The 144,179-nt window shown below is 40.1% G+C and overlaps 2 protein-coding genes across 18 annotated transcripts; one reads left to right on the plus strand and one right to left on the minus strand.

Annotated features, from left to right (window-relative positions):
• Nucleotides 1-523: 523 nt before the first annotated feature.
• Nucleotides 524-13,262, plus strand: METTL21C (methyltransferase 21C, AARS1 lysine). 14 transcript variants are annotated; one of them, XM_017343578.3, is made up of 6 exons: nt 524-613; nt 1,115-1,166; nt 2,775-2,904; nt 6,286-6,437; nt 12,007-12,124; nt 12,631-13,262. In XM_017343578.3, the coding sequence occupies exons 1-6, from the start codon at nt 576-578 to the stop codon at nt 13,023-13,025; spliced, it is 885 nt and encodes a 294-aa protein (XP_017199067.3). In that variant the 5' UTR covers nt 524-575; the 3' UTR covers nt 13,026-13,262. The 14 variants fall into 14 exon arrangements, with proteins under 14 accessions (XP_017199067.3, XP_008258380.2, XP_051706421.2 ...); XM_008260158.4 differs by having other exon boundaries at nt 549-613; nt 2,762-2,904; XM_051850461.2 differs by lacking the exon at nt 12,007-12,124 and adding an exon at nt 11,943-11,991 and having other exon boundaries at nt 559-613.
• An 8,256-nt stretch (nt 13,263-21,518) lies between these two features.
• On the minus strand, nt 21,519-111,754 carry TPP2 (tripeptidyl peptidase 2). Of its 4 annotated transcripts, none has more exons than XR_011378714.1 (30): nt 111,484-111,754; nt 103,844-103,972; nt 90,804-90,899; nt 89,007-89,111; nt 85,871-85,995; nt 80,008-80,171; nt 78,259-78,413; nt 77,579-77,655; nt 75,775-75,902; nt 74,529-74,628; nt 71,293-71,441; nt 67,172-67,287; nt 66,477-66,645; nt 65,763-65,920; nt 64,717-64,793; nt 62,651-62,757; nt 50,619-50,773; nt 49,383-49,499; nt 49,046-49,146; nt 46,634-46,730; nt 45,662-45,799; nt 44,155-44,399; nt 43,835-43,913; nt 41,935-41,973; nt 35,557-35,708; nt 31,067-31,163; nt 29,938-30,079; nt 25,044-25,251; nt 24,225-24,344; nt 21,519-22,453 (listed from the first exon to the last, which is right to left on the minus strand). XR_011378714.1 is itself a non-coding variant. In XM_002713015.5 (30 exons), exons 1-30 carry the CDS (start codon nt 111,646-111,648, stop codon nt 22,364-22,366), a joined length of 3,789 nt encoding a protein of 1,262 aa, XP_002713061.1. In that variant the 5' UTR covers nt 111,649-111,754; the 3' UTR covers nt 21,519-22,363. The 4 variants fall into 4 exon arrangements, 2 of the variants coding, with proteins under 2 accessions (XP_002713061.1, XP_002713062.1); XM_002713015.5 differs by having other exon boundaries at nt 29,949-30,079; XR_011378715.1 differs by lacking the exon at nt 41,935-41,973.
• Between the last annotated feature and the right edge of the window lie 32,425 nt (nt 111,755-144,179).

Consider the following 144,179-nt stretch of genomic DNA (forward strand, 5'->3'; position numbering starts at 1 on the left):
GCCCTCCCTTCATCTCTGTAGAGTCCTACACTGTTTCTGGCTGCTGGCTCAGGGTCCTGGGCAGGTCCTTAGCACGCACACCCCTCCCGTCAGCCATAGCCCAGTGGCGAAGGAGCGCAACATTTGCAGGTCTCTGTGAAACCCCATCCCCAGCTTCCAGTGCCCCTTAAAGGGAAGTAGAGGTTTACATTTTAAACAACACACACACAGCACCTGTGGACCGCTGGGGCAGCATCTGTTCTGTGCAGGAAATCTGCTGGTGGTGAGAGCTCTGGCCCTTGTGAGGCCAATGCCACTTCACATTTCGAGGACTGTGTGTGTGTGTGTGTGTGTGTGTGAGGGAGGGAGGGAGGGAGGGAGGGAGAGAGAGAGAGAAAAAGAGACAGAGAGAGAGAGAGAGAGAAAGAGACAGAGAGAGAGAGAGAGAGAGAGAGAGAGAATTCTAGCAAAGTAACGTGTCTATGATACTGATGGGTAATGCTACCCTAAATAACTTGGACTTCCACTGGCTGGCTTTTGTTCATAAAAAGCTAATCCTTTCAGGTGCAGACCTATATAAAACCCAAGGGGTCAAAATGTGTGCGGAGACCTCAGATCTCTTCCTCTCTGTAAGGTAAAGATACGCTTTAACTAACAGCTCTGTGACTTCGAGGACACTAACAAAACCTTCAGTTCTTCTTTAGGTCTAGCTATAGGATAGAGACCACAGGATGGTTTGAACTAATAACAGTCTGCATGTTGGAGAGGAGTCATTTCATTTCACAAGGAAAAGCATCACCTGATATTTTACAGAAACTAGCTATTCTTGCATGCCACATACAGAACTGTCTTAGTGGGCGGCGACCCTTGGCAGGTGTAGGGATTCTGCAAACACGGTCACATGGCGGGACTGCTGGGCAGCTCTGGCGATGGTAAACACAGTGGCTGTTGCATGTGTGATGGCTGTGCTTCCATCACCTCTCTTCATTCTTGCAGCTGCCACATGAGGTGGGCATCACCATTCTACACATTTTCAACCCAGATTGTACATGGCAGAGCTCAGATTCAAACGCAGGCTTCTTACTACCGTACTGAGGTGTCTGCACAGAGTCCCCACAAATCTGATCTTTTTTAGGGGGGGACAGTTCATTTCCTGGAGCTGTGAGAAGGCTGAAAAGAAGGATCAGGTAAGTGCCTGCAAGACCAAAGACTCCTTAGAAGCACAGAGTGATAGAGCACCCTGGCTGTGCTGGTGGGTTGCAGACTTGGGGTAAATACGAGTATTTCATTCTCGAGTCAGTGACAATGCCCAGGACTTTCACGGGTCCCATTTCTTTGAAATGCTGTTGCTCAGAGATGTGAGGGGCTGGCATCATCACCAGATGTGCACTGGAGTCACAGATGCTGCAGGGTGCTGGTGCCCCTCCTTGTGCTTTGTTCGTTCACTGGCTGCAATTCTGCGCCTGTGCAGCTGGTTTTGGTGTTGGTTTTGGGTGGCTCTTTAGCGATAGTTTTGCTGGTGTATCCGGTTACCACCCTCAGCTGGCTGAAACAATACAACAGGGCAACTCTCGTGCAGAGAATAAATCCAAGATGATAAACAGAGGTGAGAAAAACCATTGATTATTTGTTAAAGAAAAAAAGAGCCCAGAAAACACTTCTGTGATAGCATGGACTTCAGGTATGCTAAGCCTTGCAAGTGATTTCAAGGAAAACTAGGAGAGGTATAGCAAGGCTGAAGTGGGAGGGTGCAGGCTGCCTCATGGCATGAACGTGGCTCCTGCAGCTGGACGTCTCACTCTGACTGCTGGCTCTGGTCCTGGCCAGCTGCTTCTGCTCTTGGACTGGATTTTAATCTCTCTGTGCCTGAATTTCTGTCTTCTGAGACAAGGTGTAAGAATAGTACTCCTTCACAGGGCTGTTGGGAGGATTAAAGGAATACGCGACAAGCGCTAGAATGGTGCTCAGCACCAACCCAAAGCCCTCCGGCAATAGCAGCGCCGCCTTTTGCCCACGATCTCAGTACTCGGGTCTCTCCTTCAGAATCAAGGATGGTCCTCCTGTGGTTTAATAATCACTCTTGGTCTTCTAGTTCTCAGTGCAGTCCCGGGAGCCGGGAGATATTACGATCCCCCTTTTGCTGATAAGGAAACGGGTGCTGAGGGCAGTAAGTGGGTTTGCCAAGTGCAAGCAAGAGAGCTGAAGCAGGATGCTGGCTCCCAGCCTGGCGATTTCTACTGTCTTGCAACGGAGCCTTCCTTAGATGAACGGAGAGCAAACTTGTGTTTGCTCCAAACCCTGGCTTCTCATTTATGATGTCATTAGCCCCATAAACCACAAGTACCCTCAGTGAGCTGCAACACAGGACAGATTTTATTAAAACTTAGTTCCAAAAGTTAGTAGAAATACAATACATCATAGACTACCCAGACTTAGTTGATGTGCTATAATACAGGTTGGAAGTGGCAAAATACAAATTTACAAAACCTTGAAAACCTGCTGCCACCTCCTGAGCCACACCATGCTCGCTTCCAGGCTACCACGGCTGCTTTTGCATTTTCCCATGCACACAGGCTGGGTGATGTTTAATGGTCTCCCCATACCGTGCTCTGCAAACGCGGGACCGCAGCTCCTTCGGTGACTGCCTTGCCTGCCCAGGGAGCTAAGCTGAAAGGCAGCCGTTCTTTCCGGCTCAGCAGATGCTAAGGCGATAAGCTTCTGTTCTGCAGCCCTTGGGGAGAGTCAGCCTCCACTTGGGCTGGGCAACTCGGGTCTTGTCCAGTTCTTTCTCTCAGCAGGCTCAGGGCATGGACGTGTGTCTGAGCTCCGCGCAGCAGCCCGCGTGCCTGGGGGAGGCAGCAGGCCGGCTAGAGGCAGCCGAGGAGGGGACTGTCCAGGACGATGGCACCGGGGGATCCTCAGGAGGTAAACCTAGCCATCTTCAGCACCTCAGCCATTTTCCTCACTCGCTTTCCTGGTGATGGCATGTTCAAGTAAACTTCAGCGACAAGAAGTTCCATTTCCTTTTAACTCTAGATTTTACTGTAATGAAGCTTAGTAGAAAAATGCCTTTAAGCAAGTGGAAACATAGCATTAAAAGCAACCCTGGCTTGTTCATTGTGAACTTATCGAAGTCCACAAATTTGTGTTTTCTCTTGTGTTGTTATGTTTCTGTAACAAGAACTTTAGAAAAACACGAAAGCTGGATTTGTTTCTGCTTTTAGCCAGTGTGCATTCCTGGCAGCTCCGTGGCACAGCAGATCCTTGTAGATCACAGGATCTTCTCCTATCGGGACAAGGTTAACAGTTTAGGGTTGGGCTTCAGAGCACACATTTGGCAGTGAATAAGTAACAAAGACAACCGACAGCGTCATAAAAGCCAAGCTCTAACGTGAAAAACGTTTTACAGCCACTTCAAGTGTAACCGTGTGTTCTGAGTCTGTTAATCAGAAATCTTAACAGAACTGATTACATAAAAAATTTTATGTCTAAAATCTGCTTTCTCTAAAACTATCAGGCTAGCTTAGACACAACAGATGAACATATTTCAAGTGCAATAATCGCTGCTTTCTTTATCTTTGTAGGACTTGACAGGGTGTTATAGGGGAATATTTTCATGTCGTGTTTCTTCACAACGCTGATTGGGCCAGTGTACCTGTCAAGCTTAGTATCTGGCGTATATTCACCTGTGAATCAGTCCCCTGAGGTTTCCAACAGTCTGGAGAGAAGTGGTGACATGTGGCAGGAAGGGAACAAGGCTCAGTCTGGCAGTGCTGGGGTGGGGAGGGAAGTCAGCAGGGGTTGGCGTGAGCCTGATGATTGATCCCCGTCACCGGGCTGGGAGCCAGACATGGTTTGTCCTGGAGCCTGAATTTCAGGAATTTTGCAAGCTTGTTGTTGAACATGGTGATTGTTAAACTTGAGACTTTACAAACATACAACTAAATAGATCATATTCAAGGCAAAGGTTTATCAACACTGAGGTGATAAATACTCAAAACTCATGACTAATTACTGTACTGCATTGACTATTATCTATGCTCTGAGGCTATTCATGTCTACTGTGTCTGTGTGGTAGAAAAACGACACAAGGTGTATGTATAGCTGTGCATCTTTTCCTGGTCGTATCAGGTGGCTAATTTGGAACTGGCCAAGGCAGGAAGATTTACACCAGGGCAATTGTCAGAGTCTGTAAATCGGTGCTTCTTCCTCCTCCCCGCACAGGCTGGGAGACGGGTTTCAACACACCGTTGTCTATTCCCCTCCTTCCTGTTGCTGTGCCCCAGAATCCAGAGCCGGCCTCTTAGTCCCATGGTAGAAACTAGGGTCTCTTTGGCCATGCATAGATGTAGGGTCTGTTCTGTAAGATGTCGATGGTATTCCATATTAAGAGGCAGGTGAAGGTCATGGGTTTCCCTTTGCACCTTACCGCTGTCTTGCAACCCCCTCCAGGACACGTGGAAGGAAAGGACAGTGTCAGGACTGATATTGGCTCCTATTCATTAGTAGACTTTTGGAAGCTCAGGAAAGACCCAGGTCTCAAGAAGAGCGACACTCTTCAAATGGTGTAGCACAGTAACCCTCAGGGTGCCAGGAACCCACTCCAGGTCTCCCATGTGGGCAGCAGGGACCCAGGCTGCACATTAACAGGAAGCTTGAATGGAGAGGTTAACAGAGACTCAAACCCAGACACTCTGGTATGGAATGTGCTGTCTCAAGTGGGCTAAATGCCTGCCCAATTCTGATACTTTTGTAAAATACACTGACAATTAATTTCTAGAAAAATAAAATCTAGGCATTGAAATATAATCCCCAGTTGTTTTGTAATTAGATCCCACAGGCATTGTTAGATTGTGGAAAACATTTCTCAGTGGTTACTGCAATGTCTGGACTTATGTGCTGTGAACCTGTTATAATGTGTGGGCCAGCTGCACAGCGCTGCTCTGGTGTCTGTTCAAGCTGCTGATGCTTGAAGTAACTCACAGGGCCTTCCTCTGGGGCATGGGCTCCTGATTAAGTTCCTTCCAAGGCCCACTCCCCTTCTCTCTGACTCCCACCCTCCTCCCCTGCCTCCTCTCCCACCTTCAACCTGTGTTTCTGCTTAGAGCATTCAAATGGTAACTGATTGCTTTATACCCTTGGGGAAATATCTGCCAGACACATCCCAGGCAACAAAGGTAGGTTTCCTGTAAGTAAAACTGACCTTCTTCTGTCTACAAAGTCCTCACCGTGAATTCCTTTCCACGCTGGTCCCTGTACCTTTCCCTGAGCTCTCGGTGGCCCCCAGGCAAGGGGGAACAGCATCCTCCTGACATTTCCACCCGCCGCTCTTTCTATTCTTAAATACTCTGGAACACCTGCAACAATGATGTCAGCCCCAATCAGGTGCCCTTTTCCTCCCATTTTATATGATATTTGAGAGCCGCGATAGTGGGTCATGGGTTAAAGAAGTATTTAAAGCAATAGTAACTTGATAGCCAGGGCTCATCTGACAACCTCCCCCAGGCCTCAGAGCTGGCTCAGCTTTGGGTGGCCTGTACCTTTTGAGGGGCAGTTGCAGGAAGGACTTAAGGAGCACATTCCAGCCAACATGTGGGAATGCTTCTTCACTTCAAGACCTAAAAATAGTCAGGTGCATGTTTACCCTGGTCCTCCTTTCTCCAGAGAGCTCATGTGTGCCACCTTGCTGGTGAGCTGGCTCCCCCCCCACATCAAAGCATGGGCGAGGAGGGCTCCATACCTCTCCTGTCTTCTAAACAAAGGAGAGACCCCGGGCATCCTTAGGCATTTTGTCATACAGCAGCCCTCCTAGCCTCCTAACGAGGGCTGTGTTGCAAGATAGGGTTCATGGATGTACTCCTAGCCTCCTAACGAGGGCTGTGTTGCAAGATAGGGTTCATGGATGTACTAAGTACCTATATACTATTTTTCCTATACGTGCATACCTACAATAAAGTTTAATTTATAAGCTAGGCACAGTAAAAGGTTAACAGCAATAACTAATAATAAAATAGAATTATTTAAAACTAATCAAGGTTATTTAAAACTTGTATGCCTGAGATTTTCCATTTAATGTTTTCAGACCACAGTTGACTGTAACTGAAGCTGCAGAGCCTGAAACCACAGATAAAAATGCCACATCAGAATGTCATGCACTTTCCCCAGAGTTTTTGTGCTAATTTGCAGCCATTACCACTGAAAGCTTCCGCCCTCTGCTTAGGAGAGTTGGCTGAATCTATTTCCCATCTGTGTGCATTTGTACTGGATCAACAATCATGAAACCCATTTTGTTTTCCTGCTTCTCAGATTCCAAGGAGATGGAACCATGTCTCCACAACCTCCAGAAATTCGTCCCTACAGACTATGCCAGCTACACTCAGGAGCATTACTGCTTTGCTGGCAAGAAGATCATCATTCAAGAATCCATAGAGAGTTACGGAGCAGTGGTGTGGCCAGGGGTGAGAGAACCGTTACACTGGTGAAGTCAAGATTTCTGGAGAAAATAATTTCATGCACATGTGTTGCCTTGGGCCATCTGCCAAGTGCTTTGTTTCTCAAATTGACAATCAATCATCTGTCCACCTTGCCCCCCACTGCAGGGGTGATGGCGGTGTGCTTTGGATTAGCAGAAACAGAGATTTCTTCCAGAAGCATTGGTTTTATTTTATGCTGTGTTGTTTGAAACATTTGTTTCTATTAATTAATTTATTTGAAAGTCCAGTTTATAGAGAGGAAGAGATAAGAGGAAAAGAGATCTTCCATCTGCTGGTTCACTCCCCAGATCGCCACAATGGCCAGGGCTGGGCCAGGCTGAAGTCAGGAGCCATGAACTTCTTCCAGGTCTCCCATGTGTATAGCAGGGGCCCAAGTACTCAGGCCATCCTCCACTGCTTTTCTCAGGCACATTAGCAGGGAGCTGGATTGGAAATGGAGCAGCTGCAACATGAAATGGTGCCCATATGGGATGCCAGGGTTGAAGGTGGAGGCTTTTCCTGCTGTTCTACAACGTTGGCCTCTGCTTGAAACATTTTTGAGTTAAATAGTTTTGAGAATATTGAGAAGTAGGCTATAGAGTTCACAGGAATTGTAAAAGAAACAGGAATTTAGTTTAGCCTTTGCAATAGGCACCTTTGGGTCACACCCACTGGCCCTCAGCCTTTTCCGTCTCTTTTCCATGGTGTAAGTACATTTGGGAAGTGTGTTTCATTTCAGGGTACCTCACAATTGCTCTCTGAGGATGGTGCTGAAATGGGGGGGGTCTGAATTTAGAGCCAGAAAGTCTATTTTTTTAAAAAGATTTATTTATTTATTTATTTGAAAGTCAGAGTTATACACAGAGAGAAGGAGAGGCAGAGAGAGAGGTCTTCCATCCACTGGTTCACTCCCCATTTGGCCGCAATGGCCAGAGCTGCGCCGATCCGAAGCCAGGAGCCAGGAGCTTCTTCTGGGTCTCCCATGCGGGCACAGGGGTCCAAGGACTTAGTCCATCTTCTACTGCTTTCCCAGGCCATAGCAGAGAGCTGGATTGGAAGTGGAGCAGCCGGGACTTGAACTGGTGCCATATGGGATGCTGGCACTGCAGGTGGTAGCTTTACCTGCTATACCACCAGCCCCGAAAGTCTGCTATTTCAAGGCTGTGTCGTCACAGATTCCACTGCATCTCCATTTGCCCTTGTTTCCATATTTAAAATATGGGGTAGCGTTACTGTCTATTCTAGACCTGATTGTGAGCATTAAATGAAGTGCTGCTGGTAAGCACATACTAACTGCAATTATTAATGTGATAAATTGTTCACTGCACAGCCGAGATGGAGAATAAGAAAACTTGGTCAGTTGGGTAACACTGTTCTCTTGAAGCACACTTGGTACAGCACCATGGATCTTCCCTCTGCAGAGAGTTTGTCAGAATATGTTAAGAAAGACTCTGGTAAGAATTTCAGAGTCATTGTGAGTCATACTGAGCTCTTGTTTAAATGCAGATTCTGATTCAGGGGGTCTGGAGCAGGAAGGTGGTGGCGGTAGCTCTGAATCTGTATTTCTTACAAACTCTCCAGAGTGATGCATTTACTTTTCCAGCGACCCAAGTTAAGCAGTCCCGATTAGAGGCTCATGGTGCACCGGGCAGTCATGAATACAGGTTTCATGAAGCACATAACAGACATGACTAGTTTCCATGGAACATGGAGAAGTCATACCTACAGGTTCCATGGAGCACAAAGAAGACATGACTACAGGTTCCATGGAGCATGGAGCAGTCATGAGTACAGAGTCCATGGAACACAGAGCAGTCATGGCTATAGGTTCCATGGAACATAGAGCAGTCATGAGTACAGGGTCCATGGAACACAGAGCAGTCATGACTGTAGGTTCCATGAAGCATACAGCAGTCATGACTACAGGTTCCATGGAGCATGGAGCAGTCATGTCTACAGGTTCCATGGAGCGTGGAGCAGTCATGACTACCAGTTCCATGGAACACAGAGCAGTCATGACTGTAGGTTCCATGGAGCATGGAGCAGTCATGACTACAGGTTCCATGGAACATGGAGCAGTCATGACTACAGGTTCCATGGAACACAGAGCAGTCATGACTACAGGGTCTGGAGCATACAGCAGTCATGTCTACAGGTTCCATGGAGCATGGAGCAGTCATGACTACCAGTTCCATGGAACACAGAGCAGTCATGACTACAGGGTCTGGAGCATGCAGCAGTCATGACTACAGGTTCCATGGAACACAGAGCAGTCATGACTGTAGGTTCCATGGAGCATGGAGCAGTCATGACTACCAGTTCCATGGAACACAGAGCAGTCATGACTGTAGGTTCCATGAAGCATACAGCAGTCATGACTACAGGTTCCATGGAGCATGGAGCAGTCATGTCTACAGGTTCCATGGAGCGTGGAGCAGTCATGACTACCAGTTCCATGGAACACAGAGCAGTCATGACTGTAGGTTCCATGGAGCATGGAGCAGTCATGACTACCAGTTCCATGGAACACAGAGCAGTCATGACTACAGGGTCTGGAGCATGCAGCAGTCATGACTACAGGTTCCATGGAGCACGGAGCAGTCATGACTACAGCTTCCATGGAGCATGGAGCATTCATGTCTATAGCTTTTATGGAACATGGGGCAGTCATGACTACAGGCTCCATAGAACATGACTAGTCATGACTACAGGTTCCATGGAACATGGAGCAGTCTTGACTACAGGTTGAATGGAAGACAGAGCAGTCATGATTAGAGGTTACATGGAATATGGAGTATTCATGACTACAGGTTCCATGAAGCATGCAGGCATGACTATAGGTTCCATGGAGTATGGAGCAGTAATCACTACAGGTTCCATGAAACATGGAACAGACATGTCTACAGGTTCCATAGTAAATGGAGCAGTCATGTCTACGGGTTCCATGACACAGAGCAGTCATGATTACATGTTCCATGGAGTTTGGAGCAGTCATGTCTACAGGTTCCATAGAACATGCAGCAGTCATGACTACTGGTTCCATGGAACATGGAGAAATCATGTCTGCAGGTTCCATAGAACATGGAACAGTATGATTATTGGTTCCATGGAAAATGGAGTAGTCATGATTACAGGTTCCATGAAGCATGGAACAGTCTTGACTGCAGGTTACATGGAACACAGAGAAGACATGACTACAGGTTCCATGGGACATGGAGCAATGACTACAGGTTCCATTGAGTTTGCAGCAGTCATGTCTACAGGTTCCATGGGACATGGAGCAGTCATGACTACAGGTTCCATGGAGTTTGGAGCAGTCATGTCTACAGGTTCCATTGAGCATGGAGCATTCATGACTACTGGTTCCTTGGAGCCTGAAGCATGGAGCACGGAGCTTTCATGAGTAGGTGTCTGACATTGGCAGTGTCTAATGAGTGGGAAGAAGGGGAATTAAAGAGCTTCAGGTTCTTTTAACCCCATCCTCTCACCTCCACCCAGTGAAGCTCAATTTCAAATCTTATGTATATGAATGTAATGTTTCAAGGGCTTTTCCTTGTCTTAACATCTAAAAAATCACCTACCTACTTCAAAGTTTTCTGTCATAATACATTTAGTAAAGAGACAGCTATAGTATTAGAGATCAGGAATTGTAAAAGAACGTTTGTCCTCTGGACTATTTTACTCTCAGAAGGCCCCAGCCTTCCAGGCACCAAATTCTTACCTCTTTTGGGACTTCAGTTTCCCCAAAGACACATATAGAGGTACATAACGTGGGAAGAGACCCTTTTTTATAAGGCTTCAATTGCTGTTCCCTGCGAAAGAGGCCACGTCAAAGTTTGCCAGCAGGGCTAAACTAGTGGGGAATGCATTTCCAGTGTTGAATGACATAGCTGTTCTTGAGAAAAGCTGTCTCCAGATGATACCCACTGGGGTCACTGCCTCACAGTGTGGGACACTCCAGGCAGGAAGCCACAGCCAAAGATAGCTGAAAACACGTCCTTTGGGTGGCCTGGGTGACATTCTCATCCTAATATCAAACACGTCCTGAAAACACGTCCTTTGGGTGGCCTGGGTGACATTCTCATCCTAATATCGAAAGCCCACATATGTAAGGGTTCACTTCCCCTCCTGAAGAACCACGCAGCCCCTTTCCTCAACTTCCTTGAGACTGACGCTCATGATGTGCTGCAGTTTGGTGTTATTCCCACCTGTGTTGCTGTCTCACCTGCTGCCCTGACCTGCTGTGGTGCCGCTCCTGCTGTTTGTCATCAGTTCCCCCTCATCTTTCCACACGTGGCACCAGAAAGTTGGCCCTGACACATCAGTGGCCTCCATCATGTCCCTGCTCTGGTACCCAGGGTATACCTCCATTCTGACACTTCAACAGAAACATAGCTTATAGTTATATTGACATGTCCCAAGTGCTGCCGCTGAGTACCTTGACTCGAGAGATGATTGAGTTGTGTTCATGTTTGCATGTATCTGTCAAAAGGACCAGACAAGGATGAAATGGAGTGACTTACAGGGACAGGCATGCTATTGATACTACCATTGGCAATCATAAGATCAGCACATCCCAATTCATGCTGGATGTCTATTCCAACATAGATCCCAAACAGAAAGAAAGGTCCAGAGGACAATGTGGGCATATTTTCAGTCCTGGCCTAAATGTATAAGCAGACAGAGCTCAAGTTTTAAAAACTCTGGGTTCATATCCCCAGATCTAGGCTATATATATTGAAATTTAAGTAACCGTCTCTCACCTACCTACTCTCTTTAAACCAGGGCACGGCTAGCAGATACCTCAATGGCATAAATGGAAACACTTCATGAATCAACTGAAATCAAGTATCCTTTATCTCTTTGTAGAATAGTTATGGAAGGTGCAAAAGTGAATGAATATAGGAGCAATGAGACATTCGTTTTCACATATAGTAATATTTTATGCTCAGAGTGTTGTCCATCGGTTAGCAGATTGACATCATTTGGGGGCTGTTTTAGATGTGCAGAATCTGGAGCTCAACCCAGACCCACTGAAAGATCTGGTCTACAATGGGCTATTCAGGGTGTTTGTTGGCACATTAAATTTTCAGAAGCTTGTTCTGAGTTTGAGCATCTCTTAGATCAATCTCTTAAAATAAAATATACTGCTCAGTTGTCTAATATGGCAAAACCCTAACAAACTTGAGCTTTGGTAAGAGTCAGGAGAGGGAGATTCACATTTGTTCAGAGTGGAACCCAGTCTGACTAAACCAGTAGAAACTTTCACCCAGTTTTTTCCTGCTTTGTAAGAGCCAAGCTGATCTACTGACCCAATTTTTTATATTGATCAAATCTGACATAGGCAATTTAACAACTGAATCTCTTAGGTGCAAATTATTGCAATTTTTTATATTCCAGGGGCTTAGATAGGGCACTGAATGTTGAACCCTCCGACAAACTGAAAGTAATTAATAACATTTTTTTTTTTTTTTTTTGTATTTAACATAGAGTAGCAGAGTGGGTCACTACGGCTTCCAACATTCCAACTACAAAAATGGTAAATGTCTTTTAGGCTACTGCTTTGTGTCAGTATTTGGAGGAACACGCACAGGAGCTGAATCTCCAAGATGCTAAAATTCTTGAAATTGGTGCTGGACCAGGACTTGTTTCCATTGTGGCCAGTATCTTAGGTTTGTTTACTCCTGATCTTGTTTCAAGAGGCCTTTACTGCGGCAATGATAGTGAGTGCTTGCTAGATGACAAGTTACGTGTTTGGAATTCACTCTGTGAATCCACCCAAGATATCACACAGCAGGAATTGTTCCTGTTATCCAGAAAGACAAGACACTTCAGTGTTAGGTTAAGGGACTGTTGCAGTCCACCCAGTTTCCCTATGATGGGCTTCGGAGTCCAGGGGCAGAACTCTGAATTCCTGCTGATTATAATGCCTGGGGTGGGAGAAGTGGGGTGCTACTGACATCTGTTGCATAGAGTCTAGGAGGCTGCTAATCCCCTTACAGTGCACAAGGAGGTCTCCCTGCCAGGCCCCAGCCTGAAGTATGTTAAATGCATGTAGCCTGCCTGCCTAGGGGGCCAAGGCTGAGCCTCTCAATTCTCCAGTATGTGTGCCCTTCTGAGTACACTATGTCTGCACGAGTATTCCCAGGGAATTATTATTTCTCTCTTTCTCTCACAGGAGCTCAAGTCACAGCAACAGATTTGCCTGATGTCCTAGGAAACCTCCAGTATAATCTCCTGAAGAACACATTAAAACGCACCGCACATCTACCTGAAGTGAGAGAACTGGTATGGGGGGAAGACCTGGAGCACAACTTCCCCAAGTGCACAAGTTACTACGACTACATTCTGGCTTCTGACGTGGTCTATCACCACTACTTCCTGGACAAACTGCTTTCCACCATGGTGTACCTTGCTCAGCCAGGGACAGTGCTGCTGTGGGCAAATAAGTTCAGATTCAGCACTGATTATGAATTTTTAGATAAATTCAAGCAAGTTTTTGAGGCAACACTCTTGGCTGAATATCCAGAGTCATCAGTGAAAATTTTTAAGGGGATATTAAAATGGGACTAAGTCAAACAAAATGCCTTTCAAAATATGAGTGTCGTTGCTAGAAATTGCATTGGCAAAAAGACTTCTTTTACGTGCTGGAGAAGGCAGTGTGCAGAAACAACCTACATATCTAGAATAAACCTAACCTCCTAGTACAGCAACTTCCCAAAAAACTTATTTAAGATTATCTGGGTAATTAAATACAAGAGGTCACATAAAAACCTCAAGTTTTTAATAAATTTTACATGAATAAGTTAATACAAGTGGATTTCCTGCCTATTATTTCTGCTATAGAGCACAGTTTTAAACTTTTCCATATACTCTGGTCACTTGAAACGGAGATGGACAGGATCATTACATCTTAGTTTGAGGAATCTACTTATGCATTTTTAACTATAGAAAAGGAGGAGGTACTGAGTGATACGACAGTTACAGGTTTAACAGATTGCAAGTGGAAAGTTAACAGGACATAGGTGCCTTAGGAACTTAAGAAAATTTACTTCACAACTACTGCCCCCGGGTGTCAATTATTTGTGACTGTTCCAACTTGGATTTCTGGATTGCCTGTTTGTTTTTTTTTTCCACAACTTTATGATTAAAATTCTTAGAAAACTAGGAAATAGAATTTTTGTTCTGATAAAAACATCATACGTAACTATAAAGCTTTTTTCCTAAAGGATGTAGTTACTCAAAAGAGTGCCAGGGAGGGAGGGACGCAGGTGCACACACACCCCTTCCATCTACTGGTTCACCACCCAGACGCCCACAACCAGGTCCAGGTCAGGCTGAAGCCCGGAGCTGGGAGCTTCTTCTGAACCTCCCATGTGGGTGGCAGGGTCCCAAATATTTGGGCCACCATCTATGAGTGCAAGAAGCTGGATTGGAAGTGAAGATCAGCATCTTAAGAGGCAGCTTAACCTGCCCCAAAGCTGCTCCTTGATATGGAGACAAATCCAGCAATCATTTCTCTTTAACACCATAGCTTTTTGCCAAAGCAGTAAAGGAAGAAAAACAAAATACAGATTTGAAAGAGACTATAAAACGGATGCTGCTCAAGAAAGTTTGTGTAGCCCTGTGTCATTTTTTTCTCTACAAGTGCAGACAATACATATTCTGCCTTTGCAGCCCAAATGCTGTTTCCATAGAACACTTACTTTTTTTAAAATAATTTTTATGAAAAGGTAAATACCATTCTTGGCCTGAAAAAATAGGCTGAGGATTGCATCTGGCCACAGGCCGGTTTGTGGACCTCTGGCACGGCAGTCAGTCTGTTGGGGTCTTAAGCCTGAGGCTGGCCCCTGACCAGCAGGGGACAGCACAGGCCCTCCCCAACAAGGAGAACGGAAGAGGTAAGGTCGATGGGTCAAGTACACACCACAAGCAGCGGTGAGTTCTGTTGAAGCAGGAACTACTTTATTGAGGAAGTGTACAGGCTTATAAAGCTTACAAAAGACATGCGCAGTAGGGGAGCCAATCAGTGAAAAGGTCATGCAGGCGTGGGTGGACCATGCACAGGGGCATATAGGGATCATGCACTGTCCACGTGTCCGGAACTAAAGTGGACCTATCCCTGCAGGTGGTCCGATCTCGGGTGGCTTAACCACAGCGGCCACAAACACGGCCCCCCGAACATTCGCCAGGTGCCATGTTGTCAGGGACTATTTTAGGCAATGCCCAATATCAATTAGCAGTGGGGTTACCGAAATTTCTGAGTTCAGCAAGGTCACTAAATGTCAAGATGCAAAGCACAATTTTATTTATTTATTTATTTATTTATTTATTTATTTATTTTTTGACAGGCAGAGTAGACAGTGAGAGAGAGAGAGAGAGAAAGGTCTTCCTTTTCCATTGGTTCACCCTCCAATGGCTGCTGTGACCGGCGTACTGCGCTGATCCAAAGCCAGGAGCCAGGTGCTTATCCTGGTCTCCCATGGGGTGCAGGGCCCAAGGACTTGGGCCATCCTCCACTGCACTCCCTGGCCACAGCAGAGAGCTGGCCTGGAAGAGGGGCAACCGGGACAGAATCCAGCGCCCCGACCGGTACTAGAACCCTGTGTGCCGGTGCCACTAGGCGGAGGATTAGCCTAGTGAGCCGCGGCACCAGCATATTTTATTTATCTTTTTATTTTTATTTATTAGAAAGTCAGGGTTACATAGAAGGGGAGAGAGAGAAAAAAAGAGAGAGCAAGAAAGACAATCTTCCATCTGCTGGTTCATTCCCGAAAGGGCTGCTAAGGCTGGGACTGTGTCAGGCCAAAGCCAGGAGCCTGGAGCTTCTTCTGGGACTCCCACGTGTGTGCAGGGGCCCAAGCACTGGGGCCTTCTTCTGTTGCTTTCCCAGGTACAATAGCAGGGAGCCCAATTGGAAGTGGGGCAGCCGGGTCTTGAACTGGCACCCATACGGGATGCTGGCACCACAGGGAGCAGCTTAACCCACTTTGCCACAATGCTGGCACCTGCCTTCCGTGCTCAATTTTATTTATAAACTCTAACCTCAAACAGCTCACAAAATTTAAATTTAATTTTAATTTAATTTTAATTTAAATTTAAATGCACTTAGAATAGCAATGTCCCATGCACAACAGCAAATAAAAAAAAAAATGTCTAAGAACTCTACACAGATTTATGGCATTAGACAAAGATTACCTAAGCATACAGAGGCATACTGAGTTAGTGCACTGGAAGCTATTTTAAAGATGTCAGTTTTCTCCAATGTGAAGTCATACTCAATATCCCAATATGCATTCTTGTGGAACTTAGTAGCTGATTCTAAAATTAAATGAAAATGATAAAGTCAAGACACTCCTGATGAACTTGGTAGGAAGATATGCTGCACAAGTCAAGGAGTCTTTTACAGATGCAATAACTGAGGTAGTAATTAGTATTATTGCTAATTCTAAATACACATTGGTAATTCTTAATATATACACTTACATACTGCTATTAGCAAACTTTAGAACCTTCTGTAAAAATAGTAGTAATAGAAATACCTATAAACTTAAGGGCCAAATGAGCATTCTGGGCATGATTTCAAAGATTTGATTGCCTCTGTTTTTTCTCCTTTAATGATAGTCTATTATAAATACAAGTCTCTAAGATGTTGGGTGATGAATGCTTTTCAACATACGACTCTTCAATTCCCTTGAATACAGATAACACTTTCTTTTCTCTTTTAATGTAAGTTAACAGTGTTCATCAGCTTACATGTAGTCATAACTTGAGATTTTTAAGACCAATATTTAAAAAAAAAGAAGAAATTATGCCTCTCCTACAATCCTGAGTTTTTGGAAAGGGGTATCAAGGCAGGAGGAGCCTTACTTTCCTTCTGTCAGGCAAAAAAGCAAAATAAACATATCATTCACAAAGTCTTCCCTTGGAATATGGAACTTATACAAGATCTGCCCTCTAAAAGCAGAAGAAAAGTTGTGGAAAAGATACAGGATGTCTTTTATATCCAGATAGTGAAGCCAGCACAGGATATTCGCCTGGTGATACCCAATTATTTTACCCAGTTTTACTTGGTGCTGGCTTTCTGCGTCATGTGAGCAAAGGAGGAAAAGATAAGTCATTCTAGAAAACACCAGCTTATTATCATAAAGCTCAGTTGATCTTGTAAACTGGCATTAGCATCAGGACATTTATGTCAATGAAGCAAAAGAGTCTATAAATAGAGCCACAAATATATGATCATTCGATTTTTGACAAAGGAAAGTCAGGGCGAAGAAGTCTTTCTTTTTTCTTTTGCCAGGCAGAGTTAGACAGTGAGAGAGACAGAGGTAGACAGAAAGGTCTTGCTTCCGTTGGTTCACTCCCCTAAAGGCTGCTACAGCTGGCCCTGTGCCGATCCGAAGCCAGGAGCCGGGTACGTCCTCCCAGTCTCTCATGCGGGTGCAGGGACCCAAGCATTTGGGCCATCCTCCACTACACTCCGAGGCCACAGAAGAGAGCTGAACTGGAAGAGGAGCAACCGGGACTAGAACCCTGGTGCCAGCGCCGCAGGCAGAGGATTAGCCAAGTGAGACACGGCGCCGGCCGAAGAAGTCTTTTAAATCAGCGAGGCTGGAACAATTACACACACACTGAACTTTCTCACATTATTCTTCACAAAAATTGAAATGGATCATAGCCTTAAAACAAGGGCTGACACTATGAAGACTGCACAACTTCTAGAATAGTATAAAATCTTTGTTGCACAATTCATAAATAAAAAATGCTAATGGGCCTCATCAAATTCAAAACTACAAAAATGGGATCCTGGGGGCAGGGTTTGTAAGCTACCTGGGAAACCTGCATCCTGCATCACAGTGCTTGGGGTGAGTCTGATTTCAGCTTCTTGCTAACGCGCACCCTGGCAGGCAGCTGGTGACAATGCAGTACTCAGATCCATGCCACCCACGTGGGAAACCTGGGCTGAGTTTGGGGCTCCTGGCTTCACCCTGACCCAGTCCTGACCTTGCAGCGATTTTGTCTGTGCATGGACTAGAAGGTACCTGTCTGTCTCTGTCACTTTGCCTTCCAAATGAATTTTCAAAATAAACACACGAGAAAAATGTTTGCTAAACTTTTACTCTATCTGAAAATAGGCCTTATGCAGTATATAGACTTCTTACTACTCAATAATAAGGCAGACAAATCAACTGAAAAAATTAGCAAGAAACTGGGGAGTTGAAATGTTACCAAGACACGTGAATGTCTAATAAGCCCATTATTTACTAGAGAAATGCAAATTAAACTACAATAACACAACTACCAGAATGGCTAACGTTCAAAAGATGACAATATCAAGTGTTGAGGAGGATGTGTAAAACCTTCAAACATTGTGAAAAAACATGTGCAAAAACTCCCACATTGCTTGTGGACTGAAAAATGGTACATCCACTATGGAAAATGGTTTAAGTTTCTTATGGTATTAAAAGGAAACAGAGGCAGGTGCTGTGATGTAGTGGGTAAGGCTACTACCCACAGTGCCAGCATCCCATATGGGAGCTGGTTTGAGTCCTGGCTGCTCCACTTCTGATCCAGCTCTCTGCTGTGGCCTGGGAAAGCAGAAGATGGCCCAAGTCCTTGGGCCCCTGCACCCCTGCAGGAAGACCTGGAGGAAGCTCCTGGCTCTGGATCAGCACAGTTCCAGCTGTGGCAGCCAACTGGGGAATGAACCAGCGGATGGAAGACCTCTCTCTCCCTGCTTTTCCTTCTCTCTCTGTGTAACTCTAACTTTCAAATAAATAAATCTTAAAAAAACCCATATCATATGTTAAAAAGAAACATACCTCCACAAAGACTTGCAAATGACTATTCATAGCAGCATTATCATTAGCCTCAAATTTAAACAAGCTAGCTATTCATCAACTGGTGGACTATACAGGTCTAAAGTGGTATATCAGACCATGGAATACTTGTACTACTAAAAGAATGAACCAAGGTACCCAACAACCTGGGTGAGACGTGCACTGTCTGATTACCTTATGAAATTGCTAGAGATCAAAACTATAGAGATAGAAAGCAGTCTGGGGCTGAGGGTGGGAATGGAGACTGACAGTCCAGAGGCATGGGGGAACTCTTTCAGACAATGAGAAACGCTAAATTATGCTGGTTACTGACCTGTATACCTAAATGATCAAATTTCAATGAAAGAAAACTATACTTCAACAAAACTCTTCCAAAAATCTTGTCCCAAAAGTCATGCAAATTCTTTCAAATCTTCTACCTTTCAAGTATATGATGTAGAGAATTCTAGCAATGGGACCCTGTCCCTTGGATATTTTCTTAGACTAACAAACGTTATCTTTCACTTTCCCAGGGATATGATCACATGTTTTGTAAAGACAAAAATCCGCTCTTTTAGAAAAGCTAGATTGTAGTTAGAATCTTCTTCTTTAAACTTTTTAGTATGGAAAATTTAATATACATGAAAAGTAAACAAATTTTAACTTTCAATATGTGCAGTTTATTTTATGGCAACTATAGCTGTTAAATACTATTAAATAAGTAGAACAGTACTGTAAATCCTCAGCCCCATACATTTTTAATTCATGGAAAGTCTTGTTTTATCTAAATCTTCATCCACTTATTTGTTCCTCTATTAATGAGGAGCAAATTACAATTTTTTTTCTATATCTATATATGTAATCATATTATATTTAAAATTTAAAATTAATTTAGTACACTAAAACATCAAGTGTTGAAATTTCCTCGTCTGCCCATATTTATTTTCAGCTCCTTTCAATCAGGACCCAAATAAGGTCCACATGTTTCACTGACTGCTTGCTCTGTTTTTAAATGTCTCAACCATTGGTTCCCTGTTATCTTGCTTGTTCACAGCATTTCTACCTACTGCATTACACGAACTGCACCACCAATGTGCCCTTCAATTTGCTGCTCTATCTTCTGTTCTTCCTGTAAATTGTACATTTCAATGACTCAGGCTTGGAACCACCTAGGGCAACATCCACTTTGATCAGCCAAACTCCAGCCAAGTTACACTCAAGGTAATGGTTGGAAGACACTGAGTTTTGAGATAGCTTATTCACAGTAAGGCATATGCAAATACATTAACAAAATCATACATAAAATGAAAGGGAATTATAGAAGGTTATTTTCAGTTGGCTTATGTCCTATTCATGTTGAGAAAGATGAGTGGCATAGTCAGATTCTGGAGTGAGTTGGCTCACTTGGCTGGGAATGGAAGTAGTTCTATCTGCATAGAGAAAATCAGGACAGCTGGCGTTCATATTGGAACTACGATTACATGTCTTCTGAGGACATGGCTTGAATAAATCATATGCTTGCTTGCTTGAAATCCCCTCACGAAAGCAGGGGCTTTAAATGAAACTAAAACAGTTGTCTGCAAAGCTAGGTCCACCTGGTATTTTACAGTGAAGGGTAGGCAGATGGGCCCTAACCAGGCTCTCCCAGGGTAGCAGGATGGCAGGTGCAGAGTTCTTTGTAGAATTCTAAATGGGAGTTAAGTGATTTGGCTTCCCAGTGCCTGAGCCAGGATCAGACAGCAGAGACACTGGTTAAGGCTTCCAGTCATCCAGCCTCTGGGCATTTCAAGAGTGGAATGAAGGTAGAAGAAAAGGTTTGAGGTGCCTAAGAGGATCAGGGTGGGCTCTGCTGGGATAATGAGCAGCTATCTTAGGAAGCAAGTAATATTACGAAGCAATGAGAAACTCCATGATGGCAAAGTTCCTATCAATAATAATTGGAAATGCTTTTTACGATTACAAAGAGGCCAAAGAGTGTGCAGTCTGTACCGTTTTTCTTTCAAGCTCTTTTTACCTAGCTTATGCATTTGTTCTCGCTAGGTGTTACGCAAAAATTAGCCACCATGGTTGGAATGAGGAAGCACAGTATAATCTAGACAAAAAATAAACAGTAGTGGACATGGTAGCTGTGTGTAACTACCCCCAGTGATAGGACTCATAAATGGGCTTGGCTGGATTCCAATAAAACTTTATTTATTTATAAAACATGCAGCAATGCAGTTTTGCTCAAGGGGCCATAGTTTACTAACCTGGAATAGCAAAACTCGAGTTGTAAAACAGGTTTTGTAATTCACAATCTGTCAATGAGCAGCATGACCTTGGAAAATTACCCTACCTTTTCTGAACTTACCAGGACCCAAGTGTGTGGATGACAGTACCTGTATATATTAGAAAGCAAATGCATGTGGGTGTTCATAGATGGGCTTTAGATTCTAGATGCTCCAAATTGTGTGCAAAATGTTTATGTTTTTTTGTCCTAGATGTAATTTCTCATAAAAGCTCTAATGGGTTCATCATATAAAACTAAAACAGTCATAGATGACTAGCCAGATTACTGATAGAAGGGAACAAGATTAAAAAATTACACCCCCCCAAAAAAATTTGCTATAAGTGATTACAGATTTTTTAATATTATCTACTTGTGTCTATTTATTATTTATTTATTTATTTTTTGACAGGCAGAGTGGAGAGTGAGAGAGAGAGACAGAGAGAAAGGTCTTCCTTTGCCGTTGGTTCACCCTCCAATGGCCGCCGCGGCCAGCGCGCTGTGGCTGGCGCACTGCACTGATCCGAAGCCAGGAGCCAGGTACTTATCCTGGTCTCCCAAGGGGTGCAGGGCCTAAGGACTTGGGCCATCCTCCACTGCACTCCCTGGCCACAGCAGAAAGCTGGCCTGGAAGAGGGGCAACCGGGACAGAATCTGGTGCCCGACCGGGACTAGAACCCGGTGTGCTGGCGCCGCAAGGCAGAGGATTAGCCTAGTGAGCTGCGGCGCTGGCTTGTCTATTTATTTCATGGAGAAAGAATGAAAGAAGCAAGTAGCAAGTAGAGTAGTAAAAAAAAATATATATATATATATATATATAATAAATAACCACACCATAAGAACTGTAAACATATTCAAATAATTGCAAGTCTATAAGAAGCATTACAAAATAGTTTACCCAATGTTTATCTTTTGGTCAAAGAACTCAATATATTATTTTCAATATAATCCAAAATTTGATTATGAAAAATTAAGACCAACTTTAAGAAGCTTCAATATTCACTTTTATTATTTATAAAAAATTAAGGTATCAGAGTGCATATGGTGTACTATGATCTTGGTTCTGCACATTATTTCATGTGTTTTACATTATTTCCACTTTAATAAACATATCATATGTGTATCTTTACATTACCAAATAAGACTGCTGTCTGGCACTTACACATGTATTATTCGTTCATTCTGATGCCTTGCACTTCAAAAGGATACAACATGACTTGCCTGTAATAACTCCAAAGATGAAAATTTACTGAAGCAGTTAAATTCACGCAATTGCCACACACTTGTGCTGATTTTTTCTCCTTAATTGAATGTAAACGTTTGCAAAAAAAAAAAAAATTAAATGAAAAAATCTGGAAGTGAGGTTTTGTTATTTTATACTCCAATAAATAATTTTAGCTACGCTTATTGTAGCTTTTTTAAGGCCTTCATACATTTGAAAAAAATTAAAGTTGAACACATTAAAACCCTGTTCATTTATAAAATAAAAAATAGAATTGTACAGGTTTGCAGTTAAAAGTTACTGTTCAAAACCTATCATGCATGTAATAAGCTGCAACCCAACTCAAAATGCTAGGGGCTGGCAGGCAGGGCACATCCACCTGCCAGCAATATGAGGCATTAAGAAAACACCATGATGTAAGAGGTCTAGATTTACATGTATTAAGCCACACGCCAGTGAATTCTCTGATAAATACACATCATTTTAATAATCAGCATTTGATAGTGGATGAAAACATGCATTAGACTAAAAATGTCACAAATTTGTTCTTACATCCATTCACTATAAAACTTTGTTTTTTTAAAATTTAGTTTGTGCTTCTATTTTAGAACACACAATAATCAGGAGGATACATGATGGGGAGCCAGTTTTCAGTAAAAGATGCACAATGGGTCCATCCAAGTAACTTCATCAGCTACAATAAAACAAGTAATATATTATGAAATAAAACGACAATTTTGAAGCTCACTATAAAAGGTAAATTTTGTATCAAACATTTACTACTACTAATAAAGTAGTAGCACACAGAACCCTCCTTCCATCAACCATCAACCTTCCTACCCACCAACCTTTTTACTATGAACTAATCAACTTTCTCATCAACCAACTTATTCTTCTGATTATTATCTCAACCAAGTTTCCTTTCCTTCTAACTTTCTTCTCTTCCTTCCAACCTGGCTTATCTATTTCCTTGTTTCCTCCCAACCTAACTTCCCTTCATTCATTTATCTGGATGCCTACTTTAAATCAAACATAGTGCTAGTCACTGGGCAAATGGCACTGAAGGAATTCAGTTCCCACTTTCATGAAACTTATGTTATATTCAGGAAAAATAAATAATAGAGTAAATTGATGAATAGATGAATAGGAATAAACACATAAATAGTCATCAAGTATTCCATAAAAATAACTTGGTATAGTACACTCTGAGGGAAGTTAGATGGTCAAGACAAGGTCTCTCAGGAGGTGACATTTAAGCTAAAATCTAAATGACAAGAAATTGACTCTGGTAATGTGGGGAGAGCTTTACACACAGCCACAAGAGTTAGTCCCAAGGCTGCTTAGTAGGAAAGAGCATCGCTGATTTAGCCAGGCAGAAGCTGGTGGGGTAGCAGCACAGTGAATTTAGAAAGGCACATCTGATAGGAGATGGGGCTGGAGAGGTAGGCGGGGTGGGGTGGGGGGGTGGGAGGTGGGTTTTTAATTCATTCCAAACACGTCAGGTATGAAAAACAACCTTCTCTGGGTGCTGTATGGAGAACAGACAGTAGGGGGACTAAGTGAAGGGCAGACAAATTATAGAATATCTCCTTATGTACACTTCTGGGGGAAGATTACTAGCTATACAAAAATATTCTATGTGCTGAAAGTCACACAGTATGTATTGACAATAACCTCCCAAAAGAATTTTCTTAACCTCATCAAAGATCTGAAGGATATAATTTAAAATGTCTTACAATCTGGACTGACTGACAAAGGTAAACAGAAATAGTAAAGATGAGCTGCAGTTTACTGTGATGATGAAAAGTTTTCAGAGGAACCTGGACCAGTTTCACACCCAGAGTGTACACATTACACAGCAAGTACCATCAGCCTAGACGAGACCCACAGCTACATTTGGCACCAGCGAAATTTCCCTACCTTCAAATATAAAATACACATAAACCAATTCTGCATTCACAAAGACAATGTAAGACTAAAATCATTTCTGCAGTATTCAGTAATTTTTTTATATTTGACAAGCTGTACAGAAAGCTCAACTAATTTTCTCTGCATATATGACAAAATGCTCAACTGAAATAAATGGCCTATCACCTGAAATGAAGAATAAAATCAAATATAAACTCTAAAAGTTCAACCATTTTAGAATAAGGCAACATCTGTTTAAAAGCAATTATTTGTTTCTTTCCTAAAGAAGAAACTTTGTTTTTTAGTTATGATTAATAGATTTTGTCCTTGTTGAAAACATTTGAGGGTATATAAATTATTTGGGTAGGAGTGAAAAATATTTAACTAGCAGGTTGACAGTCTTGTATTTACTTTACAGTTCACATTACACTAATTAAAATAAAAACTGGTCATGATGGAATCAGTACTGTTTTATCACAACCGTAGCCCTTTTAGTAATCTTGTCACTATTCAATATGGACAGAACCCTTAACTGTAACAGTTGAAATACTACTTACTTGAATACAATTTTTCCAGTTTTCTTTTGTTGGTTTTTCTTCCACAAGTTTAGTGGCAAATTTAAGGCCTCTCCCATACATTTTGTTAACTAATGCATGCTTGTATGCAAATGTCAAAACCTGTAATACAAAGCAAGATAAAGCTTATTTATGAAATATTTACATTTTAAAGCATGTAGCTTTAGTAGCAAAAGAATTAAGGCTTTAACAGAAGTGTAGCTTTTAAAATGACTATGTTATATCAAGTAAATTTTAGAAGTTATTTAAAAAGAATAATTAATGTCTCCAAAAGGCCTAGGTAATTTCACAGAACAGATAATTTATTTTTGGGAAGTTAAGTAGGACTATGAGGAATCACTTGCTGTTAGAATCCATTGCAAAATGTCTCTTGAATGCAGAAGACATCAGAGCTAACAAACAATTACAAAAAAGAAAATCATGGTAGAAACAAAAAATATAATCACTATAGATTTCCGAAAATTTAACTGGACATAAAAGTTCTTTAAAAAGCATGAAATTATATAAACATGTTTCTTTTGTCTAAGTTTTTATCTTTAATTCTTGCATTTTGGAAGCATGCTTGTATTATTTATTTATAATGGTTAAACAGCCACTTTGCAGACAGATAAATAATGGTAGAGCATTTTCCAAACAGGTCAGGAAGGTCTGAAGGATCAGGCATCTTTTTTGGAGTGGAGCTCAGCCACCTTCTACTTGTTCTCTTCTTCTGGCAGGCAATGGGGCACGAGGGGTGGCTCGGGGGCAGGGGCCCTGTGAGGTCATCAGCAAGAGCTGGGCTACCACAAGCAGCGGATTTACCTTATTGTCAAAAAGATCAGTCCATTTGGTAGTTTCCCAGAACGTTTCCGACAGAGAATCCAGAGTACTTTCTCCTTCTTCTTCTCGTCCTTCTCCGTCACTTGAAATAGCCCCATCCTGAGCCTGTGCATGCAGAAGGTGGTCGGCCAGTGCACAGCCTTTCCTACAAAGGGCGTCTACGAGGGTCGATTTCTGCTTGTCCATATCACTGCAGAGCAAATCAAAACAATATTTCATATAACAGTAAAGTTTCTTTAAAAATACAGACTTACATGAAATTAAATCCATGCATTCTCTCACCTAAGATTTACAATGTAGAAATATTATGAATCCACGTATATATTCCCATATTGTACATGAAATAAATTTATTAATAAACACCAAAAAAGTCACTATATTACATACACAGATTTAATAAGTTAGGGTAGCCATATCTGGTTGAAACAGAATGCCATAAGCAACAGAGTTGAAAGATTAATTGGTTCTAAATTCTGTTATAATTCTTAATTAAGCCAATATCTATAGTCTCCAGTCAGTGGGTAAATAGAAATTTTCATGTTTTTATTAATGTGTATATATACACAGAGGTTTTTCTAGTCATGAACTTTTTTTTTTTTTTTTGACAGGCAGAGTGGACAGTGAGAGACAGAGAGAAAGGTCTTCCTTTGCCGTTGGTTCACCCCACAAATGGCTGCTGCAGCCAGTGTACCGCGCTGATCCAAAGCCAGGAGCCAGGTGCTTCTCCTGGTCTCCCATGCGGGTGCAGGGCCCAAGCACTTGAGCCATCCTCCACTGCACTCCCAGGCCATAGCAGAGAGCTAGAATGGAAGAAGAGCAACCAGGACAGAATCCGGCGCCCCGACCGGGACTAGAACCCGGGGTGCTGGCGCCGCGGGTGGAGGATTAGCTAGTGAGCCGCGGTGCCGGCCTTCTAGTCATGAACTTTCATGTAGTAACAGAGCAAACAAATAAAATGCTTACTCTGGATATGCCAACAACTGCCTTGGCATTTTAACGTATTAATTTGTTTTGCATTCAACACAATTATCCTCATTTTGCAAAGGAGGAAACAAGTTCAGAGAGATGAAGCGATTTTCTGACTGTCTTCCAGTTAGGAAGTGGCAGATCTGGGATCCTAAGCTTAGAAGTCTGGTTCTGGAATCTGTGCTTTGAATCTCTTCAGGAACCTGGCTTGTTCCAGTAACAGACACCTTTGTTTCCTTCCAATACACTGCAGGTGCCTACGACACTGTCTGGCATAGAACAGTCATTCAATCATCACTGAAGGAAATACCTGTACAACACCCAACACTCCAGGGAGAAACATTAGTATCTCGAATGTTTGCTCATCTGGAGCATTCTGTCCAACTCATACCAAATATGTGAATGGACAATGAAGACTCGAGTGCTGAGGAAATGTCCTGAGGCATTTAGAAGCAGGATGACCTGACAGTGATTCAGAAGGATACACAGTGGAATATAAAATTCACTGGGATTGTAAAACCAGTGAGGATTAGTAGAAGACACAATTACAAATCCAACAATTTGGTTGCTGGAGGGCTCACCCATTAACTTTGTACATTTATGAGTGAGTGCTGGTTATTTAAGAGGCTACAAGATACAGAACATTCACTATCGGGTAAAGGCTGCTGCTGAAACACTTTCCAAGACTGGAACTTTCTCAGAGGTTCAAAGCTGATTTGGTTCTGCACCTTCAAAGTGAGGGGGGAGACAACGTGGATACAGAGTTACGGAGATACTCTTTCACCTTTGCAGAGTTCATCTAAGAGGGCAGTAATCAACCTTAACAACACTGGCAATGTAGATGAAACTATACCCAAAGACACCAGAGTTTCAAACTCTGAAGAACCAACTTCCATTCCCTTTACATGGATAGAAAGCTTTCTGGGGACAGCTTGTTAATTTTTGACTTAAGAATCAAAGGACTGATGAGTAGCTTCTTGGGGTGTAAAACCTACATAGCTTCTCATTTGTTAAGCCACCCTCCCACCCCTACCTTTTAGATGCCAAGCATCATCCTAAATGTCTTAACAGTATTTTACTTTTGCCTTACGACAACTCTAGGCTTCAGGTACAATGATTAACCCATTTTGTGAAAGAGAATGGGGCCCTTGGAACAGCTGGACTGACAAGACAGTTTTATTACTCATGCTAAAACCGACTATTCCCAGGTGTCCAGAGGGAGGCAGGAAGGATGTGGACGTCAAAAGAAAGCTGGGGATCATCTATTATTTTTCACTTTATGTTTCTGTGTGGGAGCAAACTGTTGAAATCCTTACTTAAGGTATACTAAGCTGATCTTCTGTATATTAAGATAATCGAAAATGAATCTTGATGTGAATGGAAGGGGAGAGGGAGTGGGAAAGGGGAGGGTTGTGGGTGGGAGGGACGGTATGGGGGGGAAGCCATTGTAACACATGAGTCGTACTTTGGAAATTTATATTCATTAAATAAAAGATAAAAAAAAAAAAAAAAGGAAGCTGGGGGGTAGGGTGACACAGGTGTTCTACACTTGGCAGATGGAGATTGGATTACCAGCAAGCACTCCATTGTACCATCTTATCTTCCAATAATCTAAATTCTACCTGTCTAGACTATTCCTTTCCTGCATGCTTGTAAAATTTAGTACTGATCTGCTCAGACTGAATAGTTCATTAACCCAATGTATTTTCCCTACTTGGAAGAAAGTCAGCTCTCCTTTCTATAGATTTTAAAATTTAAAATATTTGATAGCGATTAACTTGCATTTCATATAAGATTGTAAATTTTCTCAGAGTACCTTCTTCATTTTTTTTTTTTTTTTTTTTTGACAGGCAGAGTGGACAGTGAGACAGACAGAGAGAAAGGTCTTCCTTTGCCGTTGGTGGTTCACCCCGCAATGGCCACTGCGGCTGGCGCACTGCACTGATCCGAAGCCAGGAGCCAGGTGCTTCTCCTGGTCTCCCATACGGGTGCAGGACCCAAGGACTTGGGCCATCCTCTACTGCACTCCCGGGCCATAGCAGAGAGCTGGACTGGAAGAGGAGCAACCGGGACAGAATCCGGCGCCCCGACTGGGACTAGAACCCGGGGTGCCAGTGCCACAGGCGGAGGATTAGCCTACTGAGCCACCGTGCTGGCCACCTTCTTCATTTTATAAGTAAGTTCTTTTCAGTGATGTCTTACATTAAGCATTTGCTTAATTAACATCTTTTAAATGAATCTAGGTAGGTAACCACCACAACCTTTGTAAAAGGAAGAAATATAACTTCAATCAGATACCTTAATGTCTAAATAAGCAAAGTGCAATATAGACTTAATTAAAATTTGATGTCAGATTACCTACAAAGTATTAATATTGTTTTTAATTTTATAAAATGATTATCTTTGACACAAGAACAATCATTAAGTCTGGCTGCTACCTGGCAATAGATGAAACCTATGAGAAATACTTAATATTCCCTGACAGCATCTGGCCTTGAGAGGGATCCACTTCAGACCCGGATGTGGTCCTCTGTGCACACACAATCTGGCCCAAGTCCACCTAAGTCTGGCCAAAGCAGAGGCCTGGGGAAACACACTTAATCACAGGGCATGACAAACTGATACAATGTTGCCAAAGAAAAATTTGCTTCACTCTTAGTATTACAGGGTTTTATCCTAGTTTATTTCCAAGTCTCTAAGGTTAAGGTCAACAGTAGTCCTCTATTTTAATTAAAAAATTTTTAAAAATTTATTCAAAAGGCAGAGAGACAATGAGACAGGGACAGGCAAAGGTCTCACATTCAAGGGTTCATTCCTCAATGCCCACAAGAGCCAGGGCTGGGACATGCAGGAGTTGGGAGCTGTGAAGTTAATTCAGGTTTCCCACATGGGCGCCGGTTTGAGTCCCAGCTGCTGCACTTCTGATCCAGCTCCCTGCTAACGTGCCTGGGAAAGCTGCAGAAAATTGCCCAAGTACTTGGGCCCCTGCCACCTACTTGGGAGATTCAGATGGAGTTCCAGGCTCCTGGCTTCATCTGCAGCCATTTGGGGAGTGAACAAGTGGAAGGAAGATCTCTCTCCCTCTAATTCTTTCAAAGAAATAAACAAATCTTAAAAAAAAAAAATCCCCATTTCCTCAAAAAAAAAATAAGTTCTATAAAACTAAAGTTGTCAGATAATAGTTTCAAACTGATTTACTTGTTTTATCATTTATTTTATTAGGCATTACAAATTAAATTTTAAGCTTTACATGCCATGGGTCAATAAATATGTTTTTTAAAGGAATGTAATTTTTTCTTTTTTGTTGAAGATTTATTTTATTTGTAAGAGAAAGATAAAGAAAAGTCTTCCGTCTGCTGGTTCACTACCCAAATGGCCACAGCAGCTGAGGCTGGGTCAATCTGAAGCCAGGAGCTTCTTCTGGGTCTCCCACGTAGGTGCAGGGGCCCAAGCACTTGGGCCATCCTCTGCTGCTTTCCCAGGCACGTTTGCAGGAAGTTGGATCAGAAGTGGAGCAGCTGGGACTCAAATCAGTGCCCATATGGGATGCCAGTGCTGCAGGCTGGGCCTTTGAGCCGCTGTGGCACAGCACCAGCCACAGTTTAATTTTACAGGGTGTTGCACTTTTGTGTTCTCTGTTATCTCAAATGTACACAAACCCAAGTGGCTGGACTGCTTGCTCAAAACTGTTCAAATCCCTGACAGCAGAGGAGGCAAACTACTTCCCTTGGATTTTTTCTTAAAAGAATGAAGAAAACAATTACAAACTTTCTAAGGAGGGAGTGTCTTAATACTGATAATTCTGATTCTAAGAATATAATTAAACATCAGAAAAGAATATCCTAAGTAACTTTAGTTCCTAGTTTTTAAGCAAGTAACTAAGAAATGAGATGCAAGAAAGATTATTTACTGGTTAGGTACTTTTTTATAATAGCTGCATCAGGCCTGGGGTCAGTCTTCATTGCAATATAAACTGCTAGGGCCGTCTGATCTATATGTGAAATAACAGCATTTGCAGCTTCAACAATTTCATTAAGTCTTTTCATTCGTTCCTGGGGAGGAAAAAAGAAATAAGAAAAAAAATGGGTGTATCAATCAGTCTACTAAAGCACCGTCATTTCCGTTGCTTCAAAAAAAGTTCTAACCACAGTGAGAGGGGACTGTGTAAACCATTTATAGCCCAGGGACTCCACGCTAACTCCTAAGGTTTTTTTTTTTTTTTTTTTTTTTTTTTAAATTGCCAGCATATCTAGAAAACTTGAGCTCACATATGAAAACATGTAGTTTCCATTCCTTGCTGGAGTTCAATGGTCAGAGTAGGCAAAATATAAAGTTCATACAACTTTTAAACGTTTTTTATAAAGGCAACTCCCTTTGTGCTTAACATTTTAGAAATGTGATCACCTATGTTCTTGATCTTCTGGACCCACACTTGAAAACCTAAGTTAAATAAGGACTACTTGACGAAACAAATGCTTTCTATCCCATTAAAACCACAACAATGAGAGTAATACTATAATCAACATCGTAACTATGACTATAATGTTCTCAGACTTTTGTTTATCTCTTGTTAGGCTTTTAAGAGGTCCAGCTGACTCAAAATCCACAATGATTTTTTCCAACTGCCATGATTACTAAAGAGAGTGGTCTTGCTAAGACAGTCTGGCACCATAGCTAATTCTTACAAATGAGAATCATTAACAAAGCTTTCACTGAAAGTGCTTAGATTTCCAAATGGCCAAGATTTTTGCCTCCTGCTCTCTACCCTGTGGCCTAAGGTCATGAAAACAGTCCCTAGGGTGTCTTCTCCACAATTCCTCTCACTGATCTAGCACGACCAAGAATCCTAAACTAAACTCATAGCAGTGGCCAGACAACTGCCTCAATAAAAATAGTTAATGCCAAATTCACTTTGGGGAAACATGTCTTCAGTTGGTAAGAATGGAAAATAGAGGAGGTAAGAATGCATCTTGATTCAAAACATAAACCTTATCTAAAATTATAAACCTAATAAAATGTTAAAAATGAACATGTCCAACCTTTTCAGCATCCAACTGATGAAGTCGTGCAACATACAGAGGAAGGTAAGTAGGGTATGTGTCCTTCAACTCATTATAAATGTCACTAGAATCCAATCTAGGTGAGAAAGAAAAATATTCACTTTTTATGAAAAAAGAACTTTTCTGCATATCTGAAGGGGATTAATAGAATTCTAAATGCTATGTAAACAGTTGTTATAATATATTGTTTAGGGAATAATGGTAAGAAAAAAAAATGCAAACATTCAGTACAGACACAACAAGCATGCCCCTAGTGGGAACCTGGAGACAGAGCGTCAACTGCAGTTACTGAAAGGATTAACATTTGCAGCTAGTATTAATGAATACCTACAAAGCCAACAACACGAAATTGAAAACTGTTTTGATTAAAATTCAATTAAATGTTCAGATAATAGCAAATACAATAGTTTTCTTATATACCATCTTACACACTAGATTTTTTTTAAAAAGAGACATTCACTAATAGTATTAAAGATTTTAAAATCTAGAAAAGCCTAAGATTGTATAAAAACATTTTTATTTTTTCTGAATATTCTAAAGTCTTGAATCAATAAGAAGACCATGTTCCTGGAAGGGGAAGGTGAATAAAACTTAATTCTTTCTGACTGTATGGATTAGAATGACTCAAAAATATGGTAAATTACTGATATCACAGAAAGATGAAATTTGTTTAAAATATTATCAATATTATAAAATATTATAGTGACAGTATAAAAAACAAGATTGACTGGGATTTTGAGTGAAACTTTATGAAAATAATACAAACAACAAAATTTAAGCCATATATTCAACTATGTGCTTATTCTAAGTACAAAGAACAAATCAAATTGATTTTATTTATTCCTCCCAGAGCAAAATCAAAATTTTCACTTTAAATGTTAAATAACCATACCTTAATTATAGAGAAGATTTTGTCTAAAAAATGTACTAAGGCTTCATAAATTCTCAAAGATCTTTATATGTAAATTCTTTGCTGTTTTCTACATCCTTTTAATTTTCTGCATCATTCTTCTCACTAGTCTTAACCACATTTGTTATGGCTTTGCAACTAATTTATCTAGTTCTCTAATATAATGAAGTACTTTGTCATTAAATCTTGCATGTTTTACAAGACTTTTAATTTCACATTTAAAAAAATAATTTTGAGATATATTTCACATACCACACAATTCACCCATTTTAAATGTACATTTCAATAACTTTTGTGTATTAACAGATACATGCGAACATCACAGCAGTCAAGTTTAAAATATGCTCTTCAGCACTGAGCTATCAACTCTCCCTAACCGCCCTACCCTAAGCAACCACTCACCTACTTTCTGTCTGTAGAATTCCTTATTCTGGACATTTCATCTGAATGGAATCACATAATATGTGGTCTTCTGAGACTGGCTACTTTCACTCAGTGTACTTTTTTTTTTTAAGATTTATTTATTTATCATTTGAAAGGCAGAGTTATAGACAGGCAGAGGCAGAGAGAGAAAAAGAGAGAGAGAGGGGCCGGTGCTGTCGTGCAGCAGGTAAACGCTCTGGCCTGAAGCCCCGGCACCCCATATGGGCACCAGTTCTAGTCCCAGCTGCTCTTCCAATCCAGCTCTCTGCTACGGTCTGGGAAAGCAGTAGAAGATGGCCCAAGACCTTGGGCCCCTGCACCTACGTAGGAGACCTGGAAGTAGCTCCTGGCTCCTGGCTTCGGATCGGTGCAGCTCCAGCCGTTGCGGCCAATTGGGGAGTGAACCAGCGGATGGAAGACCTCTCTGTCTCTCTCCCTCTCCTTTCTCTGTGTGTAATTCTGACTTTCAAATAAATAAATATTTTTTAAAAAATCCAACTCCTCCTTTAAAGAGAGGGAGAGAGAGAGCAAGAGCGAGCAAGAGAGAGAGAGCAAGAGATCTTCTATCCGCTGGTTCATTTCCCAAATGGCTGCAATGGCTGAAGCTGGGCCAATCCGAAGCTAGGAGCTTTTTCTGAATATCCCATGTGGGTGCAGGGGGCCAAGGACTTGGGCCATCTTCCACTGCTTTCTCAGGCCATAGCAGAGAGCTGGATAGGAGGTGGAGCAGCTGGGACTCAAACTGGTGCACACATGGGATGCCAGCACTGCAGGCAGCGGCTTTACCTGCCACGCCACAGTGCTGGCCTCTGTAGTGTTTTCCCAAGGTTGTTTTCTAAGTGGTGAGTCGTCTTTGTCTTGCTTCTTTCAAGAATATATTCTCCTTACAGCTGACCTTCATAATTAAAAAAAAAAAAAAAAAGATTTATTTATTTGAAAGGCAGAGATTGGGGCGGGCGGAAGAGAGAAGAAAAGAGGTTTCTTCCTTCTGTTTGGTTCACTCCCCAAATGGCCACAACAGTCAGGGCTGGGCCAGGCTGAAGCCTGGAGCTTCATCTGGGTCTCCCGTGTAGGGGGTGCAGGGGGCCAAGGCCTTGGGCCATCTTCTACAGCTTTTCCAGGTGTATTAGCAGGGAAATGGATCAGAAGTGGAGCAGCCAGGACTCAAACAGGTGCCTACATGGGATGCTGGCACTGCAGGCAGAGTATTAACTTCTACGTCACAGTGCCGGTCCTGACCTTCAGCATTTTTACTATGATACGTCTGTGGATTCCTTTACAATTGTTTTAACTGGAGCTCACTGAGCACCCTGGACATGTAGATTTATGTTGTATAATAACTAGGTGGAGTCTTCACCCATTAGGTTTTCTGCTTTCTCTCTTCCTTTCTGGTACTCTCACCAGTTTTTTGAAGGCTGTTAATTTTTTTTTTCCCCACCTGCTTTTGAGAGAACCTAGACACAAATTTTTCTACTTTCTGTCCGAAGTGAAGTCTGTTCATTCAGGAAAAGTTAGGAGCTACTGGTTTTATTATTTCCTGCTCCACTGGCAAAATCTCTGTGCCTAAGTCTTGGAGTAGGGATGGGAGAGTGATACTCCCACTTTAGGAAATGGGTATGTGTGATAGGGACAGAGAAGCCTTGTCTGGTGTGGAGCCACAGTCTTCTGTGAGCATTAGGACGCCAGTGTTCTCAACAGCACTTCCCAGGTGAGGGCTGAACAGAGGGGGCCTTTATCATTTGACCAAAGTCAGCTGGAACTCAGTCTTAGCAACAGGTAGCTGGGCAGGATGAAAAATAATGTCCTGTTCCTCCCAGGAGGAAACCCCTCCCTCCAACTGGGAATTGGCAGAGAGGGAGCCTGTCTGTGTCCGCTGTGGCACCAGTCTGAAGTGTAAAGGTTTTGTCTCACTGGTATAGAGGTGGAGGTGTGGCTGGCGAAGACAGGCATCAGCCTTGGTACAAATACTACAGATTCTCACTTTTCTTGCCAAATTCTCATAGATATTTTTGAGTAGATGTTTATTCATTTGCTGTATGCCCTTAGGACAAGGCTTTAAAAGGCTGTTGTTTTAAAAATAATTTTCACTCGTTTCACTGGGGAGCAGGAACAAGGTGCTCCTCAGATCTTTATATTCAAAGTCACTCTCTTCCATTTAATTTTCAAGAATTACCATTATACAGTCACTTGTCACACCCTGCAATCAGCCAGAGAGAGACCTACATAAAGACTTATCTTTGGGTGGAGGAACAATCTAGCTTTAAGTGCAAAGGTATTTATCAATGTGGAGTGGAATTATCATTATCATGGTTCAATCCTTGGGAATCACTTCATACTACAACTTTTAGGAAGTTAAAAGTTACAAGAATGTTCTAATGTCATGATAGAAAAATAGGAAAAGAACACTTTCAACTGATACAATTTACATAAAAAATGAAGGATGACATTTAAAAAGCTCAACTTTAATAATCACTAAAGAATATATATAAAGACAGCACTAAGGGCCTTTGTTGAACCTTGTAGTAGCACTCATGTACTGGTAAAGGAAGTATAAATTAATAAATTCACACTAGAAAGCAATTTGGCAAAACACAGCAACTGTTAAAAATTAATGTGACTCAATAATTTTATATTTAAGATGCTGATAGAACCTAAAAAACACTTAATGACAAAAATGTTCATCAAAGCATTACAGAGAAAAGCTATAGTCACATAAATGCCAGATAAAATGTTTAAATAGATAATACACTCAGCAGACCATAAACTACATAGTCATTAAAAACAGCATTTTAATGGGCTATTAAGTGTCAAAGGAAATGTTCATAATGAAAAATTGAAAACTAGGAGACAGTATCACTCCCTTTGCTATATGTACAAACAGAAAAATACAGGACAATGACTGTCTTTGGAGGGTAGATGAATATGACACTTTCTTATTCATAATATTCTGGAGTAAATTAAAAGATACATATTTTAAAGATTCCTATCATAAAAGGTAACTATAAAAATATACACAACAAAATTTATAAATATAATCCTACCACATGCTATTAACATGTTTGAATATAATATATATTTATTGCTACAACTGGAAAAATAAAATATTTACAGGATTAAAATCCATTAAAAAACTTACTTTGTCATCCACTGAATTTTAAGATCTCGTAATGCTTCTGTAAATTCTTCTTTTAAATCCTTCTCCTTTTCTGAATCTTTTTCCTTCTCTTTGGTGCCATTCTTAGTCTTTGTTGGTGGAGGTATCAGGTAATAATGCACAGGGATTATATCCTATAAATGTGGAGAGAAATTCTTAGATTAATATACTTAATTTTGCATACTTTAAAATCATCTTCAACAGCTGAACATCATGTCCACACAGGACTGCACCTGGATTGTATTATATTGTACTCTAGACTCAAAGCGTCACAAATACATAAAAAATTCCAATCTGAGATCTCATTAATTTTCTCCTAAACCTTAAAATATTGATGCTTCAATTTCTGTTTTAAAATAAAAGAGTTAAGAGTTTTTGGTTTTCTTAGCTTTGCTTGACAGAATGTTAACAAAAATACACTGACCTTTCACGTATTAAATCTGATCAGGGGAGGAAACAAGTTAAAACCAAAAAGAAAAAAGATGCTCTTTTGCAGGTAAATTAAAGGAGATATTTACATCTTTATAAAATCTATGGGTCTGACTGAGCCCCTGCAAAGTAATAAGCAATTCTGGAACAGGTGATGAACAGGGCGGACAAGGCCCTTTCTGCCATTATGGGCAAATTCTAACATGGGAATTCAAATAATAAACATATAAGTAAATACTTCATGATATTGACAGATGATACGAAGAAATTAAAACAGGTGCTGGTGCTGTGGCACAGTGGGTTAAAACCCTGGCCTGTAGGGCCGGCATCCCGTAGGGGTGCCAGTTCCAGTTCTGGCTACTCCACTTCCAATCCAGCTCCCTGCTAATGCACCTGGGAAAGCAGCAGAAAATGGCCCAAGTCCCTTAGGCCCCTGCACCCACATGGAAGACCTGGAAGCAGCTCCTGGCTCCTGGCTTCAGATTGGCTCAATTCCGGCCTTTGTAGCCATCTGGGGAATGAACCAGTGTATGGAAGACCTCTCTCTCTGTCTCTATCTCTCTCTGTAACTCTTTCAAAGAAACAAAATAAATCTTAAAAAAAAAAAAAAAAAAAAGAGTAAAAGGACAATGTATGTGACTATTGTAAGGTGGAGGAACCAATGTAGACAAGGTTATGGAAAGCCACTCTCAAGAGGTAATATCTCATCTACATGAACCCAACTGAAGACAAGCAGCAGCCCAAGATGAGCAAGTGAGACACCCTGAGCTGGGTAAACAGCAAGCACTGTTGCACGTTCTGAGAAAGTTAAGTACAGCTTGATAAAATATAATTTATTCTAAGTGCACTAAGAAGCCTAATACCAGAGCTATATGCAAGGCAGTGATATGAATGAAGATTTCTTTTTTTTTTTTATGATTATGGATCCTATATGGATTTAACATTTTGGCTGTTTTTAGCAACTGGATACTATTTGGAGAATGGCTCAAAGAAGGCAAAAATGGAGGCAGGAAAACAAGTTAAGAAGCCAACCTAGGAATCCCTATAATGCCTTAGGATAACAGCATGCTGCAAAATGGAAGACATGAACAGATCTGAAATCAACAGTGCTTGCTTTGGTACTGAAAACTATAAATTAGATAAGGCTGAATATAACTGGCAGGGACAAGTCTTAGGGGAAAGGGTGAGTCCAAAGCATTCTACTATTAAATGTTCTGTGACTGAGAAAGACAGAAAACAAACGGAATCTGGGGTCATGGAGAAACTACAATGAAGAAAGAGGAATTGATCAGTGGACGGTTTGGTTGGGAAGTAGTGTGCATAACAGGGCAGGGACCAGAAAACCTGGCATTAGAGCTGGTTGATCTCACTGACAAGAACAGTGTCATGTGCAGTTATGAGCAAAGACCAATGAATACAGAATGCAAGTAAACACATCTATACCTCGTTTGAGTTTTGCTTTGAAGAGAGCAGAGAAGTGGAGTCTAATCACACATCTATTGTATTAGCATGTACTTATTTAGTTAAGAAAAGTAACACAGAATTTGTGAAATGAAATCACATTATACTTGCTAGATCTGTTTTCAGCACAATAACTGTGTGTCTTAAATAAACCATTATTTATTAAGTCATTTTCTCAAACTTTATCTTCAGATTTGTATTAAAAATGCTGCTACATTAAAATTTTACATTCATTTTAGTTAACAAAGTTTCTGAAACTGGAACAAATCATATTACCAGAAAGACTTCACTGCCCTAATTATGGTAATTTCAGGAAAAACCTTATAAAGTTCAATCGAAAACTGTATTCCAAGTCCCTATTTCCCCCCAAATAGGATCTTTAAACATACATACTGTATAAAAATGGCCATTTTATCAATGTTCACATTTAAACTTAATTTGAGGGTTTAAAAGCATAGTAAAAAGGAAGACCTACCACTGGAGTGCTAATAGGATGACAACACAAAATAGTAACTACTACTCCGATATGACTCACTGAAAGCCCAGAACGGGGCTGGCACTGTGGCTCAGTAGGTTAATCCTCTGCCTGCAGCACTGGCATCCCATATGGGCACTGGTTCTAGTTCTGGCTGCTCCTCTTCCAATCCAGCTCTCTGCTATGGCCTGGGAAAGCAGTAGAAGATGGCTCAAGTCCTTGGGCCCCTGCACCCGTGTGGGAGACTAGAAGAGGCTCCTGGTTCCTGGCTTCAGATTGGTGCAGCTCTGGCCATTGCGGCTATTTGGGGAGTGAACCAGCGGACAGAAGACCTCTCTTTTTCTCTGCCTCTCACTGTCTGTAACTCTACCTCTCAAATAAATAAAATCTTAAAAAAAAAAAAAAAAAAAAAAAAAAAAAAAAAAAAAAAAAAAAGAAAGCTCAGAACACTTCACTGTGAAGTAACCTATGTAAAGCTATCTGTGGCCAGTCTGCACCACTCTCCCTGAGGTCTGAGACCAAGTAGTTTGGGTACAAAGGCCTTATATGTGAAGTGTAAGAATGGAAAAAGGAAAGAGGGCCACTGCTTGGGTTAACTCTTTCAGGACTCCACACCCGTCCTTCTCCCCTTTTTGAGGGTCCCTCTCCTAGATGGACCATTTCCTGGGAAAAGCCAAGGCAATGCACCTATAAAATCTGAGCTGGTAATCTACCTAGTACTGATGTTAACAGACTGCTTCAATGTCATCTTTACAGTATAGACAACATATCTAAGAAGTCAGGTATAGAGGGGTCTATAGTGTTTATAGTATAATTATTCTCCTAGAATCATGTTTGTCATGCAATGTGCTAGAATGTGAACCCTTGCTTGGCAGTTCTCACTCTAAGAGCAAGTGTCCTTCAGCTTCCTATGCTTATCCCAACTAGAGAGAGGTATGACACTGCCTGGTAGGAAGACTGTGTGTTGTGAGGCAATTCCTCCCTTTAAACTCAAAGGGAAAGCATTTGCCATTAGTGTCTTAGTACAGAGAGAAAATGTAATCTAAAATGAGTAATCCAGTAAAATTATTTCATATAATTAACATTTCATTCTAATAAAGACCTTTAAAAACTCACTTATCATAGCAATCTCAAACTATTACTCCAAAGCACAAAAGACACAAAATTTATGATAAATTATCTAAGGAAAATTGTATCAGAGTTTTATAGTTAGCATTTTATATATTAAATATGTCAAATTAGTGATTATGCTATTACCATCCAATAAAGTACTCACAATAAGAATTTTTTATTAAAAATTATGAGCCTGGTAGGCTTAATTTCTAATCAAAAGAAAACAGAGTTATTTTTCATTTGCATTATCATGGTAATTTGTTTTTTTTTTTTTGTCAAGTATTTTCACAAGTCACTTTTCAAAGGCTTAACCCCAGATCAATGTAATAGAAATGATTTTAGACCTTAAATCTTAAAAAACTTGATTGTGGTTTAAAGAGCTAGTCGAGAAAAATCATCAGGATAGAAATGCTATAAAGTACTTTCTATAGTAGACACTTAAAAATAAGCTTACAGAATTTTTCTAGCCATGAAGTATTGCAAGAATTGAACACTGTTTTTTAGAAAGTCAAAAGTACCTGCCAAGACAGAAGCTACTCTTTGGGCAATATAGCACACCACTGTTTAAATTTGGTTAAAAAGTTGCAATTTTTTTAGTTCTTAATAACTATATACTAAAAAAAAGTTAAGCTTTTAACAAACTAAAATAACTGTTTCAAAGATTAATATCTTATTTGCATGTTATTTATGACCTGATAAAAGTAACTGTATTCTTTCATACTGTAATGAACTTTAAAAAGTTGGTAGATTTTTCCACATCAAAAGTCAATGCAATCAAGTGAACAAATCCATGGAGGATGATGGTAAAGTGCAGGCTGGTATTATTACCAACCAAAAAAATTGTGATTATACTGTTTATTTTCAAAATAACAGTTTTACTGTGTACTTGCACTAAAGATATAGGTTTAGAGTGAACAAGCAGAGGCAACTCTAGCTGCCAACTTCTTCATACAAAGCTTTAGTAACTTCCAAATAATAACAACTTCCTGTTCATTTAACACTTTCCTCCCTTCTATAAGTTAATCCAAGCATAACCTACCCAAACTCCTGAAAGGCCAATCAAAAGGTAAAAAATAAAGAAAAAAGCTGGCTACAATCTTCAGGACAAGTTCCCTCTACTTTTAATGGGTTCCCAGAATATCTTTTGCTTGTTTTCCAAAGCAGTGGCTTTCAAACTATTTTCACAATGTATCAAAGATACACATATCAACGTGTATAATAAAATTACAGTCTTCTGAGTCAGTGAACTGACATTTCCTATTTTGTTTTTTCTTTTAATGGTGATTTTGTTCCATTAAATGAATTTACATGGTCCTCAAATGGATCAAGACACCCAGCTGAAACAGCTGGTCTTTACAGAGTGCTTTATCTGGAAAGATGAATTTCTAGTGGTGCATTTCATTTGAACAAAGTGCCTGTCATTGCTTCAGAAGATACTTAATATAGGAGTTTTATCTATTATAAAATGGCGATCTCTAGTTTCATGTCATTAGCTCTCTTTATGCTGAATGATGTCACTCAGTCTTCAGCAGACAGCTCATCTAATGTGCATTCCTGTCTCTATGCTATGTGAAACAGGAACTTTCTTTTCCGAGTCAACTGTGTCTACAGCACTCCATCAAAGACTGTATAATAAAGTGTAGGGAAGTCAACCAGACCATGTGTGAGTTATGCCTTCAATCTGTTGTGACCCTGGTGTTAAACTTTAATTTGGGCCAGCGGTCCTTACTTCTGCTCTTGCTCTGTCCACTGCTCTTTTTATCTCCGCCTTTTCAGAACTAGGACAGATGTTAAGAACATGAAATAGGGGCCAACGCTGTGGTGTAGCAGTAAAGCTGCTGCTTGCAGTGCCCGCATCCCATATGGGCGCGGGTTCGAGAACCGGTTACTCCACTTCTGATCTAGTTCTCTGCTATGGCCTGGGAAAGCAGTAGAAGACGGCCCAAGGCCAGCGCGGCGGCTCACTAGGCTAATCCTCTGCCTGTGGTGCTGGTACCCCAGGTTCTAATCCTGGTTGGGGTGCTGGATTCTGTCCTGGTTGCTCCTCTTTCAGTCTAGCTCTCTGCTGTGGCTCAGAAGTGCAGTGGAGGATGGCCCAAGTGCTTGGGCCCTGCACCCACATGAGAGATCAGGAGGAAGCACCTGGCTCCTGGTTTCAGATCAGCACCGAGTGCCGGCCTTAGCGGCCATTTGGGGGGTAAACCAATGGAAGAAAGACCTTTCTCTGTCTCTCTCACTGTCTAACTCTGCCTGTCAAAAAAAAAAAAAAAAAAAAAAAAAAAGATGGCCCAAGTGCTTGGGCCCTGCACCCACATGGGAGACCCGGAAGAAGTTTCTGACTCCTGGCTCCAGATCAGTGCAGCTCTGGCCACTGTGGCCAACTGGGGAGTGAACCAACAGATGGGAGACCTCTCTCTCTCTCTGCCTAGACTTCTCTCTGTAAGTTTGACTTTTGAATAATAAAAAAAAAAGAACAAAATAAACATCACTTAAAAAATGCAGACTATTTTATTAATCAAATTATTCAATTTAAAATGCCTTTAAACTTTAAAACAATTAAGTGTTTCGGCTTACACACCTAAAAAATCAAATTCATCTCTCTAGGATTTTGAGTATTGAAAATTTCATCTATTACTTGATATTATAAGAAATGTTTCTATACATAGGAAACAATGGACTTCCAGCAATTTCTGATTAAAAAAATCCTTAGAAAATCAGCATATCTATAGCTTAGCGTCGCTAAGAGCACTATACTGCAGAACGTAAAGAAAGGAAACAAAGAGATTTTTTAAAAAAGATTTATAATAGTGACATAAAAAAAAGTTTAACTACTATGTAAATCAGGTTTTAAGACATCTTTTTTAAGAACTGACAATCAGTACCTTTTTAAATTTTCCTTGTCGTTTTGCAGCAGACTGCCCCTGGGAGTTAGAAGGACATTCTGTAAGAAAACATGCACAGTCTACACAGGATGGAGACACCTCCTCTAACTTTCTTCCAGTTTATGTTCCACTTGTATGCGTCACAGCACTTAGGAGGGTCAAGTCTATGATCAAAATGGCATGCTCTTAAAAAGCAAAATTGCCACTTCATTTTTAAAAGAAAAATGCACCCAAATACATTAACTCTAGGGAAAAATGTTTTTCAACCTTTTATTTCAAAAAGCTATTAGATCAAAATCTGTTTATAAAAAGTTTTAAAGACAGTATATTTAGGTGATGATCTATAGATTTTGATTTTAAAGTATGTCATACTAATCACACAAGCCTATGTAGTTTTATAAAAAGCATCATTTAGATACTGAGAAATTCAAAGTACAGTAAAACTAACAGTTACTATCCCAACTACCAAACACATAAGAAATGCAAACTGCTGTGAAAAAATTAAACAGACAATGTGATGAGAATTGTAACGTAAGTTCAGATTATTGCTGCCTCTTCTGATGAACAAATTTAATCTCACACATTTACAATTTGATTTCAAAAATTGCCAGTGAAACAACACAGCCAAGTACTACATCTGAAATCCTAAAGTCCCACTTTGACTAGCAATGCCATTTCTGTTATACTCTTCCTAAGGAAGCAGACTCTTCACAAGAGTCACCTGTCATCTGGTGGAAAATCCACAGCTGAAGCAGCTACACTTCCCATGAAATGAAATCTACAGAGAAAGACTACCAGGAACTCTTCAATCAGCCCATATACAGATTCTAGTATCTTTAACTAATGATTAACTTCAAATTATAGTAAAGCAGGTACTCATACGTGTTAGTAGTATAACTGAAATGACACCTAAGGAATGTTAGTGTAAGGCAGCTCTTTCTAAGCATCAAATTCCCAAATTATGCTTCAATGACAGTGAATGAATGGCTTTTGGTTTATTAGTGGCAAGAAGTGAAGACAATTTTTTAACATGTATGAGATCTACTCATTTTGATAACAGCACTTATAGCCTCTAGCATTAGATGGTAGACTTACTTTGCTTTGTGAGAACTAATGCCTAAGAGAAATGTAGAACTCTAGGAATGAAAACTTTCACTGGCATTGAGCTAAAATGGTAATATGACAAAAGATGACAGGTCTATATAAACACTACTCACATAATAAATTTATAATGAACACACAGATGGAGAAGCACTAACACAGGTACCTATAAAATTGTAACATTTGTTTCTAAACTACAACAACCATATTTCTAATAAAAAACACTGAAATTATAAAAAGGCAGCTTCCCCAAAATCTCTCTCATTTATGTAATTATGTAAAATTCCAACAAAAGAAAGGCCTATACAAGTGTGAAAATTTACTTTTCATTAGTAGTAATTGTTCTGACTGGTGTTTGGAAGCACCCAAAAAGAACCACATCTATTTATAGATCCCTTTCACTGTTATGTTGCTAAAATTCTATGCTAATTTTAAAGATATTCACTTAAGCCATGTTTGATTTGGATCTACATGCTTCACAGGAAGCTCAAGCATAGTAGTGAGATAAGTCAGGATGGTTTCAGGGCCCAAGTACTTAGCCGGGCCATTCCACCACAGCTGGGCTTGTGAAAACACATACTTAATATCTAAATATGACATATTTTAAAAGGCAACCAAAAGTTAATTTACCTTCACTAGCAACTTGGGAAAAATATGAAAAATAATGAAAAATATTTTTTCTCCAAGGATATTTTCTCTTTTACTCATTCTGCAAAGTGCAAAGTGGAATTAATTTCTATCTTTAAAGAAATGAAAATTTTAGAATAGGTAATTTCAATGTGAAAAAACTAATACTTACAGCTTTCTTTCCAAGTTCAGTTTTTGATAATGTTAAGGATCCTGCAAGGTAGCATCCAGGTCCTGCACCTTTGGGTATTCTAATAAAAGAATTCAAAGATGGAAGTTTCACAAAGATAGTTTAGGAGAAAAACATCAAAACAATTCCACCCTGAAATCATTCCCATAGCTAAGAGTTCAAAAATCAAAGTAAGAAATAACTTCAGCCTAAAATGATACATGAAAACATACTATTAATTCAGCCTAATGTAATGGACTCACATTAAAAAGACTACAGTGTACATAAGATGAGCATTAAGTAAATGTGACATTATCACTCACTTATCATCAGGTAAGGAAGTAACGAAGAATGGCTGGTTATATTTGGGAGGTAATGTCAAATTGCTTGATTTCTTCTTTCCTAGAAGTGCAAGGCTATGATTTTCATGAATATCTAAGCTCAAGGTATTAGACAACCTATGAGAAACAATAAATGGGAGATCTTTAAGACGCTCCAAATCACTGATCTGCTCATGACGAATCTGTAGTCGAATTGTATAATCTCCTTTCTCCAATTTCAAAGAATACTGAAAAAGAAAAACATTTAAAGTAAGTTTAACCAAGTAAGCTGAAACCACAGCAAGAAGATAAAGAGCAACAGTGACTGAGTGCCTATAAAATGTGAGACACATTGTGAGCTAGTATCCATACATTTACACACACACACACACACACACAAAGTTAGCCACATGCTGGCTAGTGAACAGGACAGGGGACATCAAGTGACTTGACTAAGGCCACACAGAAAAGTGTCAGGGAACTCAAAAAAGGTCTGACTCCAAAGCTGTTCCTTTTACAACAGGACATACTGATATTGTAAGCTCAACCAGTATCTACTCAAGTCTGTCACAAGCAAACATTTTCTAATTTGTGGGTCATCTAAGACATACACAAAGTGTCAAAAAATTAGTAAAACTGGGGTTCTAAATAATATCTAATATGAATATACATACATGAGTGTATACATTTGACGTCTTTTTATAACCAGAATGTCACCTCCCTCATTACAGAAAAAAAGGAAGTCAACAGAGACCAAGGAATAGAAATCTGTGTTTGACCCTATATAATATGTATAACAAAATGGGATGCTGTATTTTGCATCAGCAGTTTCTTCTGAGAAGATGTAAACAGTCACCAACATAACAGCACTGCACAAATCCAGTATGTACTGAGATACAATACTACTTGCTTTGAGAAAAAAAAATCTCATTTTTTGATTGGCTAACTTAAAACTTATATAAATTATTTTCATTATTCTGCATAAAACTACAGGAACTATCTACTTCATCTACTTCCTTTTAATATTTCACTCTTGGATAAAATTTCTCTAAATTATATGGCTAAAAAATTTTTCCCTTCAATGTGACAGCACAAGACGGTGTTGTCATGTACTTTCAACCTGCAAGTTCTAATAAACTGCAGACAGTGGCCACTACTGCAGTGCTTCTGGTAAATCTCACTCAGACCTGGGATCATTTCACGGTGCTCATGCATCTTAGATGATTTGCTTTCCACTTCAGACAGTTGAAAGTAGTGTGCAGGAAGCAGAAATACTACACACAAAAAGCTACGCCACCCAGCACCTCCACTTGTCCTTGTCCCCTTTGCCCCCAAGTGGGCTTCAGCTCAGATGCATGCAGAGAAGCTGTCATGCTGTCCTTCAACAATGGAGCTCCTTGGGGTTTGTAAAGGCACTAAATGCAAAATCACGGTGTATAAAACCACTAATATTACAATAAAAGTCAGAAATTCATGAGTTCAGGAAATAGTGTCTTTAATTCTGTTATACCTGATGTGGATAGGCATCTCCTGAACCCATCTGTCTTTTGTTCTGGTCAAAAATAATCCACAGTTGGCTGTCAAATTCTGATTCGTACAATAATTCACAAAGTAGTGGGCAACTTGGAGTTACTTCCCCACTCTTGGGCTATAAAAAGATAAGAATGGTTACTTGACATACTTTATGTATGATTTCTACTATAAATTTTTAATATTATTGACATAAATTTTTAACAAAAATATACTAAAAGTTCTTGAAAAAACTTTGAAAATGCAGAACATCTACTATTTTGGCACTAATAAAGGCACTTCTACTTTACAGACTTTAAAAAGTATAAGCCTAGATATCTGTACTCATTCATAAAGCAGTATAATGAGAATTTCTACAACCTTTGTGACACTCTCTTCTGTTTTCCTAAACCTCTACCACTTTATATATATAGAAATCTAGCAATTCACAGAAATCAAACATTTCCATCAAAGTAAAAACAAATTCATATTGTGCTTCAATAATATCTTTATTGAAATCTCATTGATTCTATAACAGTTCTTTGATTCAGCATTTAACTGCAGTTTCATTACTTTTACCAGTCATCTCAACTAGGAGCTAGCCTGCTCTTTTCTCCACTTTTCCAAGGTCTGCTTCACAGAAAGCCATCTGCTCCAGTACCTTATTTAGCAAGTGGGGGGCATGTAAGACATCCAACCATCCCTTGGTCAGATGGCATCACTAGGCAGGTACAGGTGACTATAAAACCTGACGCTCGAAGGCTAGGTCACCATTAAATTACACTTTATGACTTCACAGATGAATGGTACTTAAATAATTACAAATCATAATTTGTTGAAGAATGATTCTGAATTAAGCAGTATTAGGTACTTGATTATATCTCATTTACCATATCCCGTCCTTCCACTTGTGATTTTATTATTCATAAACAAAACACTATATAGGTAAGAGTATACTCTACTAGGTGCTTACTTGATGAAAGTTGTATGTCAGAATCATCTCATAAAGTTGGCGATTATTTGGCAAAACATCTCTTGATCCTAAGGGCTTTGTTTTTGCACTCACTGGGCTGTAATGAGGCAATTAAAAACTGATTTGATTCTAGAGTTTATTTAATGAGACAAAATTATAGGCAAGAAAATTTATATAACATATTGCAAAAAGAGATAGATTAATATTCCTGAAAACTGTCCTTCTTAGATTTCATAGCATCTTAATTATTAACTTGTATAATTTTTTGAAAAAATCGTACCAACATATATAGTTAAATTTTGCAATAAATATGACAAAGGAAATATTTCCACAATAAAAGCATTTTCAAATGTTGCAAACAGCTTTTTTATTTTTTGTTTAAGATTTATTTATCTGAAAGACAGAGTTACAGAGAGAAGGAGAGACAGACAGAGAGAGGGAGGTCGTCCATCTGCTAGTTCACTCTCCAAATGGCCACAATAGCCGGAGCTGAATAGATCTGAAGCCAGGAGCCAGGAGCTTCTTCCAGGTCTCCCATCTGGGTGAAGGGGCCCAAGGATTTGGGCCATCCTCTGTTGCTTTCCCAGGTGCATTAGAAGGGAGCTGGATCGGAAGTGGAGCAGCTGGGACCCGAACCGGTACCCATATGGAATATGCTGCAGGCCGGGGCTTTAACCAGTTAACAGCATAGCACTGGCCCTGCAAACAGTTCTTAATACAACCAAATCCCAACAGTAGGATAATAATACTGACAGTGCTAGAAAACAGGTTCTGATTTGTATCCTGCTGTGCATACCACCAACAGTGCTGTGTGGGCACATCATGGACCTCACCAGGCCAGCTACTGCTCCCCACATTCCAAGGACCACAGCAAGCCCTCATCCTGACCCAGGGTACTTTATCTTTTTAGTACTCTCTGAAGTAAGCTATTAAGGTATAGATTTTACAGAGGAATTTACTGAGATTGGGAAAGTAAATTTTTTAACATAGTTAATAATGTCAGTAAAATATAATAATCTACTCCTTTAAATTTACTTCCAATTGCTGAAATTTAGGGCAGGATGATGACACAATTTATTCTATCTTCAAAGGTTGAAAGTTTTAATTTTACTCATAATTCTAGGAGGTCGTGTATCTAGACATTACCCTATCGCTCACTACCATCTCTAATTGGTTATCTCCCTAAAAGAAAGTTATATTTATTTTTATCTACTTGAAAGGCAGAGTGACACAAGCACATGCACACACATGGAGAGAGAAAAAGGGGATGGGAGGGAAGGAAGGAAAGAGGGAGGGAGAGAGACTGAGACTCTCATTTGCTGCTTGACTCTTCAAATGCCCGTAACAGCTAGAGAAAGGCCAGTCCCAAACCAGGAACCTGGAACTCTACCCTGGTCTAAACATGGGCAGCAGGGGCCCAGGCACTTGAGCCATCTTCAGCCTGCCAAGATGCATTAGGAAGCCAGAGTGGATGCAGAGTAGCTGGGACTTGAACCAGAACCTCCATAAGGGATGTGGGCATCTCAAGGGGCAGCTTAACCCACTGCACCAAAACACCTGCCTCCAATTGGTTATCTTAATGCATTTATTACTTGGCTTCATGTTGATGTAAATTACAGTCAGATTAAACAAAAACCATGTATCTTTTATAATGTAGTGAATATGTGAGCACAGGTCATGGCCCTGCTTTCATAAAGAAGCTGCTATGGCAAAAATATTTAACTGCTTCAATTTCTACCATTCAAGAAACTTTCCAGTATTGCAATTTCTGAAAATGATCAGGTAAGGATTCACATAATAATATCAGACAGAATGCTAACTGATTACTTTATAGCAAAAAATAAAAAGGTTAATGCCCACTGATCCTAACCACTCATAACTGGGATCACCTATTTGCCATTCTTAATGCTGCCAGTCAAGAGGGACAGTGAGGCTGGAAGCTGTTGCTGGGCTTCATCTTAAGACAAAGTGAGGATGCCCAGGCAAGAAGTAATGAATTTTTATCTCCAGTACTCAGATGGATTCAAACAATGACTCTGGATGGGCACTGTCACGCAGTGGGTTAACTGGCCACTTGGGATTACCGCATCCCATACCGGAGTGCTGCTGGTTCCAGTCCCCGCTACTCTGCTTCAGATCTAGCTTCCTGGTAATGGATCCTGGGAGGCAGCAGATGATGAATCAGGTGCCTGGGCCCCTGATGACTATGCAGGAGACATGTTTGCAGTTTCTGGGTCTGGCCCAGTCCTAGCTATTGTGGGCATTTAAGGAGTGAAGCAGTGGATGGGAGATCTCACTCTCTCTTGCTTTTTCCAAGTAGATGAAAATAATAAACATTAAAAAACAAAGGTAAAAAAATGACTCTTTCCAAAGAATACAAGATCTGTCCCCGACAACATATCTGAGTCATACCGTAATGTTTGGACCCAGCTCTTCAAAGTTATACAAGGAGCCAGATCTTCATATTTCAAGGAGGACTGGACATCAAAACGGTTGATTCCTTCCGATGCATGCTACAAAGAATATGTATCAAATTAATGCCCCATATTTTACTGAAAATAAATAATTTGTACTTAAAAAAATAAAAGTATATAGTATAAAGTGTGTAAGTATCCATGAACAAAGGTTACTATTATTTTTCAGAAGCAGTGAAAATTTCTCTACTAAAGTTTAAATATAACCAATGAAATAATTTTTCAATAATACAAATAATTGACATTCAAAATAATGGAAATGCTGTAGGACTTACAATGTTTAACTGAGGAGCAGTACACACTATCCCATGGAAAGAAATGGTATAATCGATATTGACATCACTGAGACTTGCCCACCAACGAGCAATGCAGAATTCAATTGCTTTTCCACCCTACAAATAGAAGTAAATCATAGTACAAAAATCTCAATTTTGCTCATATTTCAGAATGTAAAATATTAGCTATTTCAGAAGCATTCTATACTTTCAAACTTTTCTTATTTTAAAGCAATAAAACTCAAAGAACTTCTACCAGCAAGGATAATAGACAGACTAGCCATGCTTGTATAGACAGAGTGCTGGCATTGACATACATAGTCATTTATATAGAATTCTGCAATTCTGGTCAGAAGAGATACAAGGCAGCTTTTGAAAGCACACATAATAAAATACAGTGGGAAAACAAAGTGGAATGAAAAACTAGGACCAAAAGAAAAACAACTGAGAATAATGACAAGAGAAAGGATGACTCTGTAAGGCATATTCAACAGCCACGGCTGCTTCTTGGGAACCAAAGCAAAATGAAGTAATGTTCACTTAGTCTTCCTTCTTACTGAAAAGTAAAATAATAAATAAAGAAAAACTACTCCTGGCACTGAGTTTTAAATCAAGTTTTCTAGTAATTAGCACATGAGGAAGTTTAAGAACTATGTGAGACTGACATCCAGAACACAAATGAAACTAACTAGTAGCCATGGGAGCAACTGAAAACACAAAGTAGGAGTTTAACAGACGACATCAGCACACTCCTTTTCTATGGAGGATGCACTAGTCATCATTTCCAACTGTGAAGGTATGAGTGGATGGCAATCTTCCATTATTCAGGAAAACTTAAACATGAAGCAGCAGCAGTTTCACCTACAAACTGAATTAACCTCATGGATTCTCAACAAAAGGGCATTAACAAATGAACTTAAGTGAGATGTAGAAAACTCTTAAATAAGGAAATAACCTAAGGCAACAATCTAGATCAGTCACCAGGTGTCAGAATCTATCAACTAGCACTTCTCTTTGACTAAATTATTCAAGAGTTAAAAAGACACGAATATTAACATCAGACTTGCTTTCAAGTATGTTAATTAGATTTATCTTCCTACTTCATTTATTTAACAATAACAAAATGTAAAGTCTCAATGTCCTCTAAATACAACATATAACATCAGATTTAATCAGTGTTGACCCATACCAAAAAGCAAAAGAAATTGTTTGTGACTCCAAGTTGTTCAAACTTACTAGGACAGGAAAAGCTTCAGTGAGTGTCCCTTTCTCTGGAAGGGAACAGAACTTATAGAACTCATGACTTCGATACGCTCTTTGCTTCACAAGCTGTACAGCATGAAGAACAAACTTGGCTGATACCTCCGAAGAACACGAACACACTGTCACTTCTGCAAAGAGAAGGAAAGAAAAGAAAGCTTTAAAATGGTTAAGACTTAAAATGTATATAAAGAAGTTTTAAAATGGCCTGCTTGTTTAGCGAAAGAAATATTACAAATAAAATCTGTATATTTTCTTAAAAACAAAGAATGACAATATTAGTAAGGCTAGCAGGATAGAATATTTTCCATATTAAATAAATAAATTGGTATTCAAGTAAACAATCATCATGCTGCAAACATCAGGAAACAGCAAGCTGTCCATAGATGTACAAAGAGTTATTCTCATAGGTACCTTTAAAAATCCCTCTGAGTTTCCTCCTATTTTATCTGAAAATTAACACCTGATAAAAGGAAGAGGATTGCAATTTTGGAAACCTCTGTTTGTTATTATACCCAAATTCTAATAACTTACAATTCTTCCTAAACTTTCCCTCCAGGTCTATTTGTGTCCTGCTTGCTTCTATAAAGTATGACCATTAGAAAATACTTAGCTTCACTTTGAGGCACAGTTTGGAGCTAAGCCAAAATCATGGTGAAACAAATGTAACAGCTTATCTAGAGAGTACCTGATGTTCTAATTCAAGGCAACTGAAGCATACCTCAGCTCTCTGGTTCTCAGGGATGAGGAGGCATGGAGCTCTCAAAACCTAATTAGTTGCTTAGAACATACAAATCTGTTATGATGACATTTCTAAATATCTGAAATAGACATCATCTGTAGTGCATTTCTTGCTGATTTTAATATTAGATTTATTTACTTGAAAGGCACCTCCCTCCCCCTCTTTACCCCCCCCCCCCCCAGAGGGATGGGAAGGGAAAGAGAGAGAGAGAGAAAGAGAGAGAGAGACACAGGCAGAGAGAGACAGACACACACAACAGAGGGAGAGGGAGAGGGAGAGGGACCTGTTCATTGCCCAAATGCTTATAACAGCCAGAACTGATTTAATCTGCAACTCTCAGGTGGGTGGCAGAAGCACAAGTACTCACCTTCTGCCTCCCAGGGAAGCCTAAGTAGCAATGGAAGCTAGAATCCGAGGTGGAGCTGGGATTCAAACCCAGGAATGCTCATGTGGGCTGTGCATGCCCCAGGCAGCATCGTAACTGCTCAGTCAAACCCCTCCCCTGTAGTACATTTCTAATCTAAGACTGTTAAATGAACTATTTTTATTCTAATTTCATAAATTTATTTATATATATAACTATCTTCAATAACAACCTAAACAAATCATAATTAGGACATTATAAGTAATTACTGACATTTACCACCAAATACCAAATTCAATATTAAGTGAACACTGACTTTACTCTTTAATATTAGTGCACATTTTAACAGATCTTTGAATTCTACAATTCCAGGGCGCTTGTGTGAATGGTACCCCACAGCTGTTCAATACCTCTGATTCTACCCTCCTGAAGAAGTGTCAAGTGAATGAATGTAATCTCAACACTAACAATCCAATTCTTTTTTTTTTTTTTTTTTTTTGACAGGCAGAGTGGACAGTGAGAGAGAGAGAGACACAGAAAGCAAGGTCTTCCTTTGCCGTTGGTTCACCCTCCAATGGCTGCTGCGGCCGGCGCACCGCGCTGATCTGATGGCAGGAGCCAGGTACTTATCCTGGTCTCCCATGGGGTGCAGGGCCCAAGCACTTGGGCCATCCTCCACTGCACTCCCTGGCCACAGCAGAGAGCTGGCCTGGAAGAGGGGCAACTGGGACAGAATCCGGCGCCCCGACCGGGACTAGAACCAGGTGTGCCGGCGCCGCAAGGCAGAGGATTAGCCTAGTGAGCCACGGCGCCGGCTAACAATCCAATTCTTACAGCAAACAGCATTTTAGCTGAAACATAAAGTTCAGAGAATTGGGGCCAGTGTTGTGGCACAGTGGGTAAAGCTGCCACCTGCAATGCTGGCATCCCATATGGAAGCTTGAGTTCTGGTTATTCCACTTCCTATCCAACTCCTGCTAATGTTCCTGAGAAACCAATGGAAGACGGACTAAGTCCTTGGGCCCCTGCATCTGTGTGGGAGATCTTCTGGGTCCTGGCTTTGTATTGATTTAAGCTAGGCTGTTGCAGTCATTTGCAGAGTGAACCAGTGGATGGAAGACCTCTCTCACTGCCTCTGCCCTCTGCCCCCATCTCTGTAACTCTGCTGTTCAGATAAAAATAAATATTTAATAAACAAAAAAGTAACAAACCTGCCCCAGTGAACTGTCAGTATATGGCAGAGTCTGGATCTGAGCCCAGCCTTGACAGTCTCCAAAGCTTTTCTTACTCCAAGCAGTCTGCTTGGCCCAGGTTCTCAACCACAAAGTTAGTCAGGGGTTTGGACCAGGTGTTCCCAAGACCCTCACCTAGAAGAAAAGGTCTCCGGCAGAGTCCTTCTCTAAGTAGCTCACCTTGTTAGTTCTTTGAAAAGGTTGATTCTTAAAAGGATATTTAAAGAATGAGTCCAGCCTGATTATCCTCAAAAGGATACAGATACTGCAACAGTTCCACTGTTACCAAGTATGCAATTAACAGACTGTAGTGGATCCTGTTCAGTTTGTTGCTTTAATTCCTAGGTTTTGCTATTTATTATTTTGCCCTTACACAATTACAAGTAACAAGGGAAATCTTGCATTTCCTCTGATATCCTCAGAAGAAATATATCTGTTTTGGGAAAGGATTCAGATGGTGGAGTAGGGAGGGAGCTTGCTGCTTTAGTCTCGGAGAAGATGGTTTTGCAAAAGTAGGGAGTGTAGTCCCAGGGAAGAGTTAGCGAGAAAATAGCAGAGGAAACACTATGCAAATTGGAGCGCCACAGTGGACCTACGTGGAGGGCACGGACATGCACAACTAAGGACCCCAGCAGCTGACAGCTTCCATAACAGCCTTGGAGGGTGAGGTGAGACCGGACTGCAGCAGCCCAAGCCACTGGCAAAAAAGTGGCAGAAGAGCCTAGAGGGAATCTGGTTTGGAGTCCCATGGGGGATAGTGTAACTGCCAAACTAGAGGAGAAAACACAAAGCAGGGGCACATTTTCTCCCTCCCCAATCACTCTGCAACTGCAACCTGTAACAAACTGATAGAGACAAGGTGCCATTTTGGACATACATAACAGCTGCACCAGCTTGTGTCCACACCCAGCAACCAGCCAAGTGGAGACTCCTGAGTCTGGTGGGGAGAATAAGACAGGCGGCTGGGTGCTTGTGACTGTTGGAGGCTTGTGTGCCGGGACTGTGAAAACACTGAGGCTGAGTGGGAAGACTCAGGGTGTGGCTGGGACTTTGGGCAGTCACTGTGGGAGGCTCCACAAGCTCAGGGCTCCCTGTTTACCTGGTAAGGGGCACTGCTGGGGAACCTGAGCTTACACTGAGGACTGCACAGATCCTCTATGTGGCCCTTGTGGTACAGTGGACAAATAATTACCCACTGGGACTAGCACCCAGGTACTGGTCTCCTTTGTGGAGAGGAGCTCAGCTGAGTCTACAAGAACAGACAAGAACAAACCTCCTCTCTGATAAAAAACAAACAAACAAACAAACAAACAAAAACGCAGGAGACTTATCAGGCCAAACCTGGGTGTGTCACCTCAGACATGCCATTCACCTTGGAGAGCTGAACAGAGCTTCCTGGCCACACCCACCACATGCCTCTAGGTACTCACTGAAAGCAGACACTCCACTAATCTACAGAGGAATAGTACAGAGATAAAGGCCACCACAGTGCAAAAACAAATAAGAAACTAATAAATATCTCCACAAATGCTGAATTAAAAACACAAGAATTGAAGAAACAAGAATAAGGAAGACAAGATGATGTCCCCAAAAGAACACACTTCAATATTAGATTAAGATGATGAGTTTGAAGAAATTCCAGAAAAGGAATTACAAAAACTGATCATAGGATTACTTAGAGGTAATCAGAAGAAAATGTATAAACTAATGAAATGCATGCATAACATGAAAGATTTCTCCCACAAAATTGAGATCTTAGAGAAATCAAAATGATATCTTAGAAATGAAGAATTCAATAGACAAATAAAAAATGCAGTGGGAAGCCTTAACAACAGAATCAGTGAAGCAGAAGAATGAATATTCGACTTACAAGAAAAAGCACAGGTAATCATACATTCAGACCAAACGCAAGGAAGAGAAATTAGAAAACTGAAAAAACCTATTGGTAATCTACAGGCTACTATCAAACGACCGACCCAACGTATGGGTTCTAGGAGTTCTTGAAGGTGTGGAAAGAGAGAAAGGATTAGAAGGTCTTTTTAGTGAAATAATGACAGAAAATTTCCCTAATTTGGAGAAAGAAAGGGACATCCAAGTACAGAAAGCACACAGAACTCCTAATAGACATGACTAGGAAAGACTTTCACAATGAGACATTGTAATCAAACTATTCACAGAAAAAAATAAAGATTCTAAAATGTGCATGAGAGAAACGACAGATTACTTTCAGAGAATCTCCAATTAGACTCACAGCAGACTTCTCATCAGAAACCCTACAGACTAGGAGAGAAGGATGAGATATATTCCAAGTCTTAACAGAAAAGAACTGTCAACCTAGAGTACTATATCCTGCAAAGCTCTCATTTATGAAGGGTGGTGAAATGAAGACCTTCCATGACAAACAGAAACTGAAAGAAAATGTCACTACCCATCCAGCACTGCAGAAGATATTTAAGGATGTGCTGCACACATAAACACAGAAACATGGTCATCACTAGGAAAGAAGGTAAAGGAAGAAAATATCCCAGTAGAAGTACTAAGGAAATCCAAAGTAAGAAAAATAGGAATCTTTATAGAAAAATGGGAGGGCAAAGTCATTACTTATCTATAGTCACCTTGAATGTAAAAGGCCTCAATTCTCCATTTAAAAGACACATACTGGCTGAATGGATTAAAAAAAAAAAGACTTATCTATTTGCTGCTTAAAAGACTTATCTATTTGCTGCTTAAAAGAAACACATCTCACCAAAAAGATGCAGGCAGACTGAAAGTGAAAAATGGAAAAAAATATTCCATACTAACAGAAACCTAAAAAGAGCTGGTTAGCCATCCTAACATCAGACAAAATAGACTTTAACACAAAAACTGTTAAAAGAGATAAAGAAGGGTACTATGTAATGATTAAAGGATCAATTCAACAAGAAGATGTAATATTTATAAATGTATACGCACCCAACTAATTACGGGCACCTGGCTATTTAAAAGAAATGTTAAGGGATCTAAATGGAGACAGACTCAAATACAATAGAAATGGGAGATTTCAATACCCCACTTTCAGCAATGGACAGATCCAACCAGACAGAAAGTCAGCAAGGAAATAGCAGAGTGAATTGACACTATAGACCAAATGTACTTAATATATCTACAGAACTTTTCATTCTACAGTTGCAGAATATACATTCTTCTCAAAAGTGCAGGGAACTTTCTCTAGAATTGACCACATACTAGGCCATAAAGCAAGTCTCAGCAAATTCAAAAAAACTGAAATTGTACCATGCGTCTTCTCAGACTGCAATGCGACGAAGCTGGAAATCAGTAACTCAGGAATTTCCAGAACATATGTGAACACATGGAGACTGAAAAACATGCTCCTGAATGAACAGTGGGTCATAGATGAAATTAAAAGAGAAATAAAAAAATTTCTGGAAACAAATGAAAACAATAAAACATAATACAGCAAAAACAGTGTTAAGAGGAAAGTTTATAGCAACTGGTGCCTACATCAAAAAATTGGAAATGCACCAAATAAATGAGCTATCAATGCATCTTAAGGATATAGAAAAACAGCAGCAAACCAAACAAAACTAGAAGAGAAATAATTAAAATTAGAGAAGAAATTAACAAAATTGAAACAAAAAATACAAAAGCAAAACGAAGAGCTGGTTTTTTGAAAAAATAAACAAAATTGACACACCACTGGCCCAACTAACCGAAAAAAGGAGAAGATCCAAATCAATAAAATCAGAGATGAAAAAGGGAATGTAACAACAGACACCACAGAAATAAAGAGTCATCAGAAATCACTACAAAGAGTTAGTAATCCAACAAACTGTGAAACCTACAAGAAATGCATAGATTCCTGGACACATACAACCTACTTAAATTAAGCCATGAAGACATAGAAAACCTAACCAGACCCATTACCAAGACAGAAATTGAGTAATAAACACTCTTCCAACAAAGAAAAGCCCAGGACCAGATGGCTTCACAGTTGAATCCTATCAAACATTTAAAGAAGAACTAACTCCAATTCTTCTCAAGTTATTCAAAACAATTGAAAGGGAGGGAATCCTTGCAAATTCTTTCTATGAAGCCAGCATCACCTTAATTCCTAAACCTGAAAAAAGATGCAAGGGAGAAGGAGAATTACGGACCAATTTCCCTGATAAACATAGATGCAAAAATCTTCAACAAAATTCTAGCCAATCGTATCCAACAACACATCAGAATGATCATTCACCCAGACCAAGCAGGATTTACCCTTGTATGCAGGGATGCTTCAACATTCGCAAATCAATCAATGTGATGCATTGCATTAACAAACTGAAGAACAAAAACTATATGATTATTTCAATAGATGCAGAGAAGGCATCTGATAAAATACAACATCCTTTCATAATGAAAACCTTAAGCAAATTGGGTATAGAATGAAATTCCTCAACAAAATCAAGGCAGTTTATGACAAACCCATGGCCAGCATCCTACTGAGTGGGGAAAAGCTGGAAGAATTCACACTCAGATCTGGAACCAGACAAGGATTCCCACTCTCACTACTGCTATACAATATAATTTTGGAAGTTTTAGCCAGAGCCATTAGGCAAGAAAAAGAAATTAAAGGGATACAAATTGGGAAGGAAAAAGTTAAAATATTCCTATTTGCAGATGATATGATTCTTTATTTAGGGGATCCAAAGAACTCCACTAAGAGAATACTGGAACTCATAGAAGAGTTTGGTAAAGTAGGAGGATATAAAATCAATACATAAAAATCAATAGCCTTTGTATACACAGACAATGCCATGGATGAGAAAGAACTTCTAAGATCGATCCCATTCATAACCGCTTAAAAAAAAAAATTCAATACCCTGGAAAAAATTTAACCAAGGATGTCAAAGACCTCTACAATGAGAATTACAAAACATTAAAAAAATAAATAAAGAAAATACAAAAAAAAAAAAAGGAAAAATCTCCCATGTTCATGAATTGGAAGAATCAATATCATCAAAATGTCCATTCTTTCAAAAGTAATTTACAGATTCAATGCGATAGCAATCAAAATACCAAAGACACTCTTCTCAGATCTAGAAAAAATGCTAATTCATTTGGAAACAAAGGAGACCTGAAATAGATAAAGCAATGTTATAGGACAAAAACAAAGCTGGAGGTATCACAATACTAGACTTCAAGACATACTACAAGGCAGTTATAATCAAAACAGTGTGGTACTGGTACAAAAAAGGATAGACCAATGGAACAGAATGGAAATGCCAGAAATGAATCCAAGCATCTATAATCAACTTATATTTGACCAAGGAGCTAAAACCAATCTCTGGAGCAAGGACAGTATCTTTAACAAATGGTGCTGGACCCATAGAATGGCAGATGTCCTAAACAGCACTCTGGCCTCAGAATCAGCCCTAGAGGCATGCGGATCTGGCTGAAAAGCCCATGAGAGTATTTCAGGCATGGAAAGCCAAGACACTCTGGCAAAAAAAAAAAAAAAAAAAAAAAAAAAAAACCTAAATGAAAGATCTCTGCGAGTGAGATCCCAGTGGAAAGAATGGGTCATCAAAGAAGGAGGTACCTTTCTCTGAAGGGAGGAGAGAACTTCCACTTTGACCATGGCCTTGTCTAAATATCATCAGAGTCAGTGAACTCAGGGGGCTTCCATAGCCTTGGCAGCTCATGACAAGAGCCTAGGGTGATTACTGATGCCATAAACAAGAGTGTCAATTTGTAAAGTCAACAATGGGAGTCACTGTGCACTTTCTCCTCATGTAGGATCTCTGTCCTTAGTGTGCTGTACATTGAGATTTAATGCTATAACTAGTACTCAAACAGTATTTTTCACTTTATGTTTCTGTATGGGAGCAAACTGTTGAAATCTTTACTTAATGTATGCTAAACTGATCTTCTGTATATAAAGAGAAACGAAAATGAATCTTGATGTGAATGGAAGGGGAGAGGGAGTAGGAAAGGGGAGGATTGCGGGTGGGAGGGACGTTATGGGGGGGAAGCCACTGTAATCCATAAGCTGTACTTTGGAAATTTATATTCATTAAATAAAAGTTAAAAAAAAATGGTGCTGGGAAAAATGGGTTTCCACATGCAGAAGTATGAAGCAGGACTCCTACCTTACACCTTATACCTTACATCAAAATCCATTTAAAATGGATTAAAGACCTAAATCTACAATCTGATACCATCAAATTAGTAGAGAATATTGGGGAAATCCTGTAAGACACTGACACAGACAAAGAGTTCTTGGAAAAGACCCCAGAGGCAAAGGCAATCAAAGCCAAAATTAACAAATAGGATTACATCAAATTGAGAAGCTTCCATACTGCAAAAGAAACACTCAAGAAAGTGAAGAAGCATCTGACAGAATGGGAGAAATTATTTGTAAACTATAAACTGATAAAGGCTTAAAAATCAGAATATATAGATATCAGAAATTCGATGACAAAACAAACAATCCAGTGAAGAAATGGGCAACAGACGAATGAAAAAATGTTCAGGATCTCTTGCCATCAGGTAAGTGGACATTAAATCCACAAAGAGGTTTCACCTCACCCCAGTTAGTATGGCTTTTATACAGAAATCAACAAATAACAAATGCTGGATATGAAGTGGGGAAAAGGTACCCTAATCCACTGGTTGAGGAAATGTAAATTGGTATAACTACTATGGAAGGACAGTATGGAGATACCTCAGAAACCTGAATATAAACCTCCCATATGACTCAGCCATCCCACTCCTGGGAATTTACCCAAGGGAAATGAAATCAGCAAATAAAAGATCTGCACTCCCATGTTTAATGCAGCTCAATTCAGAATAACTAAGACATGGAATCAACCTAAATTCTCATCAACTGAAGACTGGATAAAGAGATTATGGAATATGTACACTATGGAATACTACACAGCAGTAAAAAAAATGAAATCTGGTTAATTGCAACAAAATTGATGAATCTGGAAAACATAATACTTTGTGAAATAAGCTAGTCTCAAAGGGGAAAATGCCACATATTCTTTCTGATCTGTGATAACTAATAGAGCACCAAAAGGAAATCTGTAGAAGTGAAACTGACACTGAGAAGCAAGGACTTGAATATAATCCTTGTCTTTACTTTCAAGGAACAGGTTTTTTTTTATTCTTCATACTACTTGTTGACCTCTTAACACAGAGTTAATCATATGTATATAAAATCAATTGAAAATAAATCCCAGTAAAAAATAAGAGTGGGAGGCCGGCGCCACGGCTCACTAGGTTAATCCTCCACCTAGTGGTGCCGGCACACCGGGTTCTAGTCCCGGTCAGGACACCGGATTCTGTCCCGGTTGCCCCTCTTCCAGGCCAGCTCTCTGCTATGGCCCGGGAGTGCAGTGGAGGATGGCCCAAGTGCTTGGGCCCTGCACCCCATAGGAGACCAGGAGAAGCACCTGGATCCTGCCATCGGATCAGCGCGGTGCGCCGGCCGCAGCGTGCCAGCCGCGGCAGCCATTGGAGGGTGAACCAACGGCAAAAGGAAGACCTTTCTCTCTGTGTCTCTCTCTCTCACTGTCCACTCTGCCTGTCAAAAAAAAAAAAAAAAAAAAAAAAAAAGAGTGGGAATAAGAGAGGGAGGAGGAAGGAGGAAGTTTGTAACTGTAAAGCTGTATAGTTCTGCATACACTCCTATGGACTTAGTTCTAAGGGTACAGTTTAAAAACTTGCCATGGCACCACAAATCCCATTAAGGTGCGTGGTAAAAATGGCATGTTAAGTGTTAAAGTGATCATACAGATAGGATTAAGTGTTAAAAGGATCATATAAATAAGATCAAGTGTCTGGTAACAATAATAGAATTAAAAAGGAGAGAATGTTCCAACATGGGAAGCAGTCCAAATAGCAGACTCATGGAATGAAAATTGCTTTAAATAACTTTAAATCAGCCCTTAAGGCATTCTGGTCTGGCTGAAAAGCCCATGAGAGCATTTTAGGCAAGGAAAGCCAAGACACTGTGGCAAAACAATGTCCTACATGAAGGGTCTCTGTGAGAGAGATCCCAGTGGAAAGAAGTGACCATCACAGAAGGATGTACTTTTCTCAGAAGGAGGAGAGAACTTCCACTTCGCTTATGGCTTTGTCTAAATACTGATGGAGATTGTGGATTTAATAGGCTTCCATAACCTTAGCAGCTCATTTCAAGAGCCACAGGTGATCATAGATGTCTTACATAAATAACAGTATTAATAATTAACAACAGGAATCACTGTGCACTTACTTCCCATGCAGGACCTCTGTTCTCAATGAGTTGTATTATGAGAATTAACTGTAAAACTTGTTCTCAAATGGTTTTATGTGTGTGTATGCAAATTGTTGAAATCTTTACTTAGTACAGAGTTGGTCTCTTGCCTATAAAGTTAATTGAAAATGAATCTTAATGGAGAATGGGACTGGGATTGGGAGAGGGAGGAGGAGGTAGGGGGGAAGTAGGGGTGGGAGGGCAGGTAGAAAGAATCACTATATTCCTCAAGTTGTACTTATGGAATTTGTGGGAACAATCACTATTTTCCCTAAAGTTGTACTTATGAAATTTGTTCTTAAATAAAAGGTTTCTTTGGGAAAAACAAAAAAAGAAATCTGTTTTTAAAACATTATAATCCTATGTCAAACGTAAGCCATAATTAGTAATGGTATCAAATTGGTTATGATTCCAAAAGGATGAAATACTCTTTAAGGTGTCCAGCAGAAGGCCAATCCAAGAAGTACTCTGTAATGTTGGCTGTTAATTTAAATTGGGTGAATTCTTGCCAGCCTACATTCACTTCTTTTCATCAACGTAAATTAGATATGATAGTTTACATTCCTCCCCTCCATGTACTGGCTTCTGAACTGTACAACTGTTTAAGACATATAACCTGTGAAGGAAAATATACTACACTCATAAGCCCTGCATGAAACCATGATATAATTACTCTCATAATACTGTAACACATAACTCAGTAGAATTGTTTTAGGCAATCAATTACTCTCAAAATTTCAAAGACACTAAAGGGAAATTTTTTACACTTTCAATTTACATAGATTAAAACTATTTCTAGGCCGGCGCCGCAGCTCAATAGGGTAATCCTCCGCTTGCGGCGCCAGCACACCGGGTTCTAGTCCCGGTCGGGGCGCCGGATTCTGTCCCAGTTGCCCCTCTTCCAGGCCAGCTCTCTGCTATGGCCCGGGAGTGCAGAGGAGGATGGCCCAAGTCCTTGGGCCCTGCACCCACATGGGAGACCAGGAGAAGCACCTGGCTCCTGGCTTCGGATCAGCGCAGTATGCCGGCCACAGCAGCCATTGGAGGGTGAACCAATGGAAAAGGAAGACCTTTCTCTCTGTCTGTCTCTCTCACTGTCTACTCTGCCTGTCAAAAAAACAAAAAAACAACAAAAAAAAACCTATTTCTAAAATCATACAAAATCAACATCTTGAGGTTTAAGCAACTGCTACATGTTTAAACTGAGTAGTGAGTGAGTCAATACAAATAGGTAGATCTTAAAAATAAAGTTTGAACCTAATAGCAAATCTAGGGTGCCAAATACAGGAGAAAAAAAAGTATATACATATACTTTACAGAGTCATAACTAGAGAAACAAATGCAAATAAAGCAAGTGTCAAGACAGACTTTACTTGTACTTACCAGCCCATGTTGCACCTTCAGGAACCTCAATAAAATGCCTTCGAATTTGACCAGGTTTAAAATGCACATCTGTAAAGGCTACATCATAATGTGATGATTCATTTACTCTGAAAATAAAATTATTAATTGTGACATTTTCATAAAAACATTTTTATATTTGTACTAAGCCCCCTGGTACTCTTTGCTGAACAAATGTAAAAGAACAGCTCATCAGAAATAAACACAGAGATTTATAAGCTAGTTACAAAGCAGTGTATGAATTATATGTCATTTTTGCAATATGTTAATAGAGATAATCTCTGGATAGTGAAGCATAGATGATTCTTCCTACTTATCCATTTTCTAATCTATAAATTATGCATATACTACTTAAAAAAACTGTGTGCAAGTTCCTGTTCTTTCCTGTGCTCTAAGTCTTTTTGTTAAAGGAATTCAACATTTACAAATTTTGTTAATTACTAGATTCTGGACTACTATACAGTGATTCCTTGATAGTAAAATGAAAAATGATGTTATGGGACACTGACACTGTCTTATACATAGTTATAAGATTGGTTTTTAAGTAAGTCCTCTTGTGGGCTTCAAACTCGAATGTTATTAAACAATAAAGAAGAAAGATAAAGTACTATCAACATAATTTTATAAGAAATAAATACAAAGGTCAATTGTAAAACTATTTGCTTTGGAAGCACCAAGTATATTCTAGAAAGAAATTATTTTTACCATGACAAATACTGGATCATTGTCTATTAAATATACGGCACTGTTCTTAGGAGCTAGAAATATAACAAAGAATAATACATGATCCTTTACCTTATACAATCTAGTAGGGAGGAAAAAGCAGCATGACACATTTAATTTAATATGAGGGTACTCATAATGTTCATTGAAAAAAATTAAAAGATGTTTATTTTGTTGTAAAAATCTTGAAATCCAGGCATAGTTTTTTGCAATACACATTTCCATGGACTTTTTGAAGATCACACCTGTGCTTTGAGTAGCAAGAAATATCAGGGGAAAACAGAATACTTGGTTCAAAGGGAGCACAGGCAAGCGTCCTGAAGGCGAGGGCATCAGCTGACTCCTAAAGGTCTTATCCGATCACCTTGTCTAGATTCCTATTGGACTTCAGGAGAATAAATGGCTAGGTATCTACTGCTATGCAATTTTTCCATGTGCATTAAACTTTTTAAATGCAATATCCTCAAATTCACTCCATTTTTCTCAGGGGCTGAGATCTGTTACTTAGTATTTACCCAAGTAACTTAATAGAAACTGTGAATTTAGAACTTTCACAGACTCTCATAATCCAAATCTTCCCCTTCATCTACTGAACAATTTATTTTGTCTTGCACATACTATATAGTCGGACTCATAAGAGTAGGTGTTAAGATATAGCCCTTGTGCCTTCAAGGAATGCAGAAATTAAATAAGAAATTACACCATACTGGATCAAGTCTTTCCAGGGGCATGTAAAAAGTGCCATGAAGCAAAAAGAAGAGACTCCTTCACTTGGACCAGCAAAGGACCCAACTGCACAAATCCTTAGAAAATTTGGTGTCAGAATTAATGAGTTGGTTACAATCTGTGACAGGGCATACACAATGTCAAGAAGCATTGGCTGGGGCTACAGTTGTATGGGATAATTTTTGTTTTAAGGAACTTGGTCTTTTGTGGTACCACTATGTATTTTTAGTCAGGAAGTATTACGGTTCCAGGGTGAACTAAATGGAAAATGAAGAGTCTGGATACACAGGTGACTAGAAAGTACAAGAACCAGAAGGAGACAGTAATCCCAGACACAAGAGGAATGAAAAAGGATGGTGGAGAATGAAGAAATAGTGTCAAACTTTCAGAGGGATTGGGTAAGATGAAGGCACACAGAAGGGATCAGAAATCCTGGTGGGAGCAACAGGGCAGATACTAGGTACCATCAGTTATCTGCAGTTAGAACAGCCAGTCATTACCTGGTTCTGGCCTAATAATCCTGGAATGTGTACACTACTTCATAAACAGACACTGAAAATAAAGATGTAGCAGTAAGCTGTGAATAACCTATCACTTACTTTGCTGCTATAACTGCGGTGATTGGAACTCTGAAAAGAGGACCTGCATTTGGGGATGCTATATCATAGCCACATACCTCGAAAAAAAGAACAATAAGTTTCAATTTTCATAAAGCAAACTTTCACAAAAGCAGAAAATAAGGTATAACCTAGTCACAGAATACATTAATCTAAATTTAAAGCTGAAATTTCCTCAATACAAATTGTTATCAGTTTCCTGACTCTAAGTCACATCAGTAATAACAAAAAGCTCAAATACATGTTTAACAATCCCTAATTCAGATTAACGAGGAAATGGGACAGTAAATACAAAATAAATGCATTTTAATTACTCTCAACCGTAAATCAGTTTAAACTAGTATCAGAGGTACACCATTATGCTGTTCTACGCTTAGATGCTTTCTTCATCTGAGCATTAAATGTTTATTGTAACCTATGTTTAACAGAATTAAACAAAAGCCAAATCAGAGGGAAAGGTATTTCAAAAGGCTTTGCTGCTATGCTTCTTTCTGTTCCCATTTTCACATAAGCACACATATTCTGTTTTTTATATTTACAATAAATAATTTTTATTTATTTGATAAAGGAGCGAGAAAAAACACAAGAACCTTCCAGTCCACTCGTTCATTCTCCAAATGCCCTCAAGGACAGGGTTGGGCCAGGCCCAATCTGGGAGCCGTCAACTCAATCCAGGTCTCCCACAGGGGTGGCAGGAACACCCAATAACTTGAGCCATCACTGCTGTCTCTCAGCATATTCATTAGCAGGAAGCTGGAATTAGGAGACGAGCCTAGGCACTCTGACATGGGATATTGTCTTCAACTGCTCTGTCAAACATCTCCCCCTGCAAGATATCCTTAAAATATGTTCCTGACCAAATGGATACGGATTTAATGAAAGAGCTGTAAAATCTATCAAGTGTAAAGGTAATGTTGTTTCTGAACAAGAAAAAGCAATACACTGCAAATACACTTGGGATCCTTTACTTTTAACTTTAAAACATTTTAAAAAGAGTAAAGAAGGGAAAAATGAAGATATGTCAATACCTCTGTGTAATGTAATCCTTCTCTTAAGCCCCTGGGATCCACACGTATGTTTATGTGTCTACATTGATTCATGAGTTCCAAATGGCTGGGACACTGAACCCAAGATGAATTTGAAGTTAAAGCTAAATGGAGCTGAAGGGATATTTTTTCAGAATTTTCTGGCATTAAAAAGACCAAAAATTAAAAATTAGTTTTTATTTCTCCAATTTTCTTCCATTTTAAAAAGTGCTATCTTCTGTCTAGGAAATCTGGCAACTTTGGTTGTAAAATACCCTTGACGTGAACATCCATCTAAAACAAAGCTTTGTTAGTCAGAATCTTCTTTACATTTTAGAATATTTGTGATCCATTCATAATCTCATCAAACACTGCTATGATCTTAAAATAAGAAACTTTAATGGGTATTTTTAATTGAGCTGCAGTCTGCCCTTATGCTTCTACTTCACCCTCTCCAACTGAAAGCTCTCTTTTACCCAGGTAGTAAAAGTGGGAAACAAAAGAAATCTGGTGTCTTATCAGTAATCGATTATTGCTTTCATCAGTAACCAAGAGGCTAGCCCAACTGCCATTGTAGTGGGATCCCTATTTGCTCTGGCAATTCCCCTTAAGTCTCTAAGAAGCTGTCATGTTTTCACTTCAGAATATCAGCCCAATCAGCATTTTTCTCTTAAACACCATTCATTCAAACTACAAATGTGAATACCTATTGCTTACCTGTATTCTCTGGAAACACAGGTTCAATGCCAACGCCATGATCTGAAGGTGCAGCCACCTGGACAGGATCTCGGAGGTAGATGCCACGGTTATTTCCAACAGTAACAGTGAAACCTAATTTATTAGCAAATGATGTGTTCTGAATGAGGTAGTCATAGGCTTTATCAACCTAATTAAAGGAATATAAAAGATGTAAATAGGTATAAATGTTTGAAGCAAGAAAATATTTTGTTGCAAATTACCAACCAATTGGGTTTTAGGTGTAGCAAAGTAGAAGTAAAAACTTATATTTCCCTCGTATTTTAAACTACCCAATACTTTAAGGACAACTGTATAGTTTTAGACAAAATGCCAGTCAAGTGCCATTGGATGCGTCTTCCCTTGTACATGATATTTTCAAGTGACCTAATTCAGGAACTGAAGCACCTGCCATTACAAATGACAAGCTTTTGGCTCTACTTTTCTGCTTTGATTTTTCAACTTTCATATGTCCTCCATATCCATTACATTTCTCTAGCTTGGTGCACCAAATTTGTCTTAACCATAAAATTTTTGTGTCCTTTTTGCTTACAGTTCTATAGCCACATAATCTAGAATTATCTAGATAATCTAGAAAATCACTGTTGTAGCCACTACTAGCTGAGATATTATTTTAATGGTGCTTTACAATCTGTTACTTATACAGGTAACAATACCTGAATAATACCATGTCCTTGGGCAAATACTTCTATGTTGTCAGCCTTCACTGCAGTGTTTTCTAGAGCTCTTCTAACCGAATGAACTGTGTAGTCAACATTATTAGCTTTCAGACCTAAAATTTAAAAATGGAAATAAGAAGTTATTAGAGAGCTCACTTTTTCATACTCCCTCTGCCCATACCCAGTACACTGGAATATATATATATATACTGGAATAAATTCCAGTATGATAAAATATATAGGGATACAGAAAAATTCTGATTATTTTTCAAGATTTATTTATTTGAAAGGCGGAGTTATGGAGAGAGAGAGGGAGATACAGAGAGGGAGGTCTTGCATCTGCTAGCTCACTCCCCAAATGGCTGTAATGGCCAGGACTGGGCCAGGCTGAAGCCAGGAGCCAGGATCATCATCTGGGTCTCCCATGTGGGTATAGAGGACCAATCACTTGGGCCATTCCATTGCTTTCCCAGGCGGATTAGCAGGGAGCTGGATCAGAAGTGGAGCAGCTATGATTTGAACTGGTGTCCATTTGGGATTCTGGTACTGCTTCATCTGCTACACCACAGCACTGGCCTCAGCCTCTCTGATTTTAATGACTTAGGCTTTAACACTTAGATTTATTTACTTATTTTAGTCAGAGTTAGATAGAAGAAGGGACACAGAAACAAAAATCTTCCATCTGCTGGCTTACTCCCCAGATGGCTGCAAAGACGGGGGCTGGGCCAGGTTGAAGCCAGAGCCAGGAACTCTGGGTGGGTGGCAGGGCCCAGTGACTTGGGTTATCATCTTCTGATGCTTTCCCAGGCACATCAGTAGGGAGCTGGATTGAAGTGCAGCAGTCGGTACTTGAACTGGTTTCCCATTTGGGATGCAAGCACTGCAGGAGGTGGCTTATCCTGCTGTACCACAGCACAGGCCCCTTAATATTTTTATTTAACTTAACTAAACAATCTGACTCAAACTGCCTGCATCACATACAGACTTCATTCAATAAAAATTCCCTTGTGTCCATGCAGTGACATTAATGCAGTCTATGAACAGGTAACATAAATATGTGAAGAAAATTCCTAAAGGCATTTGAATGACATTTTCTTTAAAACACCGCTGATCAGAGCCGGCGCCGTGGCTCAATAGGCTAATCCTCCACCTTGCGGCGCCGGCAAACCGGGTTCTAGTCCCGGTTGGGGCGCCGGATTCTGTCCCGGTTGCCCCTCTTCCAGGCCAGCTCTCTGCTATGGCCAGGGAGTGCAGTGGAGGATGGCCCAGGTGCTTGGGCCCTGCACCCCATGGGAGACCAGGAAAAGCACCTGGCTCCTGGCTCCTGCCAGGATCAGCGCGGTGCGCCGGCTGCAGCGGCGGCCATTGGAGGGTGAACCAGCGGCAAAGGAAGACCTTTCTCTCTCTGTCTCTCTCTCTCACTGTCCACTCTGCCTGTCAAAAAAAAAAAAAAAAAAAAAAAAAACAAAACACCGCTGATCAAACAATACAGTTATTGGCAGTGGTTTTCAAAGTGGTTGGATGTTCTAACACCAGGGAAACTTCAATGAGAAAAAAAAAACAAAAAACCATTAAGTCTAATGACAGACATACTGAATAAGAATCTCTGAAACCTGGATTGCAGGGTTTACTTTATGAAAAGCTTCCCAGGATTCTACAATACAGTCCCAGAACAGGGAACTATTTTTCCATGGGATGAATATGGAATCCAACAATTTGTCAGCTTTGTATTACAGACTGTTGTTAGAGATAAAACAGTAGCACTATAAATCATCACTCTTATCCTTTACAGAGCTGATCAAACATGCAAACACTTATATTGTAAGAAAGAAACATGGAAACACAATGCTGCCCTAAGAGCAAATCAAGTAAGTGACCAACTTTTTTTTTTCTTTAGAAAGTTTTTATTTAGGGCCGGCGCCGTGGCTCAATAGGCTAATCCTCCACCTTGCGGCGCCGGCACACCGGGTTCTAGTCCCGGTTGGGGCGCCGGATTCTGTCCCGGTTGCCCCTCTTCCAGGCCAGCTCTCTGCTATGGCCAGGGAGTGCAGTGGAGGATGGCCCAGGTGCTTGGGCCCTGCACCCCATGGGAGACCAGGAAAAGCACCTGGCTCCTGGCTCCTGCCAGGATCAGCGCGGTGCGCCGGCTGCAGCGGCGGCCATTGGAGGGTGAACCAACGGCAAAGGAAGACCTTTCTCTCTCTGTCTCTCTCTCTCACTGTCCACTCTGCCTGTCAAAAAAAAAAAAAAAAAAAAAAAAAAAAAAAAAAAAAAAAAAAAAAAAAAAAAAAAAAAAAAAAAAAGAAAGTTTTTATTTAATGAATACAAATTTCATATGTACAGCTTTTAGGAATATAGTGGTTCCCTCCATTCTCGCTCTCCCAACCTCACTCCCATCCTACCTCTTACTTCCCCTCCCATTCCATTCTTCACTAAGATTCGTTTTTATTGACTTTATACACAGAAGACCAACTCTATACTAAGTAGAGATTTCAACAGTTTGCACCCACAAAGACACACAAAGTATAAAGTACAGTTTGAAGACAAGTTTTACTACTAATTCTCATGGTACACCTCATTAAGGACAGAGGTCCAACATGAGGAGTGACCAACTTTTTAACAAGAAGCCAAACAGGTAACCCTCCATCAGAACATCTGATAGAATTCTGGGTCCTTTTTTTTTTTTTTAATTTTATTTATTTATTTGAAAGGCAGAATTACAGAGAGAGAGAGAGAGAGAGAGAGAGAGAGAGAGAGAGATCTTCCATCTGCTGATTCACTCCTAAAATGGCCACAATGGCCAGAGCTGGGCTGGTCTGAAGCCAGGAACCAGAAGGTTCTTCTGGGTCTCCCATGTGGGAAAAGGGCCCAAGCACTTGGGCCATATTCCGCTGATTTCCCAGGAGCATTAGCAGGAAGCTGGATTGGAACTGGTGCCCATATGGGATGCCAGTGGTGCAGGCAGCAGCTTTACCTGCTAGGTCACAGTGCCGACCCCAGCTGGGTCTTATAGACTGCTTATTTGTCTGCAAGGCCAATAAATGGTAGAAAGGATTTCTGGGCAGAGAGGCACAAGAGGCCTTGAAATATGTGGTGAGGCTGACCAAGACTGGCAATGAGGTTAGACAGTCATGGCAGAATCCATCCTAAGAGCTTTTACTCAAATGATGTGGCACCAATAGTGGTTTTTAAGTAAGTGCCTTATTTTGGTAGCTCTCTGGCACCAGTGTAGATGGAGCACATGGGGAAGATGCAATGTGCAAGCGGACAGCTACAACTGTCAGGGAAGGGGTATGTGGAAGAGCAAAGAGAGACAAGATTTGAACCAAGTGACACCTCTGAGGCAGGAGCTTCACAGCCGCGTGGCTACCCTAACCCTGCATTTTAGTCAACCTGATGTCACCTTATTTAATACCACTTGACACTCTAGAAATTTCCACCTCACTTTCTACTTATTTTGCTTCTCAACATCTTATAACACGTAATATAAACAACTTATTTTGTTCCAAGTCTATCTCTCCTAACAATAATGAAAACTATTCTGTTCACTAATTTAGATAAAATACTGCTTGATAGTAATTAACAGGTGAAAGTCAATAAATTTACAAGCCTATTTTCTGAATGAATAAATATACATTCAAATTACTATAGAGGCAGGGATTGTAGATTAATGGGTTAAGCCACTGTTTGGGGCTTGCATTCTATATCAGTGCCTAGTTCAAGTCTCCGTTACTCTACTTTCAATCCAGCTTCCTGCTAATGTGTGTCCTGTGAGGCAGCAGATGAAGGCTCAAGTACTTGAGTCCCTACCACCCACATGGGAGACCCACATGGAGCTTTTGGCTCCTGGCTTCAGCCTGGTCCAACTCTGCTGTTGTGGGCATCTGGGGAGTCAAACAGTGGATGGAAGAACTTTCTTTGTCTCTGTGTCACTCTGCCTTTCAAATAAATAAAAAGTAAACACTAAAAATTAAAACTGTCACATACATTACTCTCTTCCTTAAGCTTTAATTTGTCCTCAGGATATTAGTAATTCTGTGACATGTTCTTGCCATGAGATCTTCAAAAAACAAAAATATTCATCTGAGTAAGATAAGAGCAATAGGCAATGTCCTTACCTGAGAGTATCAGGGCAATGCCTCCACATGCATTGGGGGAAGACATGGATGTCCCATTCATCAGCTGAGTCCCCCTCAGTGTCCAGTTAGGAACAGAAGCGATGGCTCCTCCTGGTGCACTAATACTCACGCCGAGGGCCCCGTCAGCACTAAATACAAAGCCATTGAAGTTTGTTTATGATTGTAAAAGTTGAATATACATGAGCAATCTCAGAAATATCACCAGGCAAATTAACAATAGGACAATACCATACACAATTTATAGTCATTACAAATAATTACAGAGATATTATTGTTGGGAGTTAATGGGGAAAAAATACCCAGTGCAGCCAGTTCTCACCACACACATATTTATTTATAAGTGGCAGAAATCTCTGTGTGTATGTGTGTTAGCAGGCCAAGGTATGAGAATATTGAGAGAAAATAAATCAAAGTGCTCAGATTCCTTGAAGAACACTCTATATGTAGTAAGTAGCTGCACAACAGAAACATGATGCAGGCTACACATGTGATTATATTTTCTCTCACATTTAGAAAACCTAAAGCTAACAAAAGGCTGGTGACATTAACTTGAATATTATACTTTAGTTAACTGGACATGTAAAAATATGATCAAAAATGAATTACATTCTTTCTTATACTAAGTCTTCAAAATCTGGTGTACTTTTACATTTACAGCACAGTTCAATTCAGATTATCACCCCATGATTGATGCTGTCACACTGAACAGCTTAAGTCTAGTAGGATGCTTGTTGAGGGCTTCGGCTTCATTTAATGGCTGAGGCCCTGAAAGATCATGGTAACAGTGCCATCGACACAAGCTCTGTCTTCTGTCCCACATAAAAGTATAACATAACTGTCCACTACTCCCTGCTTCTGGAAGAGCAGACATAAACTCCCCAGAAACTACCGCATTCCCTACCTCTATCATTCTCCCCCCAGTCAAGTGAACTGCTTTTATTCCTGCAGAGAACGACTAAAAGGACAGTCATCAAAAGGTCTACTAACGTATACAATGATCACTGAGTATTTTATAAGTGAAAAAATTAACTAGAAAGAGCCATGAATTCTTAACTGACTACTTGCTATTACACTTCATTAATTTTCTACTGTTAGAGTAGCTAAATAATATATCAATTCTAGGTGTTTAGAATAGTATCCTATAAATGAGGTTTAAGAAATGCTTTCCATCCAAATGGCCAACAGACACATGAAAAATGTACAGGATCACTAGCCATCAGAGAAATGCAAATCAAAACCATAATGAGGTTTCACCTCAGGCCAGTTAGAGTGGCCCTCATACAGAAATCAACAAACAACAAATGCTGGAGAGGATGTGGTGGGAATGTAAACTGGTAAAGCCACTATGGAAAATAGTATGGAGATACCTCAAAAATCTGAACATAGACCTACCATATGACCCAGCCATCCTACTCCTGGGAACTTACCCAAGGGAAATGAAATCAGTAAACAAAAGAGCTAGTGATATTTTTCTTCTAAATTCTAACATAATAAAAACTTAAAACTTGCCTATGTAGACATTATTTGGTAATCTGTTTTTAAAAAGAAACACCAGAAAGTCAAGTAAACAGAAGTATAAATCTGACAGTCAGAGGTGGTATTTTTCAGAATACCACAAAATATATTCTATTTGGTGAATATTACTCAATTTTTGGATTTTATATGCTAATAATTAAATATTTGCAATAACATTTTATTGCACAGAAAAACAAATTCTCTCACTTTTTGAACAACAGGTTTGTGAACCAGCATCTGCCTTAATCTAAGCTTCCCCTATAATTCATGAATGCCTTGGTATTTAAAAGAAAATGATTCCTTGAATATACTATGGAAAATAAGATTGAGAAAGACTGGTCTAGACATTCTCTATTACTTTGCTTTTTTATGGATTATACGGCAAAACTTAAAATTTAAAAATCATTCTGGAAGATAATTAAAAAAAGTTAATAAAACTTTTAACAACTGGACAGAAAAGAACACACAAGCACTCCAGTTGAGTGGTATTACGGGACTGATGAGTGGAGTCTATGGTTTTGGTACAGGACAAATCCTTCTGATTCATGTGGAGATCTACAACCTGGTTGTTTTCACTGTTGGAGAGTTTCTAATAAATTACTGAAGCAAGTTTATTTTTTAAAGAAAGATTACCTAAAGAAGTCTAGGAAGATATATACTTATAACTCAGAATTTAACATCAGATTTGACCTGATCCCAACCAATTTTTATAATCCTATCTCTCATCATTACCTGGTTATCTACTTTATACTTCAAGGACACAAGACTAATTATTTCCCCAAAAACGATACAGTAAGACCTGCTTATCTTCGAGCTCATGCTCTCCTTGCCATATAGTGTTCCCTTTTCTATCTTCAACAACCTATTCATGATTCAAGGCCAAGTACTCCAATAGTGTTTCCTCCATGAAAAGTTCAAGTGATTGCTCTCACCTCGCTAACTTCCATCATCCTACAATGGTATTTTGAATTCAAATCATAAACTGTTCATTTTGTCCTTGTACACTACAGGCAATAAGGCATTTACTAAAGTGAATTCAAAGTCTATTCCTTTTCTAAATTAACTCCAAACAGGTAAAGGGATAAAATAGGACTTACTTTCTAGAAGTCCCCTGTACCCACTGATGCCATATGAAGGATTACACAAATTAGGACTTAATATAACTTCTGAGAAAGATACTCAGTTTCTGGAATCAGACAAATACACTTCACAGAGGGGCTTAGGGAACCAAACAGATGAATTTCATTTGTCTATCAGAACTTGCTTGCTTAAGGATCTCATACAAATTGTTCAAATGACACATAGGCTCTAACTTCAAAATGTGAACACAGGTAGGCAGGCTCAACTATGATGCTTTATCATAGTTAACAGTTTTTGTTTCACTAAAACTCAAATATCAAAATTATATAAAAGAAGGCCATCACTACTTTTTTAAAGATAATCAGGTCCTGATGTTTTCTTTAGAGGGTTATGGATAGAGGCATAAGAATTTATCCTCTGAACAGTTATGTCATCCATGTAACAACAGAGTAATTTAATTATATTTTCTTTAATTATCTGATCCTGAGATGAGATTAATCAAAATGAAAATACTGAAAAAAGTAAAAAGCAATAGAAAGAATTGATAAAATTATGTAAAATGCTGCCTTTCCTAACTATATAAAGGTTAACCAAACATGTGCAATACTACTTGCACCTACCTAGGGCCTCTAGAAGACCATGTATATTGATTTGCAGGTAATTTCTCTCTCAAGGAATACTCAGCAACCATCATATCAGGAGAAACATAAGCACCAACACCTGTGGGAGGGATTTCATCATTAACAAAAGGAAACAAAATGTGGATCCCAATTCGAAATCCACTGTTCATTTTGATACACTGTGTAATATCTCTAACAGTTGTCTCTCTTGTAAAAAGGAAAGGAAATTTAATAAGGAACAGGGAACTTCACATCAGACCTCACACTAAGACCTTTGCTTTTGAACATAAAATTAACTATCTTACAGGGTTGTTATGCATATTAAAATATTAATGTATCTAAATGTGACTCTATGCTTTTGTTAATCCACTTACACTGGAATTTTTATTTTATTTTTTTAAATATTTTCTTTTTTTGAAAGGCAGAGTTACAGAGAGAGAGAATGAGCAAGAGAGCGAGCGATCATCCATCCACTGGTTCATTTCCCTGATGGGCGCAACAGCCAGGGTTGGGCCAGGGTGGAGCCAGGTGCCAGGAACTCCACTGGGGTCTCCGACATGGGAGGCAGGGGCCAAGTCCATCATCCGCTGCCTTCCCAGGTGCATCTGCAGGGAGCTGGACGGGAAGTGGAGCAGCCATGACTAGAATTGGCATTCACATGGGAAGCCAGCATTGCAGGCAGCAGCTTAATCCTCTATACCACAACACTGGCCCCAGTAGTCTATTTAACATTTTTTAAAAAGATTTATTTATGTATTTGAAAGGCAGAGTTACATACAGAGAGGCAGAGGCAGAGGCAGAGACAGAGAGAGGTCCTCCATCCGCTGGTTCACTCCCCAAATGGCTGCATTGGCTGGAGCTGTGTCCAACCAAAGGCAGGAGCCAGCAGTTTTTTCCAGGTCTCCCACATGGGTATAGGGGCCCATGTACTTGGGCCACGTTCTACTGTTCTCGCAGGCCACAGCAGAGAGCTAGATGGAAAGTGGAGCAGCGGGGTCTCAAACCAGCACCCAAATGGGATGCCGGCACTGCAGGCAGTGGCTTTACCTGCTAAACTACAGTGCCGGCCCCAGTCTGTTTTAAATTACAACAAATTCTAGATAATCTGGTTACCCTAGTAGACTTTGAGGTTCCTGAGCACACACTTAACGTCTACACTATCTTGTATATGGCAGAAACACAATTAACATTTGATTAATTCTTTGTTTGCTGGTTTTTAAATCTATTTCTGAAACCAGAAACTAACCTATCACACTTGATGTAGTTCCACCTGGACAACCGACTGTAGAAAGGCATGGACCATTATTTCCAGCGCTTGAAACATAAATTATATTATGTTTCCAGACTGCCTCATTAATTACTTCACAAATTCTCCTGAAAAAAAGAGACTTTTTTAAGCATATGAAACTGTCACATTTTTGAAGAAATATTGTCAGATATGATTTATATTTAAAAAGATACAATATGGATTCCACATTAAAGACCTAAAACAGTAGCTAAGTGCATTAGAATTAAGACTTTACTTTCTCACCCATAAACGGCCAATTTCTGTTTCCAAAGTGTTTTCAGTACCACAGTTTTGTTCAAATATATGGTTACATAAATTCTGGCGTATCTATTCTTCAGTGAAAATTGATATGGCTGTTTTAAGTGATCCACCATAATTTGATTTTAGTCAAGAAAAAGAGTTATAAGTCCAGATTAAATATTGGGAAAATAGTAGATGCAATACTGTACAGCACTAAAAACCAGCAGTAAATATGAACAAAGTACTAAAATGTTAACAAAGACTGGGTAGTGGGGCAATAGGTGGCTTAATTCCCATCCCCCACTTAAAATAATGTATACAGTTGAAACTCCTCTGAGAATCTGTACATGCATTTGTGACTAAAATTGTTTGAGTCAAAGAAACATATCTTTTTGGCAAAAATAAGGGGAAATGAGGCATAGGAAGAACTAAGCAGTAAGATTTTAATACAGAAGGAATCTGGTTAGAGCCTGACAGCAAGCAAGAAAACAACTATTGCCATTAACTGAAGGTGATGAAGTCAGACTATGAAGGGAAAATTGAGTTAATACAAAAAGGTATTGGGTCAATCTGAGCAGGGAAATGATGACTGGAAGGATGAATGTCAAATGAGAGAAGGAAACACACTTAGGTATGTAAGATAAGGAAGTGAGAAGAGGCAAGACTGTATTAAAGAATGAAATGACTGAGGAAGACAGGGCACATGTTAGAAGAGCAGCAAAGTGATGTCTCACAAAAAACCCAGAACCAGAGAAAATTAACCTATTTGACAAGAGGGTCTACAGGGTCTAGCTTGGTAACTTTTCCATTTTGATAGGACTTTAAAGAAAGAATCCTACTGATGGGTGTATCTGAATGGCCTGGTGGTGGCACTGGGGAACAGGTGATCAATAAGTAAATAAGGTAATTTCAAACAGTTACTGCTATGAAGAAAAAAAGGCCAAGTAACATGAGGTCAAGGCCATGGCAGTGGATTTGGCAGTAACACTGGCAAGGACGAGGAAACATGGAAACAACAGATATACACAACCAACTGATCAGTGCAGGATCACTGAAGGAAACAGCAGGGTTTCAGCAAGGCTCGTAGCCAGTCAGGCAGTACAAGTGAGGAAGGCTTCAGGGTGTCTGTGATGGTAATAACTACATACCATCTAATTTCGTTGGGAAGAGAAGTGAGAATGTGGAGGGGATGACAGTGAAGAAGTATGAGTTCTGTGGGTTGCAAGTCTTGGGAAGAATTGTAAGGGTGGACAAACCAAGTAAGAGCCAAAGGAACACTAGGTTTAAGATTCAGATTTCAGGCCAAGGGCAATAATTGGTATTACTACTTACATCAAAGCTACAATAACTGGTATTACTCACATCAAAGCTGTAAGCATGGGAATGGGGACTGAGATCCAGGAGATGTACAGTTATCATTTAACCACCTTGATAGTTGTTTTTCCTTTGTGATATTTAACCTATTTATTAAAGATATTTAATACTCTTCACGAGATGAAATTCTATGGCTAACAATACTCACCCAGAATTTGGCCAGTGAGTTGCTTCTCCATAGCTATAGTTGACAAGATCACATTTGTGATTTATAACTTCTATCATCTGTTAAAAAGATTAAAGGTCTAGTTTAGGCAGCAATTAACAGAAACAGCTTACTTACTAAAATAAACACATATAGTATTATAGTTTTTTTAACTAATCTTACTCTGATTTCCAAGTTATTTATTGGTGTATGGTAATGTGTGGGGGAAAAAAAGTAAAGTAGTAAGTAGCAAACAACAATAAAACTAACATTTCCAGAATGGAGTGAGGTTAAGGTGGTGAGAGGTAGAAGGAATAAAAAAGTCCTTACTAGATTCTAAAATCGCTACATTTCAAGTAAAACATAATTCATATGTTAAAATGAAGTACAGAACATTGAGGTATTAAATTCCTCTTAAGCTGATGGAGCACATAAGGCTTTTTTAAAAAGTACTGCAAAATTTTTTGCTAGGGGTTTACTAAAAATGATGAATGTAACAAATTTTTTTTTTACAAAGGTTAAGCTAAAAAAGTATAATAATTTTTAATAAAAATTTAAAAATGACTCAATAAACATTCTCTTTTAAACAAAAGTCTTGTACATTCCATATATTCTTATGAGCCTAAAAAATATCCAAGGTCATTAATTGTTATTTTCTAAATCAATGATTCACAAATACTCACAGCTCTTATGAGGCCTGTGCCCGTTTCCATTGTGCTCAGTCTCGTGTCACCAATCTTGATTGAAAGGATCTGAGCACCAGGAGCCACCCCATTCCGCTCAGGTTCTTCTGGAAAGTGCCCAGCAGCTATACTCGCTACATGTGTCCCATGTGCTCCTGGGAGCAGATATGGGAAATGAGAAAATACTCTCATGGACAAAGTTCTAACCACTCAATTCAGTCTGCATATTCTAATCATGATAAAAATAACCAAAAATATACTGTGATCCATGTAGCTAATAAAATCTTAATTCATGAATAATTCACAAAAAGCCCTCCTGAATTATATATACCACTCAGTACCCTGATTCTACCCATTCATTGAGAGCAAAACTCTAAGTCAGACTTAGACCAGAATATATGAAAAATCTTTTAAATATATAATAAATGAATATATATAAAGACCCCAACCCCAAAAGGCAAAACTTTTCAAAAAAGTGTTTCACAAGAAGATATCCAAGTAGGAAACAGATATAACAAGGCAATCAATTTCATTAGTTACCTCATAAATGCAAATTAAACCCAAAGTGAAATGCTTCTTCTACATACCTTTCAGGATTGTTAACATTTTAGAGATCTATAAAAGCATGTGTGGACAGGGGATGCATATTCTATACTGCTGGTGGGAGCAAATGCTGAACACAGGCATACTCTATGGCCTGGGACTCCCGCCTCTAGCCACAGAACCAACAGAAATGCATCCACATGTACACTAAGACATACACAAAAATATTGACAGCAGCATTGTTTGTAAAATTCAAAAATCAGAACCTTGATATACATTAACAGAAAATGGATTCACAATGTATCAATCCAACATATGGCAATAAGACCTACTTCTATACAATGTGAGATGAAGCTCACAAAAATAAGGTTGGGCTACAAAGAAACATAAAAATATGAATTAATTCATTTATATAAAAGGTAAGTGGCTAAATAATTGTGAAATTGTCAACACAAAGGATTTTGAAAAAGATTATGGAAAATGTGAATGATGAAAAACACTGTCTGGTTTCCAAAAATGTTTTTATCAGAATAAACTGACTTTTTAATTCTATTTTCCATGAACTTTTTGAAGAACTCTCATATTTTATCACTTCTGATCTACAAAAATAGGAACATCATATGGTCAAAACTAATGAGAAGACAGAAATGAGGCCAGTAATGAATTATGGGAGGACAATGGGTAAGTTCTTGATTAGGAGGAGGCATGACAAGGGTTTTCATAATGCTTTACTTTTGATCAGGTGGGGGTTACCTAAAACTGTCCATTTTGTTATATTTCAATGAGTGTACAACATATGATCTGTTTACATTTCTGTATATATTACTAAACAACAAAAACAAAAAACAAACAAAAAAACTTTTTTAAAAGACCGAGATGTGAGCATAGGAAAATATCCCAGTACTGTCAGAAAAACAATATAAGCAGAATGACAATTAATAACTGGCACTGGGTCTTAGCACTTGGTGATAAGACAGCTGGAATTCCAAGAGACATGATGCACATGACATTTCAAACAGTTGTTGGATCAGTTTTAGAATGAATCCTTCATGGTTATGACAATAGAAAAATACCTTGCTACCCAATCAAATTACATCTATGGTTCAGAACTAGTCTTTTTAGTTAGGACTTCTACATTAAATTCTCTGTAATGCTAATTTGGACTATAGCAATTTATCTCTCATTAATGAGTCTGGAATAAAATACCTCCACTGGTCACAATGGAGAGCAGGTTTCCATCATCATATATATTAACAGAGTAATTCAGCATCTCAGCTGTGCCAAAAGAGCCATATTCTTGGGCCTCTTTGTAGTTTCTCAATACAGTTGATTTACTCAAGTCCCCATCTTCATTTGAATCAATGCAGGCTCTGTTAATTGACAAAAAGTAGACAGCAAAATTTATCAATTTCCTTACTTTTCTGAGAAAATGTAATATATATATATATTCTTGCTACCCTACTACTCCTTCTACTATGACAAATACAACGTGGTTTAGATTCCTTTGTTTCACACGGTTTGCAGTAAAGTTTACATAAGACCACTTTACAGGAACAGTCATTAAACCATGCACAAAGTGCTTTAAGATCCTCCATGTCCACCAAAGAACGCTGAAAAGCCATCTGGCCACCCGAGAGATTAGAACCAAAGCTTGGCCTGGAGCTTTAAGAGTTTAGATAATTCAGATACACAAGCTTTGACTTTACTTCTTTTTTTTTTTTAATTTTTTGACAGGCAGAGTGGATAGTGAGAGAGACAGAGACAGAGAGAAAGGTCTTCCTTTTGCCGTTGGTTCACCCTCCAATGGCTGCCACGGCTGGCGCGCTGCGGCCGGCGCACCACGCTGATCTGAAGGCAGGAGCCAGGTGCTTCTCCTGGTCTCCCATGGGGTACAGGGCCCAAGCACCTGGGCTATCCTCCACTGCCTTTCCGGGCCACAGCAGAGAGCTGGCCTGGAAGAGGGGCAACCGGGAAAGAATCCGGCACCCCGACCGGGACTAGAACCCGGTGTGCTGGCGCCACTAGGTGGAGGATTAGCCTATTGAGCCGCGGCGCTGGCCTACTTTACTTCTTATTTCTTCTTTTACTAGAAGTTTATTGCAGGCATTTTGAAACTAAATAAACTATATATTTGGTTTTCTCATTATAAAAGTCTTAGACAAACATGTATTTTTCACAGAAAGAACTCTACCATTTCTCTATTTTATTAACTTTTTAAATAGATTACAAACATCTTTAGAACAGTCTGATTCAAAAGTCATAAATTGAAAATACACCACTTAAAGGTCAATATTAAATTTTTACCTATTATACTTTAGTTTACTTTTTAAAAAGTAAGAATTGTGTTTTAACAAGATAAGCAAGTTTCCAATATTGCTAAATTAATGGAAGTCCACTAGTATAGCACAGAGAGCATTTATCATAAATTCTGAATCATATGTTTTGTTAAAAAACTACAACAGTTGGGAAGGATCCCTAAAAACTTGTTTTTATGCATACCACAATATGATAGCCCAAAATAACTTTAAGTATGTCCATAGACATAGAGTATACCCAGGTATAAGAAACTGAACACTTTAATGAGAAAAGGAGGCAAAGAGAAAACAAGTAGTTAAGGTCAACCAGTTAAATATATGCCAAATGCTCCATATGCTATAGATAATACCGAATTTCATTCCAAAATTTATGATCGGACAGCATTTAGGATGAACATCATCTATGATATCCTCCCTTCATCTCCCCTGGAGCAATTAACCTCACAGTCCATCTCCCAAAAGTTTGCATGTCTATTTCCAGTTTTTTCTACCTCTGCTCCTGATAAGTGGACTGGCTAAGCAGTCAGCCTGTTTTGCTTCTACTCACAGCTAGTGATATTAAGTCTGATCATCTGACTCTTGTTTAAAACCTTCCATGTTCTCCAATGACTCAGCATAAAGTTGTATCTCCACAACAAAGTCCTTCATCATCAGATCTCCACGAACCTCCCCGCTCTTTTCCTCCCATCACAGCCACACCAAACCTCTTACAGTTCTTCTGATGCCCTCTGTGGCTTTCCCCTCCACTCTCAAAGCCTTTTCCTAGCCTCTCTGATTAGCTAATTCCACTGATCCTTCAAGTCTCAAAATGTTATTTTTGGGAAAAATTTCCTCAAAGTTTCCTCATCTTATTCAGATGGTTTCAATACATGCTTCCATAGTGTTCTGAGTACCCACAGGTGTTTCTAGAGCATCTACCTGGTACAAAAAAGGCACTCAATAAATATTTGCCAGATGATCCAAGTATTAATGAATCAACAATTAACAATATTCTCACAACAAATACAGTGACACATTTCATAGGTCAGTTTTTTCTTTTTTTAAAAAAATGTATGTATTTATTTGAAAGGCAGAGTTACCGAGAGAGAAAGAGACAGAGAGAGGGAGGTCTTTCTACTGGTTCACTTCCTAGATGGTTGCAACATCCAAGCCTGGGTCAGGCTGAAGCCAGGAGCCTGAAGTTTCTTCTGGGTCTCCCACATGGGTGACAGGGGCACAAATACCTTGGCCATCTTTTTCATTGCTTTTCCTGGCCATCAGCAGGGAGCTAGATTGGAAGTGGAGCAGCTGCAACACAAACTGGCACCCATAAGGGATACTGGCATCATAGGCAGCACCTTAACCTGCTACAACACAGTGTCGACACCAGGTTCTTAAACTCACATCAGCACACAGTGACTCAATAATCAAGGCATCATATCAAATAGCATTATTGACTGCACAAACTCAGGAGAGTCAGTGAATGTATGCACGTTTTAAGTTTCTAAAGGCCTGGATGGCTTAATTCAAGTAGTTACTATAATATAGACAAATGGAACATGAAAATGGTTTCACAGAGTACATTATGTGAGAAGGGGGAGCTAACATGTCTTTTTTTTTTTTTTTAATAAATGTCTTGACATTTTCCACACATTTCTTTGTCATTTCCCTATGGAAAGAATCCTCTCCCTTATGTAATACTCTGTAAATACAGTGTCTGTTCACCAGTTTTTGCTCAGTTTTCAGTGACTGTGACTTCTGGCACTTCGCCTCTTGCAAATACAAAATAAAAGAGTTACTGGTTAAGTGTGAAGATAATGCCTTTAACAGTTAGTCCATGTATAGCACTGGGAAGGGTGGACTCTGTATTCTTTATGGAACAAAACAAAGTACTTAAAGATTAGTTCACTTTACCTCCCTTCAGAAACTGGTTGCCATTTCTGAGACAGAACATTTGCAGACAGTCTAGACACTGGGATCTTTCAGATTTTCCTTAGAAAATGTATGCATGGGTCTAACTCTGAGACCAAAGCTCTAGAGCAAGGGCAGGAAACCTTTCTGTGACCAATGGCCATTTGGATGTATAACATCACTCAAAGGCCACACAAAATTACCAACTTAGCCTGCCACAGATTTATTGACTGATGTATTCAAATCCCACCTGTGGTTGCTTTGCTTACTGCCCATGGGCCAGGCATTCCCCATCCCTGCCCTAGAGCATATACTACGTCATACAAAAAAATATTTCCAGCGATAATTGAAAGCATAATTCTGTTGTATTTTTCACTGATTACAATAAGTTTTCTAAAACGTTACTCTGGGACTTTAGATATTATTTTACTTAATGTTTCATTTCTTTGCCAACACAGAAATTCTAAAAGAATCTTAAGAAAGTTGTGTGAGGGGCTAGTGCTGTGACATAGCAGGTAAAGCCGCCGCCTGCAGTGCCGGTATCCCATATGCGCGCCGGTTTGAGTCCCAGCTGTTCCACTTCCGATCCAGCTCCCTGCTATGGCCTGGCAAAGTAGCAGAAGATGGCCGAAGGCCTTGGGTCCCTGCACCCGTGTGGGAGACCAGGAAGACGCTCCCAGCTCCTGGCTTTGGATTGGCGCAGCTCTAGCCATTGGGGTCATTTGGGGATAGAACCAGCAGATGGAAGACCTCGCTCGCTCTCTGCCTCTCCTCTCTCTGTGTAACTCTGACTTTCAAATAAATAAATAAATCTTAAAAAAAAAAAAAAAAAAAGTTGTGCAAACCAGATGATGGAAGTTCTCTCTGTGCGTGTGCGTGCGTGCATGCGTGTGTGCATGTGTGTGTCTACGTCACTCTGCCTTTCAAATAAATAAATCTTCGAGAGAAAGTAAAAAGAACTTGGGGCTAGAATTGTGCACAGCAGGTGAAGCTGCTGCTTGCCATGGTGGCATGCCCTATGGGCACAGGTTTGAATCCTGACTGCTCCAATATGTTTCAGTTCCCTACTAACGGTTCTGGGAAAGCAATGGAAGATGGCCAAGTACTTGGGTACCTGCTGCCCATGTGGGAGACCCAGATGGAGTTTCAGGTTCATGGGTATGGCCTGGCTTAGTCCTGGCTGTTACAGCATATGGAAGTTTTCTCTCCCTCTCTTTCAATCTCTATCTTTCCCTCCCTCTCTGTAACTCTGCCTCTCACTCCACCCTGTACAGTACATGCATCATCCCTTTGTCCAGAGTAGTCACGCAGTATGTGCCACCTGTCTGTTAGTAACTTAGTAGCCATCTTGATTATCAAATCTATTGCAGTATTTCTATGCCTATGTTCAGGTCACCCTTAATTTATTAATAATGGCCCCAAAGTACAAGAGTGGTGATACTGGCAGCTTGAATGTGCAAACAAGAAGCCACAAAGTATAAGTGGAAAGATGAAAAATTCTAGACTTAATAAGGAAAGAGAAAAAAAAATCTGGAGATTGCTAAGATTTACACTAATGATGAATCTTCTTATTATGAAATTGTGAAGTAAAAGAAACTCATGCTATTTCTGCTGTCACACCTCAAACTACTAAAGTTATGGCCACAGTACAAGATGTAAGTATTTAACTGAGATGGAAACGGTACAGGAATTCATGTATGTATGTATAGAAAAAAAAACACAGAATACATAGGCTTAGTCTTACTTGAAGATTCAGGCATCCTCTGGGAGTCTTAAAATATAACCCCAGTAGATGGGACTACTCTGTATATAAAAGCTTCCACTAATATTTGCTATCATCTGGATTATAATAATTACATGCAGATATTTTATTAACACCTTTAGTCCCAAATGGAGTAGGAATTTCTCATTCAGTTGAACACTTCATATAGTCACAATGACATCATGAATTAGCATCTGCACATGTGAGAGTAAAGTCCTCTTTGAAGAAGGATGTATTGCAAAGGTGAACAATCTGAGAACACTAAGTATTCACATCATATTTTCTATCTGACACATCTTGAAAAACGTATGATCAGAGACTTAAACTTCAAAATAACTCATTACAAGTGTTGAAGAAAGGTCTCTTGTTTATTGCAGAAACCCAAGAACACACATATGCCCAGACAGTAATTCATGAAGACATACAAACTCCAAGACACAAATCTGCAATGCAGGAGCCACCTAGAAACTGAAAGGTGTACATGAGGGATAAATCTGATATATTAGTTGTAGAAACAGAAACACATTAGCAGTAGTAGGTTACATTTAGTGCTTATTCTATCTAGAAACATCAATCTACGTTTTCCCCAAACCCTGTATTTTCATTATCCAAGCTAACAGACAGGGAAATAGGCTTAGGAAGGTTTAAATAATGTGTTCCAGGTTGTGGAACTAGGATTCCAACTCACAGACTAACCTTTAACCACTGCATCACACTGTGTAGCTTCAACTTAGCTACTGTCTGGCTATATAAATCTTCTCTCAATTTTCCTCCATTGCCCTTAAAAGGCTTTGCAATATTCCCTTGCAGTTACTTTCCAAATTGTCCGACTTCAATTAGGAATACTTCCACATATACCAACAGTGAATCTGCTAATACATAGTTGGTGAGGTAAGTTTCTTTAAAACAGTTAAAGGTCAGGTTTAATGTCAAAAATACTCACTACTAAGAAGTTCAGAACTACTTAAAAGTCAACTTGGCCTCAAATATTCTGTTGAATGATACTGTCAAAAAAAATGAAACTCTTGTACAGCTCTGAGGATTTCATGTTCTTCAAAAACATTTAAATAACAAAGATCTAAAAAAATACATAAAAGTTTACCTCCAGGTTTCACCATCATGCCATACCAAGCAGTCATATACAGGCCCAGGATCACTATATTTTTTCTCAAAAGAATTTAACAACTCAACTTGACTTTGAAGCTCTTCTTTGATTAGCTTATTTGCCTAAACAATTAGAAAACAGATTAATATTAGTATACTCTGTACTTCTGAAATTGTATTAATATGCAACCGAAGATACAATGTCACCCAGTAACAAAATCATTTTATCTTGGAAAATTTAAGAAGTTTTTCTTCTTATACTATGCAACTTGTAGTTCAACTTAATGAAGCAGATAATAGTGAACACTAAACATTAAAAAAAAAAATCTTCCCTTTTTCCCTATTATTTCTTACATTCACTTTGCCTGCTTGAGGAAAGAGACTGCTACCTGTTAGTGGTATCATCTGGTCAAGACATGTGTTGGTCGCTTATGTAATCTATATAACTCAATCAAAAAAGTAACTCTAAAATAAAATTTCCATAAATTAATTACCATAAAATTTTGGATATTTATATCAGGACCTTTTCTCAGATTCATTTAAGGATCCAAATAAATAAGAACTATGAGTCATCTCACTTAGAATTTGCAAAACTAAAAACATGATTTAATGGAATAAATTAAGCTTAATAGTTAATAGTGGTTATGAATGTAACCAAGTGCTTTAAAATAAACTAATGTTCAAACTAAATAAGAACTGACACTATCATGTGTTGTCCCTCCAAAACACTTCTAAATTACATTATTAAATAAATGTAAGGCAGATATTCAAATAATTAGGGAAATGACTAAATAGAAAATAAACAGATATAAAAGTATATAAATACCAAATCTGAGCAAACATTTTAGAGTTTTTTCAAAGATACTCAATTATAGTTTAAAACACAAAACAACCTTAATATTCATAATATGATTTCCATATTAATGTACAGAAGGGGTTGACAAATCAAGGTACATGGGCCAAATCTAGCTTGTGACATGGTTGTGCAAATGAAATTTTACTGGGACACAGCAACAGCCTATATTGTTTACATTTTCATGATACAAAGGTAATATTGAGTAGCCAAGACAGAGTGCTGAAAATATTTATTATCTGGCCATTTACAGAAAAAGTTAGCTATATCTAATTAAGTACTGTTTGAAACCAATTTGCTTTCTACAAATAATGTGGAATGAGTACTATCTAGCATTAGGAAATGGGATTCAACTCTAGAGCAACCACTTATTAGCTGTGCAATCCTGAGCAAGTTAGTCATCTCTATGACATTCCTGAGGTATCAAAAATAGGTAGAATAAGAAATAATACTTTGATCAGTGGTTAGCAAATTTCACTGCAAATCACAATTATCTGAAAATCTATTATAAAGACAGATTTCACTTATTAAACCAGAGCATTAGAAGAAAAGTCCAGAAATATGAACTTTGTTTTAAAAGGTCCCCAGATGATTTGGAAACAATCAGCCCAACAGAATCATTACACAAATCATTGGAAATAAGGAGTAAAACCTTGATGCTTATGTTAACTAAAAATTCAAGTATTCCAAACTCCCTTTAAAAAGATATATTTACATATAATTATGGAATACATTATGTTGAGTCATATAAAATTACTATTCTTTCACTATTTTGATATACAAAAATAGCAATTTCATATGCTTAAAAAGATTTTTTTGTAGATTGTTCTACATTCACCCAAATGGTACTAATCAATAAAAATTTGATTTTCACATGTTCCAAAAATTTTGCTATGCTTCATTTTTATTCACTATATTAAACATTTATTCCTCCTTAAAGAAAACAATTATATAGATATTTTGGTATACAAAATATGATGGATAATGAAATCCAGATTCCTTTTAAAAAGCATCTGTAATATTGAATTTAATGTGCCTAACAATGAAAGGTTGAAGAAGTACAAATATTGATTTAATAAAAATTATACAGCTGCTTAAAAAAGGATAATATATTTAGATTACATAAATAAAAGTTAAATTTGCATATAGGTATTACAAGCTAGTGGTTCTCAATACTAGTTGCATGCTATGTAAAGCTTCAGGGAGGTTGGAGGAGGGGAAGAAACTTTAAAATTGCCTGCCTCCCACATAAAATTTTAATCTAATTCCTCTCTAGGACACAAGCATGAGAAGTTTTAAAAGCTTTTCATGTGATTCTAATAGCAGCCAGGGTTGAGAACCACTAATACAATTCCATTTTTGATTAAGAAAAGGTACACACATGCATTAAAAGAACAATTTAGAAGGATAAACACCAAGGTGTGCCAATCATCACTAGGGGGTGGCATTCTGAGGGTTTTCATTTGCTTCTTTAAACATCTGTGTTATCCAAAGTAGCTGCAACTAGCACATATTATTTTCAAATAAGCAAAGACATTACTTTCATTTTATAAATTGATTAAAAAGGATTTAATGGCGAGGATGTAGAACAGTGGGAATGTTCATATACTTCTTGTGGGCACATAAACTGGTACAACCACTTTATGACCTACTAAACACACACACACATGAACATTTAAAATATCATCATTCTTAAGATTCAAGAAATTGAAGACAAAGCATATTGCAATCTGCAGAATAACTTATGGTACATCCAGACAATAGAATATCACAGAGCAATGAAAATGAACTGCAGTACCCTACAAAACAGATGAAAATCACAGCATCATATTGAGCAAAAGATGTTATGTATAAAAAATACATAATGTTGGTTTCATTTTACAAAATTCAAAACAGGCAAAGTAGCTGCTCTCTACAGCATTAGCAGACAGAAATGTGGTCGCCTTTGGGGAGAAGGAAGGGAGCAGCAATTAGGAAGAGACACCAGAATGTTTTCTGGATGCAGCTTATATTATACATTCACAATTTATGTACTTTTACCTAGGTGTATTGTAGGCTAATTAAGAAGTTTTTTAAAATTGATAAATACATATGTAAATTGACATCCAGATAAATAATAAAGGAAAAATTAGTAAAATTAACCAACTTAAAACAAAATTTGCTAAAAAAAAACCCAAAAAACAAAAAACAAAACTTGTGAAGAAACAGTCTATGAGTCCTCTAAGAACACTATGGCAATATGGTTCTATGGTGATGTTAAATAAAAGCGACTAGCACCAACTTGAGAAGAGCCATTGTTGGCAACATCAAATTCTTCCTGTTTTCTACAGGCTTCTGCAAGGGCCACTCTGTGAACAGGATCCCAGATTTTCTCCTTCCGTTCTTTCTGCAAAGACAGAAAAACTTCCTTACAATTAGGATGACAAATATTCAAGTATGGTCAATTGGAAGTGGACCTTGTGGTATCAGCTGTTAGGCTACACAACAAAGAAATGGTTTCTAATGAAGTTGACAGAACAAAGGCTCAATTATTAAACATTAGTTAATTAATTGTACCCGGGTTTTAAGAGAACAAATTTAAAAGGGTATCTCCAGATTTGTTTTCATGTATTATAATCCCCAATTTAAATCCTCTACTTTTCCAAGAAGTGGAGTACCAAGTGACAAAATGCAATTACCAGTCAATTAAAGTAGGACAATACTGTTTCCTGGGCCCACATACAGGTGTAAGCAGGGGACTGGAGAGACACTACTGCTGCATTTTGACAGACATGCAGGTTTTCTCTATTTCTTCTCTCTTGGGTTATTTTTTTCCCCATCTTCAATGACTGAATAAGGTTCTGTATTACTGAAATGGTATTAACCTTTATCTCTAGTATCTTTAACCCATGATGCCTCCCAACAGAGTATCTTAGTTAAAGAAATCCTTTCTAGTAGAACAGTCAACTAAGCCAAGAAAAGGGACCATTTTAACTTAATCACTGTATTTCATGTCATCAATACTGCTGACTGAAGTTTATATTACCTTAAAATGTCATTACATCCATGTATTTCAGCCTGAAATTTTAAGATAAAATAGTACTCAATATCTTATCACTAATTCTTTTCTAACTTTTTGAAGAGGACAGAGTGATTATAATCTGATAAATAAAGGTTATACAGATAATATACAGATTTCTTATAGTTCACAAACCCCTGAAGAACACTATGATCAAATAAAAGGGCACATGTCTCTTATCCATCAGGCCCATTTTCAAGCTCATGTTATTTTACCTTTGAAATCCTGGGTTACATCTGCTTCTGGCATTATAGCCATCTTCTAAAGCTACATTGTCCAATGCAGTAGCCACTAGTGACAAACTACTATTTAAACTTAAATTTTAGATTACATAAATTTTACTTTTTAATTACTCAGTTATAATAATCACATTTCAAGTTCTCAAAAGCTACCGTGGGTTGTGGCTGCCAGGAGGGACAGAGCAGATACTAAACATTTCAAACAAGTCCATCATCACACAAAGTTCTACTGAACAGCACTTTTTCACAGGAGGCTTCTTATCACTCTGTTTATCTCTTATTTCACTTAATGACAGACTAGTGTTTCTTGTACTTCAGTAGTTTTGATTAACCCTCTTCTTAATACTGAATGATGACAAGCTGAGAGCAAGAAGGCTAATTAAATAGCAAGAGAAGTGGGACAATTATCTTAACTAAAGGAACAGAAACAAGTAAGAAAGTCTGAATTTTAAATCAACTCTCTAAGCTTTCTCATGTAAGAAAAAAAAAAAATTCAATGAAAGCTGTATTCCACCTTCCAGAAAACACAAACACAGACACACAAAAAACCAACTTAATATAATTTCAGTGTATTCAACAGATTCCCTAAGCTTATCCATGTATCCAGGATGAAGAACCACTACTTTAGATAACGTTCCATCGAACAGCATCTTTCTTCAAGAAGTTATTGTCTGAAAGTCACCCAGTCTCCCAAAACAGTTAAGCATTAATGAGACTTTATCAAAGAATTTCTTCTCTTCAGTAGGAAGAAAAAAAATCAAGATGCCAAGTTGAATGTTACCTGTATCCTTTCCTTAAGAGCCTTTGGATAGAAGTCATAGCCATTTTTGATGCCAATATGGTATTTGCCTGAGGGATTTGTCCAGCTTGTAGGAATCTGTAGAAAAAAAGATAAAATTGTTCACTTATGTTTCTCAATTCTAATGACACATGACTTGGGGGGAGGGCAGTATTTCACTTCTATTCTATTAGCTCAAGTTGAAAAATAAGGCTTACAGAGAAACATTTTTAATATTTTAAGCAGTCAATATCTCCGTAACTTTTTTCCTCATCCATAAATAAGATGGTTCAACAGGAATAATACCTTTCATTTATATGATGCTTTGCTGTTAATAAAAATCAAACTAGCTGATTTACTCCCCAGATGCCCGCAACAGTAGGGACCAGGCTGGACTGGGCAGAAGTTGAGAGCTGAGAACTCAATCAACATCTCCCATATTACTCACAGGAACTCAATCCTTTGTGCCTTCACTGCTTTCTCCAGCATTCAGCATTAGCAGGAAGCTAGAATCAGGAGCTGGAGACAGGACTCAAACGCAGGCATATAATGTAGTATGTCAGTATCTTAATCAGCTCTTAACCATTTGGTTAAATACCCTCTCCAGATACTTCTTAAACATCAATGACACTTCATTTTCCCCTTTATCAACTCTACTGCCCATCAAATTGTAGGAAGGGGAACCAATTTACATAATCTTAATTCTTATAGTTCATATTAAGAATACTTAGTATAAGGTTAATCTTTTTATTTATTTATTTATTTATTTATTTTGACAGGCAGAGTGGACAGTGAGAGAGAGAGACAGAGAGAAAGGTCTTCCTTTTGCCGTTGGTTCACCCTCCAATGGCCGCCGCGGCCGGCGCACTGCGGCCGGCGCACCGCGCTGATCTGATGGCAGGAGCCAGGAGCCAGGTGCTTTTCCTGGTCTCCCATGGGGTGCAGGGCCCAAGCACCTGGGCCATCCTCCACTGCACTCCCGGGCCACAGCAGAGAGCTGGCCTGGAAGAGGGGCAACCGGGACAGAATCCGGCGCCCTGACCGGGACTAGAACCCGGTGTGCCAGCGCCGCTAGGCGGAGGATTAGCCTAGTGAGCCGCGGCGCCGGCCAGGTTAATCTTTTTTAAAAAAAGATTTATTTATTTACTTGAAAGTCAGAGTTACACAGAGAGAGAAGGAGAGGCAGAGAGAGAGAGAGAGGTCTTCCATCCGCTGGTTCCCTCCCCAGATGGCTGCAATGGCTGGAGCTGCGCCGATCTGAAGCCAGGAGCCAGGAGCCAGGAGCTTCTTCTGGGTCTCCCATGCAGGTGCAAAGGCCCAAGGAGTTGGACCACCTTCTACTGTTTCCCAGGCCACAGCAGAGAGCAGGATTAGAAGTGGAGCAGCTGGGACTCGAACTGGCGCCCACATGGGATGCCAGCACTGCAGGTGGCAGCTTCACCTGCTATGGCACAATGCAGGCCCCAAGAAGAATTTATGGCTGTTACTGGGGTGTAGTGGGTGGCATCGGCATCCTATATCACTGGCTGCTCCACTTCTGATCCAGCTCCCTGATAATGCACCTGGTAAAATAGCAGAAGATGGGCCAAGTGGTTGGGCCCCTGCTACAAACATGGGAAACTAGAAGAAGCTCCTGGCTCTTAGCTTTGGTCTGGCCCAGCCCCAGCTGTGGTGGCCTTTTGGGGAGTGAACCAGTGGTTGGACGATCTCTCTCTTTCTCTAACTTTGCATTTCAAATAAAACTAAATAAATCTTTAAAAATAAAAAAGAGGGGGGACAGCACTGTGGTGTAGTAGATTAAGCCTCTGCCTGTGGTGCTGGCATCCCATATAGGTGCCAGTTTCGAGTACCAGCTGCTCCACTTCCAATCCAGTTCCTTGCTAATGGCCTGGGAAAGCAGTGGAAGATAATGCAAGTGTTTGGACTCCTGCACTCACGTTGGCGACCCTGAAGAAGCTCCTGGCTTTGGATCTGCCCAGCTCTGGCTGTTGTGGCCATCTGGGGAGTGAACCAGCAGACGGAAGACCTCTCTCTCTCTGTCTCTTCATCTCTCTGTAACTGTCTCTCAAATCAAAAAATAAATCCATAAAAAAATTATTTTCCTTTGCAATTCTCTAAGGATAATGCGTAGGTAATAAAAAAAAGCTCTTCAGGTTCTCAAGAGAAAAGCTCTACAAAATCGCGTTAATTATATATAACATCTTATGGTCCTTTTTTCAAATATCTCATAGTATTTAAAAATAATACTTAAAGCTTTTAATTGTTACAATGATGTAGAAAGTATACCCAGTTTACAAATGGAGAAGGCAAAGTAGCAAAGAGAAATTATATCACCTGCTAAAATAATAGGAATGTGAAAACTGGAACACAGTTGTATCATGGAGACCAAATAATTCAGTGAAAAGATGTAGAATTTAAAGTCAGATAAATTGGACTTTGAAGCCAAACTCTACCACTAACCAGGTAGGACTACTAGGCTTTTACTGACTCATCCATAAAAGGAAGAAAATAATCACTACCTATGATTCTTGGGAATAAGAAAATGCACTGAGCATCAACCAACTTGAAATCTCAATCAAGAAAATGAAGAATATTCAGTCTCTGCAATCATATGACCCTGATCATCAAAAACAGCCTTTAAATGTGTACAACTTATGATGCTAAACTATCAACCATTCAGAGCTGTTGACTCATCAGTCCTGACCAATGCAATATTTTACACAACTCATTCTCATCTTCCTTGCACAATACTTTCCCAGATAAGGCCTAAATGTCATTAATCATTTTTAAATCAATCAGGTATCTGAAGAACATAAAATTCCAACTATACTGGCATACAAACTAGTGTTTTTCATTAAAAACCTTATGAACTGGGGCTGGCGCTGTGGCGTAGTGGGTACAGCTGCCGCGTGCAGTGCTGGCATCCCATGTGGGTGCTGGTTCATGTCCCAGCTCTCCACTACCGATCCAGCTCTCTGCTATGGGAGAGCAGTGGAAGATGGCTCAAGTCCTTGCAGTGCTGGCATCCCATGTGGGTGCTGGTTCATGTCCCAGCTCTCCACTACCGATCCAGCTCTCTGCTATGGGAGAGCAGTGGAAGATGGCCCAAGTCCTTGGGCCCCTGCACCAGGAAGAAACTCTTGGCTCCTGGCTTTGGAGCAGTGCAGCTCCAGCCATTGCAGCCAACTGCGGATAAACCAGCAGATGGAAGACCTCTCTCTCTCTTTCTCTGCCTCTCCTTCTCTCTCTGTGTAACTCTGGCTCTCAAATAAATAATCTTTAAAAATAAGTGAATGAATAAAATCATGTGTTGAAAAAAAACCTTATGAGTCTTCTTTAGAGATTCTTAGCTTTAACGTTCTTGCAACAGCCTATGATGTAACAACAACAACAACAACAAAGTGCTGCAACAACACAAAGGTTAAGTAGTCACTTGTAGGCAAATTAAAAGAATATTTTACTTCTAAGTGTTTCATGGCACAGGTGGCTTTGTAACCCTGGGCTACTGGCAACTGCCCTGCAAGAAGAGACTAGAAAATGCTGTGAAATGCCAAAAGATTGGATGGCATAATTAAAACAGCCGCAAAATAAAGAGGTATTAAGATATACTTAATGACAATTACTTGAAATATACAATAAGGTGAAAATAAATTCAATAGACATAAATGACATTTAATCATAAATGAGACAAAAACCTGCTGAGTCTATGGAATCATATACTACTCAGATCATGACAATTTATTTTCCTTACAGTGAAAACAGACTATTTACAAAAGTTAAACTAAAATTTGGCCGGTGCCGCGGCTCACTAGGCTAATCCTCCACCTTGCGGCGCCGGCACACCGGGTTCTAGTCCCGGTCGGGGCGCCGGATTCTGTCCCGGTTGCCCCTCTTCCAGGCCAGCTCTCTGCTGTGGCCCGGGAGTGCAGTGGAGGATGGCCCAAGTGCTTGGGCCCTGCACCCCATGGGAGACCAGGAGAAGCACCTGGCTCCTGCCATCGGATCAGCGCAGTGCGCTAGCCGCGGCGGCCATTGGAGGGTGAACCAACGACAAAAGGAAGACCTTTCTCTCTGTCTCTCTCTCTCACAGTCCACTCCGCCTGTCAAAAAAAAAAAAAATTAAACTAAAATTTTAAAAATCAAAGAATAAAAGCTAGACTCATGGTTATGCTATCCAACCATAGCCTAGAATAAAGTTAACTTTATGAGGCAACTATGGAATAGGTTATTTTCCAAACTTGGTGTTCTATGGTTTTTTTTTTTTTTAATTTGACAGGTAGAGTCATAGATAGTGAGAGAGACAGACAGAGAGAAAGGTCTTAAGGTCTTCCATTGGTTCACTCCCCAAATGGCTGCCACGGCTGGCACTGTGTTGATCCGAAGCCAGGAGCCAGGTGCTTCCTCCTGGTCTCCCATGCAGGTACAGGGCCCAAGCACTTGGGCCATCCTCCACTGCCTTCATGGGGCCACAGCAGAGAGCTGGACTGGAAGAGGAGCAACTGGGACTAGAACTCAGTGCCCATATGGGATGCCAGCACTGCAGGCGGATTACCCAAGTGAGCCACGGGGCCAGCCCTATCTGTGGTTATTTTTTGTCACTTTAATAATCAAAGCTTTACATATTGACCATTTTGAGTCAATATCTCTAAAATGGTTCATATTACATGGTAACTACAATGTAGTAAGTCATCATCTAATTACATTGCACTTCTCTAACTCTGTAAGATAGGATGCCTAGCCAAGTATCATCATGAGTGTCACTGTGCTACGGAGCAGCATACTTGAAGAGTTTTGTTTGGCTTAAAACTGTTTCAGTCTTGTCAGCCACATGGCACATGTGAGAGTACACACAGTTTCCCCTTGCTATTGCTGCACCCAAATATTGTGCTCAATCTGGCCTAGTCATTTATTATGCCTGGATATACCTTTTAAAAATACTTAAGGCAAAATTTAAAATGACTTCAAGTTAAATGTGGTAAAAAAAAAAAAAAAAAAAAAAAAAAAAACAAACAAAAAAAAACCACTGTGTACATTTCCAGAATGCTACTAAAATTAGAGTAAGGGAAGGGGGAAGAAACCACCCAAAAACCAAAAGGGATAGAGAGAAGAAACAAGATTTGAGATAACCACCACACACTCAAGTTTGCAAAATAAAAAGCAACTGAAAATTAGTGGAAAATGATGGAATTTTAATACTTGGTGTTGGGATATTAGGTCTGGCCATCTGGGGAGTGAGCCAGTGAATGGAAGTCCCCCCTTCCCCGTAGCCTTGATTTTCAAAAAAATGCATAAATCATAAAAAAAGATATCATGTGCAAAGTGAAAATATACACACAGAATGAGAGGACACCTGCAACACATACAATCAAAGAACAGGTGAAGAGAATAGATATAGAAATCCTACCAATTAGTAAGAAGATAACTCAGTAGCACACAATAAAGGCAACTGAATTTTAATAGGCATGTCATAAAGAGAAAATCCAAAAGCATACATGTAAGAAAAGGTGCTCTACCTCAGTAATTAGGGAAACACAAATTAAAACAACAATATGATATACAGATTCCCTAAAGTACTTTCAAATATTAAGTCTGAAAATTAAGTGTTTTAGAACGGTAGCACAGTTATTAAAGCTTGTAGACACTACTAATGATAATCTACTTTAGTACCAACACTTGGACAAACTGCTTGGGGTGAAATAGTGAAGTTAAAACTCCAGGTCTCAGCAATTCCACTCTTAAGCAGACATTCTGGTGACATCTACACCCAACTGCATTCACTGGTTACAACATATACAAGAATGTTCTCTAAAAACTGGTTAGTAATAGTCCCAAACTGGAAACAACTGTCTATCACAGAAGAACAAAGAGAAGTAGTATTTATAAACCTTGAACCACACACAGCAATGAAACTGAATAAACCACTGCTATATGCCAACAATATGAATGAATCTCATCAATTTCAAATCTTTCAAAACTACCAAAGAAAAGACAACATAAAATGATTCAGAAACGAGACCATTCATATAAAGCTCAACAGGCAAAACTAGAAAGGAAGGCAAAAAAATGATTATCACACAAAGGTAAAACAAGTTGTGATCTGGAAGAATACAAGAAGTTCCCAAGATACAGGGATATTCTTAATCTTGATCTGGGTGGTATATACAATGGTTTTTGTTTTAATTATTCATTAAGTTCTATATAAGTGTGGCATATACTTTATGTAAGCACTGTTTTACAATAAAAGGTTTTAAGGTTCTTCTATTCACTCCCTTGCTTTTATCTGCTTATGGGAGTAGCACTGGCCAAAAGTGACCAATCACTAGTTTCTGAAAGAGGCATACAAATACCATCCTTAAAAATGAGATTACTTAAATGTTCAAAGCGTCTAGTCAGTAATGGACCTTAAACTGGGAGAATAAGACATTCAGCACTTGGTAGGCTACTTGGAAGAAGGAAAAATATAGACATTTACTTCATTTTTAAATATGACTGAGATAAGCAAACCTGAAGATTACATTGCCTTGCTCTCTACAAACTAAAGTTTCCTAAGGAGTTGGAGAGATCCAAGTAGTCAGAATCCTTGTGACTAACGAATTACTCCTTTTAGTGACTATGGCAAAATCATTGAACACCTCTATGTGGGTACTTGGATAATATGGACGGCGAGAGCAGTTGAAACCATGAAGACTGGTGGCTGGTATATAAGAAGCAATCAGACTCTCACAGTCCCATTCCACATCCTGCCTAAACTTCACCAATCACGTTAACTCTTTCTATATGAACCCAGAATGTCACTTTATGAAGTTCAGAACACAAAGGAGACAGATGAGACATGTTGAAAGTCACCTCAAGTCCCAGTAACATATATAATACTACAACCATGAAAACTCTCATACAGGGGCCATGTTATGGCGTAGTGGGTTAAGCCTCCACCTGCAGTGTGGGCACCCCGTATAGGAACAGGCTCATGTCCTGGATGCTCCTCTTCCAATCCAGCTCTCTGCTTGTGGCCTGGGATAGCAGTGGACAATGATCCAGGTCCATGGGCCCCTGCACCCACATGGAAGACTCAGAAAAAATTTTTGGCTCCTGGCTCTGGATCGGCCCAGCACCAGCCATTGTGGCCATTTGGAGAATGAACCAGCAATTGAAGACTTTTCTCTTTCTACCCCTCTGTGACTCTGCCTCTCAAATTAATTGATTGATTAATTTAAAAATAAACCAAACAAAAAACTCTTACACAACGTTAGCAGAAATGTATTTTAGTAAATTTTGGGGTCCCTCCCAAATAGTATCATTACCCTACATTGAAATCCACAACCAAAAGATACTACTTAAGTCAAGAACTTCACAAACAAGAGACAGCCAACTAAGATGATTAGACAACTATGAGGAACATCTAAAATAAAAAGTTGAGAGTAAGAAAAAGAGAAGGGGACCCAAAGAACTCTACTAAGAGATTATTGGAACTCACAGAAGATTTTGGCAAAGTAGCAGCGTATAAAATCAATGCACAAGAATCAACAGCCTTTGTATACACAGGCAAAGCCACGGCTGAGGAAGAACTTCTAAGATCAATCCCATTCACAATAGCTACAAAAACAATCAAATACCTTGGAATAAACTTAACCAAGGACGTTAAAGATCTCTATGATGAAAATTACAAAACCTTAAAGAAAGAAATAGAAGAGGATACCAAGAAATGGAAAAATCTTCCATGCTCATGGATTGGAAGAATCAATATCATCACAATGTTCATTCTCCCAAAAGCAATTTATACATTCAATGCAATACCAATCAAGATACCGAAGACCTTCTTCTCAGATCTGGAAAAAATGATGCTGAAATTCATATGGAGACACAGGAGACCTCGAATAGCTAAAGCAATCTTGTACAACAAAAACAAAGCTGGAGGCATCACACTACCAGATTTCAGGACATACTACAGGGCAGTTGTAATCAAAACAGCATGGTACTGGTACAGAAACAGATGGATAGACCAATGGAACAGAATAGAAACACCAGAAATCAATCCAAACATCTACAGCCAACTCATATTTGATCAAGGATCCAAAACCAATCCCTGGAGTAAGGACAGTCTATTCAATAAATGGTGCTGGGAAAATTAGATTTCCACGTGCAGAAGCATGAAGCAAGACCCCTACCTTTCACCTTACACAAAAATCCACTCAACATGGATCAAAGACTTAAATCTACGACCTGACACCATCAAATTATTAGAGAGCACTGGAAAAACCCTGCAAGATATAGGTACTGGCAATGACTTCTTGGAAAAACACCCCAGAAGCACAGGCAGTCAAAGCCAAAATTAACATTTGGGATTGCATCAAACTGAGAAGTTTCTGTACTGCAAAAGAAACAGTCAGGAAAGTGAAGAGACAACCGACAGAATGGGAAAATATATTTGCAAACTATGCAACTGATAAAGGGTTGATAACCAGAATCTACAAAGAGATCAAGAAACTCCACAACATCAAAACAAACAACCCACTTAAGAGATGGGCCTAGGATCTCAACAGACATTTTTCAAAAGAGGAAATCCAAATGGCCAACAGATACATGAAAAAATGTTCAAGATCACTAGCAATCAGGGAAATGCAAATCAAAACCACAATGAGGTTTCACCTCACCCCGGTTAGAATGGCTCACATTCAGAAATCTACCAACAACAGATGCTGGCGAGGATGTGGGGAAAAAGGGACACTAACCCACTGTTGGTGGGAATGCAAACTGGTTAAGCCACTATGGAAGTCAGTCTGGAGATTCCTCAGAAACCTGAATATAACCCTACCATTCAACCCAGCCATCCCACTCCTTGGAATTTACCCAAAGGAAATGAAATTGGCAAACAAAAAAGCTGTCTGCACATTAATGTTTATTGCAGCACAATTCACAATAGCTAAGACCTGGAACCAACCCAAATGCCCATCAACAGTAGACTGGATAAAGAAATTACGGGACATGTACTCTATAGAATACTATATAGCAGTCAAAAACAATGAAACCCGGTCATTTGCAACAAGATGGAGGAATTTGGAAAACATCATGTTGAGTGAATTAAGCCAGTCCCAAAGGGACAAATATCATATGTTCTCCCTGATCGACGACAACTAACTGAGCACCAAAGGGGAAACTTGTTGAAATGAAATGGACACTATGAGAAACAGTGACTTGATCAGCTCTTGTCCTGACGGTTGATGTACCATGTAATACTTTATCCATTTTAGTATTTTGTTTTTGTTCTAGTACCATTGGTTGAACTCTGTAATTAACACACAATGATTCTTAGGTGTTTAAATTTTAACTGAAAAGTGATCCCTGTTAGGAATTTGGAAAACATTATGCTGAGTGAAATAAGCCAATCCCAAAGGGACAAATACCGCTTGTTCTCCCTGATAGGTGACAACTAACTGAGCACCAAAAAGGAAACCCGTTAAAGTGAAATGAGCACTATGAGAAACGGTGACTTGATCAGCCCCTCACCCTGACTGTTGATGAGCAACTTAATATGTTATCCCTCTAAGAATTTTTTTTGTTTGTTCTACTTAATACTTTTGGTTGAATACTGTAATCAATACACAATTCTTCTTAAGTGCTGAAACTTAACTGAAAAGTGATCGCTGTTAAATATAAGAGTGGGAATAAGAGAGGGAAGAGATGTGCAATTCGGGACATGCTCAAGCTGACTTACCTCAAATGGTAGAGTTAGAAACATACCAGGGGATTCCAATTCAATCCCATCAAGGTGGCATGTACCAATGCCATCTCACTAGTCCCAGTGATCAATTTCTGTTCACAATTGATCATAATGATAGGACTAAGAACCAAAGGGATCACATAAACAAGAGTAGTGCCTGCAAATACTAGCTGATAGAATAAAAAAGGTAGAGAACGATCCAACATGGGAAGTGAGATACACAGCAGACCCATAGAATGGCAGATGTCCTAAACAGCACTCTGGCCTCAGAATCAGCCCTTAAGGCATGCGGATCTGGCTGAAAAGCCCATGAGAGTATTTCAGGCATGGAAAGCCAAGACACTCTGGCAAAAAACAAAAAACAAAAAACAAAAAACAAACAAAAAAAAAACAAAAAAACAAACAAAAAAAAACAAACACCCTAAATGAAAGATCCGCGAGTGAGATCCCAGTGGAAAGAACGGGTCATCAAAGAAGGAGGTACCTTTCTCTGAAGGGAGGAGAGAACTTCCACTTTGACCATGGCCTTGTCTAAATATGATCAGAGTCGGTGAACTCAGGGGGCTTCCATAGCCTTGGCAGCTCATGACAAGAGCCTAGGGTGATTACTGAGGCCATAAACAAGAGTGTCAATTTGTTAAGTCAACAACAGGAGTCACTGTGCACTTACTCCTCATGTAGGATCTCTGTCCTTAGTGTGCTGTACATTGAGATTTAATGCTATAACTAGTGCTCAAACAGTATTTTTCACTTTATGTTTCTGTGTGGGAGCAAACTGTTGAAATCTTTACTTACTGTATGCTAAACTGATCTTCTGTATATAAAGAGAATCAAAAATGAATCTTGATGTGAATGGAAGAGGAGAGGAGAGGGAGCAGGAAAGGGGAGGGTTGAGGGTGGGAGGGACGTTACGGGGGGGGGGGAGCCATTGTAATCCATAAGCTGTACTTTGGAAATTTATATTCATTAAATAAAAGTTAAAAAAAAGACACAAAATGACCAACAAATATGTAAAAAAAAAAAAAAAGAAAAGAAAAAGACGAGGAGACAGAGAGAGGAGGAACAGGAAATAGAAGGACAGAATGATGAAAAAGAGAGAAAGTAGAGGCAGAAGATGACAAGCTGATGGAGGAAGCAAAAGAGGAATCTAAGATAGTTGAACAGGAGGAAGAAGATGAATACAAAGGAGGAAGATAGGGGAAGAAACAGTGAAATAGAAAAAAGACAATTTTTTTTCACAGATATAAAATGTTGTAAATAAATAAATATATAAAATATTCTCTGAGAGCTCATTAAGGGACTTCTGAAATTAAAAACGAGCAAAATTTAACAAAGCTCATACAAGAAGCTAGAAGGTAATGCTGAGGAAATTTTGGAAATCTTTCAGAAAAGAAAAAAAGAGGCAGTATGAAAAGGCAGAAAGACATAATTCAAGAGGTCCTGTGTCCAATTAACAGGATTTCCAGAAAAAAAGAACAACAAAAACAACAGGGAAGCATTTATCCAACAGAAAATGCAAGAAAATTTTTGTTAAAGGACCTAAGAGCTAAATCTTCTTCCAAATTAATTCTACAGATAAAGTCTACACCTATAGAAGTTTAAAAAAAATCAGTATTTTATTCATAACCTTAAAGAGTTTAAAACATAGTAATATTTGTCTTTTAATTATGTTGACATATTGAACAGAATTAAAAATCTAACTGGGTTACTACAGCTATTGATTGATTGACTGATTGATTGACAGGCAGAGTGGACAGTGAGAGAGGTCTTCCTTTGCCGTTGGTTCACCCTCCAATGGCTGCCACGCCGGTGCACCACGCTGATCCGAAGCCAAGAGCCAGGTGCTTCTCCTGGTCTCCCATGGGGTGCAGGGCCCAAGCACTTGGGCCATCCTCCACTGCACTCCCGGGCCACAGCAGAGAGCTGGCCTGGAAGAGGGGCAACCTGGACAGAATCCGGTGCCCCGACTGGGACTAGAACCCGGTGTGCCGGCGCCACAGGTGGAGGATTAGCCTATTCAGCCGCAGCACCGGCCACTAAAGCTATTTAGAAATAAATGAGAATAATACTTTTCATGGTTCTAAATCTGTTGACTTACTAGGACTGCTCTCTAGTTTTCTCAAGTAACATAACTCACCCCAAACTAATACTGCGTACTGTTATAAAAAATAGACTACCAAAGCACAAATTCTTGCCAGTCTTCATACTCATTAGCTAATATCTCATGAATCATATTATGCTTGTTTTCTAATTATTTTTCATATTTAACTTGTCCAAACCTTTATAAAAAGAACATATAATAAAGCAAAGCCAGTCTATAGCCATATGGCCTAAATATTTCTTCATGGTCAAGTTCACTAGGAAAATTATGAAGGGGCAGGAAATGACAATGACAACACTACCATGGCAGGAGCAGGCACTGGGCCTAGCAGTTAAGATGCCTGTGTCCCACACTGGAGTTCTGGGTTTAATTCCAAGCTCCTGCTCCTGCCTCTAGTCTCCTGATAAGGCAACCTTTGGTGTTGTGGTGATGGCTCAAGTATTTGAGTTCCTGCTCCCAGTGGGAGATCTGGAATGAATTCCTGGCTCTAGGCTTCAGCCCCAGCCAGGAGTTGTTACAGGCTTTTGAGAAGTGAACCTCTCCCCCCACCAACTCTCAAATAAAAACAAAACAAAACAAACATTCCTATCCCTATCCCATGTAGCCACTTTCTCCAACTTTCTATTCAAAATTTAAAATAGAATTTGGCCATCTCATTAAAAAAAACAACCCCAATTCTATCTACATACCTTCTCAAATAACAAAATAACGGCTTCTTCAAAGATCTAAACTTCCTTGTGTAAGCAGGTTCTTATGAAATCCCCTTCCCTTGAAATTGTGTGGCAGATTTACGTCCTCACTTCCAATGAACAGAATACAGTGAAGTGAGGTTCCCTCACCCTGAGGGAAGACAATTACATGCCATAAAGTAGTGTGGTGAGCTCTACGTGGCGAAGAACCAAGGTCAGTCAGTAACAATCCACCAAATAAGCCTGGAAACAGACTCTCCCACCAAGGTCTTCCCTAGCCCACAGATGAAGCCATGTGAACAAGGCAAACTCATGAGAGAGGCATCCAGCTAAGTCCCACTCAGATTGCCAACTCACTGCAAGTCTGGGGTGGTAACTACTTGCTTTTTAAAACCATGAGGTTTTCAGGTAATTTGTTATGCAGCAATAGGTAACGAATATCCTATCAACAAATATAAGCTAAAAAAATTAGATGTTTTGAGGAAAAAAAGTACAAGGAATAAAAGAAACCACTGCAAGAAGGTGAAAGCCCAACCTTAAGCACTCTTCCTGAAAGACCAATAACTTCACCATCTTTTGGCTCTACTTCTGTAGCAGTATTCACATCACCACTTCCTGTTGTATCGATGATATCAATGATTTTTGGTTTTCCATCAGTTGTAACCTGAAAATTGAGACAATGAAAGTATGAATTATAGATTTTATCTTTTTATCCTTAAAGAAGACAATGTAAAGCCCTGTATGTTCGTGTGTATGTGTGTCTATTTAACATTTCCTACAAAATCTGGATTCATTTTAAAGTGAACTGAATTGTTTTAAGCCAAAAGCCAGACATATCTAAGAACATTTAGTTATAGAAATACCACACCACAAAATCCTTCAAGTGGTTTCACATACTCACTTAACCAAGACCCTATTTTAGGTGGTAGGGACACAAGCACAATCAACACATAAAATTCCCTGCTCTCAAAGACCTCATTGTGAGGAAGCAGTCAACAGACAAATTAGTACTAAACAAGTAATCAATACTATGGAGAAAACTTAGGACAGAAGACAAATGGTATGGAACTCTGAAATATGATTCAGCTTATCAATGCCTCATTAAGAAGGTAACATTGGAGAAAAGATCTGAAGAATGTGCACTTTGGTTGGGCAAGTAGAAAACTTCAGGGGAAAAATGTTGAGTACCATTTCACTACTGGACATCACATTGGCACCTTCAATTAAATCCAAAATTGACTTCAAACACCACCACCAATCCCTTGACCACCAAATCTGTTTTTTTCCTCAAGATTTTGCTATCTCAGGAAACACTACACACCCAACTGCTCGAAGTCCTCCTCTGATGCTTTATTCCAATGCAGGCTTCACACTAAAGCAACTGGAAAGTCCTGTTAACTCTTCCTCTAAAACATGGTTCACCTCCATCTTCCCACTACCACTATCTTAATTCTTCAAATCATCATCATTGTCTCTTGCCTTCAAAATGTGGACTGTCTCCTTGGAAGTTTCTTAGTTGGCTCCCAACAAAAAGAATACTAAATAAGCTGTGTTACAAAACTCTTCTCTGTTACACCTCCAGTGGACTCATGGAGCACTCAGAATACAAAATGCCTTGCACAACCTGACCCTGGTCACTCTCTGGCACTTCCAAGGCTAACCACACTGACCTCCCTCCTTTCATTCCTGGAACAAGCTAAAATTTTGTGCACAGGGTTCTTCTGCCTGAACTCTTTATCCATTCAGCTGTTCCACAGGACTCCATCTTACCCTTCAGTTTTCTACCAAAGCATCACCCTTGTGGAAAGGCCTCCTGATGACCTTTTAGGTGGTTGCCATATAAACTTGATTGTTCTTTCACACTGTACCTTCTTTCCTTCACAGCACATAACTCAAATTGTAACTATCTAGTTAGCTGATTCTTACAAATCTATTTCCCTTATTATCAAAGAAGCACCACAAACCAAGAACTGGTGTATTTTATCCACCCAATGTCTCATACTGTTTGTTAAGCACTCAGCAAATACTGAATTACTGAATAATCTGTCTCTAATAACATTGTTACGACTGATTTTGTTAAGGTATGGTTTCATGCTGGACCCCAAATTGTCCTTTGAGCCACAGTGTAATTGTTATAGGAAACAGAAGTACTGTATTGCTCATACTGCTTTTATGGAAAAAATAATTTCTCAGCTAGCTTTGCAAAGGAAATTTGTTGCATTCATGGTATATGAAATGAGTTACCCGCAGGAATCAAGCACAGAGACACACACAAAGTTTGAAAAAAAGAGGACCTCTACCCTTCAAGAAAGAAACAAGAAAGTTAAAAATGTGAAAGTCATCAGACTCTTTTTCTATCTGGAGAATTCATACTCTTTGAGACAAAACTCAATGTCCAGTTTGATGAGTTTTTCTGACCAACAGGCACCACTCCCCAACACCAATTATTTCCTCTGAAGTATTCTCAAAGCTCTGTAATTAAGGTATACTCTGAAGGAGAGGGAACTCACTGTGGACAGGCAACAAAGGCATCGTTTTTCTTTACAAGGGAAAGCAAGAGACTGGCTGGTGGACCCCAAATAGAACTTCAATCATTTTGCTCTGGAGCTATCTAGGGCCCGATGACTTGAAAGGGCCCTAAAGGGCTTCTAGGCACTGCTGTCATTTTTATGAATGGTAATTATTAAATTGAGTGTTTATTCCCTGGGAACAGTCTATACTGGTTACAACTCTCAGAAGGCTCAAAATCATAATAGGGAATTACTACAGACATCACACCAGACTCTGATGAAATTATAAAACTTAAATCAGACACTGATTTTAAAGGGGCAGGCTATGTACCTCAAAAAAGGTAAAAGAACATAATGAACAAAAATGTAAGAAAATCTACCAAAACAAAAATGGAAACAAGAGTAGTTTCAACATGTATTAATAAATAATTTAATTTAAAATAATCTATTTTAAAATGTATTCCAAATAAGAATGTGATTTGAAAGACACCATAAGAACACAAGTCACCCAAACCTTCACATTCAATGAAGAAATTAATTCAGTGACTTGAAATTAAGAAGAGATAACTACCAACTTGACCTTTCTCTCTCTCACACACACACTCATTAAAAATTCTTATACATGCATTTTTTCTATCCATGTGCTTAAAAAAATTTTTTAGAAGGTTTACTTATTTGAAAGGCAGAGTGAGTGAGTGAGACAGACTGAAAGAAAGAGTGATGGAGAGAAAGAGAGGAAGAGAATCTTCCCTCTGCTGGTTCACTCCTCAAATGACCACAGAAGCCAGGAACTCCACCTAGGTCTCCCACATGGGTGGCAGGGGCTCACTGCTTTCCCAGGAGCAGTAACAGGAAGCTGAATTGAAAGTGGAACCCATGTCACAAGCAAGGGATTAACCTGCTGCACCACAACACTGGCCCCATATCCATGTATTTCTTACTACAGCTGGAGGTAAAAAGGCATTTAGGTTATGAAATGAAGGGTTTTTAAAAAGGCAAAAAAACAAAAAACAAAAACAAAACAAAGCAACCTGAAATTTCTGCAATGCAGCTTTGGAAGAAATAAAGAAGGAAATGGAACTACTAACATTGGAATTAATCCTCAACTTTGAGCAGCAGTGAGATGTGTGTGGGACACTACATGGAAAAGAGGGACTGAAAGTAGGAACCAGGTTACTATGAGTAGAACTATGATAATAAACCCTGTGTACTGATGTTGACGACTAGGAAACATTTATGGGTCTATGCTGTTAGATGTATGGAAACTGTCAAAGATTTTCCCAAAATATCAGGAACTGAAGAATCCTTATGGTGGCAGAAATTGCAAGGGTGGGAGCCACTCACTAAATGTTTGAAAAGGGAACAAACAAAAGGCAGGGAGTTTCATGAAGTATACTAAATAAAGTGAGGGTAAAAGTATTTCCTTGAAATTTCAGAGAAGATACTGAAAATATTGTTTTAAGCATGGCAAAGTTTCAGAAGCAAATATTAGTTAACTTTTATTTGGGAAACATAATGTTAAACGAGTAAGACAATCTTTGCATTCATAAGGCTTACCAACAGTTGAGAAGACTGATGAGCAGAGATACAATTACAATTCAGGATAACAAATAACAGAGGTAAAAACAGTATCTATAAAAGAATACTCGCAAGAGAACACAAAGCCCAGCTCAAGTGAATGAGACAAAGCTAACTAAAAGAGAGGTAATAAAATTTAAAATTAGTACTCAATTGTACATGTATACATATGACAGCTTACTTATTGTGCTCTTTATTATATTTTAGTGAACATATGAGCAGATTTATTTTTACGGACTACTTGTAACCTTATCCAAGTCTTTTTTCTCTATGAGGAATTACATTCTTCTTTACACACATAAATAGGGTACTTCAAAAAGTTTGTAGAACAATGGAAATAAAAGATAAGCTTATTTTGGTATAAACACTTTAAAATCTATGCAGTTTTTCCATAATATTCATTTTCCATGAATTTTTAAAGTACCTTCATATATGTTTTTCCCACTCAACAAAAAAATACTTAGCATTACAAGCACATTTTGCACAAGCTAAATTTTGATACATGCTTGCAAGGAATTTTAACTTACCTAAGAAAAGGTTATATAAACAGAAATACTGAAATGAAATATTTTAAGTGCTACTGGGTGACAGGAACAAATTGCTCTAAGAACCAAGAGTGAAAAAAATTACAAATGACAAAGGACTCTGTTGGCAGGGACTGGGTCTTACTATTCTTTGCCGTCACAGGCCTTTAACACAACAGCAGACAGCACACATACGTATATGTTGTGAACTAAATCATTATTTCCTAAAAAGTAATGAGCTCAGGACTCCACTGGGTCTTAAAAGGATTAAGCAGGAGTGATTATAGAAGGCTCGCTGACAAACATCACAAGCAAAGACCTGAACATTTGGGAGAGAGAAAAAGTAGAAAATGCTAAAAAAGGAGGCAAAGAATGAAGGACAGGGGTTGAAGGGGCCATGGACAGAGAAAATGGTGAGAACAGAGGCTATGGTTGGATGGTAAAGCACGCATACACAATGTTCAAGTTTTTGCATTCCTACACAAAAGCAAATGGGATTCCAATATCATTTTGTTTGGAACAAGGGTATAATACGTCTGTTTTTAAGGAAAATTTTTGGCAGTGTGAAGCATGGATCAAAGAAAAGACCGGTTGATAGCAGGGAGACCTACTGACTACCAAATATATTATAAATATATTTTCAGTCTAGTCCAGGTTTCATCTTATGAGTGAAGCCTAACTGTCACACCCCTCATTGGCCAGCCCCAACCCATCCCTTCAACAATCTATGTAATAATCACAGTTTGCATGACTACATCATTTCACACAACCTCAGGCACCTGGCAGGTGCCTAAATATTTGCTGGGGAAATATTTAATCATTTGTGTAATTATTATTCCTCATGCTGCCCACCCTCCATTTTATACATGCCCAGACAACTTTCACATAAGAGAACTTGGTCCAAGGACATTGCCAAAGAATGAGACAACTCCCTGTGTTCCTTGAAGTTTTTACTTTAAGCCTCTATTCCTTTACTTAGATCCCATTTGGCTTTCCAAATGGCCAGTTCATCCTCCTCTTCCCTGTATTTTATTCTTTCTTTCCTTTTATTTGTATCTACCTTCTTATTGTATTTCAGTATGTCCCACTGTCCTATAAATAGGACAACTTAAAAAAAATTGAGCAGTAAATATACCATGTATGGTAACTCTGCACCTGTGCCAATTTAGTTGAAATATTTGCATAATTGAAAACTAGGAACATAATGTGTTAATGATGTATACATGAAACTACAAAATAACTTTGTAAAGGGCAAAAATCCTTAGTAAGTCACTCAGGGATTGGGCACTTAACTTAGTGGTTAAGAAGCTTGAAGCCCACACTGGAGTACCCAGGTTTGGCTCCCAACTATAGCTTCCCACCAATGCAGACTCTGGGAGGCAGTGGTGATGGTTTAAGTACTTGGGCTTCTGCCAGTCATGTCAGAGACCTGGATTGAATTTCCAGCTCTCAGCTCTGGTCTGGGCATTTGGGGAGTGAACTAGTGAATGGGAGCCTGCTCTCTCTGCCTCTCAAAAACAAAACAAAACAAGAAAAAAAGAAAGATGTCACTTAGGCTCATAAGTTCAGTCTACCTTGCTGAATTTCTTTTAATTGGAGGTAGTCAGGTCACTATCTCAGAAAAAATTGTCCGAAGGCCCAGCCTTGGCTGCTGTGAATAACATGGGGAATGAATCAGTGGGTGGAAACTCTCTCTCCTCTTTTACTGTCTCTTTCCCCCCTCTAACTCCTTCAAATAAATAAATAAATAAATCGTTTTAAAAATAGCTATCCAAAGAGTTATGCTTTCATTTGACTTCAACATTTTATTGTTTCAATACTTACATGTTTTTACACGTAAATATCTAACACATTCACCCTTCAGAGAGTTGATGATTAAGGAGCCAGCATAAATTCCTACTGAATATCCTTGCTTTTTAAAAAAACTGTTTATTTAATGCTTTTCTCAAGCATTTTAAAAAGTCACATGTAATTAATCTCAATCAATTTTCATAACAATACCGCAGCATGAAAATCACTGGTACTTGACAGAGTAACAGAGTAACCTGATAAACAGATCTGGAAATTCTACAAATATCTACTGAGCTGTATTTCTCTAAATTTTTGTGATACTCTTTTATTAACCTGACAACAGAACCAGTGAGCCGCACACCCCAGCTGTTCTCCTCCCACTTATCCCTATAAAATGTAAACACAGGCCACAGCAGAATGGAAGGCATTGCTAGTCTGTAATAAAGCCTCAAGGAGGTGATAGCTGCCACTGTTTTAAGTCTTAAGAGTTATTAGTACAACAATGACTATAAAAACTACAGTTGCCAGGAGGGAACTCATCATCAAAGCTGCCTGGCAGGGCCGCCATTGGGTGTGGGGTGCTCGCACCAGAGCGTGGTGTTGAAGAACTAAAACCAGGAAGCAAGATTCCTAGAGGGCTTCTATACAAAGTTGGCCAGACTGGCTTCCACTTTCCTAAGCCCCCATAATACGACCTCAATTAGCAGAAGGCACTGTAAATGATGCGGAGGAGGGGTGTATTAGGGGTAAGGAGAAAGAGATTTATTAAACGTTACTGTTTATGGTAGAAAGGGCAGTAAGATACAGAGGAAAACACTGGTAAACACAAGAGATCAAAATACAGCAGAACTAGTCGAGGAAGATTCGGGCAGGTAAGTTCTGAACACCAGTAAAATGTTGTTTACTAGTGGATTTCAACAAAAGCTTAAATTTATCAAAGTTAAACTTTTAAAAACAGAATGCTTCTAACAGAGACACACATTTTTAAAATTACCTTTGTACATGGTACCCTGATCTACGAATCTTAGAGGTGCGTAAGGCAAAACTAAGTAATTTTTGAAAACCGTAGTAATTAAAGCGCGTTGTCTTATGTTTCCAGATTAAACACACACACACACACAAGAATCGTTTCCAAAGGTACGAAAAGTTCGCCCGAAACAAACTAAACTGGATGCCTACGTAAAACGAATGCAAAGTCAGGAGAGTCAAGGACCCTACACACACACACTGCAGGAGACTGTTTAAAAATAGAATACACACAACCACAAGAAACAATTCCGGAAGTGGGCCGAGCGATCGTCTCGAAAACCCGGTCTCGTGTTCAAACTCCTCTTCCCCAAAAAACCCAATCCCCCAAATCACAGCCATGGCAATCAAGTTCTCGGAGGGTCTTCTGCCCCATTCCCCAGATCCGGGATTAAAAAAAAAAAAAACCTGCAAGATTCTGGCAGGGACCGGTGCCCGAGACGACGGCGCGGGGGTGGGGGGCTGGCGCCCTGAGGTGTCCGGCCTGGCAGCGCCCAGGCGGACCCGGGCTCCCCACGCCAGCCACGCCAGGCTCGCCGCTTTTGTCTGGCCAGCGGCACCACGGCCCTCGCCCCCGACACCTGGGCGCAGCCGGGTCCCCTGGGCGGGCCATGGTGGCTCTCGGCGCTGCCCACCCCGGCCTGGGCACGGCCGCAGAGCGGGGCCCCGGCCTGAGCGGGCTCCGAGGCCGCGTCCTCCCCGGCGTCCCCGGCCGCCCGCGCCCGGGCCCTCCGGGGCTGACTCACCTGCATGCCCGGAGCCCCCGGGTCGACCCCCGTGTCCAGGACCGCGATGAGCACCCCGCGCCCGTCATATTCCGGGTAGCGGCAGAGGAAGGAGGCGGCCCCGGTCTCTTTCTTTGGCAGGAGACCGTGGAAAGGGAAGGGCTCCTCGGTCGCGGCGGTGGCCATGGGCGAAGGCTGGAGGACGAGGAAGAGGCAAACTGCCAGGCTGCGCGCGGACGAGCGGCGCGAGGACACACGGGTGGCCGCAGGCCGGAGGCGGGGGCGAGGGGAGGAGCCGGCCGGCCCTCGGCCAATCGCGGCTCGCGGGGGCGCGGCGGCCAATCAGGTGCTGCTTCGTCAACCAACGGCGCCGCTCGGAGGCGCCGGCCCCGAGTGTTGCCCGGGCTGCAGAGAAGGGGGCGGAGTCTGAGAGCATAACTGGGGGTTCGGTTCTCGAACCTTTACAGAAACCCGCGTTTGGGGTGTTTTGGGAGCGAGTCAAAACTCTGGGCGTGCTGGACGGACACACCGTCCGCGAGGGCGAGGCCGGAGCCGCGGGGTTTCTGACCTGGAGGGCGTGGGGTGCCCCAGGCAGAGGAGTTGCTGAGGCTGGCCGAGTCCGGGGAGCCGCGGGGTGCGGGGAAGGCGCGGGCGCTAGGTGGGAAGGCCAGGCCGTAGATCCGGAGCTGCGGGGCTGGGACGCGGCGGGCGGGGGGCGGCTGTGCGTGGCGTCGGCAGGAAGTGAGTTTGTGGGCTCTCGGGGCCGGGAGAGACCCGAGAGTGAAGTGCGCCGCGCCTGACCTCGCTGCTTACCGTCGGCTTCTGGCGTTGGGGAGAACCCGTTGGTGAAGCGAGGTGAGGTTCCGGGTGGTTCCGGCGGCTTCCCGCCCCGTTACGGAGCCGTCCCGGGCGGCGCGTCCCTTTCAGTTTCCTCGGCGATACCCGTGTGTGTGTGTGTGTGTGTGTGTGTGTGTGTGTGTGTGTGTGTGTGTGTGTCCCCGTGAGAGTCCTCAGCGATACCTGTGCGTGTGTCTGTGTGAGTCTCCTCAGCGATACCCGTGTGTGTGTGTGTGTGAGAGTCCTCAGCGATACCTGTGCGTGTGTGTGTCTGTGAGTCTCCTCAGTGATACCCGTGTGTGTGTGTGTGTGTGTGTCCGTGAGAGTCCTCAGCGATACGTGTGTGTGTCTGTGAGTCTCCTCAGTGATACCTGTGCGTGTGTGTGTGTCCGTGTCTGTGAGAGTCTCCTCAGCAATACCCCTGTGTGTGTGTGTGTGTGTGTGTCTGTGTCTGTGAGAGTCCTCAGCGATACCTGTGCGTGTGTGTGTCTGTGAGAGTCTCCTCAGCAATACCCCTGTGTGTGTGTGTGTGTGTGTGTCTGTGTCTGTGAGAGTCCTCAGCGATACCTGTGCGTGTGTGTGTCTGTGAGTCTCCTCAGTGATACCCGTGTGTGTGTGTGTGTGTGTCCGTGAGAGTCCTCAGCGATACGTGTGTGTGTCTGTGAGTCTCCTCAGTGATACCTGTGCGTGTGTGTGTGTCCGTGTCTGTGAGAGTCTCCTCAGCAATACCCCTGTGTGTGTGTGTGTGTGTGTCTGTGTCTGTGAGAGTCCTCAGCGATACCTGTGCGTGTGTGTGTCTGTGAGTCTCCTCAGTGATACCCGTGTGTGTGTGTGTGTGTGTGTGTCCGTGAGAGTCCTCAGCGATACGTGTGTGTGTCTGTGAGTCTCCTCAGTGATACCTGTGCGTGTGTGTGTGTCCGTGTCTGTGAGAGTCTCCTCAGCGATACCCGTGTGTGTGTGTGTGTGTGTCCGTGAGGGTCCTCAGCGATACGTGTGTGTGTCTGTGAGTCTCCTCAGTGATACCCGTGTGTGTGTGTGTGTGTCCGTGAGAGTCCTCAGCGATACGTGTGTGTGTCTGTGAGTCTCCTCAGCGATACCTGTGCGTGTGTGTGTGTCCGTGTCTGTGAGAGTCTCCTCAGCGATACCCGTGTGTGTGTGTGTGTGTGTCCGTCCGTGAGTCTCCTCAGCGATACCTGTGCGTGTGTGTGTCCGTGAGGGTCCTCAGCGATACCTGTGCGTGTGTGTGTGTCTGTGAGTCTCCTCAGTGATACCTGTGCGTGTGTGTGTGTCCGTGTCTGTGAGAGACTCCTCAGTGATACCCGTGTGTGTGTGTGTCTGTCCGTGAGTCTCCTCAGCGATACCCGTGTGTGTGTGTGTGAGAGTCCTCAGCAATACCTGTGCGTGTGTGTGTCTGTGAGAGTCTCCTCAGCAATACCCCTGTGTGTGTGTGTTTGTGTGTCTGTGTCTGTGAGAGTCCTCAGCGATACCTGTGCGTGTGTGTGTCTGTGAGTCTCCTCAGCGATACCCGTGTGTGTGTGTGTGTGTGTCCGTGAGGGTCCTCAGCGATACGTGTGTGTGTCTGTGAGTCTCCTCAGTGATACCTGTGCGTGTGTGTGTGTCCGTGTCTGTGAGAGACTCCTCAGCGATACCCGTGTGTGTGTGTGTGTGTGTGTCCGTCCGTGAGTCTCCTCAGCGATACCCGTGTGTGTGTCTGTGAGAGTCCTCAGCGATACCTGTGCGTGTGTGTGTCTGTGAGAGTCTCCTCAGCGATACCCCTGTGTGTGTGTGTGTGTGTGTGTCCGTGAGGGTCCTCAGCGATACCTGTGCGTGTGTGTGTGTCTGTGAGTCTCCTCAGTGATACCTGTGCGTGTGTGTGTGTCCGTGTCTGTGAGAGACTCCTCAGTGATACCCGTGTGTGTGTGTGTGTCTGTGTGAGTCTCCTCAGCGATACCCGTGTGTGTGTGAGAGTCCTCAGCGATACCTGTGCGTGTGTGTGTCTGTGAGAGTCTCCTCAGCAATACCCCTGTGTGTGTGTGTGTGTGTGTGTGTCTGTGAGAGTCCTCAGCGATACCTGTGCGTGTGTGTGTCTGTGAGAGTCTCCTCAGCAATACCCGTGTGTGTGTGTGTGCGTGTCCTTGAGGGTCCTCAGCGATACCTGTGTGTGTGTGTGTGTGTCCATGCCTGTGAGAGTCTCCTCAGCGATATGTGCGTGTGTCTGTGTGTGTGTGTGTCCGTGTCTGTGAGTCTCCTCAGTGATACCCGTGTGTGTGTGCATGTGTGTGTGTCTGTGAGAGTCCTCAGCGATACGTGTGTGTGTGTCCGTGAGAGTCCTCAGCGATACCCGTGTGTGTGTGTGTGTGTAGGTGGTTACAGGTGTGCCGCCTCTGTCCCAGCAGTGACTTTACAGAGGTTCCAGGTTCTATTGAGATAAAGTGTCAGAACTGCGGACACCGCCTTTGTTCTATAGCAATAGGTGTGTGTGTGTGTGTGTGTATGTGTCCGTGAGAGTCTCCTCAGCGATACCTCTGTGTGTGTGTGTGTGTGTGTGTCCGTGTCCGTCTGGGGAGGGCCGCCTCTCTCCCAGCGGTGACTTTACACAGGCTACAGCTTATGTTGAGATAAAGGGTCAGAACTGTGGGCACCGCCTTTGTTCTACAGCAACAGGTGTGTGTGTGTGTGGGTGGGTGGGTGGTTACAGGTGTGCCACCTCTTGGGTTAAACAACAGGAGCCAGCGCTGAGTGCAACCAAATGCCACAGTTTCCAAATAGTGAACAGCTTCAGTGATATTTTGAATGATATAACAACTCCCCTCTGCTAAGAAACGGATTCTTACTGCTGGCGAGAGTAACAGTAACTGCTAATAATACAGCTATTGCCAACTTCTGTAATTAAAGGAATCCGATTTCGCTGAGAGGAGTCAAACGATTCAAATGAAATAGAAATTTATTAGCAGCAAAGTAGTACTTCACTGCGAAGATGGGTGTTTGTTCTCCTGTCCCATGTTTCTGAACTCTATGGATGCTCTGTGTGGACCTCTGGTTACGCGTTCCTGGTTCGAGAGGAAGCCCTGTGTATTCCAGTCCCACTCTGCAGTCCGTAGTATTTAGGAGGGGCTCCCTGAACTTTGAGGAATGAGTGGCAGTGGAATGGTTTCACCGATTCGTTGACAGTTTCTCCATTCCACAAGTCTTAGAGAAGCATGTTCTCTTTAGTGGAGAGGAGAAGGAGAATTGTGAAGGGTTTTCAGAAAGTATATGGAAAATGTCTGGTAAGAAAAAATTACCTGTGGAGCACTGAAATAAACTTCCCTTTTTTTTTTTTTTTTTTTTTTGACAGGCAGAGTGGACAGTGAGAGAGAGAGACAGAGAGAAAGGTCTTCCTTTTGCCGTTGGTTCACTCTCCAATGGCCGCCGCGGCCGGCGCGCTGCGGCTGGCGCACTGCGCTGATCCGATGGCAGGAGCCAGGAGCCAGGTGCTTTTCCTGGTCTCCCATGGGGTGCAGGGCCCAAGCACCTGGGCCATCCTCCACTGCACTCCCTGGCCACAGCAGAGAGCTGGCCTGGAAGAGGGGCAACCGGGACAGAATCCGGCACCCCAACCGGGACTAGAACCCGGTGTGCCGGCGCCGCTAGGCGGAGGATTAGCCTAGTGAGCCGCGGCGCCAGCCTAAACTTCCCTTTTGATTCCCTTTTCCACAACTTTTGGAAATCCCTTTCTTTGTTTCTCCACAGGAGGTTGTGCTCCTATCACTGATCACCCAATGAAAGCTTGTGAATTGAACTATTTTGTGAAACCTAAGTGGCAGAATTTCTGTTAGACTATCGTAGTTTTTTTTTCTATTAGACTATTGTAACAGTGTTCCCTAAGTTGCTAGTTTTTCCTTATGTCTCCTACAAAAATGTTTTTAAAAATTATGTATCCCTTTATACAGTAGTAAGATGGCATCAAATTTGTCATTGTAAATTTAAGAAATTTTGAAGGATATAATTTGGGGCATATTATAAATATTGGGGTCTTTAATGAAGTTTTTACCTGACACATTTAAATATATCCAGTTGAAAGTAACTCTTTTATACCTATCAATGTCTTTATAAAATACCTGAACAAGTTTCATTTAAAATCAGTTGTACATTTTATATCACTATTTCATCTTGAAACTTTATTTTCATTAGACACAGAATTTATCCTAATGCAATTTATATACATTTATAATGGAAAATTGTAGATTATTTATCATCTTCTGCAACAAAATATGTATACTAATATTTTTTCAAAAGATTATTTATTTCAAAGGCAGTTACAGAGAAAGAGAGAGACAGAAGAATCTCCCATCTGCTGGTTCATTCCTCAGATGGCTGCAATATCTGGGGCTGGGCCAAGCTGAAGTCAGGAACCAGGAGCTTCCAGTCTCCCATGTGGGTAGCAGGGGCCCAAACACTTGCTGCTTTTCCTAGGCCATTAGCAGGGAGCTGGATTAAAAGTGGAGCAACCAGTACTCCAGCTGGCATCCATATGGGTGCTGGAATTGCAAGTGGTAATCCCCCATTTTTTTTTTAAGTTAAATTTTTATTTTCAGGATCAAAGTGTTCAAATAAGGAGAACAGGTTTGTCTTTCCATACCAGGCACCGTGCAGGCTGGTCAGTTTAGAGAACAGTAGAGATGAGGTTTCAGAGTCTGGATATTGAGTATGTTGAATTTATCTGTGACTTTGTACCACAATATGAAGACTGCAATTTTATTTAGAGCTTGAACAATCACTTTAACTTAATATTAAGTAATTTACTCTTTGTCTTCAAACCATAGTATTAGGCACTCTGTGCTTGCACCTTGTCCTTTGATTTAATGACAGTCTCAACTAAGGAGAATTTTTAAATACCGTGTCAGCTTGTGCAACTTGATAGTTCATTGGCTACTGGAAGCAAACAGGTAGAAGATACTTGGAAGACACAATTAAGATAGAGATAAATAAAGAAAGGGCTTCTACATGGGAGGAAGAGGTAGAAGAGGATAGTACAAAACAGGGTCAGTAGACCAAGGCATCAGTCACCTTATGTGGGGTAAAGTAATAGTCTGGATGCACAAAAAATTCCCACACAGAATTTTCAAAGCAGACAATGCTGAGTCAGATGTGATCAAAGTTCTCTTTCTCATCACCTGCCCTATTTAATACTGCAAGGCAGCACACGGTATGGTAAAAAGCAATTGTTTGCTATGCATCGCCTTTGTAACTGTTTCTGCATTGTTGCATTTAGAGAGAGAGTATTTTTTCAATCTGTTTATCCAAATTCCATGTAAGCATCCAAAATATTCCAGGTATTGGACTTAGAAATTCTCACCGTTTGCAGCGAGACTATACCTCCCAGGTGTGGCTCCTAGAGAGTGAGCAGAGCAGGAATACTGGGGCACAGGGATCCTGGAAGACAGGGAGCTTCCTTGAAAGCTACGTTAGGCTCCAGGGCCCCCTACTCTAAACTGTAGGGAGGTCTAGGATGCTGCCACCCAACCTTCTTTTTCACTGGCAGTCAGACGTATATTGTGATCTTTTGCCTCTCCACCTTTTGTGGACTTTTGACTAGTTTACTGTGTGCCCGCACTTCCCCTAAAGGGATCCTTGTTCATATAATCTAGTTTTGTCTCTGCTGCTCAGAGGTCTCAGAGGGAAATAGTTCATAACAAAAAGTTTGAGATTTAGATTCCCAAAACTTCATGACTGCTGCCCCCTCGTGGCAAAATCCATTGCCTCCTAACCAGTTCTCAAGTCCAAAGCCAAGGGAGCTACATGATGGGCGAAGCTTACGTCACATGCCTGTGTCTAACTGTAGAGGGGGCTGGAGAGATCAAATTCTGACTTCCTAAGTGGAGATGCAGGACTTATGATGTGGAAAATTCTGTAAACATAGGAAGACTTTTCATAAAATGCCAACAAATAATGACAACCATCAACTATGCCAACATATATGTGTGTATGTATAAATGCACATTCATATGTATGTGTATCCATTTAGCCTGAGACTTCTACAACTGAATCCTTTAAAGGATCCTTGCCTTGCATTCCTGCTATCTCCTAAACAAATTAATTCATGCAGCACCAAGTTCCAGTACTTGTGCCTTCAGCAATAAATTAGTAAATTAGGTGATTTGGACTAAGCCTATCGATGAGAATAATGAGGAAACATGGGCCACAAAAGAAAAATACCTTCCTGAATGCATCAGAATTTCTGGAGAAGATGTATATTCAAAGACTTAAGCCTAACATTTGAAACGATGTTGCCTTTCAGAGATTTTGCAAATTCTTAAGAATATAGTTGAGAGACTTGGAATGGATAATGGGCACAAGAGTAGTGGCAGCAACAGTAAACTTCCCATGTTTTGGGTTGTGACTGCAAAGTGTACTATACCCTAAACTTAGGAACGAATTCAAAGAAAATCTTGACCATTCCTAACAAGGCTAGTGCATTATAAATTATATTTAGTTCTAAGCTTGGATTAAGGTGATGATTCTGAAGCTTGGCTGTCCAATAGACTCGCCTAGAAAACCCTAAAATAGCAATACTTGGGTCCAGAGATTCCCAGGACCCAGAGATTCTGATTTAATTGGTCTGAGTTTTAGCCTGGGTGTTGCATGTTTTCTGTCTGCCTACCTTGCTCTAATGGGCAGCCCAGGCTGAAATCTACTCAGCTAGTGGTACGTAACTGAAGAAAAATTATTTCAAATACGTATGCTTACTACCTTTAAGAAGATAATGATAAGGTTGAGAATTTTAGAAGGAAAGTAGAAACTTTTAAAAAATATGTAGATGAGTTAGAAAAGAGACAAACAGAAATACTAGAATTGAAAAATGCAAAAAAAATTTTAAGAACTTGGTGGATTGAGTTTAATAGTTAATTTCATTTAGCTTTATAGAATTATTGTACTGACAGGTAAGTTGGGAGGAAATACTTGAAAATATCTGGAGAGAGAAACGAATGAACATTATAGATGTGAGAAAACATCGTAGAGGTAACACTGAAAACTTCTTCAAGCTTTTAGGAGATGAGACAGTGAGATGAAAGCAATGATTTAGGAGATAATCTATGAAAATTTTTCAAAATTTGCGAAAGGCATCTGCTGCATATTCAAGAAGACTTATGACCGTGAAGCAGGGTGCACAAAAAGAAGCATCTAAGCCCAATGTAGTAAAATAACAGAAAGGAAAAGTTGCTAGAAAAACAAGCTTACTTTCAAAGCAGCAGCAGTGTACTGCCAACCGAATTTTCAACAAAAATGAAGAAATTCAGAAGACAAGTATTAGTTCACCAAAGCTGGAAGAAAACAGTCATCCCTTGGTGTGGCGGGAGATATGGTCCAGGAATGACCCATCATCCCCAGCTCACACACCCAAATCTGCATATGCTCCAGTCCCTTTTATAAAGTGGCCTAGTATAACCTACACTCATGCTCTCACTTTAAATAATTTTTGGATTACTTACAACACCTAACACAATGTAAATGATACATAATGGTTGTTATACTGCATTGTTTAGGACATGATGATAAGGAAAAATAAAGTATGCCTATTCAGAACAGATGCAGTTTTTTCCCCAAATATTTTCAATCTGCAGTTGCTTTAGTCCTCATAGGACTGAGTGTAATTGCCAACCTGGGATTCTATGTAGTAATGAAAACACCCTTCAAGAATGAGGATGTGATAATTGCATTGTCAGAAATATAACAACCACAACATTGTGTCACTAGAGGGGCAAGAAAGAGAAATACCAAAGGGTAGTCCCTATGCAGAAGAAAAACGAACGCAAAGGTGGAAATAAAAAGAGAAGTAGAACAAAGTAAATGGTAAATGTGTGTGTAAATGTAACAATATTGACTTAAGAGACAATAATAATGCATTGTGAAAAGATACATACGGCAGGTATTGTGGCTCAGTGGGATAAGCTACCACTTACTTGCATACCACATTGGAATGCCTGAGTTGCAGTCCTGCCTTTGCTTCCAATCCAGTGTCCTGCTAATGCACAACCTGGGAGGCAGCAGATGATAGCACCAGGACTTGGATCCTTGCCACCCACATGGGAGACCTGGATGAAGTTCCTGACTTTTGGCTTGGGCCTGGCCTTGCCCCTGCTGTTGCGGGCATTTGGGGAATGAACCAGCAGATAAGCCTGCCTGCCTTCCTCCCTTCCTCCCTCCCTCCCTTTCAATTATTTTTTTTTAAGATTTAGTCATTTATTTGAAAGGCAGAGTTACAGAAAGGCAGAGTCAGAGAGAAGGTTCTTCCACTGGTTCATTCCCCATATGGCTGCAATGGCTGGAGCTGCACCGATCCAAAGCCAAGACCCAGGAGCTTCTTCCAGGTCTCCCAAGCAGGTGCAGGGGCCCAAGGACTTGGGCCATCTTCTACTGCTTTCTCAGGCCATAGCAGAGAGCCGAATCAGAAGTGGAACGGCTGGGACTTGAACTAGCACCCCCATATGGGATGCCAACACTGCAGGCGACAGCTTTACCTGCTACGCCACATCACCAGCCCCAGATCTCTTTTTCTTTGTTACTGTATATGTCAAATAAATAAAAAATAAACATTTAACATACACATAGAATTAAGATACCTAACAACAGTGGCAAAAACCAAAAAATTTGGACAGGAGATAAATGGAATCAAAATATCCTAAATTCCTTTCGTTATCTGGGAAAAGGAGAAAGTATCAACTGAATTAGGCTGATATGCCAAAGGTGTACTTTTAGCATAGTAAGAAAGGGTTATTCACAGAAATAGATCTAACATTCTGTAAATAGGAAAATTTAAATTTTTCATATAGGAAAGATAGGAGTCTCTGTAGGGAAATTAATATGTGGAACAGTGATATACATCTCATCTCAGGGGTGCGGTGGAGGTAAACAAGTTACAATCCACAGTGCAAGTCTTCCACTGCTTCTCTCTAACCTGTGAGACCTTCTTACAACATGTCGACAGCTATTGCTGGGCTCAGAGGTCTACACCTTCTGTCTGCAGAGCTAGTAGAAACACTGGGTGGAGCAGAAGTCTCAATTTCTAGAAGCCATTAGGGCATGGAGAGTTAAAGACAAAAGTGTGTTGGCCTCATATAGGGTGAATGGCATGTCCTGGGAAGCATGGGAGTGACTTTGCAAAGGGGGCTACCTCTGCAGCACTGAGAGAGGGAACATCATGATCACCGGTGCAAGGCTCAACTCTATCCCCCTACTCTGGAACTTCTCCAACTTTGCAACACTCCCTGGAACTGCAGTAAGGACATGCAGAGAACCTCTATCCATCAGGAGGGGCTTTGCTGTGGCAACATAAAAGCCCGAGGTGTGGTGACTTGACATTTCATACCAATCTCCACTGCAGGCCACTGGGGACCTTGCTCTCAGTTATTGTCAGCCTTGGATTCAGGCTGAAGGAGCTGGCACTGGCAGGAATGTAGATGGTCACCTGCAAGGGAATAAGAGCACCAAGAAGCAGGCACTAGCACTGACAGCCTTCGTTGCTTCAGCTCACATTTCATTGACCAAAACAAGTCTCAAGGCCACGCCCAAGATTCAGGGAGAAAAATGCAGTTATATCATGTACTCAAGGGAACAGTCTTAATCTGGATAGGGTACTATAAAAACATCACAAACTGGGAGGCCTATAACAGAAATTTATTTCTCACATTTCTAGATGCTGGAAAATCCACCAAGAAGTTGCAGGTAAATTCAGTATTTTGTAAGGGTCTACTTCCAGGTTCATAGATGGCTGTCTTTTTCACCACCTTTCCCCATAGGGAGGGGCTCCACCCAGTCCTCACTGAACTTTAAATACCACCCAGTGGCCCTGCCTTCAAATACCATCACTTTGGGGATTAGGCTTTAATATAATGAATTTGGGGAGACATACATACACAGTCTATAGCAGGAATAATAATTTTGTTTGACCAGTCCTGATTACCACCACAGTCTCATTGGTGTTACATGTTTTTTTGCTCTAGTCAAACATTGGTGATGTGATAGGTATAACAAAGGTGTACCTCCCTCTGTGATCAGTGTAGGTGAACTGCTAGATAGAGTGAGGGACATGACAATCCCTGAATACTTAAAGAAATAGTACCTATGGGGCTGGCATTATAATGCGATGAGTTAATCTGCTGCCTGAAATGCTGGCATCCTATATGCACCTCATTTCAAGTCCTGGTTACTGTACTTCCAATCTAGCTCTCTGCTAATGCAACTGGGAAGTCCGCAAGAGGTGGCTCAAATCCTTGGATCCATGTACCCACGTGGGAGATCTGGGTGAGTTCTAGGATACTGGCTTTGGCCTGGCCCACCTGCTGGTGTTGTGGCCATTTGGGAAGTGAACCAGCTGATGGAAGATTTCTCTCTCTCTTTCCCCCCCTTATTTATGTAACTCTACCTTTCAAATAAATAAATCAATAAATAGTACCTCATTTACTCCACTTTGTGTAGGAGTCTTACTTTCCACTTGTATAGTACCCAGCACATAACTGCTTTTTTTTTTTTTTTATTTTTTGACAGGCAGAATTGCAGAGACAGAGAGAAAGGTCTTCCTTTTCCATTGGTTCACCTCCTAAATGGCCGCTACGGCCGGCGTGTAGCACCGATCCGAAGCCAGGAGCCAGGTGCTTCTCCTGGTCTCCCATGCAGGTGCAGGGCCTAAGCACTTGGGCCATAGCAGAGAGCTGGACTGGAAGAGGAGCAACTGGGACAGAATCTGGCGCCCCGACCGGGACTAGAACCTGGGGTGCCAGTGCCACAGGTGGAGGATTAGTCAAGTGAGCCGCGATGCCGGCCAATAACTGCTTAATAAATAGAAGTTGAACTACACTATGCCCTTCCTAGGTAAATAATTGTGACCTTTAACAACCCATTATTTATTATATTGTTTCTAATTCAGAATAAATTCCATGTTAGCCTGATTTTTATTATTCAAGTGTTAACCCTTTTTGATATAACTGATTACATAGTCTCTGGTTCTATCACTTTAAGAGAGAAAATAAAAAATTCTGGGAAAGCAAATGAAGACTAACTGCCTTATGGTGCTGTAGGAAGTTAGGAATGTCATGTGAAAAGCAATTTCTTTATATCTCAATTTCTTTATATCCTTCCTGAAATGTCTTATGTGTATAAAATAACATACATATTCATAAATATGCATGTTTATATTTTTCCTCTTTCATTTTTTACACATCTCTGTTCTATACTTTTTAAACATTACAATATTTCCTGATGAATATTAGTATGTAGAAGTACTATTCCTTATTTTTAATCCTGCATACTATAAATTTCTTTGAATGTGTCACCATTTATTTCACCCTGTGGGTTAATTTTTAAGTCTCTTTGATGTTGGAAATTGATTCTCTCACAAATACAGTTGCTTCTAAACCAGAAATCTCTCAGGCAATGCAAAATCTACATTTAGGGGCAGGCATTGTGGCACAGCAGGTTAATTTGACACTTAGGACACGTGTATTCCCATATCAGAGTGCCAGTTCCAGTCCTGGCTGCCATTTTTGACCCAGCTTCTTGATAATGCATCCTGGAATGCTTGAGGCTCTGCCACCCCTGTAGGAGACCCAGATAGAGTTCTTGGCTTCTGGCTTCAGCCTGGCTCAGCTCTGGCTGTTGCACGCATTGGGAGAGTGAACCAGAAGATGAAAGATGTTTCTCTCTCTCTGTCACTCTGCCTTTTAAGTGTGACAGCGAATTAACCAGGGCTGGTGTTGTGGTTTGACAGGTAATTGCACTGCCTTCAATGCTGGCATCACATATAAGTCCTGGATACCCTCTGCTAAAGGCCTGGGAAAAGCCGTTGGGAGATGACCCAAGGGTTTGGGCCCCTGTTATGCATATGGGAGACCTGGAAGAAGCTCTTGTTTCCTGGCTTTTGCAGCCATCTGAGGAGTGAACCAGCATATGGATGATATCTCTATCTCTGTCTCTCCCCCTCTCTGTAATCCTGACTTCCAAATAAATATTTAAAAAGACATTAAATAAACTTAAAAACTTCATTTACTTTCATTTTGGTGAAGCCAAATTTCTGTATGCGATTTATATAAGTCCCACCTGTGATCCCCACTAAGTGGGCAGGAAGAAAGTAACACACCTGCTTTCTGACCAGAGATTTAACCAGAATTGGACTCCTGACCTGCAATAAACAGTGGAGCAGGTAGCTTTGCAGTGTATGGTAAAGGCATAGATTCAGCTCCACAAGAGCTATATCCCCAGGTACTGCATAGGACCCCAGGGTTACCACTGATACAGAACTACTCTACAGCTCTACTTTCAGAAATGCCCAGTCCACTGAGCATCTGCTCTTTTTTTTTTTTTTTTAATTTGACAGGTAGAGTTATAGACACAGAGAGAGACAGAGAGAAAGGTCTTCCTTCCATTGGTTCACTCCCCAAATAGCCGCTACGGCCAGCACTGCGCCAATCCAAAGCTAGGAGCTAGGTGCTTCTTCCTGGTCTCCCATGCAGATGCAGCGGCCCAAGGACTTGGGCCATCCTCCACTGCCTTCCCGGGCCACAGCAGAGAGCTGGACTGGAAGAGGAGTAAGTGGGTCTAGAACCAGCGCCCATATGGGATGCCAGTGCCGCAGGTAGAGGATTAACCAAGTGAGCCACAGCACTGGCCCCTCAGCATCTGCTCTTGGATTGACCTGTGATTCCTCTATATCTTTATATTCAACATTCATGCAGGGAAGTGAACCATCAGATGGAAGATCTCTCTCTCTCTCTCCTCTGCCTTTCAAGTAAATAAATAAATCTTAAAAAAAAAAAAGGGGAAGGAGATTCCAAGGTGGATCAGGGAACAACATACTGTGTTAGGCTACAGATAAATAGTGGATAGAAAGAAGTGTAGAAGTGGACTCGGGAGAATTAAAGAGAAAACAGCACTGGAAATTCTACAAAAGGAAGAGGAATGCCATGGACCTGTGGGGAAGTTGCAGACGTGCTGCACTAACACAGACACAACACAAGACTACAGCAGCAGAGAGCCACAATGGGCGGCATCTAGGAGGTGGAGGTGAGAACAGACTATAGCAACTTGTGGTGATACAGCAGAAGGAGAGTGTGGTGTGAGTCTGGACTGGAGCCCTAGGGGCTAGTGGCCCAGTGGAATTATAAAGGGCATGTTTATCTCATCTAATCCTCCCCCACAACAGCATCCACTGACCAGCTGAGAAAAGGCAGGTGCCATTTTGGGCTCGGGCAGCAGCTTGGAAGCCTTTGTGCACGCAAACAGTGACTGACTGAGGGCACCATCTTCTTGGCAGTACTGGTGGCAGTGGCAGTGGCAGGGAAAGGACAACATTCAGCCAGTGGCTCTTGTTCATGTGTGTGATCCAGAGATTCTAGCAGAGAGAAAAATCTGCAGACCCACTGACTTTGAGCCTGGCTGGGAGGATTGACAGGTGGGTGGGCACCCACATAGTACAGCGGGGTGTCCTCCAGCCTCCCAACATACCACAGGCCCTGGGGCTCAAACTGTCTAGGCAGAGCTGGCTCAGGGAACATCTGCTTCTCTGTTAATTGGACAGGCTTGTAGGGCAGAGCCGAACCTCTGCACCCAGCTACTGTGGGAGCTGTGTATTCTGAGATTGTGGGGACTCAGTGGCTACATGAGAAAATCCACTTGGACATCCAAGTACAGGAAGCACATAGAACTCCTAATAGGCATGATCAGAAAAGATAGTCACCATGACACATTGTAGTCAAACTTTCCACAGTAAAACATAAAGAAAAGATTCTAAAATGTGCATGAGAGAAATGCCAGATTACTTTCAGAGGATCTCCACTTAGACTCACAGCTGATTTCTCATCAGAAACCTTACAGGCTAAAAGAGAATAGCGAGACATTATCCAAGTCTTAAGAGAAAGTAACTGTCAACCCAGAATACAGTACCTGGTAAAGCTCTCACATACGAATGGAGGTGAAATAAAGACCTCCCACAACAAACAGAAATTGAAAGAATTTGTCACTACTCATCCAGCCTTACAAAAGATACTTAAGGATATGCTACACACAGAAACATGGTCATCACTCTGAAAGAATGTGGAGGCACAAAATATCCCAGTAAAAGTACAAAAGAAATCCAAAGTAAACAATAGGAATATTTATGGGAAAATGGCAGGGCCAAGTCTTACTTATCAAGAGTCACCTTGAATGTAAACAATCCCAACTCCCCAGTTAAAAGATAGACTGGCTGAATGGATTAAAAAAATAAGACACATCTATTTGCTGCCTCCAAGAAACAAATCTCACCAGCAAAGATACATGCAGACAGAAAATGAAAGAATGGAAAAGTTATTGCATGGTAATGCAAAGCCATAAAAGGCAGATGTAGCCATCCTAATATCAGACAAAATAAACTTTAGCCATAAAACTATTAAAAGAGACAAGGACACTATATAATGGTTAAGGGATCAATTCAACAGGAAGATGTGACTATAATAAATGTATATGCACCCAATTACAGGGCACCTGGCTATTTAAAAGAAATGTTAATGGATCTAAAGGGAGACATTGACACCAATACAATAATAGTGGAGGATTTCAACACCCAACTTTCATCAGTGGACAGAACAACTTATAAAGAAAATCAACAAATAAACAACAGAGCTAATTGACACTATGAACAAAATGTGATACCTACAGAACTTTTTACCCCACAGTTGTAGAATACACACTCTTTTCATCAGTGCATAGGAGTTTCTCTAGGATAGACCGCATGCTCGGCCATAAAGCAAGTCTCAGCAGATTCAAAAAAAAAAAAAAACTGAATTCAAACTATTCTTCTTCTCTGACAACAATGGAATGAAGCTGGAATTCAACAACTCAAGAATCTCTAGATCATATGCAAACACATGGAGACTGAATGAACAGTGGATCATAGAAGAAATCAAAAGATAAATAAAAAATTTCTGGAAATGAATGAAGATGACAATACAACATATCAAAACTTATAGGATAGAGCAAAAGCAATGTTGAGAGAAGTTTGTAACAATTGGTGCCTACATCAAGAAATTGGAAAGGCACAAAATAAATAAGCTATCAAAGCATCTCAAAGACCTAGAAAAACAGCATAAAACCAAACCTAAAATTAATAGGAGGAAATAATTAAAATTAGAGAAAAAATGAATAAAACAAACAAAAAAATACAAAACCTCAGGAAAATAAAGAGCTGGTTTTTCAAAAAAAAAAAAAAATAAAATTGATGCACCATTGGCCCAACTAACCAAAAAATAGAGGAAGAAGAACCAAATTAATAAAATAAGAGATGAAAAGGGAAATGTAACAAAAGATATTACAGAAATAAAAAAGAATAATCAAGAATCACTACAGAGAGCTATATTCCAATAAATTGGGAAGCCTAGAAGAAATGGATAGATTCATGGACACATACAATCTACCAAAATTGAATCATGAAGATGTAGAAAACCTAAACACACCAATAACCAAGATGGAAATTGAATCAGTAATAAAGATCCTCCCAAAAAAGAAAAGCCCAGGACCAGATGGATTCAGTGCTGAATTCTACCAGATGTTTAAAGAAGAACTAATTCCAATTTTCTCAAGGTATTCAAAAAAATTGGAGGGAATACTCCAAAACTCCTTTTATGAAAGCAGCATCACCTTAATTCCTAAGCCAAAAAAAAGATATAACAGGAAAAGAGAACTATAGACTAATATCCCTGTTGAACATAGATGCAAACATCCTCAATAAAATATTAGCTAATTGAATCCAACAACACATCAGAAAGATCATTCACCAAATGGGATTTATCCCTGGTATGTAGGGATGCTTCAACATTCACAAATCAATAAATGTGATACATCATATTAACAAACTGAAGAACAGAAACCACATGGTTATCTCAATAGATGCAGAGAAATCTTTTGGTAAAATAAAACATCTTTTCATGATGAAAACCTTAAGCAAATTGGGTTTAGAATGAACATTACTCAACAAATCAAAACAATTATGACAAACCCATGACCAGCATCTTCTTGAATGGGGAAAAGCTGGAAGCATTCCCCCTAAGATCAGGAACCAAACAGTGATGCTCACTGTCACCATTACTATTCAATATAGTCCTGGAAGTTATAGCTAGAGCCATTAGACAAGAAAGAGAAGTCAAAGGGATGCAACTTGGAAAGGAGGAAATCAAACTGTCCCTATTTATGGATTACATGATTCTCTTTGTAGGGTATCCAAAAGACTCCACTGGAAGACTAATGGAACTCTTAGAAGAGTTTTGGTAAAATGGCAGGATATGCAATCTACAAAGGCAAATCAATAGCCTTTGTATACACAGGCAATGCCATGGCTGAGAAAGAACTTTTAAAGTCAATCAATCCCATTCACAATAGCTCCAAAAAGAATTAAATGCCTTGGAATAAATTTAACTAAAGATGCCAGAGACATCTGCAATGAAAATTAGAAAATATTAAAGAAAGAAATAGAAGAAGACACAAAAAATGGACAAATCTTCCATGTTCATGAATAGAAGAATCAATATCATCAAAAAGTCCATACTACCAAAAGCAGTTTATAGATTCGATGTGATCCCAATCCAAATACCAATGTCATTCTTCTCAGATCTAGAAAAAATGATTCTGAAATTCATATGGAAATATAACAGACCCTGAATAGCTAAACAATCTTATAGAACAAAAACAAAACCAGAGACATCACAATACCTGATTACAAGACATATTATAGGGCAGTTATAATCAAAACAGTCTGGTACTGGCTAAAAACAGACATGTAGACCAATAGAACAGAATAGAGACTGCAGAAATCAATCCACACATCTACAACTGACTTATCTTTGACAAATGAGGTAAAGTCAATTCCTGGAGCAACAATAGTTTCTTCAACAACTGGTGCTGGTGAAACTGGATCTCCCTGAGCAGAAGTAGAAGCCCGACCCCCTACCTTACACCTTACACAAAAATCACTCAAAATAGATCAAAGACCTAAATCTACAACCTGATGCTATCAAGTTACTAGAGAACACTGGGGAACTCTGGAAGACATTGGAATAGGAAAAGACTTCTTGGAAAAGACCCCAGAAGCACAGCAATCAAAGCCAAAATTGAAAAATGAGATTACACCAAGCTAAGAAGCTTCTGAACTGGAAAAGAAACACTTAGCAAAGTGAAGAGACAACCAACAGAATGGGAAAAAATATTTGCAAACTAAGCAACTGATAATGGGTTGATATGCAGAATCTATAAAGAGCTCAAGAAATTCAACAACAGCAAAACAAACAGTCCAGTTAAGAAATAGACAAAGGACTTGAGCATGCATTTTTCAAAAGAGGAAATTCAAATGGCTGGCAGACACTTGGAAAAATGCTCAGGATCACTAGCCATCAAGGAAATGCAAATCAAAACCATAATGACATTTCAACTCCCGCCAGTTAGAATGGTTCTCACACAGAAATGAATAAACAACAAATGCACCCTAATTCACTGTTGGTGGGAATGTAAACTGGTGCAGCAACAGCCACTGTAGAAGACAGTATGGAGATGCTTCAGAAATCTGAATATAGACCTACCATATGACTCAGCTATCCCACTCCTGGGAATTTACTCAAACCAGAAGAAATAAGCATATGAAAGAGTTATCTTTACCCTCCTGTTTACTGCAGCACAATTCACAATAGCTAAGACATAGAATGAACTCTGATACCCATCAGCTGTTGACTGGATAAAGAAATTATGGTATACATTCACTATGGAGTACTACACAGCTGTAAAAAAGAAATTCTGTCTTTTGCAAAAAAAATGGGTGCAATTTGAAACCATTATACTTAGTGAAATAAACCAGTCCCCAAATCACTTATAACATATGTTTTCACTGATCTAAGGTGGCTAATATAGTACCTAATATGTAATGTATTGGAGTGAAATGGATATTTTGAGGTTTGATGATTGTTTACAGCCCTTGTCTCTTCTGTTGTAGAACAGTATTTTTTTCTTCATACTATTTGCTGAACTCTTTTACTTATTGTAGGTTTAACTACAATCATTAAACAAACTGAAAATAGATATTTGGAAAAGTTAAGAGTGGGAATGGGAAATGGAGGAGGAAGATGGGTTGGAGCATGGGCAAGAGAGAGGATAGAGTGGGAAGTGTCACTATGTTCCTAAATGTGTATATTTGAAATATATGAAACTTGTATAGCAAATAAAATTAAAAGAAGGGAAATCACACACACACACACACACAAACCACTCTTATTTGATAGTCTTTGAAATTTTCTCTTTCTTAATCATAAAGCTTTGTACTAGAATAGGTCATATGATACTTATTTTGTTTCACTCCAATTCCTGATATATATTAAGCAGCAAAAACATACTCCAACTGAGTTCTTTGACAGAGAGTCACCATGATGATGACAAACACATCAAATGAGACAATGCAGCAGTTGTTCAAGGTGTAGTTCCTGCCCTCCATTGCAGGACAAACCTTGGACAGTCTCCAGTCTCTGGATGGGCTCAGTCTTGGCCCTGCGTAACTGACACCTTTGTTATTTGCAGCACCTGCACTGGATTCCATACATGCCATCCATCTGCCCACACTTTGAGGGCCTAACAACATGTTAGGTTTAGGATCCCAATTAGAATCAAATCCAAGTAATGATCTCAAGCATACTGAACTGAACAAGAGAAGCAGAGGATGCAGAAGTGTTCAGACAGAAGTTAGAGGGTCTTCCCTTCAGAGTCACTTAAATTTAGCAGAGCCTCAGTTGCCTCCCCTGTACAGCTGGAGGGGTTAGAAGAGTTGCATGAGAAAAAAACACCTTCCAAGTGACAGTAAATAATTGCTATGATCATAAAGTGGTGGCATGCAGTAAAGATTCAATAAACTAAGACTGATCCTGGTAACATTCCACCACCTTGATTTAAGACTTAGGTAAAGTAGACAAGGTGATTTTTTTTAAAAAAAACTAACTATTGAATTGGCAAGAAATATTTTTTAAAAAATCTATTTAGGTATATTGTAAGCCTTGATCGATGGCTTTGATAGATGAAACAACTTACTCCACAATTTATGAAATAGAGTATAATCAGAAAAGTTTTTAAATAAATTTTTTAACAAAATACATCTTGATTTCATGGAATTATTCTATTTTCCTTTAATGTAAGAATGACAGATGGAGGGGAACTGGTCATAAAAGTTACTGTGTGTGTGTGTGTGTCTGTTTGTACATGAACTGCAGTGGTAGCATTTTGGGGCTCCAGACTGAACTGAGTTTCTCTGATGTCTTTTGAAGTTTACTGTGTTTGTTGAGCACCAACCAATTTCCAATAAGTTCATTATACTTTCTTGGTTCTTTAAGATGAGTTTGGGGAAATAGAAAAGTAATTAGGGGGAAGATAGGAAGGAAAAAGTGCTTTTTTAAAAAATTAAAGTCTTTATTAATTAATGATTTTTCAAAGTTTTCGATGGGTGTATATTTGTTAATTTAAAATAAAAACATCTTGGGGCCACTGTTGTGGCATAGCAAGTAAAGCTGCTGGCTGTGACACTGGCATTCCACGTGGGTTCCAGCTCTCTGATAATGGATGGGGAAAATCAGAAGTTGGCCCTAATGTTTGGGTCCCTGCCACCCACATGGGAGACCTAAATGAAACTCCTGGCTCCTGGCTTCTGCCAGGCCCAGTTTTGACCAATGTAGCCATCTCGAGAGTGAAACAGCATATGGAAGCTCTCTCTCTCTCTCTCTAACTCTGCTTTTCAAATAAATGAATGAAACTTTAGAAAACATAACAAAAATTAGCAAGAATTATATTATACAGTCCTGTACCACCTCCTGATGCTTTGGCCAGTGAGGGAATGAATGTAAGGTGTGGACTAAAGTGCAGCTGCTGGGATGTGAACCAGTGCCCACATGAGATGCTAGCATTGCAGGTGGGTGGCTTAACACACTGTACCATAATGACAGCCCCACTGGTACAATTTAAACTTTACCAATTTTCTATATCTGCTGTCTTAGTTTAGCCCACTTGTTTTTTAAAGAACCCTCTAGGTTTAGGGTTTTGTTTTTGTTCTCCTTTGGAACTTGAAATTTATAGTGTTCTTTGAAACCCACTAGCCTTAGGTTTTCCTTTGAAACTGTTCCTTAAGGATCTCTAATCTGCTACATCCAAAGGTTGGTTCTTATCTTTGTACTTGTATCAGCTGTGGCACTGATGCAATCAAATGCTGCTTCCTCTTTCGTAGCCTTTCCTTCTTTGGTTTTCTGAACTGTACTCCACCCTCATTGTTTTCCTGTTTCACAGCTTCAGCCTTCTCTACTGGTTCCTCCTTTTTTATTGACCTCTGAATGTTTAAGTCTTGGCTTATCTACACTTAACTTCCTTGATAATGAAAACTTGATCCATCAAGGTGGCATGTACCAATGCCATTTCACTAGTCCAAGTGATCAATTTTTGTTCACAACTGATCATAATGATAGGACTAAGAATCAAAAGGATCACATAAACAAGAATAGCGTCTGCAAATACTAACCGATAGAATAAAAAAGGGAGAGAACGATCCAACATGGGAGGCAGGATACATAGCAGACTCATAGAATGGCAGATGTCCTAAACAGCACTCTGGCCTCAGAATCAGCCCTTAAGGCATTCAGGTCTGGCTGAAAAGCCCATGAGAGTATTTCAGGCATGGAAAGCCAAGACACTCTGGCAAAAAAAAAAACAAAACAAAACAAAACCTAAATGAAAGATCTCCGCGAGTGAGATTCCAGTGGAAAGAACAGGTCATCAAAGAAGGAGGTACCTTTCTCTGAAGGGAGGAGAGAACTTCCACTTTGACTATGACCTTGTCTAAATATGATCAGAGTCAGCAAACTCAAGAGGCTTCCATAGCCTTGGCAACTCATGACTAGAGCCTAGGGAGATTACTGAGGCCATAAACAGGAGTGTCAATTTGTTAAGTCAACAACAGGAGTCACTGTGCACTTACTCCTCATGTAGGATCTCTGTCCTTAATGTGCTGTACATTGTGATTTAATGCTATAACTAGTGATCAAACAGTATTTTTCACTTTATGTTTCTATGTGGGTGCAAACTGTTGAAATCTTTACTTAATATATGCTAAACTGATCTTCTGTATATAAAGATAATTGAAAATGAATCTTGATGTGAATGGAAGGGGAGAGGGAGTGGGAAAGGGGAGGGTTGCGGATGGGAGGGAAGTTATGGGGGGGCATTGTAATCCATAAGCTGTACTTTTGAAATTTATATTCATTAAATAAAAGTTAAAAATATTAAAAAAAAAGAAAACTTGATCCATGATCTTGTGTCACTTTTACTACCTGAAGATGCCAACATTTGAATCTCTAATTTGACCTTTCTCTCGAACTCCAACTACCTGCTTGATATCTCCACTTGGATAGCTGACAGGAATATCAAACTTGATATACTCCTAACTTAACTGCTGATCTCCCCAAATCTGCTCTTCTTCCTGTTCCTTCTCTCAGTTAATGGAAACATCATGTTCCTAATTACTCAGGTCAAACTCTTCTCTCCTTACTTTCTTCTTTTTTTTTTACTGCAAAATTTATTTTTATTTTATTTTTCTTCTTTTTCTGTATTTTTTTCCATGTATATAAGGTGAACAAATTTCTTCTATGTCATCTATACAGATTTAGGAACACAGTGAAATTTCTCCTTCCCTCCTTCTCCCATTCATGCTCCCACTCTCTTTCCTCCTTCCTTTCTTATTCTCTTAATTTTGACAATGACATAATTTCAGTTTATTTTATAATTATAGATGTAACCTCCACTAAGTAAAGAATTCAACAAATAATAATAAGAAAACACTGTTTCTAAACAGTAGAGACAAGGGCTGTAAACAATTATCAAATCTCAAAGTGTCAATTTTGCTCATATACATTACATTTTGTACTCTATTAGTTACCACGATCAGGGAAAACATATGGCATTTGTCTTTTGGGGACTGGCTTATTTCACTAAGTATAATGGTTTTTTTTACATGATTTTCTTTTCTTTCTTTCTTTTTTTTTTTTTTATTTGACAAGTAGAGTTATAGACAGTGAGAGAGACAGAGAAAGGTATTGCCTCCGCTGATTCACTCCCCAAATGGCTGCTGCAGCCGGCACTGTGCTGATCTGAAGCCAGGATCCAGGTGCGCCCTCATGGTCTCCCATGTTGGTGCAGAGGTTAAGCACTTGGGCCATCCTCCACTGACTTCCCTGGCCACAGCAGAGAGCTGGACTGGAAGAGGAGCAACCATGACTAGAACTGGCACCCATATGGGATGCTGACCCCACAGGCGGAGAATTAACCAAGTGAGCCACGGTGATGGCCCATGATTTCCTTTTTTAATAGTGAAGTATGTTTCAATTCAGTTTCAGAATTATATAATGATAGGATAATGGCAAAATATGATAAGTAGAAAAGCCAGTGAAGTACTGGCATGAGAAACACCATGTAGACCAATGGAATAGAACAGAGAGTCAAGATATAAGCCCTCACATTTGGTTAACTGATTTTATTTTTTCAACTTTTATTTAATAAATATAAATTTCCAAGTTACAACTTTTGAATTATAGCGGCTTTCCCCCCCATAACCTCCCTCCTACCCATCCCATCTCTTACGCACTCTCCCATCCCATTCTTCATCAAGATTTATTTTCAATTATCTTTATATACAGAAGATCAACTTAGTATATACTAACTAAAGATTTTTTTGACAGGTAGAGATATAGACAGTGAGAGAGAGAGAGAGAGAGAGAGAGAGAAGTAAAGATTTCAACAGACTGCACCCACACAGATACACAAAGTATATAGAGTACTGAGTAGTAGTTTTATCGTTAATTCTCATAGTACAACACATTTAAGGACAGATATCCTACATGGAGAGCAAGTGTACAATGACTCTTGTTCTTGATTTAACAATTGACACTCTTATTTATGACGTCAGTAATCACCCGAGGCTCTTGTCGTGAGCTGCCAAAGCTATGGAAGCCTCTTGAGTTCACCAACTCTGATCATATTTAGACAAGGCCATAGTCAAAGTGGAAGTTCTCTCCTCCCTTCAGAGAAAGGTACCTCCTTCTTTGATGGCCCATTCTTTCTTCTGGGATCTCACAGAGATCTTTCATTTAGATCATTTTTTTTTTTTTTTTTTTTTTTTGCCACAGTATCTTGGCTTTCCATGCCTGTGAAACTCTCATGGGCTTTTTAGCCAGATCTGAATGCCTTAAGGGCTTATTCTGAGGCCAGAGTATTGTTTAGGGCATTTGCCATTCTATGAGTCTGCTGTGTATCCTGCTTCCCATGTTGGATCATTCTCTCCTTTTTAATTCTATCAATTATTATTTGTAGACACTGGTCTTATTTATGTAATACCTTTGACACTTAATCCTATCTTTTTGATTGATTATGAACTTAAACTGATTACTTTAACAAGTAAGATGGCATTGGTACATGCCACCATGATGGGATTGAATTGAAATCCCCTGGCACGTTTCTAGCTCTACCACTGGGGTAAGTCCAAGTGAGCATGTGCCAAACTATGTATCTCCTCCCTCTCTTATTCCCACTCTTATATTTAACAGGGATCACTTTTCAGTTAATTTTACACACCTAAGAATAATTTTATGTTAATTAAAGAGTTCAACCAATGGTATTAAGTGGAACAAAAAAATGCTAAAAGGAATAAAATAGTAACTTGTTCCTCAACAATCAGGGCAAGGGCTGATCAATTCATTATTTCTCATAGTGTCCATTTCACTTCTACAGGTTTCCTTTTTGGTGCTTGGTTAGTTGTCACTGATCAGGGAGAACATAAGATATTTGTCCCTTTGGGACTGGCTTATTTCACTCAGCATGATGTTTTCCAGGTTCCTCTACTTTGTTGCAAATGACCAGATTTCATTTTTAACTGCTGTATAGTATTCTATAGAGTACATATCCCATAATTTCTTTATCCAGTCTATTGTTGATGGGCATTTGGGTTGGTTTCATGTCTTAGCTATTGTGATTTGAGCTGCAATAAACATTGAGGTACAGACAGCTCTTTTATTTGCCAATTTAATTTCCTTTGGGTAAATTCCAAGGAGTGGGATGGCTGGGTCATGTGGTAGGGCTATATTCAGGTTTCTGAGGAATCTCCAGACTGACTTCCATAGTGGCTTTACCAGTTTACATTCCCACCAACAGTGGATTAGTGTCCCTTTTTCCCTACATCCTCGCCAGCATCTGTTGTTGGTAGATTTCTGTATGTAAGCCATTCTAACCGGGGTGAGGTGAAACCTCATTGTGGTTTTGATTTGCATTTCCCTGATTGCAAGTGATCTTGAACATTTTTTCATGTGCCTGTTGGCCATTTGGATTTCCTCTTTTGAGAAATGTCTATTGAGGTCCTTGGCCTATTTCTTAAGTGGGTTGTTTTGTTGTTGCGGAGTTTCTTGATCTCTTTGTAGATTCTGGTTATTAACCCTTTATCTGTTGCATAATTTACAAATATTTTTTCCCATTTTGTTGGTTGCCTCTTCACTTTCCTTACTGTTTCTTTTGCAGTACAGAAACTTCTCAGTTTGATGTAATCCCAATATTAATTTTGGCTTTCACTGCCTGTGCCTCCGGGGTCTTTCCCAAGAAGTCTTTGTCTGTGCCTATATCTTGCAGGGTTTATCTGGTGTTCTCTAATAATTTGATGGTGTCGAGTCATAGATTTAGATCTTTGATCCATGTTGAGTGTATTTTTGTGTAAGGTGAAAGGTAGGGGTCTTGCTTCATGCTTCTTCATGTGGAAATCCAGTTTTCCCAGCACCATTTGTTGAAAAGACTGTCCTTGCTCCAGGGATTGGTTTTAGATCCTTGATCAAATATAAGTTGGCTATAGATGTTTGGATTGATTTCTGGTGTTTCTATTCTGTTCCATTGGTCTATCCATCTGTTTCTGTGCCAGTACCATGCTGTTTTGATTACAACTGCCCTGTAGTATGTCTTGAAATCTGGTATTGTGATGCCTCTGGCATTTGTTTTTTGTTGTTGTTGTTGTTGTTGTACAAGATTGCTTTAGCTATTCAAGGTCTCCTGTGCCTCCATATGAATTTCAGCATCATTTTTTTCAGATCTAAGAAGAATGTCTTTGGTCATTTGATTGTTATCACATTGAATCTATAAATTGCTTTTGGTAGAATGGACATTTTGATGATATTGATTCTTCCAATCCATGAGCATGGAAGATTCTTCCATTTTTTGGTATCCTCTTCTATTTCTTTATTTAATGTTTTGTAATTATCATTGTAGAGATCTTTGACATCCTTGGTTAAGTTTATTCCAAGGTATTTGATTGTTTTTGTAGCTATTGTGAATGGGATTGATTGTTTTTGTGGCTATTGTGAATGGGATTGATCTTAGTAGTTCTTTCTCAGCTGTGGCATTGCCTCTGCATACAAAGGCTGTTGATTTTTGTGCATTGATTTTATATCCTGCTACTTTGCCAAACTCTTCTATGAGTTTCAATAGTCTCTTAGTAGAGTTCTTTGGATCCCCTAAATAAAGAATCATATTGTCTGCAAAGAGGGATAGTTTGAGTTCTTCCTTCCCAATTTGTATCCCTTTAATTTCTTTTTCTTGCCTAATGGCTCTGGCTAAAACTTCCAGAACTATATTGACTAGCAGTGATGAGAGTGGGCATCCCTGTCTGGTACCAGATCTCAATGGAAATGCTTTCAACTTTTCCCCATTCAATAGGATGCTGGCTGTGGGTTTTTCATAGATTGCTTTGATCATATTGAGGAATGTTTCTTCTATACCCAATTTGCATAGAGTTTTCATCATGAAAGGGTGTTGAATTTTATCAAATTCTTTCTCTGCATCTGTTGAGATAATCGTATGGTTTTTCTTTTGCAGTTTGTTAATGGTGTATCACATTGATTGATTTGTAAATGTTGAACTATTCCTGCATACCAGGGATAAATCCCACTTGGTCTGGGTGGATGGTCTTTCTGCTGTGTTGTTGCATTCTTTTGGCCAGAATTTTATTGAGGATTTTTGTGTCTATGTTCTTCAGGGAAATTGGTCTGTAATTCTCTTTCTCTGTCACATCTTTTTCATGTTTAGGAATTAAGGTGATGCTGGCTTCATAGAAAGAATTTGGGAGGATTCACTCTCTTTCAATTGTTCTGAATAGTTTGAGAAGAATTGGAGTTAGTTTTGCTTTACATGTCTGGTAGAATTCAGTATTGAATCCAGTCCTGGGCTTTTCTTTGTTGTGGGGGCTAAGTATAATGGTTTCTAGTTGTATTAATTTTGTTTCAAAAGACAGGATTTCATTCTTTTTTATATTGCTAAGTAGTATTCCATAGTGTTTACATACCACATTTTCTTTCTCCAGTCATTTGTTGATGGACATCTGGGTTCATTCCATATCTTAGCTATTGTCAATTGAGCTGCAGTGAACATGGGGGTATAGATAACTCTTTTATGTGCTGATTTCATTTCATTTGGGTAAATTTCCAGGAGTGGGATGGTGGGCCATGTGTTAGATCTATATTCAGATTTTTGAGGAATCTCTAAACTGTCTTCCACAACAGCTGTAGCAGTTTACATTCCCACCAACAGTGGATTAGGGCACGTTTTCCCCTACATCCTGGACAGCATTTATTGTTTATTGGTTTCTCTATGAGAACCATTTTAATTGGAGTGAGGTGAAACCTTACTCTGGTTTTGATTTGCATTTCCCTGATTGCTAGTGATTCTGAGCATTTCTTCAAGTGTCATTGGCCATTTGAATTTCTTCTTTTCAAAAATGCCTGTTCAAGTCTCTTTCCCATTTCTTAACTGGATTGTTTGTTTTGTTGTTTTTGAATTTCTTGAGCTCTTTGTAAATGGGAAAGATAGCAAGAGTGGGAGCAAGTGAGCCTATCTGCTAGTATCTTCCCTAAATGCTTGTAACAACCAGGGGTTCTAGACCTTCTGTGTAGTGTAGCAGGGATTCAAGTACCTAGACCATTACCTGCTGCCCCTCATTGCACAGTAGCAGGAACCTGCCTAGCTGGGAATTGAACCAGGCAATACCTTATTGGACACAGTCATCCCTAGCAGTGAGTTAACTGCTGCATCAAACTTCCATCTTCTTTCTCTCTTTCCATCCATTGAATCAATCAACAAAACCTGTTTATAGTACCTTCAAAATATACCCAGAATTTTATTATTTCTCATCGTTTCCACTGTTAACTGCTTCACCCACACTAATGTGATGTTTTATGTGTATTAGACAGGAACCTCCTTTATCAACAGAGGCTGGATTATGTTGTATTCAGAGTGACCCCCTGAATCTTAGTGGCTCACAACATGTTCAGACCCTAGGTGGCAGAGTGGGCTAAAACATTGCTGGCCTATCATGTGGCCAAGTAAAAGCAGAGTATGATAATGATACGATAGCCCTGAATGATATGCATGGATGTAAGAAACACATTTGTTCTGCTTCCATTTTGTTGTTTGAAGCACAAACATGCCTGAGTCCTACACAGCAGGAATGTGCAGATGTTTCCTGTTAGTTGTAATAGTCATACTATTTAAGTTCGTAGCCAACATGTTAGCAAATATGGAGCCCTTGCTTCTGCACTAGGGAATACACCATTCTCTTGTGCCAACATTTTTTTGACAATAGAAATGCCATTTGTGTCATATTGATTCCTTCGCCAATGTCCCTGTCAAACAAGCCAGCCTTGTCAATATGGAGAGCCTGTTTTCCCTCGGAACCTTTCTACTGGGTAACACTCAGCTGGTATTTTTTGTATGTATACTTTTATATTGGGAGAGTAGAACTAAAAGCGATCAAATTCTGGGACTTAATGAATGGTAGTATTTTGTTCTATAAGGCTAAGGAAGACTAGAGGCAATAAAATTTGTTTGGAAAATGCTAGATCCAGGAGCAGGGAGCTCAGTTCAGGTTTCCCATGTAGGTGGCAGGAACACAAATACTTGAGCTGTCACCTGAACAGAGTTGTCATTAGCAGGAAGCTGCAATCAGGAGCCAGGAATTGAACCCAGGTACTCTGATGTAGGATGAGGGCACCTTAACTAGGCTGCTCCAGGAGCCTATTGATCTGCATAACTCCCCTCATGTGTACATTTCACAGTTTTATGCTAGGTGGCTTTTTGAAATTAGTTGAGAAGAGTTGGAAATTTTCGTGAAGTCATGTCACATGACAAATTTTCTTGGCTTTCAGTCTGAAAACTATACTGTCCTTTGTGTTTTTTTAAATCAGCAGTCATGTCTTCAGTCCACAAATTTAGCCTCTCTCCCACCTTTTCCTTAGCTTTTTATCACATATGTATATGTTACTTTCTGGAGTGGCCCTAGACGTGATCAATGAATTTCCTCTTTCTTTTTCTGGATGTCAGTATTGCTGATTCAGTAACACCGAACTGATGGCCTGGACACTATACCTCCTGACTGAATGAAGCTTATCTCACACATAGATTTTGTCTGTAAAACATGTCACAGACTTCCTGTGGTTTGTACTGTACTCAGGGCTCCTATAAACAGTGAAATTGCCAACAAAAATTTCAAAAATGCAAAAAAAAAAAAACAAGCCTCATAGCAGTGAATAGAACTTGAAAGGGACACTTTCTTATGGTATAAGAGCTGAAACAGGAAGGGAGAGTTTTGCTTTGTCTGTTATCAGTTGAGAACTTGTCCACTGGGTAACTCAAATTTTTTACCACTCCAAATACTGGTTTGGCAGTTAAAAATACATTTTAGTAAACAGGCAGATTTGCAAATATGGAATCGACGATTACTGAGATTGAGTGCTGTTGTCCTCCCTCAGGGAGAGTCACCCGTTACTCTGGAACAGTGATGGAATGTGACTGTGTCACCCCACTTGACTGGTCCTCCTGAGCCTGTAGTGGCCCCTAGCACTGTGTTCTGAACGCAGCAGCCAGAGTGATTCTGTCATAAATCAGCTGTGATCACGTTGCTCCTCTGCTCAAGCCTTTCTGAAAGCTACACACAATGCTTGGAATGATGGCTAAAAACTTCAGGGGCTTACAAGGCCCTCTGCATGCCCACCCACCAGACTCCTTGCTGTGCTCACAAGGTCTCCCTCCCGACCTAGAATGTTCCTTCCCTGGGTGTTCTGATGGCTTGTCCCTGTTTCCTTTGTGCTTTGCTCAAATGTCATCCTCTCAGTAGATCCTTTCTTGCCAAACTATTTAACCCTAGCCTGCACTCTATTCTTTTACTTTCTGATAGTCATTTGAAAACTTTTTATTTTTACTGATGTTTGGTCAATTTTCCTTTTCTTTTAAAATTTAAAAAGGCAATGAGAGAGAGAGAGAGAGAGAGAGAGAGAGAGAGAGAGAGAGATTGATTCAGGGAAAGATATCTCTTGTGCTGGTTTACTCCACAAATACCCACAACAGCCAGGGCCGAGTCGGGCCAATACCAAGAGCCAGGAGCTCAATTTGGGTCTCACATTGAATGGCAGGTACCCAAGAAGCAGAGCTATCACCTGCTGCTTCCCCGGGTGCACATTAGCAGGAAGCTGAAATCAATACTGGAGCTGGGACTTGAACCCAGGCACTCTGATATGGGACACAGGCATGCCAAGTGGAATATTAACTGCTATACAAAATGCCACAAACTGGAGGCCAAATCTTCTAGGAGGCACAGCAGGGAGCAAGGATGTCCCTGTCAGGCTGCATGAGGATCCTGTGCCCGTGAAGTGAGTCCACTGTTCAGCCAGGCCCAGCTGCCGTTCTTGCTTTCATCTCAGCTGTGAGAGGTCATTTGCGAAGTGTCCCAGGGTGCACACTGAAGCTGTCCTTTCAGCCTGCAGAGATCCTGGGCTGGGTGTTTGTGCCTCAGGATTTCTGGCTGAGAGTCTCCTGAGTTTATCTATTCATCCGTGGGCCTCTTTGTCTGAAATAAATTCTCCCTGTCCCACTTTTTACTCAGTCTCTGGTTTTGTTTTATTTTGGTCATGCAGTAAGCAGTAATTACTCACCCTCAAACCAGCAAGAAGGAAAAATACTGTGAATTGTATAGAGAGACAACACTGAAAAAGCCTACATTTAGGGGACTATGTTTAAATTCTGTCTGTTGCTTACTGGCTGGGCAACTTCAGTTAAAGTGACCTGATTTGTTTCTTTCTAAAAGGTGATTTCTATGTCTGACTCACAATATAGGGATCATTTTTTTAAATGTGTCTTTTAAATTTTGTAGTAACATTTAACACTTGTACATTTTAAGCCATGCAACCCGATATTTTGATTTATATTTATATAAACTGACTATACCAGGCAGGCTTTCTACTTCCTTATCTTTTCCTTGTGTTTGGAGTCCAACAACTTAATGATGCATTTTACTTTTTTGAAAAGCAGAGTGACACAGACGGAGAAACACAGAGAGAAAGATATCTTCCACCAGCTGGTTCACTCTTCAAATGGCTACAACAGCCAGGCTGGACCAGGCCAAACCCAGGAGCCAGGAACTCCATCTGGGTCTCCCACATGGATGGCAGTGGCCCAAGTGCTTGAGCCATCCTCTGCTGATTCCCAGGTGCACCAGCAGGGAGCTAGATCAGAAGCAGAGCAGCCAAGACTCAACGTGGTGCTCTGATATGAGATACCAGTGACACAGGTGATGACTTAACTTGCTGCACCACAGCACTACGCCTTCTCTTCCAGTTCTTTGTGCAGAATATTACACATCATCATGAGTTATAGTCACCCAACTATGCTGCAAAACACTACAACCTCTAATCTTCACCCTACTGCATTTTAGTAGATATTATCTAGACCCCTCCCCTCTCCTTTCCCAGCCTCTAGTAATTACTGTTGTACATTCAGATCTAATATACATATGTTTATAAAGTGTGTAATTCATATATGTTTATAATTTTTGACTGGTATGTATGAGAAAGAACAGTGGCATTTCTCTTCCTGTGTCTGGCTTATTTCACTTAACATGACTTCCAGGTCCATTCATTTTGCTGTGGATATCATAATTTCATTCTTTTTATGGCAGAATAATACTCCATCCTGTACATATACCATATTTTCTTTATCCATTCATCCACTGATATACACCGAGGTTCATTCCATGTCTTGTTATTGGAATAATGCTGCAGTGAACATGGGAGTGCAGGTTCTCTTTCATATGCTGACTTCAATTCCTTTGGTTATATATCCAGAAGTAGAGTGTCTGGGCCATATGATAAATTTGTTTTCAGTCTCCATACTATTCTGCATGATGAATGTAATGATTTACATTACCACCAACAATGTTTAAGAGTTCTTTTTCTCCACATTCATGCTAACTTAGTTATGTTTTGATAATAGTAGGGATCATATTCTAACAGAGTATATGGCAAGGTTTACTATGTAGAAGGTACTCAATAAATGTCAATTCCAATCATCTACATTCATGTAGTGACATTCATGTCACCCTGAATTGGACCAGAAATGTTCCACAGTTGGAAAATCATGCTTTCAATTTGCTTGTAACACAGATACAGTGTTATCTGTAAGAAATAACATAGGAAGGTAGAAGGAAGGAGGCATAAAGTCCATGATAAGGGCCGGCACTGTGGCTCACAAGGCTAATGCTCCGGCTATGGCAGCGGCACCCCGGGTTCTAATCCCATTTGGGGCGCCAGATTCTGTCCCGATTGCTCCTCTTCCAGTCCAGCTCTCTGCTGTGGCCTGGGAAGGCAGTGGAGGATGGCCCAGGTGCTTGGGCCCTGCACCCACATGGGAGACCAGGAAAAGCACCTGGCTCCTGGCTCCTGCCATCGGATCAGCGCGCTTCGGATTGGTGCAGCGCACTGGCCGTAGCGGCCATTTGGGGGTGAACCAAT

The sequence above is a fragment of the Oryctolagus cuniculus genome, chromosome 9 (genome assembly GCF_964237555.1).
Source record: "Oryctolagus cuniculus chromosome 9, mOryCun1.1, whole genome shotgun sequence".
Taxonomy (NCBI): Eukaryota; Metazoa; Chordata; class Mammalia; order Lagomorpha; family Leporidae; genus Oryctolagus; species Oryctolagus cuniculus.

Coding starts and splice junctions, on each gene's coding strand:
- METTL21C (XM_017343578.3), top strand. CDS start 576: ATGTGTGCGGAGACCTCAGATCTCTTCCTCTCTGTAAG. Junction 614..1,114: donor GATCTCTTCCTCTCTGTAAG/GTAAAGATACGC, acceptor GATCTTTTTTAG/GGGGGGACAGTTCATTTCCT. Junction 6,438..12,006: donor GAGCAGTGGTGTGGCCAGGG/GTGAGAGAACCG, acceptor AATGTCTTTTAG/GCTACTGCTTTGTGTCAGTA.
- TPP2 (XM_002713015.5), bottom strand. CDS start 111,648: ATGGCCACCGCCGCGACCGAGGAGCCCTTCCCTTTCCACGGTCTCCTG. Junction 77,656..78,258: donor GCACAGGCCTCATAAGAGCT/GTGAGTATTTGT, acceptor TCTTTTTAACAG/ATGATAGAAGTTATAAATCA. Junction 74,629..75,774: donor AACTACATCAAGTGTGATAG/GTTAGTTTCTGG, acceptor TCCCTCCCACAG/GTGTTGGTGCTTATGTTTCT.